The sequence below is a fragment of the Chlamydotis macqueenii genome, chromosome 5 (assembly GCF_036417535.1).
Source record: "Chlamydotis macqueenii isolate bChlMac1 chromosome 5, bChlMac1.mat, whole genome shotgun sequence".
In the NCBI taxonomy this organism is placed as follows: Eukaryota; Metazoa; Chordata; class Aves; order Otidiformes; family Otididae; genus Chlamydotis; species Chlamydotis macqueenii.
Genome location: NC_141560.1, coordinates 26,744,860 through 26,888,191, shown reverse-complemented (window position 1 = coordinate 26,888,191; position 143,332 = coordinate 26,744,860). Strand labels below are relative to the sequence as shown.

General features: G+C 39.4%; 5 protein-coding genes across 14 annotated transcripts; 3 read left to right on the top strand and 2 right to left on the bottom strand.

Moving 5' to 3' along the window:
• Nucleotides 1–35,128: 35,128 nt before the first annotated feature.
• On the bottom strand, nt 35,129–64,930 carry SEC23A (SEC23 homolog A, COPII component). Of its 2 annotated transcripts, none has more exons than XM_086748928.1 (20): nt 64,595–64,930; nt 60,773–61,014; nt 58,643–58,700; nt 57,157–57,243; nt 56,016–56,252; nt 55,828–55,907; nt 54,748–54,892; nt 54,248–54,406; nt 53,353–53,468; nt 51,096–51,219; nt 49,866–49,946; nt 48,015–48,104; nt 47,518–47,624; nt 46,353–46,506; nt 45,552–45,629; nt 44,375–44,536; nt 42,750–42,836; nt 41,204–41,359; nt 40,516–40,581; nt 35,129–36,889 (listed from the first exon to the last, which is right to left on the bottom strand). In XM_086748928.1, the coding sequence occupies exons 2-20, from the start codon at nt 60,991–60,993 to the stop codon at nt 36,800–36,802; spliced, it is 2,298 nt and encodes a 765-aa protein (XP_086605054.1). In that variant the 5' UTR covers nt 60,994–61,014; nt 64,595–64,930; the 3' UTR covers nt 35,129–36,799. The 2 variants fall into 2 exon arrangements, with proteins under 2 accessions (XP_086605054.1, XP_086605053.1); XM_086748927.1 differs by lacking the exon at nt 64,595–64,930 and adding an exon at nt 64,296–64,470.
• A 2,745-nt stretch (nt 64,931–67,675) lies between these two features.
• Nucleotides 67,676–76,389, top strand: GEMIN2 (gem nuclear organelle associated protein 2). Of its 3 annotated transcripts, none has more exons than XM_086748197.1 (10): nt 67,679–67,908; nt 68,557–68,641; nt 69,808–69,918; nt 71,586–71,645; nt 71,813–71,923; nt 73,085–73,129; nt 73,864–73,932; nt 75,255–75,365; nt 75,561–75,619; nt 75,926–76,389. In XM_086748197.1, exons 1-10 carry the CDS (start codon nt 67,787–67,789, stop codon nt 75,963–75,965), a joined length of 813 nt encoding a protein of 270 aa, XP_086604323.1. In that variant the 5' UTR covers nt 67,679–67,786; the 3' UTR covers nt 75,966–76,389. The 3 variants fall into 3 exon arrangements, with proteins under 3 accessions (XP_086604325.1, XP_086604323.1, XP_086604324.1); XM_086748198.1 differs by having other exon boundaries at nt 67,685–67,908; nt 69,819–69,908; XM_086748199.1 differs by lacking the exon at nt 73,864–73,932 and having other exon boundaries at nt 67,676–67,908.
• Nucleotides 76,390–78,636: 2,247 nt separating this feature from the next.
• TRAPPC6B (trafficking protein particle complex subunit 6B) lies at nt 78,637–83,555 on the bottom strand. The gene is made up of 6 exons (XM_086748201.1): nt 83,321–83,555; nt 83,174–83,241; nt 82,164–82,281; nt 80,583–80,666; nt 79,464–79,557; nt 78,637–78,818 (listed from the first exon to the last, which is right to left on the bottom strand). Exons 1-6 carry the CDS (start codon nt 83,399–83,401, stop codon nt 78,787–78,789), a joined length of 477 nt encoding a protein of 158 aa, XP_086604327.1. The 5' UTR covers nt 83,402–83,555; the 3' UTR covers nt 78,637–78,786.
• Nucleotides 83,556–84,522: 967 nt separating this feature from the next.
• Nucleotides 84,523–95,031, top strand: PNN (pinin, desmosome associated protein). The gene is made up of 9 exons (XM_086749205.1): nt 84,523–84,724; nt 85,127–85,198; nt 86,053–86,121; nt 87,281–87,353; nt 87,438–87,532; nt 89,441–89,516; nt 91,228–91,383; nt 91,466–91,604; nt 92,636–95,031. Exons 1-9 carry the CDS (start codon nt 84,612–84,614, stop codon nt 93,922–93,924), a joined length of 2,082 nt encoding a protein of 693 aa, XP_086605331.1. The 5' UTR covers nt 84,523–84,611; the 3' UTR covers nt 93,925–95,031.
• Nucleotides 95,032–99,456: 4,425 nt separating this feature from the next.
• On the top strand, nt 99,457–139,702 carry MIA2 (MIA SH3 domain ER export factor 2). 7 transcript variants are annotated; one of them, XM_086750186.1, is made up of 32 exons: nt 99,457–99,602; nt 100,052–100,110; nt 101,594–101,727; nt 103,352–103,438; nt 103,779–104,943; nt 108,913–109,131; nt 109,252–109,352; nt 112,410–112,541; nt 114,464–114,485; nt 114,624–114,712; nt 115,118–115,189; nt 115,915–116,025; nt 116,346–116,417; nt 116,735–116,839; nt 120,449–120,571; nt 121,013–121,136; nt 121,961–122,007; nt 122,201–122,291; nt 123,514–123,652; nt 125,623–125,724; nt 127,021–127,081; nt 127,430–127,465; nt 128,432–128,499; nt 129,227–129,309; nt 129,672–129,803; nt 132,457–132,588; nt 134,973–135,049; nt 135,447–135,672; nt 136,340–136,471; nt 137,814–137,890; nt 138,288–138,513; nt 139,138–139,702. In XM_086750186.1, the coding sequence occupies exons 1-32, from the start codon at nt 99,583–99,585 to the stop codon at nt 139,287–139,289; spliced, it is 4,416 nt and encodes a 1,471-aa protein (XP_086606312.1). In that variant the 5' UTR covers nt 99,457–99,582; the 3' UTR covers nt 139,290–139,702. The 7 variants fall into 7 exon arrangements, with proteins under 7 accessions (XP_086606312.1, XP_086606316.1, XP_086606314.1 ...); XM_086750191.1 differs by lacking the exon at nt 99,457–99,602 and adding an exon at nt 131,691–131,817 and having other exon boundaries at nt 99,950–100,110; nt 132,431–132,588; XM_086750185.1 differs by lacking the exon at nt 99,457–99,602 and having other exon boundaries at nt 99,951–100,110.
• Nucleotides 139,703–143,332: the final 3,630 nt, after the last annotated feature.

The window sequence follows — 143,332 nt, the reverse complement described above, 5'->3', positions numbered from 1 at the left end:
AGAATAACCTCCCTCGACCTGCTGGCCACGTTTCTTTTGATGCAGCCCAGGATGTGGCTGGCTTTCTGGGCTTCGAACGCACATTGCCAGCTCATGTTGAGCTTTTTGTCCACCAGAACACCAAAGTCCTTCTCCTCAGGGCTGCTAGCAATCCATTCTCCACCTAGTCTGTATTTGTGCTTGGGATTGCCCCGACCCATGTGCAGAACCTTGCACTTGGCCTTGTTGAACTTCATGAGGTTTGCATGGGTCCACCTCTCAAGCATTTCAAGGTCCCTCTGGATGACACCCTTCCGTCCAGCGTGTCAATCATATCACACAGCTTGGTGTCATCAGCAAATCTGCTGAGTATGCACTCAATCCCACTGTCTATGTCGCCAACAAAGATGTTAAACAGGGCTGGGCCCAATACCAACCCCTGAGGAATGCCACTCGTCACTAGTCGCCACTTGGACATCGAGTCCTTGACCACAACCCCTTGATTGTGACCATCCAGCCAATTCCTTATCCACCAAGTGGTCCACCCATCAAATCCATGTCTCTCCAGCTTAGAGACAAGAATGTCCTGTGGGACAGTGTCAAATGGCTTGCACAAGTCTAGGTAGATGACGTCAGTACCTCTTCCCTTATCCACCAATGCTGAAACCCCATTGTAGAATGCCACCAAATTGGTCAGGCATGATTTGCCCTTAGTGAAGCCATGCTGGCTGTCACTAATCACCTCCTTATTTTCCATGTGCCTTAGCAGAGTTTCCAGGAGAATCTGCTCCATGATCTTTCTAGGCACAGAGGTGAGACTGACTGGCCTGTAGTTCACCAGGTCTTCCTTGTTTCCCTTTCTAAAAATGAGGGTTCTGTTTCCCCTTTTCCAGTCAGTGGGAATCTCACCAGACTGCCACAACTTCTCAAATATGATGACAGTGGCTTGGCAACTTCGTCTGCCAGTTCCCTCAGGACCGACGGATGCAACTCATCAGGTCCCATGGACTTGTTCACCTTCAGGTTCCTTACATGGTCCCAAACCTGATGATCTCCTAAGGCGGGGGGTTCTTCATTCTTCCACTCCCGGCTTTTGCCTTCTGCGACTTGGGCAATGTGGCTAGAGCCCTTGTTGGTGAAGACTGAGGCAGAAAAATCGTTGAGTACCTTAGCTTTCTCCATATCCTGGATAACCAGGTGTTCCATTCCCTTCCAGAGAGGGCCCACATTCTCCCTGGTCTTCCTTGTATCCTCAACATACATGTAGAAGCTTTTCTTGTTGCCCTTGATGTCCCTGCCCAGGTTCAATTCTGTCAGGGCTTTAGCCTTCCTAACCTGATCCTTGGCTGCGCAGACAATCTCTCTGTATTCCTTCCAGGCTACCTGTCCTTGCTTCCACTGTCTGTTGGCTTTCTTTTTGTTTTTAAGTTGGCCCAGGAGCTCCTTGTTCAGCCATGCCGGCCACTTGGCATTTTTGCCTGATTTCCTCTTTGTTGGGATGCATCGCTCCTGAGCTTGGAGGAGGTGGTGATCCCTGAATATCAACCAACTTTCCTGGGCCCCTCTTCCCTCCAGGGCTTTATCCCATGGTACTCTGCCCAGCAGATCCCTGAAGAGGCCAAAGTCTGCTCTCCTGAAGTCCAGGGCAGAGATCTTGCTGTGCGCCATCCTCGCTGCCCTAGGGATCTTGAACTGCACCATCTCATGGTCACTGCAGCCAAGGCTCCACATTCCCCACCAGCCCCTCCTTGTTAGTGAGAACAAGGTCCAGCATAGCACTTCTCCTTATTGGGTTCTCTGTCACTTAGAGAAGAAGGTATCATCCATATATTCCAGGAACCTCCTGGATTGCTTGTGCTCTGCTGTGTTGTCCTTCCAACAGATATCAGGGTGGCTGAAGTTCCCCATGAGGAACTTAAAGGTCTTGAAAAAGACCTTTAAGATCATCGAGTCGAACCATAAACCTAACAGTGCAAAGTGCCAAGTCCACCACTAAATCATGTCCCTAAGTGCCACATCTAGACATTTTTTACATACCTCCAGGGATGGTGACTCAATCACTTCCCTGAGCAGCCCGTTCTAAAGCGTGACAACCCTTTCAGTGAAAAAAATTTCCTAATATCCAATGTAAACCTCCTGTGATTGAGATCTGGAAGGGAAAATGGCAATATGACATAGCTACTAATAGTAGTTTTACAAAGTGGTAAGAAGAAAAACAGGTGTAATAAATATGGGGTAAGTAAGAAAACTAAAAATATTAAGTACAAAGCTAAAGAAGCACTGAGCTGAGATTTTGATTATCTGATGATGTGCAGACATAGGAAAAAAAATAATCTTTAAAAACTGAGTTTATTTTGTATTTACAATTTCCTTTAAAAGGCCTCACACAGGGCATGTAATTTATAAACTAGCACTAATATAAAGAAGATATTATTTAGGAGGCCCTATCATCTTCCTGTAGTATTCTCCCTAAACACATCTATCAAAAACCATTCTTCAAAACGGAAGTCTTCCTCAGAGTAAAAGTAGTGACCCAGAATCACTGCATTCTTTCAAAGACCATTGGAAGATCTGAACATGAAGAAAATCTTTTGACAATCCTTGCAAAATGACCACTTAATTCCCAATTTTTTTTGTGTTTCTTAGCAGAGACATAATGTTGTATCTGCACAATACAATGGATACCTGTGGACAAAATCATGCAGCCTGTTACCTGCATTGCAAGCCAGCTTTTCAACCCCTTTTATGGCCGCCTTCTTTCAACACAGTCAATACATTTAGACATTCAATCTGTTGTTGCAGTGTAATTTGTATGTGTTGACTTTCTTCTTTTTGGTAACATTTGCTTTTCCCTTCCTTTATATATTCTTCCTCTGTCACCCTAAGGCTTCCTTCACATAGCTGCCTCTTTCACTATGTTATAAAACCACTTCTTTTCTGTGATTCATTGATTTTAATTTTTTCCAGGTAGTAACTGTGTCGTAGTTCAGCCCTGATCAGGACCAGACTACGCAGTCTCTCTCTCACTCCCCCCCACCTTCCAAGAGAACAGGGAGAGAAAATATAAGGAAAAACGGCTCGAGGTTTGAGATAAGGACAGGGAGAAATCCTTAAAGTTACCGTCACGGGCAAAACAGACTCGACTTGGGGAAAACTATTCATTTATTACTACAAACAGCAGGATAATGAGACAGAGAACAAGATAACCTCCCTCCACCCCTCCCTCTTCCCAAGCCTAACATTATCTCTACTACCTTCCCCTCCCGAGCAGCACAGCGGGGAAGAGGGAATGGGGATTGCGGTCAGTTCATCACATGTTGTTTCACGCCACTGCTTCATGGTTGGGGGAAGAACTCCTCACATTCCTCCCCTGCTCCAGCATGGGGTCCCATCCATATGCCACAGTCCTTCATGAAACTGCTCCGGCGTGGGTCATCTCTTCCACGGACTTCAGTCCCTTCAGAACAGCTGTCCCAGCGGGCCCTCCACAGGCCACAGCCGCCTTCAGGCATCCACCTCGCCCAGTACGGGGTCCTTCACGGGCTCCAAGTGGATCTCTGCTCTTCCACGGACCTCCATGGGCTGCAGGGGGACAACCTGCTCCACCATGGTCGTCACCACAGGCTGCAGGGGAATCTTGGCCATGAGCCGCATTACTCCTCCCCCTCACTTCTGAACTGACTTTGGCGTCTGCAGCCGTTCCTCACATCAGGCTGGTAGATGTCTCTCAGGATCTTTTTTACATCTTATTCACTTCTCATCTCCTTTCCACTTCTTGCAGCTGGGCCAGACCAAGTCGGGCCCCGTCGGCTGCCTGGCAAGAGGCCAGAGGGTGAGGCCTGCAAGGCCCATGAGGCCTGTGCCTCCCCCTCTGCGCCTCTGCCCCCGCTCAGCTTCTTCACATCTTGTCTCCTCTCTTCTTTTTTTCTTCTGTTTTCCCCTTCTTAAATACGTTATCGCAGAGGCGTTATCACGGGATGGTCTGCTACTAATCGGTTCGGCCTTGGCCAGCAGTGGGTCCGCCCTAGGCCTGGCCAAGTCCACTGAACAAAGGGGAGCGACTTCTAGCAGTTTCCTACAGAAGCTACCACCTTAGGCCCCCCCATACTAAACAAAACCACGACAAACTGCATATTCCCATTTTATATCAGAAACTCACCACAAAACAGATTCCTGATTACATTTTCTGCTGATGACAGCATTCCTTTGTCCTAATCCATTCTTTCTTTTAATATAGCTGAAAATCTATCCCTTTATTAATATTTTTCTCTGAGATAACACATTTACATCAATATTTCATTATGTAGTTGACTTGAATTTTAGGGATTGTTTGTTGAGTTTTGTCACAGTGGGTATCACTGTTCATTTCATGTTTAGAGAATGAAGTGACAGACCTGCTAGAAGTCATTAATGATTTCTGTTTATGCCTTCCACAATAACAAGGGGAGACATTGAAACAGTAGTACAGCTGCAAGCAAAGGAGTTTTTCTGAGCAAATATCCACAACTATTGTAACCCATCCGATCCAAGCAGCTGACTAAAGTAACAAAAATATATGGGCTGATTTTACTTAAGATAAGACATTCATAATAGAGTCTGGTATCTTTATTTAGAAGGAGCATACAAAATCCTGTTTCTTCAGGAAACAGAGTGCAGGAGGAATAAAAAGGAAAAACAAGTCTTTTCTCACATCTCCAGCTTTTTTCCATTAGTCAATACCTAATCCTCAACATTGTAACTCGAAATTTCTCTCAGAGGTTCTAAATCCTGTAGGTGTGTTTTAAATTTTCTCCTTTTTTTTTTGTTATTCCATCTGACTCTTACCCACACTTTCTTACACCCCTACAGTAAGGTGCCTTCTCCTATACAGTCCCACTTTCTGAATGGTCTGGCCATACCACAGCTGAACAGTGGCACGTGTAATTTAAGTTGGAACTTGCTTCTGTTTAGTGAAAAATAGGTTTTCCCCATGATATGAGGCAAAGGACACCATTTGCACATGCTGACTTTAACATCTTTTGCGTAAAAAAAAACCCCAAACAAACAAAACCCAACAATAATTTGGAACTTCTACATTAGGTTTGTAAGTGAGGATAACAAAGCTTTTTAGACTTTGCATGAAACAGTGCAAGTATGGAAAGATAAAGAAATTTGGCTGCATCCTCTGCCAGTTACTTTAGTAACAAACTCATGATTTAGCCATCACTAGTCCACCAACATAGGAAAGCTAAATCTTACTGCTTGCATTGCAGTAATGGCCTGGACCTTTTGTTGCCACCATCAAATAATGGGAACTGCCACACTAACTCATGGAAAGAATCTTAAAAATATTTTGCGAGGTTGGCTAAAAGGATCATTTCTGTTCTTTATTCAAGGACTACAAGATTGATGTTTAGAAGTATGTGTCAGCCAAATACAATATTCTAGAGCCATAATCCAACTTTAAAAAAAAAAAACCATGTAGTCTGTGTTTGGTACCTCCAAGTTTCTTGCTGTTGTAAGCTATTAAAGATTTGTGTAAAAGCTTCTTTTAGCAAAATATGTTGAAGTGACTTGAAAAATGTTTATAGTTCCCTGTATTATTGCAATCATTAGAAAGATATAAATTTCCATTGATCAGCTCTAGAGCAATAGTGGACATTTTACTCTTTAAACTGCAAGTCAGATATTTGCTAGTTGTTAAACTACAGCTCCCTGACATTTACCAATGCCATCCAGGACTCCCTAGTCCTCTTCTATTCAACAACTAGGTCCTGAGAACACATAAGATCAAGTATTTTCAATGCATGGCCTTGGGTTTTGGGAAAACATATGACCACAGACTAACCCTTAGGTTATTTGAGATGAGATTATTGGCAAGCCCTCTTTCCATCAAAAAAAAAAAAAAACAGATACAATTATTTTTTTAAGCAGCACTCCATTTAAGAACTAATAGTACACATGTAATCTGAGTCAGTTCTGAAGATGGCAGTTCAAATCAATATCAAGTCAAAATATCCTGTTCCAATGATAAAATGTTACATTCAGTTCTCCTCCCAGACCTTCAGTTACTAAGCTTTTGGAAGAAAATCTAAATCAATTTCAGGGAGACATGGGAAGAGAATGACACTAATTAGTATATCCTGTAGTTGCTCAACCTTGCAAACAAGTTCTTCCCTGAAAGGAAAACAGAATGACATGACTTGCAATAATGCAGCTAACTATTTGACAGATGAGTCATCATTTCATAAGAATGAAGTAGTCCGAGTCACACGTTTACTAATCTTTCTAGAGTAGGGAAGAAACAAGACCAAAGAAAACTCTGCAGGTAATCTAAGAAATAAAAACCCTCCTAGAATATTAGTTCCTTAAATACTAAACACTATCACAAACATGGTACAGTTTCAGAAGTTCTGTTGCTTTCAGTTCCCATTCCAATTTTGTGCAATTTCTTTTATTGTCAACTTCTCTGGCTTAGCACATATTTTTCATCACGAGCCTCATTGTACAATTTTGGAAATATGCAGTCTCATAGTTAGAGATCATTGAGCTTTGTCCTTTCACATCTGTAAGAGTTTGGTTTTATTTATAAAAATAAAAACACACAACTATTTCTTCCCCAAGTGAAATAACATTGATTTAAGATAGACACTCAAAAAAAAAAAAAGTTGTAGGGGATCTAGACTAGAGAAATAATGATTCCCTAGTTTCAGTTTCTGACTCATTCAGTAGAATTTTCAAATTTTTCACAGGCCCCTGGGCAATGGAAGCTTATGCTATGAATTTAAGGCATGATGTTATAGACTGCTTACTCTCCTATTTGTCATACTGGAAAAAAAAAAAATCTGGCTGCATGCAGCTACAGTAATTTTTCACCACCACACTCACAAAAACACAACCACAGCTAACAATACTAATGGAAAGAAAAAGATAGGAAAGCCAAGTGGGATAGAGACCAACTGTAAGCTGACATAACCAGTCAGCTTTTCAGGACTCAGGCTAGAGAACAGACTCCTTCCCACCATATTTTTAGAATGATTCTGCCTTAGGTAACAAATACATCACATTCTTTACCTATTTGAATTTCTGCCTAGGAAACATTGACGGTAAAATCAGAACTCATTTGTTCCCAAGAAGGTCATATGAGAACTACTAGGAATTTATCAGCTTATTAAACATTCATGTACCATTAAGTTCTTTTTATTTCTGCTACAAAGTGTGCTATAGATCCTGTAGCATTTGTGACTGAATTTCTACAGAGCAAAAGCCAAATCACACCTGTGAGAGGATGATCCTCCCATTGACAGAACAGACCAATTCTCCCTGATTCTGCCACTTGATATTTATTGATATTTTACCAAATTCCTTCTCAGGTATGGCAAATGTTTATTTCTATAAAGAAAAACATACAAGCAACACTTCCCAAAAAACTAATCTAAGCCTGTGTTACTCAACACAGGGTTATTTTTTCAACAACCACACAGTATTTCTTCTGTGCCTAGCAGAGCTGCTTACTACTTCGTAGATGAGATAAAACCTCAGGAGTTGTGGACCATTTCAGATGGCCTGACCTTGCAGAGGTCTGATTCAGCAGCAACTATAGATTCCTAAAGAAGCCCATAGAACTGCTGCTTGCCCCTAGTGTTTTGCTGTCACGCTGGCACAGTTCTGGCATACTGGAAGTAGTGATCCCCAGTACAATGCACTGACATAACTCAGAGCTGGCATATCTATGCCAAGATACATTCCCAGCTGTCAGTGTGGGCAGGCTGCACTAGGTTTGGTCTTCCTCCCATGCTCTGAGGCTGTCCCAGACAGCTTTGCACCCTAAAGCACACCTGCATGTCCTCATGCCAAGTCCCAGGTTTTCATAGTACAAAGATGTGTCATTTCAGAGGCTTTGAACTCAGCACTTCTGCCCTGGAATACATTTTAGTAGCACAGAGGGTCTGCATGGGGCTTGCCAGAGATTTACGGCAAATACTACGTCATCCAAATACCTCTAAACTGTGGTACTTGTCCTCAGTTCCCTAGGACAGTTCATGGTTCCATTTCATCTGGAACAGGTACAGGCTTAGATTTCTTTGGCATTGCAACAGAAAGGCAAGCAAGTCAGCAAGATTTGCCTCTCTTTCAGAGATGCTGCCCACATTCCCCATACCAGTTTTCACTTACACCCTCAACATACATTAAGGATGACAGACTGCATGTTCTGTTGTCGCTCAGATTTTCTCCTGCTTCACCTGTATCGTGAACTTCTTTGTCAGGTCTCCGGTGAACTGCAATTGCATTTCCTACTGTTGTCAGATCAGCTATCCATCCCCTAAAGGAGCAAACACGTGGGGTTTTTGTGCTTTTCTCCATTGATTGGATCTTTGCTGTTGAAGCACTCCTAAAACCACATATAACAAACTGTATTAATTTATTCAAAGCCTTAAAGCACATTCTCAGTATACGTAAGAAATCTGCCTATAAGAAAGCAGTTTCACCACCTGCAAAATAGGCAACAATACTGCCAAAACAAAAGGTTCTATTGTACCAAAGAAAAAACACAGTAAGCTCCAGTTACGTGCTTTTACTGAGATTAAGTAAAGCCACTGGCCAGTCAATACTTAAAATGCCATTATGGAAAGCACATAAAAGGTTAGAGTACTTCCTCCATTTAATAGGAGTTCTAAAGATAAATGGTTTCCTTTCTCCTCCCACAACTTCCTGAAAACTTTCTGTCCTAAAACAAAAGGGGGGAAAAAAACCCCAAAAGACTCATAGAAAAGAAAACTCGGCATCCATCTTAAAAAAAAAAAAAAAAACATAAATAAAGCTTGAAACTTAAAGCAAAGTATGTTTGGGAACATATATTTAGCTGAAAATATCTTCAATGTTAGCTTAGAAAAGAAATCTCTGACAAGCTCTGCTCCACCTAGCACCAGCTAATGAGGTAAGGTTTCCTGGCTCCAGAGAGCTCTTTCTGACTGGTCACAGGGGAAGCAGGGAAGATGTACTCGCTCCACCTCTTCTAGCCCATCTCACTGAACCTGCCACAGCCTGGCATTGACTGAATTTAAACAAATGAATATTGATTTTATTCCATTTTTCACAGCTCCACTCAAGGGCTTGTTTCCTTAGGTTCTGCCAAGTACACAGCTCTGCTTTCTAAATTAAGCAGTTTTATAACACTACACCATAATAATAATGCGGGTTCTTAACACTGATTGCTGTAAAAGGCAGAAGGAATAATATGCTACTAAATGCCAGAAGGAGAGGAATAGAGATTTACAGAAAACATAAAGCAACCCATTTTACAGGAAAGTGCTGGGGGCAGCTGTAAGAGAGGCAAATGCCAATCCCAGCTAGCACCCTAGAAACTCCACCCCAAGAGCTCCCCAGCAGCAGCACAGACTCATCACTCTGCGACAGGCAGAGCAGGGAGGTCTGCGTGTCCCCTCTTACACGGTGCCACAGAAACGTGCAGTTACATTTCTGCTGGCGCTTTGACAGAAGAGACCTACCCACTTCTGACACAGTCTGCACAGTGCAGTTATTGCCAAATGCTTACACAACATTATCGGCCTAGTTACCAACAGAAAGGTCGTCTCTGTTTAACAAAGATAAAACTAAAGCTTTTTTTTAAGCATAAGTGAAGGGAAATGATGAAACAAATATACCTTTTCTCTTTCTAAAACCAACCAGGAAAATAAAAGACTTTTGTAACAGTATGATTTATTGATCACTTTTCCTTGCATTTCTTGGGGGAAGATCAGAAATAGCCACAAATAGATTTATAGACACCCAACCCTTTTAAATGTTAAATTGCAATCCAATCTGGCATGAGCTAGAACATTAGTGTCTGGCTTTCCTATCTGTTGACACTCTACACAGCAAAATCTTTGAATTATAATAATTGCTTTTCTGGTGGGGAACCAGAAGGGAGTTTGGGTGGGTTTTTTTTCCTCTAGCTTGATGCTAAGGTTTTCTATTGGCCTGGGCAGCCCTAAGGAATTAACTTTTCAGTGAATTGTCTCTTTCCTCTCCATTAAGAGTTCTGCCATAATTGCTCTAATCAAGAAAGCTTGGATGAGCAAGTTTCATCTACTGCCTTGCTTTGCTCCACAGTCAGACTCCAGTTTGGAAAGTCTCAAGGAATTAAGGCAGGTGTGTCATATCAAGCAACCATTACAATGAATGGGAGACCACTCAAACGGTCTGTCTCTTATGCATGGTTCATAACACCTCATAATATTTGTCTTTCAGGTACTCCCTACCCTCAGTTGCTTCCATGGGTCAAACCTTTCAAGCAAGCCCAGTCTCCCGTAACGCACCACAGCACATCGTTTGCACCAGTGAGAAAGCACAAAGCTCATCACTCCAAGGGAGTACACGGGGCAGTAGTACAGAGCATAGGGATGTAAGTTACAACTCCTTGGATAAACTGTGGAACTTTATATCATTAAAGCACTACATTGCATTTATCTAAAGTCTGTGGTTAAATTAAATATACAATTTCAGGTTTTCCAGAGAGAAACCTAAATATTTCAGTGAAAGTGTCAATGAAGCAAAATTCCTTTACAGCTGTTCCCTGTACTTCATTTACAAATTCCCAGCCAGCCAGCGGAGGTCTTGGAAGATAGATTGGATGTGTTATCTGGGAGTCTGTAGCTTCCAGCATTAGCTTTCTTATTAACCTATGGTGAAACCTAAAATGCAGATCAACACAGGACTAATATTCAGATCAGAAGTCATGAATCCTGGTGATGACACATGCAGATAAAAACTGTAAATTATAATAAAAAACGAGTAGAGCATGTGAGCAAAAAAACACATCACTATGAAGCCAAGAACCTCAGCACTTTCTTGAATAGTTTGCTTAAGCAGTTTTATCAGATGATCTTTTCTGCTGTCAAGAGACGTATTAACTCAGCAATAAGTGGGTGCCCATTTAGACTTGCTAGCCAGCAGGCAGAATATGCACCCATTCAACAAGTCTTAAAATACTCTCCTACTGTTTTTCCATTCCAACACCATCTGTGTCAAGATGGAGTAAGCAGCTTATTAAACATAGCACAATGCACATTTCTCATCAATTATCCATTAAACTTTCCTCCTGTGGCTCTCAAAGTTTAAACACTCCTCCCCACTGTCTTTCTGCTTGTCATTTTGCCTGGTGTCACCTGTCTATTAGAAGAAATCTCTCATCCATGGAGATTCTTCTGCTATCAAGTTCCATACTGGCATTTCCCTCTCCCCTCAAAAAACAATAAAATACAGATATCTCACATTGATACTTTTTAGCTACCTTGAAAAACAACACTTAAAGAGAGGTTATACTAAAAAGTAAATAAAAACTCATTAAAATTAAAATATAGGTAATGTAGTTTCAAAAGCTTTATATGAATGGACAGAAAAATGAAACACTTCCATCTTCCTTTTCTTCAATTCAGTTCAACAGTTTTCTCTCTTCTTGTGCCAGCTACCCTGATAGATATTTTGAAGCTAAACCTGCACAGAGAGATTATTTCAACTCTCTTTCCACTTCCCCCTCACTGCTGACTGCTCCCAAAAATATTAATACCACTTTGCATAGCTAAGTGCAAACATCTCCCATCCTGTCAGGAAACAGAATCTGTAACTGTCCTGAAGGTTACAAAGCTAGAAATAAACCACTTACACTTTGCATGTTTATGTGACTGAAATAAACATAGAATTCCATTTTCCATTTCAAAACAGCAAAACAGGCACCTACAGAATTAGTACTGCCTGGTTTTTATTGCTCTTAAGTGAAGATGCAGACTGGTAAACAAATACTCAGAGGTAGATATGTTTTTCAAGTGACTGTTCCCAAGTCACCATGAAAACCATGATTATCTTTATTACTTTGTAAACATATTTACTGTAACCACATGTCAAAGATATTGAGAGGGCTAATTCTAGTAGAAGAAGAGAGGGTAAGAATAAAAAGGTGATTTTCCTTCTCAACAGGAAGTACTGGAACTGCGCGGGAGGAGAAACTGGTCATGCAGAGAGGCGGGGCCAACTGGCCTCCTTCAGTGAGGTGGATGAGAAAATACTAATTTAAAAACCCAAGGTGAACAACACAATATCTACAAATACGTTGGAGGTGCTGGAGGTGCCAAGTTAGACCTCACCATCTGGAACTCTTCCAGCTTCTGAATCAGTCCACAGAGATCTGTCCAGAAACCTCCTAAAGAGCAGTCAACCATCAAAACACACACATACCAGTTATATCAAGGACACCATAGCTGCAAGGCCTGTTCTTTAGAAAGCTGTATAATACTCTGTGAATATATTCACTAAAAACTGATGGAAAAACACTCCATTATATCTGAAATCAATTTCTTAAAATAAAAGTCAAAGGAATATTTGTAAGCATCACAGAACACTTCCAAGAATAAAAATAGTGTTTCTATTTAATTCTTTGGGAATATGTCCTTAACCAGTGCCAGACAAAACATACCATTGTGTTAGCCAAAAGGAAATTAGTTGAAGAATTAAAATCCTTCCTGTTACCAAACTACAATTCATTTTAATATACATAATTTGTAAATTAATTACAGAGATATGCCATCACTTACAACAGTGATCTACTTGACAAAATAACTTCTCCTGTGCTGGGCCATCTCCCAACCATTGTATTTAGCTCCCAGTCAAACGTAGTAGCTTCCATTCAACAGCATACTTTAGAAATGTCTGACTCTGTACTGTGTGACTAGAAGTATGCTCCCATTACTACGGATACAAAGAAGAGCTAATAGGAAGAGGGAAAAGAGTGAAAAGAATATTACTAAAGCAGTAGAGTCAGTATAGTAAACTTAAGACCTAATCTATTAGATCTCAGTCTGATCAGCAGACAGGGAAGATTGCTGCCCTTTTTTCCTGTGGGAACTTGCACATGGGCAGCTACTGTAGAAGAGACATCTTGTCTGGTAATATTCTTTTACTGCCATCATCTAAGAAAAAAGAGATTTTTCCATACTCCTCATGTGATGGGATCAGTTCAGGCTACCAAGATACTCAGAAATCTGTCCTGCATAAGCCAACTGGAAGGAAAACACAACAGTAACTTTTACAGGGACTTGGCTGAAGGCTGAAAGAGTTACAAGGGCAGAAATAATTTACTGTTATTTATTGTAACAAGATTGCCCTAGATCTAGATGCATTTTTATAGTGGAAGTTTCATAATACTGCATTTGCATGAAAATTTTACTCTGTCATGAATGTTTTCTATCTTTGTTGCCATTTGTCATAGGATTAGCTAATAAACAGTTCTGCTTCACTCACTAAAGCTTTAGGCTGAAAATTTCACAGAACAGCTTAAATGACAGAGCTGTGGTGATGAATCAGTTAGCGTTACTATTATAAGCACTTTCAGAACTTATTTGAATATTTTAAGTCATAGCCTGAAATTTTGTGTAAGATTTGGGAATCATACACAGGTATCTATTGTGTCCAGCTCTGTAGCCCTCAACGTAAGAAGGACATGGACCTGTTGGAGTGAGTCCAGAGGAGGCCACGAAGATGATCAGAGGGCTGAAGCACCTCTGCCTTGAGGACAGGCTGAGAGATTTGGGGCTGTTCAGCTTGGAGAAGAGAAGGCTCCAGGGAGACCTTATAGCAGCCTTCCAGTACCTAAAGGGGGCCTACAGGAAAGACAGGGAGAAACTCTTCAGCAGGGTCTGTTGTGACAGGACTAGGGGTAATGGTTTCAAAATAGAGGGAGACAGATGCAGACTGGACATAAGGAAAACATTTTTTACCATGAGGGTGGTGGAACACTGGAACAGGTTCCCCAGAGGGTGGTGGATGGCCCTCCAGGGCATTCCAGGCCAGGTTGCACGGGGCTCTGAGCAACCTGATCTAGTTGGAGATGTCCCTGCTCCTTGCAGGGAGGCTGGACTAGATGACCTTTGAAGGTCCCTTCTAACCCAAACCATTCTATGATTCTATGTTCTATTCATATGTCATGTCACTGAAAATCCTTTGTGGTTACTGAGCAGTAGCAAAGATGTTAAATAGGAAATGAACTAAGCGTAGGTAGGAAAAGAGTTGAGTCTGGTGAGCTTAAGAAGAGTGGGTTATATTTGAACACAGTAATTGCAGCTCTTTGTTTTATCAGCATTATTGAAACTCTTGCATAACAGACCAAGAACAGGTCTTCACGAACACAGCAACAACATAGAGTGATCCTGGAGTATTTATTGGGATGAATGATAACACACATTTTTCCTCATCTTATGTCTGAGAGCTAGTGAAAGGGAGACCCTAGGCTGAATACCAGCACAAGTTAAACTAATCTTAGGATTATTTTAACTAGCACTAGAGGATGGCATTCCAGTTCAGGATCCTTGCCCATAGTGTACAATAACAAACCTGGACTCTCACCCACACTATGGAAAATTCATCTGGAAAGACAAAATTAGTGTGCTGAAGATAAAAGATCTTTGGATAGAAAATCTGTTACTCTTAGAGGTAACTTAAAACCCCATATCTTTGAAAAAAATGTTTCACATCCACCAAGTGTACTGTTGTACAGCTGTATTTCTCATAAATGTATTTAAAGAAACAAAATATTTTTATGTTAGTGTATTGTGAAAACCAACTTTCTTTATTTTGTCTGTTTTCTGTTCAAGGCCTCATGCTTCTCCAAGTATACAAAAAGTCCAGAACTACAGTGTTATTTGAATCACAGAATCATAGAACGGTTTGGGTTGGAATGGACCTTTAAAGGTCATCTAGTCCAACCCCCCTGCAGTGAGCAGTGACACCTTCAACCAGATCAGGTTGCTCAGAGCCCTGTCCAGCCTGACCTTGAGCATCTCCAGGGATGGGGGATTTGGAACTATAACATTTTTTTTCCTTTAACAGAAATGCCTACACAGGTATAATATGGTATTTTCAGGGTCTAAGAGGAATTTGAAGATTTTATAGATGTCCAGTACCACACTATGAGGCAGTTTAAAGCATCATTTTATACATGGAGAAGAACTACTAGATCTAAACAATCATTGCATAATTAAACTTGTTAGACAGTTCACTGAAGCAAGCCCAAAAACATTGGGTAGGCAACACACACACTGGGGAGCTTTGCTACTGCAGTCAGGACAGTGGTCATCTGATCATAAACCAAATTGCAAGCAGATCAAAAGTTTCTTAAAACAATTCTGCCAATACAACTAAAAATTAAAAAAAAAAAAAAGGAACCTCAAATAAGTTTAAGGTTTGAGGCCTGATATGGCTAAATTATTATAAACAAACTATACTACTAGCACCTGGCAAAACCACATGGGCTGGACCATAGTGCTATTTATGGCCGAGGTGCAGCCTACTCTGTGCCCATTTCCAGACACTCCCTGGTATTTTACTAGCAGATGCCAAATGGGAGATACTTTGGAATCAGGAGCACGCAGAGTGACACCTGAATCCACCTAAGTTCACATAAAGGTTGTAATGAAGATGCAGCAATATTGGCTTCTAACACAGACTGTGTAAGTATGCCTGTGCTTTCCTTACCACCCACTTCAACAACAAAAGCCCAAGATGTACCTCTCCAGTGACTCAAATTTATCTATCTGGAAGTTCCATTGTAAAAAACTTATGATAAAATACGAAACAGAAGATTTTAATGAATGATTTAAAAAAAAAAGCCACAGCTCAGGAGAAGTCTATCATTTTGACCAGAACATACTATATATCCCTGAAAGTATAAAGTGAACTAAATAGCATCACAAAAAAAAAAAAAAAATCAGACTATGCTTAACTGGATATCAGGATACAGCGGTTAATTGAGTCAAAACCTTTTGGAACTAAAAACATGCTCTTTTGTGTTCAGTAGTTACATGGCATCTGGTCCATACTCAGATCCCTTTAAAGGCATGCAGAATGAGAGGGACTGTAAGACAGGAATGCATCCCAAACAATCTCAAGCTACAGATGGTTAGTTTCAATAATCTTTTGTAGCTCAGTTTATTACTGAACCTAGATTTGATTCACTGTGGGAGTTGAAGGCCTTTTTCAGAGCACAGTCCACACGGAATCAAGAAGTATCACCTGAAGAAAAAGAAGCAGGATGTGTTCATCACTTTGCAGGACAAGGAAGCAGACTGCCTTTGCAGAGGATATCAACATCATCAAACAACAGCTTTTTTAATAAAGCAAACACCAGTTATTTACTTCCTCTTAAACAAGGGAGATAATCCCTTCCCTAATCAATTAGAGCTCTAAGCTTTCTCAGCTCATTTTCTCAGCCTTGAATGGGTCTTATAATACGGTTGCATGTGCAGATTGTAAGGCACTATGGAGTTCATTAATGAGTAAGTTGTGCCACAAAGATACTGTGAGAGAAAACATCCACACTGCATGTTAAAAAGTCATAGAATCATAGAATCATAGATTGGTTAGGGTTGGAAGGGACCTTCAAAGGTCATCTAGTCCAACCCTCCTGCAAGGAGCAGGGACATCCCTGACTAGGTCAGGTTGCTCAGAGCCTTATCCAGCCTGGCCTTGAACGTTTCCAGAGATGGGGCCTCCACCACCTTCCTGGGCAACCTGTTCCAGTGTTCTATAACCCACATCATAAAAAATTTTTTCCTAGTATCTAATCTAAATCTACCCCCCTCTATTTTAAAACCATTACCTCTCGTCCTATCGCAACAGGCCCTACTAAACAGCCTTTCCCCATCTTTCTTGTAGGCCCCCTTGAGGTACTGGAAGACCGCTATCAGGTCTCCCCGGAGCCTCCTCTTCTGCAGGCTGAACAGCCCCAACTCTCTCAGCCTGTCCTCATAAGAGAGGTGCTCCAGCCCTTTTATCATCTTCTGGCCCTCCTCTGGACCTTCTCCAACTGGTCCATGTCCTTCTTGTGCTGGGGGCTCCAGAACTGGACACAGTACTCCAGGTGGGGTCTCACCAGGGCAGAGTAGAGGGGGAGAATCACCTCCCTCGACCTGCTGGCCACGCTTCTCTTGATGCAGCCCAGGATGCGGTTGGCCTTCTGGGCCGCAAGGGCGCATTGCCTGCTCATGTTGAGCTTCTCATCCACCATCACTCCCAAGTCCTTCTCCTCAGGGCTGCTCTCAATCCATTCCCCGCCCAGCCTGTATTTGTGCCTGGGATTGCCATGACCCAGGTGCAGGACCTTGCACTTGGTTGTCAACCAAGTTGTCAACACAGTTGACAACTTGAGGGGCAAGGGCTGTTTAAATCTCGCTTGAAGAAGATTTCAGCTAGGATAGAACTCCCCAAAAACAGAAAAGGGCAAGGAGGTGGGCGAGGGGAAGAGACAACAATTTCCCTAACCACCAAAGTCTGGATTTGTAGTTGGAACATCAGAGACTTAACGTGACATTTCAGCCTGTTCTCTGGGAGGTTTGCTCTAAGTGCAACAAGACTGAAAAAGTTCGCCAATGCTACCTGTGGGCTGTGCACTGGCATGAGCAAAGCAGAACAAGTCTGAGAAGTTTCTGTGTACAAAAAATCTTCTGTCCCTCTGTCTGTGCCACATTTGGGGACAATCACCCCACACACCCCCCATGGTGAGTTTATCCCCTAGTTTGGGCTGTTTCCTGGATTCGCACTTACATCAGCAAACTCAAGAGCTGCAGAGCGATTGTAACTCAGGGTATATAAAACACATGAAAACAACGGCCCTTTTTGGCATTAAGGAGCTCTAAACTGTGAAGAGCAGCAGCAGTTTGGAAGTCTTAAAAAGTCAGACAAATTCTAACGTTCAAGACATTTTAAGCCAACCCTTGTTCTCTGCCCACTTACTCTGTTTTCAAACTCTGTAGCTAATAAAGGGCCTTTCATCTCAGCCCATTTTGAGGTATCCAGCAATCATAAAGTTAGCAAACAAAAAGACATCTAAGTCAATTAGTTGCTAACATTAAAACAGACAGTTTTCTGATTCTGAACACTGAGGCTGTTTAAACTGGTAAGCCTCCCAGCCTGCCTGGATGGATGAAGTGATTTGACTCTCACCTTCCATATATTCATGTATATTTCTCCAATACTCAAATTCGGCAGAGCTTTATTAATTTTTGTCCACCTTCCGGCATGTTTACAACATGGACAAAGTATGTCCAATAGAGACAAAAGACCAAAGCTTCAAAAAGGGCATTCCTCAACCACAGCAGTGTCTGTACTTGTCATTAGCTCTTAAGATAGACTTTGTTGAGATGGGCCATTAACTGTGTAAACAGAAAAAAAACATAATGGGACACCTCTTCAGCAACAGCACTGGCTTTACTTGGTTTGATAGACTACTGGAATTCTTAGTGGCAAAAGAAATAACATGAAGGGGCTTGAAATATAGCAGCAGGTAAGAGATCCAGACTCGTGGCAATCTGAGCTGCAGCTCAGTATATCTGAGCTGCAGCTTTACAAAAGGCTTTCTGTGCATCTGTATGGTGTGACACCAACATGCCCAGTGGGGTAGGGTTTAGGATACACTTGGTCAGATGTAATAACAGATTAACCAGTGCAGAAGCAATTATACTTCAAGCACAACTATGATGTGAATTGTAGCAACCACAAAGCTACACGCTCAGTATGCATTTTAATTTTGCCAGCTGTGTTGTCTAGTGACAAATGAAATGTGTAAATTGAACATAAGATCATGTTAGCATAAAGAGGCAGTATGCACTTAACGATTTTTTTTTTAATGTATGAGAAGCTGACAATATATCAATTGAAAAACAGCAGTAACAGCATCCACAGAAGAAACAATGGAAAAACTATTTGAAAATACATCGACAGTACATAGACTGATTTTGTATCTTCAAGCTTCCTTACTTCAGATACCTGACCTGATGTACTACCTGACCTGATGTAGCTTTCCACTTTGAGTAAGCTGTGCTTGGCTGTTGACAAATGCTCAGCCTCCCAAATCCAGTAGGATTAATAGCACTTCACTGCTTCTCTAAATAGATCTCTTAGCATGTTTCCAAAAAAAAAAGCCCAAAGAAACCGGCTATCTATTACCATCACTATTATTATTATTGTTGTTCAAAGCTCTTTTTATTTGATAGGCTACCTCTCCTTCCCAGTTCCTCCATACAAACTGATTGCTTGAAGCTTCTTATCACATTTTGCTATTTGCTAAGGGCACCTCCATGCATTTTAAATGGATAGGAGATGAAAGAGGTGCTATCTCTTACCCTTAGTGGTTAATAGGATGCCCTCAGGGAGTCTAAAACATAGGTTTTGAAAGAGGATAAGTGCTCCTGAGATGCCAGAGATGGTCTGAGCAGACATACAGCAAGACTGCTGACTACAGCAGCTGAAAGCACACTCTTAGCACCACAAGTAGATATTGTACTCTTTAGACTCATTGTCCAAAGGTGTAAGAAGCCACTACAGTTAGTTCTCTTACATTCCTGAAGTGGTCAGACACTCAAGAAAGCCAAAGTCAACTTCACTTTTCAATGTCTGAATAATATAAGAGGATTTGGGGTCAGTACATCTCCTGGTAGTGTCAGCAGGTGCAAGATTTTGCCCTTTATGTCACTGTCTTTTTGTTGTACGTTTTTGGCATCACACCTATTACCACGGGTATCTTTTTCCAGAAAGCTTTTAATAAACGTTCTTTATGCAAATGGATTACAAGCCCTTTTAGCTAGTTCATCACAGGCCATTTATTTGAGCTTATTCCTTTTTTCCAGTATGAAGATCATTGGATTTGCTAATGCTAATACTAATTCAATAAGTAAGTTATCATGTCGTCAAAAAGAAAAGTATCACTGTCTGGTTTACCACCTTTTTTAATATCTCAGGAAAAACAATTCTGATAAAAACATACCTATTGAAAATTATAATGGTGAGAAAATTATTTTTGTATTAGTGTAAGTCATTAACTATCATTTACAAAATACTATGAAAGACAACCTAGGTGTACAGCTACCGTCTTGCTTTTCTACATTTCATTTTCAGTAACTTTTACATTTTTTATTTCATGACTTAACAGAAAACTGTCTATAACAGATTGTTTCAGCTTAGTATACACAGTCAATAGTCTCTGAATAAATTAAGCACAGATCATTGCTAACAGAGGAGATCAAAGGAATACACATTCAAGGTAGTTCATAAGAGTTGCTTATTAAATACTTAATAAAGATTCATTCTGAGAGGTTGCCATGAAAAATACTTGTGTAGTGTGAATAAGACAATCAAATCACAGGTCTATACACCTACCTTATGTTTATAAATGAGGTAATCTTTCTTAAAAACTTTATGTGAGGAGATCTATCTATATCGTTTCAGACTAAGAACCTCAGTTACCCACCTATATTTCATCCGATTGCGCCACGAGACTGCTCACCCCAGGATATTACAGTGTATGGATTGCAGTCATTAATAGAGGCTCCTGCCTATTGCATGCTGAAACTACCGAAGCCCAAAGGCCTCAATGAAGATGGCATCCACTCTCACCTGCCACTGACTGCCAAAGAACGAGCATACCTTTGAGATGTTAGTATCCTGACGGCTTTTAGTGGCAGACATTTAGCGGTCCGAAAAAAGATTTTGAAATATTTTCCTTCTCTTACCATTATTTAGAAATGAGATTATAACTTATAATACTTATATACAGAAGGCGCAATTCTCTTAAGGTGCCAGACTGGCATCCAGGAGATAAGAAGGCCATGTCCAGTGATGCCATGAGTTGACACAGTTAACCCCTCAGTATCACTGTCGATAAAAGGAGAATAACACTTCCTAGAGTCAGAAAGAAGTTGCAACACATTAATCAATGTTTGTAATATCTTCAAACGTTGACATTTTCTTTATTTTCTGTTCATAACAGATCATAACTAGATCATAACTGAAAGCTGTAGTCTCACTACTTCTTTCAGCTGAGTGTTGAACCAGTGAAACAGCTCAGGAGTCTCCTCTTTGTCTTTCTAGTGTCATTTGTTGACTAAGACAGGAATTTTCAAAGCACTATAAGTAAGTGGCATTTGCAAGTGAAAACAGAATAGCAGACGCAAAAGTACTGAACCATAACAGCACCTAATTTGCTGGTTTAGGTGTCTATTCTCCCAGTCCTTTTGCTAATCTTACTATCCTGTAACTTTATTTAACTCAAAAACATTCCTTAGGTGAAAATTATAACAGTGCAAGCAATCTAGCACTTGGTCTCTTGCAAAAAGTTGTTTCTGTGAGCGCTCAGCTAGGCAGAAAGCAGTACAAATTACTCAGAAAATAACTATAGTTTTTCCTAATATATCTACTTTTTCATTATTTTATTTAGCTTCAGCTAAACTTATGGCTTTTGCTGTCCAAGTGCAGGATTACTGCATTACAAAAATGACTGGGCTACTGCCATTTTGCATTACCTATTGTGAAAAATGAAATGTAAATTAAGCCTTTATATAATCAGCTTTTGTCCTAATATTTTTTTCCTTCTGCAACAGCTCTTATGACATAAAATAACAGTGCAATAACAGTGACTTATTTAACGAATGTTTGTGATAGATTTTAGCACATATATTCACTGGGAACAAAAAAAAAAAAAGGTAAGACTGACAGGGCAATGCTGTAAGCCCTCGTGTCTTCTTGTTTAAACATGTAAAATACTTCTACCTCTAAGTAGGTAAAAGAATTGATTTAATAAGTATGTTATACATATTTTAAAGATGTAGACTGTTTCAACTCATAGTGGTAAAACTAAAGAAAACAAAACAAAACAAAAAAATCAATCCCTTGAGCAGTTATTCCAGCGTGAAAGTGCTTTACAACATTCTACAACTTGAATCTGGACAGAAAAACCCATTTCACTAAAAAAAGAAAGAAAATCAGTACAAGGACATCACTTTTGAAGTTAGCTTTTACTCCTTACTGAAGCAAAAACCGGGTCATTAGAGCTTTAACAGTAGTAGTGACAATGTAGTACCCTTGGCTATTCAGCTAGTCTTAATTAAAAGATTGATGTCACTCCCTAAATCAGAAACTCTATTCAAAGTTTCTCCTCCAAGAAAAAACATTCGCCAGCACTTTCTCCTGAAGTATTTCTGACCAACTTGTGACTATGCAACCAACAAAACAATTGCAGAGCTATAGTCCTTTAACCATTTCAGTAAAGCATTATACTGCCACAATAAATAAATATCCAGATTAGGCCCAGAGACTACAATGCAAATCTACTAAGATATTCATCATCTACAAGCCAGAGTTCTCAAAGTAACAGGCTTTATCCTGTTAGGAAATAAGAACTCAAACTGACATAAACATTTTCCAGCTCTTCCTGGAGTAAAAAAACAGTTTCACATCTTGTCACATCACAAAAACAAGTCTGCTGCCTGTTTTATCCAACACAAATTTACAGAATTCTGCTGAAAATATACCTGCACAGTGCTGCCCAACAAAGCTGACAGTGTCTCCAAGGGCTTTCCAGCTACAGCTGCCTCTTGTGCTCACACATCTGGAAAAGCAAAGGGAATAATGCATCACTGCATGGACCATGTGGCCCCAATTACTTGAACTGCCTGAAGGAAGAAAGGTAATCAAGGAGCAACCTACCAGTTGCCCTGACCCATCTGTATCTGAGACCTTGTGGGTTTTCGGTTACTTCTGTCTTCTACCATGAAAGACTGTGGAGACAACATAATATAATTTCCTTCTATTACTTTTTTTACCATCTCTATTTCCAGCTCAGCCTGCTTAGAGCAGTAGCTTTAAACAAGCAAGAGGTCTATAATCCTAGATGCTTTTATTTGGTTTTTATATGTTTTGTCCCATTTATTTCAAAAGCATCTTAATTTCTGTCGTTTATGACTTGTGAAAAGCCTAGACAATGGCAATTCAGACCTCCACTGGATGACTCTGCTTTTTATTTAATTTAAAGAAAAGTCAGGTCAGGCTCTGTTCCCAAAGCCATATATTCAATATACAAGGAAATAGATGGTTTTGATTTTAATCAGCATTGCACTTCAAACATGCTGACACCTAATCCCATTTGAGGATGCAGTCACACTGAATGGGGGAGCCACACTGAAGAAAGAGCAATGCTGCAAGGAAATCTGCTGTCCTGCCTCAGGCCACTGACTGTAAGACAGGAATGCATCCCAAACAATCTCAAGCTACAGATGGTTAGTTTCAATAATCTTTTGTAGCTCAGTTTATTACTGAACCTAGATTTGATTCACTGTGGGAGTTGAAGGCCTTTTTCAGAGCACAGTCCACACGGAATCAAGAAGTATCACCTGAAGAAAAAGAAGCAGGATGTGTTCATCACTTTGCAGGACAAGGAAGCAGACTGCCTTTGCAGAGGATATCAACATCATCAAACAACAGCTTTTTTAATAAAGCAAACACCAGTTATTTACTTCCTCTTAAACAAGGGAGATAATCCCTTCCCTAATCAATTAGAGCTCTAAGCTTTCTCAGCTCATTTTCTCAGCCTTGAATGGGTCTTATAATACGGTTGCATGTGCAGATTGTAAGGCACTATGGAGTTCATTAATGAGTAAGTTGTGCCACAAAGATACTGTGAGAGAAAACATCCACACTGCATGTTAAAAAGTCATAGAATCATAGAATCATAGATTGGTTAGGGTTGGAAGGGACCTTCAAAGGTCATCTAGTCCAACCCCCCTGCAAGGAGCAGGGACATCCCTGACTAGGTCAGGTTGCTCAGAGCCTCATCCAGCCTGGCCTTGAACACAGCTGTGAGGCATTTTACAGTAGCAGAAAAACTAGAAAGAAGTTAAACTATCGGTACTTTAGAAAGCATGAAATTCTCTCCAGATTACTTCCTTACTTGTCGGGTTATAGGTTAATGTCCAACGCTGCCCTTATTTCCAGCAAATAACAAGTTGAGTGCTCTTTTCTGAGCTCTGTGATGAGCAGAGACGGGTTTTGCCCACTGCTCGGGTGAGTAATGGCGACGCCAGCGTAAGAGCGGTACCATACGCAGACCTTGCAGATGTGCTTTCAACCTCCCTCTTGCTGTAAAGCACCAGTGCAGCTTTAAATAAAACCTTCTCTCAGGTCCTGCTGGTTTAAGGGAGCCTGGATTCACGAGAAATGTACAGCCATCTCGCATTTCCCCACGCATTTAATGTTCATTGTGCCACCACACGTGTGGCACCTGGAGCCCAGGCAGACTGTTCAGTGACCACACTTAGAGAGAAAACGGCCGCACGAGCACCTCACCAGTGAGGAGCCCTCTGTCTGGAGATGTCCTCCCAGAGCAAAGAGGAGACCTGCCATTTAGCCCCTGGCATGGCACCACAACAGCTTTCCAACAGGGAGGGCATTTCTGTGTTTGCAGTATCCACAGTTGGGCCCAGGACCCGGCCTCACAGCAGGAGGAGGAGCCAGCACGTGTGGACATACCCACCGCAGGGTGTGCTGTGGGATTGGGATTTCCTGCTTTTCCTGAGAGACTAAGGAAGCCAAATACCACCATTTCTGCCAGGATGCTTCAACAAATGCTTCTTCCACCTGAAACTGAAGCTAAAGCAACCAGGCCTGTGCCTCCCTCACACAAGGGAGGAGAGTGGGCGGCAGAGGCACAGCCAGACCACTCGCCGAGCAGGCAGCACCGGCCGGCCTGAGGAGGAGCACGGGGGACTTTTTTTGCCTCAGTCTTTAAAAAGTTCCCAGATGTCCATACACACCTGCACAGTTCAAGAAAGAAGGAAACACAAAAGTAGTTAAGGACTATTTAGAGACACTGTGTGCATTCATGTCTACAGGGACAGATGGGACCCACAGAAATATGGTGAAAAAGCTGGGCAATGTGACTGTGAAGCCACATCATTCTCAGAACATGTGATTATCCACGAAGGTCCATGGAAAGGGGCTAAATATTACAGTTGTCTTTAAGAAGATTGCAGAGGAAGATCTGAGGAACTAAATGCTGGCCAGCTTCAACTCAGTCCCTAAAAAGACCATGCAGCACATTGCCTTAGGATCCATTTCCACACAAATGAAAGATAAGAAGGCAGGGAGGAAAAGTGTGGATTTACAAAGGGCAGATCAGCCCTGACGAATCTGATTGCTTTCTCTAATGAAATGGCTTGCTATGTGGACAAGGAGGAAGCAGTGAACATGATGTATAGCCCTCAGCAGCTCCACACATCAAAGCCACCGGTTTTATCATTGTAAAAACTTCTCCCTCAATGCTGACAAGTCACAAGTACCTTTCTGCAAGGTGCAAAGACACCTGTGGCTGCTCCAGCCTTCCAAGATCATTTGCTTCTCTTTCCTGACACTCTGGACCTCCTCGCTCAGGTGTGCCTGTTTTAGCTGTTTCGTGTCATAGGAGAGCTCCCAGCTGAGTATTCTGCAGAGCTGCTTAACTCATTTGTACAACACCCAGAAGAGTGATTAGGTGTGATGATCCTCTTGTTCTCTGAACTAGTAATTCCTTGTATATTCCATGGGGTTTTTTTCCCAATTAGTAAATTAACCTGGAGTTATAAGAAGTGTTCATTTAACACCAAAAATCCTAACTTAACAAGTTTTTTTTTCTGGACATTTTACACCTCCACGATAATTATCTTCTTACATTAGTTCCAGTCGGGTGAACATTTTGGGCAAGTCTTTGTCCAGCCACATAGATACAATACATCTCATTTCCTTTAGTCAATCACATCCTGCTTTTCTCTTTTTACAGACTAAAAAAAAAAAAAAAAGCATGCAAATCAGTACCTATGTATTTAGTTTCTGCTTATTTTGTATTCTTTTTAGAAGGTTAGGATGAAAAGATGATCATTCTGCTAAATTCTCTCTTGTGTTTACTTGTACGCATTTTATCTTACAAGTTGACCTTTTTAAAAGAAGATGCTTTGTTACATTTAGGGGTGTTTCAGCTTTTTCCATTAAAGTATTTTAAATCAGTTCTTTATAGCTGTTCTTTATAGATCATTTCTTAAAACATCAGAAATGCTTAAGACAGGTTGTTTACTTTAGAGGGTTGTCATTATTTTTATCATAAAAGTTTAAACTAAAAAAAAAAAAGAAAGAAGGAAAACATTGCTGTGCTTTTCTAGGTGAAGGTGAATTTAACTCAAAGTCTGCACTGATTGGGCTTACGCTTATACGGATGCAAAGAGGAATCATCAAACACTTGATTACACCAGTAACCGGCATAACTGGAACCAGAATCAGGCCAGAAGCCGCGTGCATCTACTGCCCTCTCCAGGTTCGCTGAAGGAAATGCCAGCGATTAAAATATTCCCACTCTCTGGGAAGCTGGGAGTCGATACTGCTATTTTCTCTGCTGCTCCTCCAATTCTACACAAACAGGGAATTGCAGCCAAAGTGTGGCAGGGCTTATCTGTTAGCACTGACTACTGATACTCGTCTCAGAAGATAACATCTTCCTTTAACCTCTGGTCTTGCAGGGGAGTAGCACGCACATTTGATCCACACTCGAGTCACCACTTATTCCATTGGGATCAAATTTGCAAAAGTAAAGTATTCCTTGTCTTTGTGTGTGTCATAGTTCAGCCCCGATTGGGACCAGACTACCCAGTCTCTCTCTTACTCCCCCCACCCTCCAAGAGAATAGGGGGAGATAATATAAGAAAAAACGGCTCGAGGTTTGAGATAAGGACAGGGAGAAAATCCTTAAAGTTACCGTTACAGGCAAAACAGACTCAACTTGGGGAAAAGTATTCATTTATTACTAAAACTAGCGGGATAATGAGACAGAGAACAAGATAATCTCCCTCTTCCCAAGCTTAACATTATCTCTACTACCTTCCCCCCCAACCCGGAGCGGCACAGGGGGGGAAGAGGGAATGGGGGTTACGGTCAGTTCATCACGTGTCATTTTACGCTGCTGCTTCATAGTCAGGGGAAGAACTCCTCACATTCCTCCCCTGCTCCATTGTGGGGTCCCACCCATATGCCACAGTCCTTCATGAAACTGCTCCGGCGTGGGTCATCTCTTCCACGGAGTTCAGTCCCTCTAGAACAGCTGTCCCAGCGGGCTCTCCATGGGCCACAGCCTCCTTCAGGCATCCACCTCCCCCGATGTGGGGTCCTTCACAGGCTCCAAGTGGATCTTTGCTCCTCCGTGGACCTCCACGGGCTGCAGGGGGACAACCTGCTCCACCATGGTCATCACCACAGGCTGCAGGGGAATCTTGGCCAGGAGCCACATTACTCCTCCTTCTTCACTGACCTTGGCGTCTGCAGCTGTTTCTCTCACAAGAAAAGTTCTTCAAAACAGGCTGGCAGACGCCTCTCAGGATCTCTTCACATCATCCAGCTCATCTCCTCTCCATTTCTTGCAGCTGGGCCGGGCCGGACCGAGTCGCGCCCAGTCGGCCACCTGGCAAGAGGCCAGAGGCTGAGGCCCGCAAGGCCCATGAGGCCTGCTCCTCCCCCTCTGTGCCTCTGCCCCTGCTCAGCTTCTTCACATCTTCTCTTCCCCTTTTTTTTTTTTTTTTTTCTGTTTTCCTCTTCTTAAATACGTTATTGCAGAGGTGTTATCATGGAACATTCTGCTACCAATTGGCTCGGCCTTGGCCAGCAGCGGGTCCACCCTAGGCCCAGCCGAGTTCACTGAACAAGGGGGAGCAACTTCTAGCGGTTTCCCATAGAAACTACCACCTTAGCGTGTCCCCCCCACTAAACAAAACCACAACAGTGAGATTGGAGGCAGAAGCTGTAAAAGTATTTTTTACTTCTTGTAAGGACATGGAAATTGTCAATTGCAATGTACAATGCAGTAGTTCAAATACTCCATATTTTTAATATGTATTTCTATCAGCAAATAGACAGTTGTGTCTAAGATTAACACGTTGCAGAAATCTGACTAAAACAGATGTCCCATTTATTCTGTTCAGCTTAATTCCAAGTTATTTCAAGCTCTGCTTAGAATGGCATTATGTCATACATTACCAAGTATATAATCTCAAAAAAATGAACCCACACTTATTTTTACACATTACTTAAATAGGACAAAGGATATTTTTCATTCAGATGCAACTGGCCTACTGTGAGGACCTGTCACTTCATGGATTTCAGATACTTATGCACAGGGAATAATATAATTTTTTGCTTAATCTGCATTCAGTCTACTGATTAAGATGGATTTAGCCTTTAAAAGTGTTCTGCCACACATGTTATCTTTTCAGTTAAAATTGTGTCTCAGAAAATATCTCTGCATGTTTATACATGTAGTTTTGTACAGTGTCACAAAAACAGAGACTGACACGGGGAGCAGCGAGCTCTTGGTCTACCTCCTACAGCTTATGGGACTATTTCCATTTGGGCTACAATTATTCTGGATAACAAGTAGCCTGTCCAAGGATCTGTCTTTAAAATTGTAAATTTTCATCTCCTTTTTAAGTCAAAATAAAAGCCATCTAGACAAGGTCTTGGGCAACCAGCTGTATGTGACCCTGCTTGAACAGGGCAGTTGGACAAGATGACTTCCAGAGGTCCCTTCTAACCTCAACCTTTCTGTGATTCTGTGAAAAGTAACATCTAGAGTAATGGGACTCTCTATCCTGCAGTCTAGGTAGGTCACATGCAATTACCAAATCCGTCTCATTTTCTACAGTTATCAATCAGGGTTGCATTCTTGCTTTCTCAAGGAAAAATCATTCATATCCCTTAGCCAGAAAGAGGTTATAAGGTTAAGTCACTTGAACAAGCACTTCAGACCGGAAGGCACAGCCATCAGGTTGTGCATCAGTGCTCAAAAGTATCCTGTCAACGTGTAACTGACACATCTGATAAGTCCAAAGTAAAGCCATTTCAGTTATTCCCAAAGGAAAGGAAGTAACAGCAGAACACTTATGTGCTAAGATTTCAGCAGAACCATCTTTTCCATTTTAGTTACCCAAACTATAAAAATAGCAATCATAGTGTACTTGGCTCGATTTACCTTTGATGGGCCAAAAATCAGAAAATACAGTTCAGTGAATATCTCTTTGCCATAAGCACCCTGGATAACCTGTTCTGCAAGGGCTGCGGTCTGCCTCTCTACCCAGCCACTGCACAGCTTTGCTTCTGGGGCATTTTTGCCTTCCTTGGAAACAGCCACTAACCACCGCATGCTCTAAGATGCCAAACTGGTGCTCATAATCAAACGAAAGCTCCAAGGTGTCTTGCTAGTATTTGGGGTTAAGTTAGCTTCCTGTTTGAAAGCTGGCAAGGATTTTTCTGCTCCAGTTAGATTGGCAGGGACTATCAAGGCATTGCATTTCACGTGGCCAACTTCCTCCTGTCACCTGGGCATTTCACTTCAAATTTATTGCTATTGCAGAAAACCCCAGACACTGTCATACACTTTTGATCTCTGCTGCTTTTTCTCCCATGACACAGCACAGATTGCATCTCACACTTTTGTGAGAAAAGTGTTAGTTCTGCAATAGACATTAAAATCTCTTTTGTGGCTGACAGCTCATTCACAGAGGAAATGGCACAGAGTAGACCTGCTTGAGCAAAGTGTCTGTTACACAGGTACAGTTGTGGGGATTAGCTCTGAGGGCAATCTCTCTTTCCAGACCTGTCTTCAGCAAAAAAAATATGGTAACGTCTGCAAACAGTTTTAGCTTCAAAGAGCCTGTGATAAAATCCTTGTTTTCTAAAGGGCAAAATACACATTCTGTTAAGTTCTGTAACAAGTTGGCGCTCTCATTTTCTGCTTTTACAGGGACAAAAATGGAGTACAGTTCCATTGTTCAGTTCAGTGTCATTGTGTCATCATTTAAAGGGTGTCATCTCCATTTACCACCTCCTCCTCCTCCTGCAGGGGAGTAGGAGCAAGTCTGAAAAGAGAAGTTATATCCTCTCATGCTGTAGCACTGCTCACACCACACTTAGATCCATCCAGGCTATTTTTCCCCTCAGTGCAGTGTGTAAATGCCTAGAGTGGGAGGATATATTACAGCACCTTGTATGGGAGGGTCACATTTTGATCCTAATCAGACTGGCAGCATTGCTTGAAACCACAAGCTCCTAAGCAATAGTCCCTGCGTGGCTGGCTGTCAGGTCCTCTCCTTACAGCCTGTCTTTCACATCTGCTCTTGGACAAACAGGAGGGGGGCTCAGCAGCTGGCTTCCATGCAGACAGCGACTGTGGTAACAAGAAGAGATCTGAGATCACTGCTCTTTTGGAGCACACCAGAAATATGCAGCAAAATCTGCCCACCTATAAGTTTCCTGTGAGTTTTCTGGAAAAAATCAATACAAGTCCTTCCAAAAAGCAGTGCTAATAAAAATACACTTGCTCCAGGATGAATAAGGATCAGCAGTGCTACAAACCTCTTGTAACTCTACTTCATTAGCCAGGTGTGACATGTCTGCAGATCAAGAAAGCTCAGTTTAAACTATTCATGTGTTTCAGTTAGTAATTCAAGCCATCCTGTAATGACATATCTAGCAGGGGAAGAAAAGAGGAAAAAAAATCCCTCTTCCACAGTAGCATTCTCTTCAGGTCATACAGGATAAGGTCTTAAAACACTCACATCAATTCAGAGCCAAGGCTCTGAATGTCTGTGCTGCTACCGAAAACAGTGAAATAAGTACCAGCCCCCAATATGCTGTAAGGAGCTCACAGCTGAATCCTAGAAATTTAATCTCTTCTTTGGTACTTTATTAGTTACATGGGCTACTTCATACCAATCTGGTGCCACCTAAATTTTCCTGGGTATCCACCTAGCTTCAATTTTCCGCACATGGTTGTGCTCCCTTGCTAAATTTTTATTAATAACCCTATAAAAGCAATACAGTTCCACATGCTATCTGTAGACTACAAACTGTGGCCCATGAGTCACTGGCATCTCTCCCGAGGCCGAAAGGTTGGCAACCACGCAGAGGTGAGTTCTAACGAGAAGGAAGTGCATGTTCAGGAACCTCAGATGCTATCCCCACATTATTTTCACCCCATTTCAACTATCATGTTCCAGGTTACCCTGATAGCATAATTTAATTTAGGGAAGTGATTGTGCCTGTGTGCTCAGCACTGGTGAGGCCGCACCTTGAATACTGTGTTCAGTTTTGGGCCCCTCAGTACAAGAAGGATATTGAGTTGCTGGAGAGCATCCAGAGAAGAGCAATGAAGCTGGTGAGGGGTCTGGAGCACAAGTCTTACGAGGAGCAGCTGAGACAACTGGGATTGTTCAGTCTGGAGAAGAGGAAGCTGAGGGGAGACCTCATTGCTCTCTACCACTACCTGAAAGGAGGTTGTAGGGAGGCGGGTGTTGGTCTCTTCTCCCAGATAATTTGTGATAGGACAAGAGGAAATGGCCTCAAGTTGTGGCAGGGGAGGTTTAGATTGGATATTAGGAAACCCTTCTTTACTGAAAGAGTGGTCAAGCACTGGAACAGGCTGCCCAAGGAAGTGGTGGAGTCACCATCCCTGGAGGTGTTCGAAGAACGTGTAGATGTGGCAGTTCAGGACATGGTTTAATAGGCATGGTGGTGTTAGGTTGATGGTTGGGCTTGATGACCTCTTGGAGGTCTTTTCCAACCTTAAAGATTCTATGATTCTATGATAATTTATATGCATGCTTTGAAAGTGGCTAATCCGTTGAGTGGCTGTCTGTTCCTAGTATTAAGGAAAAGAGGAGAAAATTACAGAGCTGCCATGCCTGGGCTTTGTGAGACACAGGCTCTTTTTCTGATAAAGTGTATTGGTCTTTGGCCATTCTCTAGCCAGAGAAACAACCCCTGAATATGCACAGTTCCAAGGCATCAAGCTGACTGAAGACCATGACACAACACATGTATTTCTCCCTGAGAATGGCAAAGGACAGTCTATTGCTTGTCCCACACACAATAGCTTCCAAGCAAACTCTTACCCCACTTCATGGGAAGTGTACCACACAGCTGGATACCTCCTGGCAATCATGGAAGAGGATGGAAAGGCACATGCAATGGACAATTTGCAGGTGTTGGGGACAGCTTCCATTGTTACAGTATGCAGTGATTATTTTGCTTCATTTTTGCCAAAAATCAATTTATGGACATTGATTTCATTGTTTATCTTTTAGCATCACAGTCCTCTCTTTGGACAAAAGCTTACACTACTAGGCACAATCTGCTATTTTAAACAAGATTTTACATTAAATTCACAGCAGAGCAACAGCTCCATTAATTTTTCCATCTGTTGTGTTCAGGCTCGTTGGCTTTCATGTAACATTTCATTTCTATATGAACCCGAAATGCCAAAAACTAAACTGAGCTCAATTCTATTGTGCTTCACAATCTGACAGGGGGATAATATAGTTGTTTGCCTCAGATTTGGTAGAAGAACAGGATAGGCTCCAGGTCACTGTTCATCAACTATTATTTTTAACCAAGGAAAAGTGGGATTAGAAAATGCAATTTTCCAAATACACTATTGTGTGTTGGAAGCAACCATGGAACCACTCATCAGTGTCATTATCTCACAGACCAAGCTATGAGGTTCTAGGAATTTGAAAGTATTTGGGTTTCTAGGCAAATGCACATACCTTTAAGCAACTTAACTTCAACTTTTGGTGGAGCTTGTCAGATCTGTATCTAAAACTGGTACCTTGTGAGTTATCCCATTCAAGCATGAGATGACAGTCTAAAGTTAACAATCCACTACCTTTTCCCAAGACGAAAGCAAATTGACAGTTGGTATTGAAATAACAGAAAAGATGAAATAATGAGTAGCTAAAAAAAATCCTCAACTCTCCAAAAAAGGATATCATGAAGCTGTAATGTAACATGGATTCAATTACTGTAAAGTATTTCCAAAGGTTCTTAACATACTGGCTGTACCAGTCCAGGTCTGTGAAGTAGGGGGAGAGGAAAGGCCAAGCCAGAGCATTTACCAGAGCAGCTGAGAGTCAGCAAGAATCATAAAATAGTTGGGGTTGGAAGGGACCTTCAAAGGTCATCTAATCCAACCCCTCTGCAAGGAGCAGGGACATCTCCAACCAGATCAGGTTGCTCAGAGCCTCGTCCAACCTGACCTTGAATGTTTCCAGGGATGGGGCATCCACCACCTCTCTGGGCAACCTGTTCCAGTGTTCCACCATGCTCGTTGTTAAAAAATTTTTCCTTCTGTCTAGTCAGAATCTATCTCCATCTATTTTAAAACCATTATCCCTCATCCTATCACAACAGGCCCTGCTAAAGAGTTTCTCCATGTCTTTCTAATAAGCCCACTTTAGGTACTGGAAGGCTGCTACAAGGTCTCCCTGGAGCCTTCTCTTCTCCAGGCTGAACAGCCCCAACTCTCTCAGCCTGTCCTCATAGAAGAGGTGCTCCAGCCCTCTGATCATCTTCGTGTCCTCCATCTGGACCTGCTCCAACAGGTCCATATCCTTCTTATGTTGGGGTCTCCAGAACTGGACAAATGGCAGAGGCTTGCCTGGCGGTGAAAGAGCAGGGCACTCTCAGGGGATATTCCAACCTTCTTTCCAGCATAATTACATCTCTCTGTGGATGGCAAGGAGTCTGGATTTGAGGTTCAGTTAAGAGCTTTGAGGTTTTTATACCTATAAATATTAAATCATTATCCACGGTTTGAACGATGGCTTCTATTGCTCTAAATGGCTCCAAAATAGAGCTTAAACACCATTTCTTTTCCTGAATGAAGGGCAACTCTCACACTTAAAAGGTCCAGCAAACTTTTACCTAATTTTTAATATACTAGCAGTAAGAGCTTTGTGTTGTGGGCTGATCTAAACACATGGATGGCACGTGGACATAATAAATGGACTGTAAGTAGAGAACTTAAGGCAATGAAAAGAGAAGAAAATACAGATGCTTTTGTAGTACATACAGCCTGAAAAGCTGTCCAGAGAAAAAGGCAGCAGGCTAGAAATAAGCACCTTATAGACCAGGCACTACGCAAGGATTGCCAATCACAATATGCTTTTCTATACGATGCCCAAACACCAGCAAGAAGAATATCTAACAACATGAACAGCTGTCACACTGCTATGAGCCTCCATCTGATTTCATCATCCTGGCAAAACATTAACTTCCAATTAAATCTATATTGCTCTCTGAAACAAATGTACTTCCCAGATGGCAATGCTTCAGGCATCTATGTGTCCAGTGAGGACACTTGTATCAAGAACTGATACAAGCTGTTCTAAAACTCATGGCCTGCCTAACAAAACAGAGAGAGCAGCACCCAGCTGCTTGCTCCCCTTCCTCTGACTGCCCATGGATAATTTTCAGTCTTCACCTTCCCAGCCCTTAACAGAACAGTCAGCAACTGTTTTATCCCTTGTCTTGCAGAAGGCTCCTTCTTCCAAATCTAAGTCCTTATGTCTTACACAAGGAGATGTGACCAACTCTTCCTCTGATTTACAGTCTGTGTCCAGCCAAAATCAAACATTTAAAGAAATCAAAGCCTGCTATCATAGTTAAATAGGTCAGTCCTTGTGATAAGACAGCTGTGTGTCACGGATATTGCACAGACTGGCAGCAGCTCTTCAACAAAAAAAAAAAAACCCTAGTAATAAAGATGCTAGCAAGGACAGCAAATAGGAGCAATTTATCTTTTTTAAACCACTTTCTCCTGTAGCCCAACCCTGCAACATATTATTTCAATTTTAAATGTTGATCAATTCTCAGTCATAAGAAACAGCTTACATCCGCTGGTATAGCTCATCTGACCTATGTAACTGCAACAGGTATTAGATCAAGCAGATGAATGAGGTGTTAACAAGTTACCAGCACTGGATGACCTTCACCCAGGAATTCTGCAGGAAGTAAAATATCGAAGGGCAGAGGTGCCAGTGAACATGAGTAACTATCATTACAGACATTCACTGTGCCAAATGACTGGCAGGCTGCTGCCCATGTCACTCTCATCCACAACAAGGGCTGCTGAGGGAATCCTACAGGTTACAGAGTGATGAGTCTGATCTCTGTCCCTGGTAAGATGATAGAGGCTGTAATAAAGAGCGAGACTTACGAGCCTATGGATAGACATGGGCTTTTGGGAAAGAGTCAGCATGCTTCCCATAAAGGAAAATCCTGTCTCACTCATCAAAAGGAGTCTTTAGAAGAGGTGAATAAGCAGGAGGATAAAGGCAATACAACAGACATTTGGATTTTCAAAAAGTCTTTGACAATGTTAAATACTTGAAGTTACAGAAGAAGCTAATATTGCCAAGAGATTGGATGAAAGAACCTGTCACAAGGTGAAAGCTGGTTAAAGGGTAGGAAGGAAAGCACAAAAACTCCCATCCATTATCATGACTTGGTGATGAATTGATTTATTAGTCAAACTGTATTTAACTGCCAAATAAATTGGACATACTTAGTGTTACAAGAAAAAAAAAAATTAAGTTGTTTATTAGCTAAAACAAAACAAACTCAAGAGGGCTACTGGATTTTTATCTCCTAAGCTGCCACTAGTGTGAACAGTCCAGTATCTCTGAAAGTTAAACACATTTGATACCAATTATTACATGAATAAAAGTGGTAAAGTTATTCTAAATTTTATCATTACTACCTTTATTTCCAAATTTCATTTCAAGCACCAACAGAAACCAGAACAATAAATACAAAAAGTGAGAGAAAAACATGTATTTTATTTGTACTGAGCCAAAAGGAACTCATCTCATTTAGATCAAAGAAACAGAAAGCAACTGATTTAATAAACTTTTTGAGAATTTACAGAAAACAACCCTCACGCTTATTACACAGGTATATGATGGAATTTCCTATGTCAAAACTCTCTCTCTTCCTTCAGACTTGGCACAATTTTTTATCGCCTACTATCAGATTTCACATCTTTACTTGTCAAAATGTTGTATTACCTCTGTAAACATCTGTTTTATGTGTAAACTTCAACAAGTATATTGGAAAGCCTACTAATCCACCCACCCCCAAAAAATGAAGTATGAACTAAATATCAAATTAATTACATCACATTCTATTTAATACTGTTTCAACAAGAACTATAGCCTGTTGAATTCCTAACAAAAATGATGCAAAAACAAAAAGCAGATGTGCAGTGTCATGCATGAGTGTAATAACATTGTAAGGCAATAATAAAAAAGGTAAATATACCTAACATATTTTTAAAAGTACACTCGCCAAGACAAAAATCAAGGCTGTACTCTTAGTTCATTTTGGTAGTGTAGGATTTCTTCTTTGCTCAAGCTAAAAGTGTTAACTTTTGAGCATATTCATTTGTTACTGTGTTTGATAATAGATACTTTTGTCGAAAATACAACATGTGGATTTCAATTTTGTGCAATAAGAGATTTTTTCAGTTCAAATTCTTTCTGTGGAAATAAAGAAAAACTCTGTTCCCAAAGAATCAAGTAGGGTAAGTGGGAAGAAATACGTGAAATTAAGTACTCCTAAAACGAACAATACATGAACAATAATATCTCTGCAGGAAAGAAAAGTTAGGCAGCCTAAGTCAAAAGACTGAATTAATACTATTTTTATATGCTTTTTGTTGCTTCTTTGCTCACTTCGTGCTCAAATTGAGTAAGCAAAAGTAGTCATATGGCAGTCTGGAAAGCCTGACATCACCAAAGACTTCCTTTACTGTTCAATGTGCCTTTGTAGTGCAGAGCAGAACCAAATTCAACCATTCAAAAAGGAAACTGAAATCACATCGCAAAGTTGTTATAAATGATCTCAAAGTAATTATAGTATCACAGTAATCAAAATGACTGTTCTTCTTCCTCTAATTATAACTTAAGCCACTCCCTGTCATTTTTACAAACTGCAGTTCACATTAAAACATTTGCTGATAACAAAAGCTTTTCTTTGAAAACAACACCACTTTACATCTTGTCAGGCAGCTTGTGCATATCAGAGCATTCTGTCAAGAGAGACATGGAAAAGGGTAAAAGAGAAAAAGCAGAAATATGGCTACAGCTTATCTGTGCCTTTAATACACTGCAAATTCTCAGGCAGCACTAGAGACAGCAAGTTTCTTCAGATGATCCATAAATACTTGCAAGCTGACATCATCAGTAAGAATGGGTGCTCCAGACTCCTATAAAATAAAAGGAAACAGGAGGAATTGATTATACTCATTGTGAAGAAGAAGCATTTTAAGACATAATACATTCCATTAAATAAACACTTTATAAATTTAGAAAGGCCTTAGAAGCATATGATTGCTTCTGACAGAAGCAATCTGACAAAAAACAGCAGACTGTACATTTACATAGATTTTCATATGTTTACATAAATTCAGCCATAAACCACAACTACACTCTCTTCCATATTAATGCATACAGTAATGAGCTGCAGTATAGCAAGATATTTACATCAACCATGCAGAACTCAAAGAGTTTCTGACAGCCGCCAAATGCTGACTTACAAATTTTTAAAAGCAAGCAAAACTTCCGTGCCACAGTTCCTGTGTCATTCCTACCTCAGTGGAGCAGGTGAAGGTGAAAGACACAGAAACATGCATAACTAACAAAAGAGTATCTGTCAGTGAAGCTCAAACATATCAAAATGGCAAGAGGAAACAAATCCACTAAGGGTCTGATTTGACACCAAGTGAAGGTCAACTGGCTTTCTCGAGGAAAGCTGGGCCAATTCAGTCCTACAGCTCTGTGCCACCTCAGAGAAACAGCAAAAGCAACATCTGAAGGTCACGCCACTGCAAAATCAGATCACAAAAGATTGAAAAAAAAAAAAAAAACAAAAAACCTTTCAGATGGATTTTTGCAATTTACTTTTTGACCTCAGAAGTAATTTTCAGAAATCCAAGTAGTTCAAAATGGTCATCTTTTAGTTACTATTTTTAAACAAATTTACAGTCGAAATAAAACAGCAGCTGGCAACTCTGCAAATGTTACACTCTTAAGTCTCTCTTAAGACTCTCTTAAGCCCTTTGAAACCAATCTGTCATTACTTCCATTTACTTCCATTCCGTAATGGAAATATGTAATAAATCTCAACGATACAACCTTTTCAAAGGTAGGAAGCACCCGTATTTCCAAATGAAATGTGAGCTGTCTGAACTCTTACAAAATCTTCCAACACACAGACATGAAAGTCTTGATGAGGATGCTTAGAACTGGTGCCCCTTTTTGAGAACTGACCAAATCCAGTTCTCAGTTAACAATCACGGGACAAATCCAGGAGCAGTAAGAGTTCTTGGATCACTACAATACACTTGACACAATACACAGCCGCTCTCAGGGAAGGCCTACTGAATTATCTATCAGCTGATGGTGGCAAAATGAGATGAAGGATGTTCTACTTCCAAGCTTGCTAAATGCTAAGCCTGAGTTGTTTTATTTAAGAAGCCACAAGGGAATTACAAGTAGTTTAATTCCAGGGCAGAATATGATTTGCCACCTTGTGTCTTACGCATGGAAGGACAGTACATCATTCTCTAGTAACTGAACCACTAAAGGAGCCAACAGACCCCGAAGAAAAGAGATCCCTCACGAGAACTGCTAGTGGCAATCCAGGGTAATTAAAACCAATGCACAGACTCTATTCCTGAAGTTGAACATCTCAGCCAACACACGCGTGCAGGCAGCTGCTGTCACCACTGCCACCACCAACAGCAGTAGCTTTACTGTGAAGCCTGAGAACCCTTCACTCTAGTAGGTAAGGTAGTAGAGTATTTTATTTCCTGGGGAATAAAGTGAAAACCAGCAAGGTCACAATGAATGAGTCTGAAAACCCCATGAAAATTAGATTTCATTTTTCACAGAACACTTTAAGTTTTGTTTTCCATTCATTCAAAATTTTGATCTAAGGCATACAATCAGAACTTAAATTTAATTAACAGTGATTTGGTGACAGCAAGCTGGGCATTTCAAAAGATTTGTGCTATTGACCTCTTCTTCTGTTTCAAACTGCAAGTTCTCCATAGTTACCAAGACAAAAAAAAAGATTAGAAGAAAAAAAAAAAGACATGAAAATACTGAAAATAAAGGCATTCTCAAATAAATGTCATATCCAATAGAATCTGAAAATTTCAACTGCATCTTCAAAGACTAACCAACATAATAGAGCTGTATGAGAAGTTTACCATTCTTTTCTGAAAATGTTTTCTACATTATATAAGGCATCTATCTGCTAAAATTTAAAAAAAATCTTTATTTACAATATTAAAAACCAAACTAGTCAACTCATCACCTCCTCAAGAATGGTTTCAGTGGTATGTAGGTGCCCTCTTCAGGTCAATGTGGACTAAGAAATTTTTCTATAGACTTTCAGTTATGCACAAAATAAAATAACATGAAACAATCCAGGAAGCTCATGAGAAAAACAAGAGCAAAAGCAAATCTGTTTAAAATTTTCTCCCAACAGTTACATTTCTGATTTCATAATTTGTACTTGGTTCAACTTTGTTCACAAAAAAAAAATCTACAAACACAGGAGGCTGTTATGTCGAGCACACACAATGCAATGTCACTGGGGAGATTAACACGCCATTTCTTACGTTACCCTAGAACTGAATTATTTTCAACATTAAAAGGAAAAGCTGCCTTTTCTAAGATGTATCAAAGTCTCAATTGTCCAGCATGAATCATTTTATCAAAGATCAGCTATATTTGCATTTACATTTGGAATACTGTTTTATTTGCTTACTAATTAAATGAACAGGAAAGCAGGAAACTTCAAAAATTTCCAAGCAATGTTTAGATAAAAACAAGACCTTTCAAACTACAGGATTTGCGTGTGTGTTGTGGAGGAAACATGATGAAGAGAGACACTAACAGATTGTTGGTTAGGTTATCAACTTTGGAAGCAAGAGAGCTGGGTTCAAATTATGCTGTCCCTGACTTAGTACAAAGTTTTCAAGTATTTTCACTCTGGATCTCAGTGTTCTTCCTGCCAGAAGTTTCATTAGAACCAATACATCCCTATGAAAATGTACGCTGATAAAACTTACCTAGCAAAAATCAGTACTGTGAAATTGCTACAGAGCTCTCTCACTCATGACTTGAGCACTGTATGCCCTCTAGCAAAGTACTCTAACAGTACAGTTATACGTAGCTCCAACTGTTTGATGCGATTACATTTTCATGAGAAAATGACACTACACTACCATACACCCACTTCACCCACAGCAGTGTTTCTCTTCCCACTATAAAAGCTGAATTTGGAAGGAGGACACAGAACTGGGATGCAACATTCAAGAATATAAGCTGCTCCACAAACTTTAACTTTTGAACTCTCACACAACTTCCTTCCTAAAGAAAATATTTGAAAAACTGATTCCTGGTCACCCAGGCCACAAAAATTCTGGAAAACATCAACACACTGGTACTGGTGTACTTTTCAGTTCTTGCTTATAATTAACTTCAAAACTTATTTCCCCTATTGCAAAACAATCCCTTAGTCTTGATGTGTGACTTGATGCGTCCTGAAGAATCTGAAGGTATCTAAGAAAGATGGCTAGACATGAAACTAGCCTAATAGAAACTTAAAATAACAAACCAAATCATTTTTGTCTGAAGAACTGAAATGCATTTTTCTTAACTTTTGCCATTTTGGTGGCATCAAGCCAAAACTGCATTTCTTTTTCAGTTTCAAAACTTGGCATTATTACTTATATGTACACAATGTGTCACTTGATTTCTGAAACATGGCAAAAGAACATAAAATCATGCATACAGGCTTCATCAGTAGATTTATACTTACCTGTCCCCATGCATACATATTGTTATGAGTCTGAGAGGGATTCACTTTTGAAAGCAGGAAACGAGCCTTTTTTAAAAACAAGACACAGGCAATAAATTAACTTTCTCAAATCAAAGTTTCTTATACTCAGAAAAAATTGCATGTATAGGAAATACACCATTTCTATTATTTGGAGATAAAACGTACACAGATACCTAATTCAGAAAAGCAAGTAACACCTCTATCAATAAAGCCGCTCCCTGGATTCGACAGCTATAATGCAGAACTGCTAACAACTTTTCAATGCAGCAGAAAGTAAGCTTTTGTCTTTTTCTAAGCACTAGCAAAGCAAATGTGAGTATCAATAAAATAATAATTAATAAGGTTTTAAAATATAACACAAAGAGTACTTCTGGCATTGGTCCAGAGATCTTGAAAAGTACTCTCTTCTTTGTCTTACACATCTCATATAAGGAATCTGAGAGGCTAAGTCAATATGGTAAAAACAGTAACAAATACTAGGATTCACAAATTAGGCAAAAATATACTATTAAATTTCTGGCTCCATAAAAGCTTTAAAATTCAAAATTTTCACTTGCAGTTTATATATATTTTAGTATAGAAATGTATGTTTACTACCAAAAAAAAAAAAATCTCAACATTACTAACACATTACTTCCTAAATTATTTTATATATATTTTACCATACCTGGCTTCCTCCATGCTCTGTATCAATGTATCTGGGCATTGGAAATCTGGAATGGAGAATTTCTTGGGCATCATCTATTGGAGCTTGTAGCAAGTGATGAAAGTTTTCGTATTCTGGCATATCTTGGTAACCCGATTTACGCCACTGAGCTATGGTCTAGGGAAAGGGGAAGAAAGAAGTTTAGAACTGATTCATCAATCTTTCTTAGAGGATGCACAGGGCTTTTCAGAGGAGAATGTGCCACTGCTGACCTCTTCTCTATCATTCACTCCTTTCTGCCCTGTAGTATGCCAGTTAATTTTTAAAAGCCAAGGTGTGCAAGTAACACGCCACTAGACTTTTTTATTTTCCCCGAACTCTAACCAGTTGTGCTCCTTCTGTATATCCTTTTTTTGTCATCCTGCGTATGCTAAACATTTAGTTCATGAGGTCATGGATACTATTTATAGTTCTCTAATATGCATATCTATGACACATAAGAAATAAACATTTATGCTGATACTTATCTTTCAGGGCCCGTAGTGCAGCCCTCTCACCCTCCAGGAGTGAAGCTGGCCGCTCAAGGTCAGCTCACTGATACGGGCTGTTGTTACGAAAGACCTGGACGGAACCTCAGTAGGGGTTCCCCTCTTCTTTGCTTGGCAGCTGCTTTAAACTGAGGGTCCCATTCTTGGCTCCTGAGCTACACAAGCAGCTCACTCATCTGGACCCCCACCTGGGGACTACCCAGCTAGAACTCGGACCTGCCTCAGCCCCATCGACTTGTTCAGCGACCTGGACTGGAGGCTGAGCCTGGCTGCTGTCAGTAAACTGCTTTGCCGACCTTGCTCAGGTAGTGTGGGGCCAAGTCCTCACTGGTGAGGCCTCTGCCTGCCTTGCAATGATGCTCAGCTCCCCATCCCCCTTCCCTCAGAATGCAGCCTGCCCCTGCTGCTTCCTGACAGCACCTTACAAAAACACAGAGAACATTTTTCTACTTAAGAAGCATTGAAGTTCAGTAACTATTTTAAACAGTGCACCCATGAGAACATGATCCAGAACAGTATTTCTCAAACTGTCAGCTGGGAACTATTTCCAGTTGCAAAGCACTAAAAAGCAGCAGCTCAGTTCCTTCAGGGCATCAGAGCACTAGCAAGTCACAAACGTTTATATTTATATTATTAATACTAGCAAATGTCTCTCTACTCAGCTACCAGGAGCAGTTTCACTCCTCCAGGACAGCACAGATGAAGGGTGACTATAAAACTTGGCATTCTGACTCCCCATTCCCAAAGAACTTTAGAACAAATTTAGAACAAATAATCTGCATATTGAAGCCAATTCATCTTAAAACCATCACAACAAACACCACTGAAACATCACACAGTGTCAAGTATCTGTGTACAGGCATGTTAGGCTACCAAACTACAAACATGGGTTAGGAGTCTAGTATCAGACACGCAGATGAGAGGTCAAGCACTGGAGTGCTTTAGAACGGGGGCTTGACTTTCATAATGTAGTACTCCTATAGATAAACAATATTTATGTATAAAATGACAAATCTTACCTCTCCATGATAAATTAGGATCTGGAAAAAGGTGTCCATAAGAAGAATGCGATCTGGTAAAATGCTGCTGCTATCCAGTAGAACAGGCTAAGATTTAAAAATAAATTAAAAATTACCAATTGATGCAGAACTGAGAAATCAGATGGCATTACCAGCTTTTTCAATCAGTCACTGAATCACAGGAACTTTTTCAATCACTTACCAAAGCTCCGTATTTGTTGCTTTCATGTTATACATCTGCAACCCACACAATCTCATTCTAAATTTATCCAGCCTGATTCTGAATATATAACTTCATGAAACTAATAAAAACTGTATTCAAGAGCTGAAACCTCTTTCATTATTATGCACTTTTCTAGTCTTTCAAGTAGCTCTGTATTTACCTATAAAATGCCATTAACTTGAAAGATATTTCAACGTAAAAAGAGTAAGTAGTTGTTCAAGCATAAGATTTGGGGGTTGTGGGTTGTTTGGATTTTTTTAGTCTTCTCCTAGCAGCTATTATTACTGGGCATATATATCCACCAATACTGTATATAGCAAATATTCATGATTTATTAAAACTAATGTAATATTTAAGGTTTTAATTAACTTTTTAAGAGCAGTGACACTATATTGGCACTATATGATTTAATTGAATCAGTACCACATTATTTAATTGGATCAATCTTATTAGGAATACCAAAAGTATCAACTAAGAATTTTTAAAAAAAAAATGTATTATTCATTCTACATTGAGGTGTCACCTCCCTCTTGATCATGCTTCTCCTTTGCATCACCCATGTGACTAATTGATAGTCTGTGACTAATTGTGACATACTGTTACGTATGGGAGAATGATCTTACATCTGTGAGCAGCTCTTCACAAACCACTTCATTACTTTAATTTAAACTCCACTTTTAAAAATCTTTTTTTTAATCCTCATGACAGTCTAAAAAAAAAAAAAAAATCCTAACAAAAGTTAGAACTCCAGTCTACCAAAATCTTTGCCTACTATGCTTATTTTCACTGTCTTACCATTTCCTCACTCTCTCTTACCTATCAGACTACTTTTGTTGTCTCCTATCTTATACTTCTTTCACAAGCTTCTTGGAAAATCATCTTTTTATTTTAGGTTTATACAGAATGTGCCATGATAAGGTGAGCTGCAAGGTTCTGTACCAAATCTATCCATAATGGTAACCACATTAAAATTAGGAGCTTTGGATGAGAGTTAAGATATAAAGCATTTTGTACATTCAGAAAAACCCTCAACTTTTCTTTCAAATGCTACAGAAAAAGTACATTTTGAAATAAAAACATTTTTGTTGATGTTTACATTCTAGCACCACAAAAACAAAAGCAAAACTCCTATAGTTCTCAAAAACTAACAAAAAAAAAATACCTTTCCCTAGTTTAAAACATCATCTCTTCACAAACTGACTTTTGTTCTCAAGATGACGTTACATCAGAATTCAGAGCTATGCCTTGTTCATAGTATGTTCTATATTAAATGAATATTCTTTCTCATGTAATAAATTTTAAAACAACACATTTATAACGTGTAACAGTGAGGACAACAATTATCTCTCTCTCTCTCAAAACAGTGCCCTTTAATCTACTGTTATCTTATATATAATAATACCTCTGGAGGTCCATTGAAAGAGTAGGCATAAAGAATCGGCTGAACCATGATAAGTGACTGGGTTAGATCTTGCCGCATGAAATGATGACGGTAGTATGAGCTCTCATCTGGACTGTTATTAAAAACTTGTAAGAAAGGTGATCTTCTCAAGTGAAACATGAACTGCAAAACAAAAAAAAACATTTGTTTGAACTTTCACAGATAAAAAGGAGAGTTGTACAAGGAGAGAAATGTTTTCCACAAACTAGATGAGATCAAAGCCACAATAAAATCGAATTCCAAGTCCTTTAACATTCCTAACTTGTACATGCACCTTTGTCAGTTTTTATATACTCTCATGAGAGTAAGACAGAGAGATCAGAATGGACAAAGCAGCTTTGAATTAAGATAGAAGTTTAATATTTCTTCTTCTCCAGTACTTAGTATGACTGAATATTGACAAACTCTTCCTATACTGCAAGCTCTAGTGTGTTCCTATGAGGGAAGTTGCTGTGCTTCAACACACAAGGTAAGTTATAGAATGTGAACAGAAAAAAGAACGTTAACCAGAGCAAAGTTGACCTTTGTTAGTAAAATGGAAAAAGCAAATCCTTTCATTGCTGAATCAGTCTCTCCACCACTTAACATTTTGAGACAGACTGGTAGATAACTCGAGTAGAAACATCACGGAAGTCTACAGGAGTCCAAAACCAGGAGCTATCAGAATGGAGGAATTTATCAGAGGGATTATTAGCAAAGACACTATTCAAGTTTAATATAGTCAAGCTCAAGTTCACATCACCAGCGAAGAGTTTCTTTTCAGCTCAGTATTATAAATCACATAGAAAAGAACCAACAAAGCAAAACTGTATTTTTTCTCATGTTTTCTGAATTTCTTTGTTAAAACTGCCCTCTGAATTACAAACTCGGGTAAGATGAGGATTTCTTTACAGGAGAAAAAAAAATACAGGCAGGTAGAGGAAGTTTAGCTGTAAGGACAGAGGGCAAAGGGGGACACAGCACCACAAATAACAGAAGTGATTGGCCTTATGTCACATAGCAGACAGTAGCTGGGGGCAGGGAGTCTCTTCATTCTGGTATCCAGTGTAATGCCTTATTTTATTCTGTGCTACAGTACCTCTTCCTTCACTAAGCATTCTCTCTTTATCCCCTATAGACACACTTTCCTTCTACTCACCTGCGGGTAAAGTGAAAAGGTTTCTGAAAATCTGAAAGAGCTTGGATCATCCTTGTGATATTCTCCAAATTTTTGACACTAGAGTAAAAGAAAAAATTATTTAAATTAAGAAACGTACTTGCTTGGTCATGTCATTACTGTAAGCTTGTTTGGTTTAAATAGATACATGATTTGAGTGCTTATGGCTTTGTAAGCAAACAGAAACCTACCAAAACCACTGCAAGTTCTTAACAAGCAGTGATTTCCTTGCATATGAGGCTTTAATGACTGTTTGGGGTTTTTTTTTTTCTCTTAAAATGCTAAGCAGAGTTAAGATGATTAAACAGCCCTGGAGACCATGTTTAAAAGTAAATTATTAATAACTACTTACTTACAAGTAAGAAATAAAAAGAAGAAAACTAAACTTTTGAAAATAAAGAAATTCTACGTGGTTTTCTAGATACTTTGACTTTTTTTTTTGCTAAAAATATTTCATCTACAATATCATTACAGGAAGCAGAAATTAGGGAAAGCTTTAATTTCTGCTAATCTCATGCTACAATTTTGCTCAATTGCTGGCAACTACCAACTGCTGAGGACTGCGATAACATTAATAAACAAACTAAAAACATATCAGCTCTTTTTTCCATTTAAAGTAGGAAATCTTAGTTAATTCTGCATACCCACTTGTGGAAATGAAGCACTGAGTTCATTTTTTGCTTTGTTTTATTTTTAAAGAAACAATCACTGAACTCTAGTCAGTTAAGAATGCCATGCCTGGAGATAAGAAACCAATCTAACTCTTAACGTAGTCTTTTTTACCAGTCGTATAAGTTGTCTGTCCAGCCACCTAAGCACATCAGGCCCCTCTTCCGTCTCTGCCCTATACACTGCCAATCTAGCCATAAGAATCGCAGCAGCTTCCTGGTCAAAAGATGCAGCAATGTTTTGAATCTGTGTCTGTGCATCTGCCCAACTGCAAAAGAAAAATACAGGTATTTGCATGACAGTGAAACTAAAGATGTCCAACCTCAAACCACCCCTTCAAAATTAAGGCAAAGAAAGCAGTGTTAGCAGTTTAACAAACTCATGCTAGAGCTTCAAAAATCTACTGAGTGTAAATGAGCAGTATCTCAGTTAACCATTCTTTAATTAGAAATGTTCCTTATTTGTATAGATGGCATTCAACCAGTGAAATAAAATATAATGTCACTTACAATAGTTAATATATTTTTAAAATTATTAATTACAAAAGGCAAGTTACAGAAAACACTGTCCATGAAGCTAATCACACATTCACAGACTAGCGGTTTTCTTGTGCACCATGCTTATTCTTTCCAATTTACAAGGTGAACTATTAATCTCTCCTTTCATTAGTCGCCAAGATTTTACTAATATAACTACTGTAAGTTGACAAGATATTCATATCAACAGTAAGGATATTTTTTTTTAATAAACCGAATCTTCTGTCAAATTAACCAAGCAATAATCTCCTTCAGCTTAAAGGAAATGTTGTTGGACACTGAAAAATGCCTGCATAATATTAAACATCACTTTCTAAAATTGTAAAGTAAATTGAATCAAGGAAGCTGCAAGTAAAGGTTATACATGGAAGAACAAGTACTTACACCCCCTGAACTGCAGCTAGCACTCTCAAGTAAAGTTATGAAGTGATCCTTGCCTTTCCCTAAGTCCAACCATCTCCTCAGTTTAAGCTATAGAATTTCACTCAAAGCTTCCACTTGATCTACAATCACTTGGGTTAGTTCAGAGCACTCCCGTAACATCATTATAGAACCACTGCAACCTCGCAGAGAAGTAAGAGCCCACAGAACAAGAGAGGAAACTGTCTCAAAGGTATGATCATGCCTTCACCACCTGTGGCACTGCCTATCCCAGAACAATAGACTGGTTACAAAATCTAAAGATTAGAAGGCAAATACATATCCTGCTTTTTCAAAAATGATTCATCACAAGTAAAACATACTTTCTGGCAACTGTGGTCACTCTGATACGTCTCTGTCCACTGGAATGCTGGTACTGAGTCACAAATTGAATTGCACCACGTCCTCCTTGAGGAATGGGAGCATTGTGCTAAGGACAGGAGGAAAAAAAAATAAATGGAGGTGAATCTCAACATTTTACAGTATAAATCAAAATTGCATAAACAAATTACTAGAAAACAATAACATTCTTAGCAACAGGTAGCTCAAGTTATACAAATACTTTTACTATGTTGAGTACCTTCACTAATCGTGGCTAATAAACTGTTAAGGGATATTAGGAGCAGTCATGGCTTCCACCAGTTACCTTTAAAGCAACCAATGCTCTCTTCTTCCACACATGTTCACAGAGATACAAAATGGCAACATCATTTGTATCCCTGCTACTGTGCTTGAGGGAACCACACTAAAATATAGGCTTCAGCAGTCACATAAAATAAAATTACTGTATTTAGGAGACAAGCAGACAAATATTTATTACCTGGTTGACCACCTCAAAGTACAGTGCAAGTGTTGTAGTAGGATTAAGCCCACATATCTTCCACTGACAAGTACCTCCTGTTCCAATCTCCTGTGGAAAGATTTTATAATACTTTTACAAACCAGAAATACTACCTTCTTTTGTGAAGCACAACATCTGGCCATTATAGGTAATTGTTTATGGCTACTTTGTCACACGTCTTCTCCCTGCTCACACTGTCATCTTCTCAGACAAACACCCTTGCAAAACAACTGCAGCGTTGGATGTGGGAAAAAATTAAAAAGGAGGTGGTTGCAGAAGATCAAAACATTAGAAAGAAAAGGAGATGGCATTAGAAAAATTGAAAAAGCAAGTCAGAAACAGGAAAAAGTACTAGACTTTGCTTAAACAATCGCAAGAGAAGAGGCAAGAAGGACGCATAAGTGGAACGACTCTTCTAAGGCACACCAGTAAAACTTCAACTAGATAGGTTACACAGGATACAGTTACACAGTCTCTAGTAATTAACATGGTAACTGGATACAGATAGTGATGTACTTCAAGTGACAATTCCTCTTTGTCATCCAAACAACATAAATACCCAGAGAAACCAATTAAAACAACCAGTCATCCATAACGGACCCAGTGAAACCAAATAAAGTATTCAAGGAAAATCATACTGGGGATATTGTCATTGTGCTTGTGTTCACACTGTTAAAAGCACTACGGCTAGATTAATTGTCCAGTCATCACTTGCAACGAGCTACATGTAGCTACATTTTATTCACACATTTTACCTCAAAAATTTTAATTTAGATAATTTCCCAAAAAAAGGGGTTTGGAACAGAAATTAATCATGATATAATTGCAAGGCAACAGACATTAATTCACAATAACATTTTCTAGTATCTCCTATGATTTAAATACATAGCTTAAATAAGGAGATGTATGTTTAATTGGGTTTTGGGTTTTTAAACTGTTATTGTAATATATTCAACCATTCAGGTGACAAAAAGAGAAAATCTGTACCAGATCATTAAGAAAAAAAGAAAAAAATACTGATCATATTGAGATTTTTAGTTCATGAAGATGCAGTCATACATACAAGGAAAATCTAGGCATGAAAAATGCCTGATTAAAGCAGGCCACTTGTAAGCACTTTCATACTGGAAAGGCTCTATTATGCAGATTGTTAGGAACAAAAGTGAGACTTTTCAAATATAAGACATTTTTGTTACTTGCAGGAATTTGTTTTTATCAGTAATTAAATGCAAAATTGAACTGTTAACATTATTATTTGGTAAGAAAATAAGTGATTATTTAAATCTGATGTTAAAGTTAAAGGAGTTACTTCAGGAGTCTGTACTACTTGGCTATTCTAATAAATTAATTAAATGTGCACTTCATGAAACAGGTATACAAACGGGAAAACAGGGTCAAGATAAAGGAGATGTTCCCGTGGTCTTGTGTCCTCCTGTTCTCTCAGACTTTTTAAACAAAGTACTTTTTCACAGTTGTCTGTTTGGATAAAAGGATACAGGTGCGATTTTAACAATAAAGCATGCTAACTCACTTTCTACTTGGTTTCTACTTTGCCAGTAAATAACACCTCTCTAACAATTCCAAAGCAATCACTCAGTGAACAAACCTAATCAAGCAACAAGGGATCTGCAAGGTCTAATACAACTTGAATCTTATCCAAAGATTATCCAAAAAACAGCCCTTATGCATATTTAATTTAAAATTGGTAAAAAAGTGAATACTCTTTGTTCCATTTATGGAAAAGTTTCAGCCTCTCTTCAAATCCAGAAATCCTAAATCCTATTTTTCCACAGTAGGTTATTACCTTCATTTTCAGCAAAGTTAACTTACATTTTCTGAGACACAAGGTCCTTTAGAGTTGAGAGACACACAGGGCCCAATCGCTCCAGAAATCTTTACTTCTCTTGAAGTCTTCATATTTAGAAGAAAAATACACATTAATACGCCACACTAAGAACTCAGTCTTCTTTTTATCATTAGTTAATGAAAACCTTAATGAAAATCAGACTCTTGATACCTTTAGGAAAGATTATACCTATAACAGTGCTTGATATATTCAGAGAAACTTTTCATGTGCTCACTTTCCACACTTAATTATGTGTTTGCTGTACCAATTAGTATATCTGAAACAACAGCATGAACATAAATTAAAACATGGAGAAAAGCTGCTGTTATTTATAAACCTGGGAGCCTAGAAAGTGTACTGGATAATGTCTATTTTCTAGCAAATTAATTAAAATATTCACAAGACGAGATTAAAACTGAAGATTGATAAGAAGCCTGCACATACTCCACACTGATTTTATACTCTCTATTTCCTAAACACATTTAACTAAAAGCAAAATTCTGTTATTTACATTCTTCCAATGTAATTTTGAAGTGATTTGTACAATCCTCTACCACTGTGGCTCTCTTTTTGTATTTTCGAGAATCTTCCACCAAAATTCACAAGAACACATACATGAAAAAAAAGAGAGTTCAATTATTTGCCCTGGTAGTGAAAACTTAAACAGAATTTTACTGAACAGGAAAATAGCTCCATGTTTTTGTACAAGGTGGGACTGAAATACTTTGCAAGAAACTTGATGGAAGACTATACCTCAACCTACAGCACATTCAGCTCTAAGCTTCTCACAAGAGTGGAGGTGAAAAATCAAAGTTTTTAAAGTGCCAGAGTGGATTCTGGTAGGCACTGAAAACAAAAGGAAAGCTTTCCTGGACTATGTAGAGAACCTGGACCTAAAACCAAGAAACACTCAATACTGATACCAAAATCTACACACACAGCATTGTGAGTTTCCAAGACACGTTAATTTTAGTTCAGTCTCCCTTTTAACTCTCACTGAACAGAGGATGAGAAGGAATTAACATTATACCTAACTCACATTTACAGAATTGCAGAACTGTAAAAAGACAGCTAGGCAGAAACAGCTATGTCAAAGCCAACCCTGACACATCTGTTTAGCATGTTCCTAAGAATTCCTTAAAAGGCAGAGATTTCACAATTCTCAGTCAATCTATTATAGTGTTTCACTAATACATTGTGGTTTTTGTTCTTACCTTTATTTCTAAAGTGCCACCAAATCCCATTTTAAATTGTCCTTGCATATCTTTTGTGAACACTCTCTGAAAAGTTTGTTTGAATAAAGATGTATTGAATGAGTCTCCCATCACCATGTAGCCTCTAGACAACAACGAAAAGAACAAACAAACAAAACCTTCAAGTTAAAACAGGTCATTTATTATTATGAAATAATTTAGGACATTGGATTTATATAGCTTACTTCTACTAAAGGCTAAAAATAATGACAGTTCACAGTGAGGTGCATTTTTGCTATCTTAAAATGGTCTATTATTAAATTAATATTTTGCTACAATGTTAGGGATTAATTTTTTAAGTAAGTTTCTTGCCCAACTGAGCACGAATTTGCCAAGCAAAGTCAGTTAACTACTTCTAATATTCAATATTCCAAACCTATTACCACATCATTTTATTTTCAGTAGTTCACTCATCATTTCAGGCTTAAAACTATCCTCAAGAAGCATGATTTGTTTTTATGCTCAGCAATATTCTGTGGACGTAACTGCAAGAGTTGCCTCTCATAATTAAATATCATATACTGCATTTAGTAATGGGAGATATTATTGTTGTTAATTTGAAATCATGTTAGTAAAATACAGTAATAGGTCAAATATTAAAATCAAAATAAGTTATAGAAGTTTTCAGGTGGATGCTCAAAGACAGAACACAATAGACATGGGTAGAACCACAAATCCCTCCCTGCACATAGGATGTAACGAAACAGAAAATAGGAACAGCTGTAAGAGAAATGGACAAACTATACATTAAGGCTAGTGTTGCTGGAAGAGCAGAAACGGGGTAAGGTGAGTCCCAAAAGCAGAGAGAAAAGAGCACAATTACACTGTAGTATATAGAAAAATACAGCTTGAGTTTGATGCAGAAAAGGAATAGGAATCAAATGTGCAGGTAAAGTCATAAACTTAAAGATCCTAAGCAGTGGAAACTCCCACGGTAAGGCTACACAAACACACCCCTGAAAAGCACCAACCCAGCAGTGACAAGCATGGCCAAGCTGGCCTGAAACTCAGCACCCTATGTTCATCACAGCCTGTGGCTGCATCTCTCATTCTTCTTGGTATGCCTAATATGTAGCATGTGCTTAGGATCCTCTGTCATATGAAGGCATTGACAGGCAACTAAGAAGGTCCGTTACTCACAGACATACCAGTTATTAAGCCGATACGCAAAGATGCAAGATGCTTCATTTAATTTTACCTGCAGATGGTATTAACGTAGCTAACAATAAAAAGCAAGCAAAATGAGCTTGGCAAAAGAACTGAAACTGATTACAAGAGTCTAACCTAAAAATCAAATTATTGTAAAACAGCTGACCATACTAGCAAAGATGAAATATTATAACTGTAGAAAAGACTTTCAGACAGAGAAAGAAAAAGAAAATACAGTCTTTGAAAAAGTATAAAGGAAGAATTGGCAGGATTTACAAAATCAATTATGTACCTAACACGCAAGGAAAAGTCAAAAGTTATCCCAAACTACAGATCTGCATAAGCAGAAGGATGAGGGTGTCATCCACAGTGACAGAAAATAGGAGACTAGTTTCACGAGAAAGACTAGAACTTGCTTTGATCTTGTTAAAATGAACTGATGGCAAGACAAGCTGAAGGGAATACAAGACACTACCTGAAATGTAGAACTGGATAGAAGAAGCAAAAATCAAGAGCAACAGATGTACCTGACAATCACCTAAGACAGCAGTTGAACCTGTGAACAACAGTATATAGAAGGGCATAAACAAGACTGAAGGAATAACATAGGGTTTTGTACTCCTCTGAAGAGCAAGAAAAAGAAGGACGACAGGTCCTTATCTTTACGGAAGCCTGCAGTTTACATATACACACACTGAAAAATAGCAATGGTACATAGGATAAATGGTCTGTTTAAATTATATCCATGTCATTTAAGGCTCAAACAGATCATATTAAAAATAATAATAATAATAAAAACCCCAGCAAATCCTAATCTGATTAAACCCACAATTATGGTGACAAATTTGCCAGAGCTGAAAAAATTCCAAAATTTTGGGACAAATGCACCATCAGTGTATCAGAGTAGGTTTGTGGGGTTTGGGAGCTTTTTTTTTTTGAAAGCAGTAGAATGGTTTTCTGTAAGTGCTTCCTGTTAAACGATTAAAAAAAAAAAAAAAAAAAAAAAAACCAAGCGAAGAAAAACACACCTGCATCTTCATATACTACTTAAAAATGAATAGGCACATACCCAGTGTAGTTGGGACAACACTTCATCTCCAGAAGACCAGTCTGATCCAATGCACAGGCATATATGTCAATAACATGACCATTTGTTGCAGCCCGATTAGCCAGGGCTTCAAAATGCTAAATCCAAGATAAAAATACAGTTCATAGCAATTTATGACATGAACTCTCCTCATCTTCATATTAAATCCTAAATTTCCAAAATTTTTCTATAACAACATTATCAGACTTTATTCACATCATATTCTAATATAAGCTAAAAGAGTATTTTTTTCCTGGAGTTAAAATTAAGACTGGAATTTTCAACACCTGTGGGTTTTTTTGGACCAGCTGAGAACCTGACTCACACTACACAGACCAGTGGTTGCTATTTAAACTAGAAAATTACCTTGATTTTTTTTTTAAACTTTGCATTAAAGTACTAGATCCAACACACAGAATTGAATTTACTTTTCTGATCTCAAGTGTCTATAACAACAGGCATCTGCAACTGAACTAATCTTTCAAGCTCACATTATAATCAGTTAAGATCAATTAAATAGGATTTGGATGCAGTTCACCTGCCCAAATGTACATTTAGGACAAAACAAACTATATCCAAACTGTATTGCCTAACCCTCCCCCAACTACAGAGACAGTTTTGAGCAGCTGTCTTGGCTCTAGATATATCATTCAGTCATATACATCTTCTCTAATTTAAACCAGGGAAACACTCCAAAAGAACTTTAATGTAAAGCTACACGAAGTCATAACTCAGTCTGTGAAGAAATTCCTGCAGACATAGCACACAATTCCCATCTCTCCATACATTTGCTACTACTAACAATATTTCGCAGTGCCAGGCAATGTAAATGTTTACTGGTAAGATGCCTAAAATATCATCCATGATCATCTCTTACCTTAGTACCTTTTTTAACATATTTCGCATTGTCTTTTTCAATGTCATGCCATGACCTTATAGGTAACTTCAATTCATCCCCTACAACCATGCCAGGTCCCTGTGTAGCTGGTCCTCCAATGAACATCATTATACGTGCACCAGTATTAGGAAAAGTGCACTGCACAAAATAAAAAGACAAATAAAACTGTCAGATTTTGCTACAAATTGGACAAAAGAAATAGTTATGCACACATTTATCACATTGATACGATTCTAATGACTGTACTTTCTCCTTCCAAAAACTTAAATCCACTGTTAATCCAAAGTCTCAATTTTGTCTCATTAAAATGTGTAAATACCTACAATTACTCTATGTATGGAAGGAATTATATCCATCAGAATCATCATACAAATCTAGTATGCATCCATTACTAAGGTTTTTATATACTGATTGTGGCAGCTTTTCTGCAACAAAATGATCTATTTAGATATTAGCACAACTGTAGTTAAAGCTGTTACCTCAAGGAGCCCTACGGCTATAGAAAGAGCCACTCCAGAAGAACGTAAGGGCCGTTTTCCTTGTGGAACAGGCCAAGGATCCCGTTGCAGTTCACCCAGAAGATCAGTGAGATTCATATCAATTTTCTGCACTGGTTGCAAAAATCTGTAAACAAATACATGGAATTAGTTTAGATTCAAATTGTTAAATGAAAATTTTATCAGTTGCTCACTAGCAATATATTAGACATATCTTAGCAATGTCTAATTCTAGATTCTAGTCTGGAATCGGAGCAATGTCTTTGCTTACCCAAGATAACCCAGTTTGGTATCACCACACACACAGCACACTCAGCTTAAGAAGTTCAGCAAAGTGCTTGTAAAATAAAAACTTACTAACTTAAAGGTACCACCACTATCCAGAAAGAATCCTATCTAGTCAAAAGAACACAGCAGATGATGACCTATCAATCTCAAAAACAAACTCAAGTTTCACTACTCCAGTGAAAATCAAAGATCAAAAGAAACATTAGCATATAAAGAATTTTTCATGCTCTCTGCTACAGGCTGCCTACAAATGCAGCTATTTATTTCAAAGCAAAGACTGCAAAACTGTCTCTCTTTTTTATTATTTCATCAATTTCTTCTATGTCACAGTGGGATACACAGGAGAATCAAATACCAACCCACAATTTCCAAATGAGACACAGAAGGGGAGGCAAGAGGAGTGGAAGAGGGAGAAAAAGGGAAGGTAAAAGTGGATATCCACATAAGAAAGGGGACTAAAGCAGCTATTAACACTTTCTAGCATACCAACCAACAGAAGCATCATTATTTACATATGTATAATTTATCTATGTAACATTCTCTCAGAACATTTCCAAAGCATCGTCCAGATTATTTTACTATCGCACATTAAGGCTTTTCTTCCCAGTACAAACTGTAGGAAACAAACTGGCTATAACCATTAGTCTCCTAGTAAATTTGCACCTGATCAAAAGTTTCGACTGCCAGTTGATTGTTTTCGTAGTCATAAAACACTAGTATTCCAGTAAATCAGTGTATCCAAGGTATGTTCTTCAGATATTTTAAGCACATTACCTGTTAGAAGGTGGTGGCTGCTGCACTTGAGGACCTCGACCAACTTGTGAAACAGCTACTTTTGTAAGCCCTAGCATTTCCTGTAGACAAACACATAAGATCTTATTATAAAATCTGTTTACAGACTATTTGAATTTCTCCATCATCATCATCTCTATGATTTCTTTTTGTTCGCTTTTGTGCATTACCTGCAGCTGTTTTGCAGATAGATCCTTTGTTCCTCTGAAGACATAACTTTTGGAAATTCCTTCACAGCCAAGCTCATGAACTTGCACCATTCGGCCAAAGGTAATGAGACCTACTAACGCAGTTGGTGGCAGAAGACTAAGCGACATTTGCATGGATTCCTTCAGAGCTTGCAAGTCTTCATCTTCCATGCATGTGTCCACAACATAAAGAAATATCAAAGGCATCTGAGGACCACGCTTTAAGAAACACAAATATAATCAAATTAAAAACAAATCTTGCAATATTTACAGTATCAAAAATGAATGAATGAAGTCCATTTTGTAAAAGTTTTAATTTTAATCATACCAATAATGTAAACGTTCCACCTAACTTACCTCCCTCTCAAGTAGCAATCAGTATCTGGGGCTAAAGGGAATGAAATTCCTACTGTAATGAACTCTGCACAAAAATGAAATGCTTACTACAGAAGAAAAAAAAAAAAATCCTTTAGGATGCCATGATAGTTTTGAAGCATGTGCCAATTACAAAAATATTTTAATATATAATGAGCTTTTATTGCTCCAAGTGAACATAACAGTAATAAAGTTATTCAAAATTATAACTTGACAGCAGTCTGTGGCATGTCACGTCATAATTTTACTCTAGAGACAATCAGCTCTTTTATTCTTTCTAAAGTAATTTTGCTGCATATGAGCAACTTTCTCCTTTATTTTTGTGGTACAAGAGTTGGCAAAAAGCAGGGATTCTGTTCAGTCCTTGCTCATCTTTTCATAATCTGAATGCCTCACTGAAGTCTTGCAAAATTGAACCCTCAGAAATGGAATTTAGAGATTACAAATTTGCAACTGCAAATGTTTGCAATTCTGGGTTGTAGGTCCATTTTTTATTTCTATTCAAGTAACATCGATCCTAAAAAAGGATGAATATTCAAATTCAAACACCTGAATTGAATATGTATTAGCTGTTTTCTCTAAACCAACTACATTTTCCATTTGCAACTGATGACATACACATTCAATCGACTAACAAGCACATACAGAAACACAGTCATTAAAATACAGTGAAGAAATAAAACAGAAATTAATTCTTTTTGTATATTGCAAGGTTACAGATGTTAAAGATTTTATTTAATTATTTTACCTGTACCACATATTCAATGCTGGAGAACTGAGGTAAAAGTTCTGCTGGCTGATTCATTTCAGATATGCCAGCATAGGTAGGAGGAAACTGCAAATAAAAACACAAAAATTAAGTATAAGCAAAAGATTATGACTTCTACAAAAACGTATGTATGGACTACATTCCTCTGCAACAGACGTTCACTATTGCTGTGTTCTGGTTTTGTTTAGTAGTGGGGTGCCTAAGGTGGCAGCTTCTGTAGGAAACTGCTAGAACTCGCTCCCCGTTGTTCAGTGGACTCGGCCGGGCCTAGGGTGGACCCACTGCTGGCCAAGGCCGAGCCGATTGGTAGCAGAATGTTCCATGATAATGCCTCTGCAATAATGTATTTAAGAAGGGGAAAACAGGGAAGACAAAAAGGGAGAAGACGTGAAGCAGCTGAGTGAGGGCAGAGAGGGGGAGGCGCGAGCCTTGTGGGCCTTGCAGGCCTCACCCTCTGGCTTCCCACCGGGCAGCCGATTGGGCCCAACTCGGCCCGGCCTGGCTGCAAGAAGTGGAGAGGAGATGAGAAGCGAATAAGACGTAAAAAGGATCCCGAGAGGCGTCTGCCAGCCTGTTGTGAGGAATGGCTGCAGATGCCAAGGTCAGTTCAGAAGAAGGGGGAGGAGTATGTAGCTCCTGGCCAAGATTCCCCTGCAGCCTGCGGTGATGACCATGGTGGAGCAGGTTGTCCTCCTACAGCCCATGGAGGTCCACAGAGGAGCAGAGATTCACCTGCAGCCCATGAAGGACCCCACGCCGGAGCAGGTGGAGGCCCTAAAGGCGGCTGTGGCCCGTGGAGGGCCCGCTGGGACAGCTGTTCTGGAGGGACTGCACCCTGTGGAAGAGATGACCCACGCCGGAGCAGTTTCACGAAGGACTGTGGCCCGTGGGAGGGACCCCACGATGGAGCAGGGGAGGAACGTGAGGAGTTCTTTCCGCAACGATGAAGCAGCGGCATAAAACAACGCGTGATGAACTGACCACAACCCCCATTCCCTCTCCCCCCTGTGTCGCTCGGGAGGGGAAGGTGGTAGAGATAATGTTAGGCCCGGGAAGAGGGAGGGGTGGGGGGAGGTTATCTTGTTCCCTGTCTCATTCTCCTGCTAGTTTTAGAAATAAATGAGTATTTTTCCCCAAGTCGAGTCTGTTTTGCCCGTGACGGTAACTTTAAGGATTTCTCCCCGTCCTTATCTCAAACCTTGAGCCGTTTTTCTTATATCATCTCCCCCTATTCTCTTGGAGGGTGGGGGGAGCGAGAGAGAGACTGCGCAGTCTGGTCCGAATCAGGGCTGAACTATGACATGCTGTCAAGAAAAAAATGTCAACGCAATCTCTGAAGATATAGCTGCACACTCATGCTGTTGCTGTCAATTTCAGTTCATAACTACAACTTGGAAAAATGAGGATTTTCACTTTTACCTTATAAAAAAAGATTAGCTATATCCTGAATGTTTTGTTTTCTTACCTGATTTCTCTGATAACAAAAGTTGCAAGCCCAGAGTTTTGCTCGATAATCCACTTGGCTATAAAAACACAATAAAAAAAGTTTATACAGCATGAACAATTCTTTTTCCTTCACTGTCCCTAGAATAAATTTCTTTTAATTTTTCAAAACCACATTGACTTTGAAAAAGCTTCCTCCTAACATACTGTCTCCTAAATACCCATATTACAAGCTCAAAATACACAGACATATCAGGCAAATTACTGTCTTTAAAGAGGAACAGTTGTTATATGATATAAAATTCTTAGTCAATATAATTTTAGAATAATACGATTTTTGAAAATTAAATATCTGTATGAGGTGATTCTTGCTAACTATAAAAATGTAGTTACATAGATTAAATTTTATATGATATCTATTTATCCTTAGAGGGAACAGGGAGTTTTAGAATTGTTAAGAAAACACAATTTTTCGTTTGTTAGAAGTTAGCCTAGCATATCTGGGGTAATTAAGAAAGGTGATAGAACAAAAGTAGGCCTCGAACACCAGCTGTGAAAATAAGCCCTGAGCCACCACTTTGGAGCCAGAACACCAAGGAGCAATGCGACCTGTTCTCAGACCATGTATGGAGATTTTAAGGAGGGGTTCAACCAGCAAATTCGAGAAAGGGGCACTCCGACGACCCCTGGGACCACCAGAAGACCCTCGACTCAAAAGACTGAGCATGCGCAAGTGGGTGGGGAATATTATAATAATTTCTAGGAAAAATTATGATTATGTATGGAATCACTAAATATATTCTGTCCAGATTTTCAGACCGGCATGCACGCTAGGTGGAAGGATCCCCTGTGCATCCAGTACCGCAATAAAGAACGCCTGCTTCTTAATGCTGCATTGGTGTTAAGGAGTTTGATTCCAAATTTCAGTGACATAGTCTTCAAGAAAAAGAAGCAAATAAGAAATTTAAGAACACAGACTTGGCACCTGTATTAGAGACTTTCTGTGTGGTTTTAGGCAAATTGTTTTAACTCTCCCTGCCTTTGCATTTTTCTCCTCTCAGCCTATGCCTATTAGCTGTCAGGGCCTGGGACTATCCTGAATATATATTACGTGCTAAAAAACCAGGTTCCAACTTAACAGCTATCTCTCTAGTAACAATAACTTTTTTTTCAATTGATGACCCTATCTCCTTTTATCTACATTTTTATCAGTATTCAGAGAGTTAAAATAAAACAAAAAAAATGTATACAGTTCCCTGTAATGTCAGGGATCTGACAGACCCTTTATGGCTTTGTCTTTCCATTATTTTTCTTTCAGCCCTCATTAAAAGATAGTGCTTCTAGAAAAGTTAGCTTCCACTAAGTCTGACTTCCAGTATAATCAGTTACTGTGTCTGTTTAATACTGAAACACAATTTTACATCTGCTTTGAAATCATCTTTTCTCCCAAGCAGGGAAAAGTTATTCACAAAACTGAACAAGTTCTACAGGATCTTTTACAGCATGTCTCACCTCCCACTATCACCTTTCCCAATACCTATCAAACTGCACCTTAGAAATTGTTCTGTTTCTTTTCCATGCTTCTGTGATTGGAATGATGTTTGAAACACTTCCTCTGCTTCCAACTAAAACTTATACATGACTAGTCCACAACCATTTGTGCTTGTGCCAATACCACCCTTTAGCTTAAACAGCTTTCATTCTCTCTCATGTCTACTTCCGATGTATTTATCTATCACATCTCTCAGTTTCTGTTTTGGTAAACTAAACCAGCTAGCCTGCTTTGGTCTACATATTAACTAAGGTCAGTAATAAATATCGTTTATTTTACTTGGAAATGAGACTGTATCAGGGCCCGAGAGTTAAAATTATATAGCATAGTAACTTTTTACCCTAGTTATTTTCTAGAGGAAAAACACAGGAGTACATCATTAATTAAATGAAATATGTTGAAAAGACAAGTTAAATGAAAGCTATGTTTTAAGTATATACATTACATATGCAAATCTATGTGCAGAAACCTCTAAGATCTAGAAGTCTGAGCTGTATACTCATGTGAGGGGTACCTGAACTTCCACATACCAAACTTCTGCATAGTTTAACCGGCACTATAAGATTGTAAGGAAAAATATTGTCATAATATTAGGTTTACCATAACGGATTCAGAACAGCTCGACATGTGGTCCTACTGCACAAAACTGGCTCATACTGAATAGGAGGCAAGTCTGGCCGCTCTTTGAGTGGCGTGAAGAGGGCAGCCACTGGGACTACCATTCTTGTGGCTTCAAGACGACTTGAAGGCCAAACATTCCAGCTGAATCTAACTCCATCTCTGTCCTCATTTTGCTGGATAAATTCCAGGAAGGTTGTCATGGTCAACTTCTCTGTTTATCACTATAATAAAGAGAGAACAATTAGCAGAATGTCGAAGTGTAAACATTTTTAACCACAAAATACTGAACGTACTTAATCACAGTCACATTCAAATACTGTAAACAAATTACAACCAACAGACACTGAGTAGTGCTACTAAAATTCTTAAAGCAACGCATAGAATTACAAAGTGAAACAGAAATTTAAGACTCCTAGGATGCAGCAATCTGTTCAAAATAACAAATATTTGGCAACTTAAATACACAGTGTTAGAATAGTCCATCTTCTGATCACTTCTTGACTCAAGCAGCAAACATGGGCAAGAAATGTTATAACTAAAGCAGTAATTCTAGGGTAGGTCAGAGTAGACAAAATGCAGCGCACAAAAAAATACACCCTGCTTTAAGGCCTTTCACTAACACATTTAATTACTCATTCTGCTCATTATTCAAGAATCATTCATTCTTGCAAACTGCTTAATCCTCTTATTTCTTTAAGAATCAAATAGCAAAAAGTAATTGTAATTATAATTTTTTTTGTCTTCCGCTGTGTCAAATTGTGTAAGAATTTTGTAACCATAATTAACCATTTTCAGTAATTCATCATGTGGCTATAAGCAAATATAAAGGAATAATAACACCATATTCCACAAGCATACATTTCTACAGCAATGCTGGGAAATAACTTAAGAACTACTTGTGTCATATTCCACTATATTATATACCAAGATGCACCATTCAACAATTGTTTGCACTCAAATCTACCATTTGGGCACCAACCTAAGGCTTTCAAAGTTTCCAGCTACAGTTATTCAGAAGCTGGAGCAGTGGGGAACACAAACATATCCAAAAAGCTCAACAGGGACCTGTAAACATGTGAGAAAGCCAGCAAGAAGTGCCCTCCCAAAAAAACCCCACCGCTCAGCTATATCTACACTGTCTCTGAATACCTGCTGTATGCTGCCCAGTAAATTTTGTAATACCTAAGTCACCCAGGTTTTGCCAGCAACTAGGATATCTAAATTCCCACTGGCTAATAATTAAGAACTTACTGTAAAAGTAAATGAACCACCTAAGAGGTAGCCTGGGAAAGTACTCCTAGTGTCTCCTTAGTACAGTCTCATTTTAGACTGTACTAAGTTACTGAACAGCTTTAGACATGCTACACTTGAAATGGTTTTGTTATATTATTTTTACAACTCAATTACTGCTCCACAGAGGTCAACGTACAAACACTACTGTGCAGCAACTAATAAAGTGCATACATATACATAAAATATTTGCTGGATATTTTGAGTTAAATACTTTCTAGTAAGGTATGCATTTCCTATTCAGAAGGCAGAACTTGCTAATAATCAATCTTCCTCCAACTTTTCTTCTACTCTTTTCTTTGTTTCCAAGAGCCAACAATGCTTCCATATTTCATTACGCATCAAATGTGAAACTCGTGGTCTGACAAGTTCCTTTCAGTTTCAATAGCATTGTTACAGCTATCCAGGCACATTTTCTGGGATAAGTATGGAGATGTATTACATCACACTAGAACAGCAAACCCTCCTGACCTACAGACTACACAGTCTCATACACCTCAATGCCACAAAATACCCATTGCCCACCTCAGAAAACCACAGAGAAGTGATTTTCAAAATAGCTGAACAGCAACCGCTCCCATGTCAGAATGTCACTGCTTTAGCTTTGGTGCAGGATAGGACACCCAGACAAGCCCAGCAGTCCTTTCTGGCTTGCTTCCTCCCTCCCACTGCTGAGGTTGAATGTACCTCGCATCCCTGCACCACAGCAATCCTGCTCTGTGTCACACAGAGAAGCCACAACTGAATTGTACAGACTCACAGGCTGACTACACCTGAGTATGACAGCTTGATTCTCAGGTAAATAATAGTATTTATGTAATTACTCTGACTAGATGCAAGAGTACAGTTAGGACTTTCTAACCATTACACATACTAAACATGTTTGATATACCATTCAGAAAGCTATTGTATAGCTGAATAAACAGGTTTGAAATACGTTACTTTGCTTCTAGAAGTAACTGCAAACAATTACAATAGTTTCTTTAAAACAGATTATTCTAAAAGCTCCTTCTTCATCTCAGCACCTTTAAACATTTACACACCACATGTAAATGTGTCTCAATACAGAAGATCACCAAAATAATATCCACTATCCTTGGAAGCCCATACAAACAAAATCAAAACATTTCTCTCCACAGCATTTTAAGAGTTCCAGTACAGAGAGATCAGAGTCCCTCACATGACTGTGTATTTAAATACCTCTAAATTAGTACACTTTTCTTATAACAAACATATTCTTTCAGTTTATTATGCACTAATAATCTGTTAAAGTAGAAGAGATTAATTAAAGGCTTGGGATTTTTTTAATGCCAAAATCAGCATTTCAGATACAAATCTATTTCAGTTCCAAGGAGGAACTCAAATATACAAGGAGAATTACTTGGTACTTACCCAAAGCAACTGCAAGGTGTCAAACTGACAACATAAGAATCTCATTTTCACTACTCTAACAGCCATCCTCCAAACCTGCTGTCCTAATTTTGTTCACTAAGGGCTTTTTTTTTTTTTAAACAACAACCGTATTTAACAACTCACCTAAATTAAAAAAAAACCACATATTCAAATGCAGCAAAGCCCGCCTAAACACAGTTTTTGTGTAGCTTTGCCTATATCACAAGGCACCCCTGCCAGAGCCCCTAGCAGTGACACAACGACCCCGGTAGCGAGGCACTCCAGGCCGGGGGGGCGGCAGCCGCTGCCGGACCGAGCCGCACTTTACACGGGGCGCAGCCGCAAGGGCCGTGCCCCGCTGGCCCTACCGGAGTGCCGGCAGCCCCAGCTGAGGACGGGGCTCTCGGCGGCCCCTCGCACCGCCCCGGCCGGGCGCTCCTCGCCTGACGAGAAGGGGCGCACGCACCCCCGGTCTGGTGCCCGGGAGGCCGTGGCAGCGCTGACCAACCGCCGGCGGTACCCCCAGCCCCTCAGGGCCGCCCGGGGATCCCCCCGCTCCTCCTCACTGCCACGGAGGGCGGCGTGAGCGCCCAAAGCCTCGTAAGGGAGGCGGGGGAGCTTCCCACCACGTTCCCTCCTGGCCCAGCAGCCGGGCGGGGACCCCACGGCCCGAGGGCTGGGGGGGCCCCCTGTACCTACGCAGCGCGGGGAGTGGGGCTGCCGCCACGGCGCCTCTTCTCCCCGTAGCACCCCCCAGCTCACACCACCGGCCGGCTCCAGCTCCCCGCGCCCACCCTCAGCCCCTGCCCTGCTCGCTCACCCGGCGTCCCGGCCGCCGCCGCCTCTCTCGCACTCCCCCACCCGCACGCAGCCGCCCCAGCGCTGCCGACGCAGTCAACATGGCTGATGGGAGAGTCCGCGCCACGTCAAGGGGCAGAGAGCGGCGGGCCGGGCCGGGGGGCGGGCTGAGCTCCGCCGCTCCCCAGCCGCCCCCTCGGCGCAGGGGGAGCCCGGCTGCGGACTCGCTCCCGCCGGGCCAGGCGGGCCGGCCTGTGGGCCGCGGCCCTGCCCGGCCAGCGGAGCGGAGGGGCCCAGCGTCAGGCATCCCACACCGCTGACCTTGGCTCCCGCCCTGACGGCTCTTCTTCCCTGTTTGGCTTTCAGATTTCTTCTAAAGATCGTTTGTCTCAGTCTCGCGCCTAAAACCGCGTAGGAAAGGAGGCATGCCGGCTTTCGGGGGGCGTTTGGCCTTCTCTGCCCTTCGGCTGCGCTCGGCTCCCCGGGGCTGCGCCTGTGCCCGCGGTTACCGGAGCCGCTCTCGCTGCCGGCTGTGGATGCACCGCTCCGCTCCTGCTTTGTGCTCCGCCGGCGAGGGGCTGAGTCAGGGAGATCCTCGGGACCGAGCCAGCCCGGCTTCTGGGAGTCCTTGAGTTCGCCCATCTTCCACCTCGTGTATTTCTGGCAACTTTTTAATCTGGAAGATTGTTTACATGTTTCTCCGCACTACCTGGGGAAAAAAATACATTGAAATTATATTCCTGGTGGTTTTTAGCCTGAGACAATACTTAATCTCATATTTATTAATATTTAGAAATAGAAAACGCTTATTTACTACCCACAAAATAACTTTCACGTAGTCATAACTGTACAGTTTTGTACAGTTTTTTTTGTTAAGTGTGGTTATCTTCTTGTCCCCCAAACCCAAGTTATAGCGATGCTTAGGTTTCAGGGCACTTCAGAATTGCTTTAAACAAGCCTGCGACAAAAGGCTACAACAGTAACTTCACCCTTTCCTGAGATATCTCAGTGCAATCGGTCCAGACATGGCAGAGCACTGGAAAACATTCTGCCAACTCCCACGTCCATTGCAGTGAACTGCAATTCTGAAAACATGCTATAACCATCAAACAAATACAAGTTACTAAAGAATTCTTATCCTCTTTTCTTATATGTCAAATGTAATGATGATAGAATTTCTATGCCATTACTGTCTCCAGTATTGTTTGCCAATCCTCTTCAGCCTAAAAACATGCACAGGTAAACAACGGCAGAACTTAAAGGGAGGGGTTTTACATTTCCACGTCCACAAATCTCACTGCCAGTTGTGGGAGTATAAACCAGGAGCTTGCCAAGGACACGAAAACTCCTCATTTAAAAAAAAAAAAAAAACCAAAAAAAAAACCAAAAAAAAACCACCCACAACAGGGTGAACTTCAAACATGCACGGAAAGCAATTCAGTGTTACAATTTCAAAAGTACTCAAATAGTCTGTGAAACATTTTCAGAAAGTTACACTGAAAAGAGGCAAGTACCAAAGTAATTACTGTGGGATGAACTCCATAGACAGTAAGAGAAAAAGAGGCAACTGACGCTTAAAGACACTTAAAAGGGAAGAAGGAAGAACAGGAAAGTATACTATTCTGAAAGTTCACTACAAATAAAAGGTATAAAGTATTTTTAATCGGTTATTAGCACAATTAATTTTTATTACATACTCAATCAAATGCTCTAAAGTTCAAGAAATGTCTTGCAGCTGTTACGATAACGCAACCACAGAGAAAAGCAAGAAGAAAAAAAACAGAACAGAAAATAGGATCCTAACATGGTGTATACTCATTATTAAAAATATTTTATTATCTCCCAATAGTAGAATGTACAGTGAAAGCATTTTTCTTAATGCAGAATTTTTAGTTGATATATTTTTTTTTTAAGTCAGCAACACATATCCATTGATAGCAACTCACCCGTTCTTTGGAAAAGTACCCTTCCATAACGCCTAGGCAGTAGTGGAGAAAGAAGATTAATTTCCAGTTTCTTTTTCCTCTTCCTCCACTGAATCATATTTGCTAGCCACTGCATCAACATTGTTGGTAAAACTTGTTAGGAACAATTTTATTATCCATGGAAGATTACCTGTAATAATTAAAAATATTACTTCATTTAAAAAGTATCAACAGAAAGTTCCAGAAAAAGTAATCTATATCTGTGGATTCTCTTTCTGTTCTTAGTTCTTGACTTCACAACAAATAGAAAAAATAATTTCCAAATATTACTAAAGTATTAGAAGCGAACTTTTTATAGCTGGACTCACCAAATTTTTTTATTTGACCACTGGTCAGCCTTTCCAGAAATATCTAGAAGCAGGTTTTATTTCTAGCAGCGACTGCAATTGTTGCATACTCAACTAGGACATTAGATCCGGGTTTCAGAATTAAACCTCCCTGTTACACGTAGGTGGTTTTGGAAACACCTTAAAACAAACACAAGCCACTGGAGAGGAGGAGTTAGGGTAGATGTTTGTTCAGAATTGCTACAATACAGCCTTGTAGAAAAAAAAAAAAAAAGCATTGACTTTTTTGAACTCATGTCAGAAGTATTTAGAGCTACTCTGATCTACTAGATGGACTAGATGGTAGTGCTAAACTGACTTTGCATGCAGCAGAACTAATAGGAAAAATAATATACAGATTGACATTTTGCATAAGAGGAATTTCATAATACACAATGTAAATTATTACAGCATTATCCTTCTGCTTTTCATCTTAATTGAGAAGCAACCCCGCTTTCTGCTAATGCTACCTTGCTTTTCATTTGGCATGTGGATATTCCCACGTAATAGTATTTAGATAAACCCATACAGCAACAAAATAAAAACTCAGGCATTGACCCTTCCAGAATGAGAACTCGCATTTCACTTTATAGCAATGAACTTTTACGTAACTGACTTCAACCTTAGATCTCAAAGCATTTCAAGGAAGCGGCAAGAATTATTATTATGGGATCTCCACAGGTGCAACAGAAAATACTAATGGATGGGTTTTAAAGAACCACTTTGAGAAACTACAGTAATTGGAGTAATGGCACAGGGCCTTATAAAGATGGTTACTAAAGGTTTACAGAGAAACGGGCCGAGCTTGATGGGCAGTAAATTGGCAGAACCACTTTCTGCACCGCTCTTTGGCCAAATTCCCTTTTATTCCCCTCGCTGGGTTTTCAGAGCAGCTAAAACCTGCAGAGCAGGCCGCTGGTCAGGGCTCTGGGTTTCCCGGTGATGCAGCCCCAAGTGCACGGCGCGTTCACGGTATCAGTTCGGAGCGCACGACCAACGCAAGGCCCGAGACGAGACGAGGACGCGCCGGAGTGCTTAATAACGGCCGCGCTCGCCCCAGCCCGGCCGTGACGCCGCTCTCGCGCGAGCAGCGCGCCTGCGCGGCGGCGGGCCGAGCCCAGCAGCGCCCGGTCAGGCGGCCTCCGCCGCCGGGGGGGCGGGGCGGGACGGGACGGCGCGCGGGTACCCGTAGCGGTTTGGCCATGGAGCCGAGCGTGGAGGAGCTGATGCCGCGGCTGCTGCCGGTGGATGATTGTGACTTGGCCGAGGACTTCGACCCCACGGTGCCTCCCAGGACGCCCCAGGAGTACTTGAAGCGCGTCCAGTGAGTGGCGGGGCGGAAGGGCCGAGCTCCCGCGGGCCGGGGAGGCCGGCCGGGCCCGCCGCCGTCACCTCCCGGCGAGGGCGGGGCTGCCGCCGGCGCTGCCCGGGCCGAGCTTGGCGTTGGGGTGCGCGGGCGCGGCTGCGCCGTGCTGCCGTTAGCCTGCCCGCCGCAGGCAGCAGAGCCGTTCCCCCAGCGCCGCCGGTGCGGCGGGATCCCCTCCGGCATCCAAAGCCGTCCGTGTTCTGCGAGGCTGCTGCTCCTTCCCTGGCGCTGTGTAGCGGCGGCTGCTCGCCTCGGCCGGCTCGCAGCTCCGCGGGCCCGCGCTGCGCAGTTTTCCGCGGAAAGATGCAGGGGCCGGTCCTTGGCTCCCCCTGCCAGCAGCGGTGGCCTCCCCAGGCCTCGCTGCGGGAAGCTGCCGCACTTCAGGCAAGTTAGGAAGCAAGCAAGCTTCGAGGAGGCCTGAGCAGTGCTGTAGAAACTGAGAATACTGATCTGTAACTCAGGTCAAACCTTCTGTAAGAATTGGCGGTATAGTCTGTGGTTTTACACTCCTGAAGATTTCCGCAGGTGCGGTATTTCAGAGACATCTGGCATATAACCACCTGGTACAAAAAGGAACAAATGTAGCCACTTGATTTTGTTTTGTAGGATTGAAGCAGCTCGATGCCCAGATGTGGTCGTAGCGCAAATAGACCCCAAAAAATTGAGAAAGAAGCAGACAGTAAACATTTCAGTAAGTTTGAAGCTTTTACGCCTTTTGTTTTCAGTGAAAAAAAAAAAAAGGCGGGGTGGGAAAGATGTTAGTATACTAATGTTTGTACTAATTTTGGGGAGTGGTTGGCATAACTTAATACCACTGTTTGATTTTAAAAGCATCTACATAATTAAATGTTTGGTTTTGAAGAAATGCTTGCTCAACTGCTAGCTAACGGCAGTCTTTAGAGCTGAACGTATTTATAATATCCATACTATTTGATACAAAGCAGAGTATTTTACTGTCTGAGGAAATAAAATGTTGCATTAAATTTTACAAATACTTAACCATAGACCCTGCATAAACTTCAAGAGAAAGATATCTCCATACCTATATTTAGGTTTAAATATATATTTAGGGTAAGGGTAGTAAATGCAGCTAAACTTTACTATTAGGTGAAATTGTAGCACCACTTCTTTCCCTTCTGGTGGAGTATTTTATCAGAATTTTTCCTTGCTGCCCAAGCACACTTTTCTGTTGTCACATTGCCCTGCCAGCTTGGTTTTTAAACTACTTTCAAATAGTTTGAGAGACCAAGTTTGCCCTTCTCTAGTGAAAACTGTGTAATCTGACATTTCACTGCTAGATTGCTCAAGAAGAGTTTCTAGTACTGACATGACCATGTAAGTTCTGTGACCATTCTCTTAATTTGTCTTATCTCTTTGTAGTGGCATTCTTAAGCACTTGTAGAAAGAATTTTTTTTTTTTTTAAGTAACTCTTCCATGATAATCTTTAAAGAGCTTGTATCTACTTAACTGTCAGAGTTAACATCCTAAAAGATATTTTTGTGGTCTTCTGTCTTCCTCAACTTATTATCTTGGCACGTAGAACACCTAAGATTCATAGCATCTGTCCAAGATAAGGAAATGGCACCCTGCTTTTTATAAACATGGAAATTAAGGCAGAACAATTGCTAAAAAGAAGACCTTTAATTATTTGACAGTATCTTTTGAATACTTTGACTGTAACAGCAGGAATTTTGTCTAAACCAACTGTTAAGTCAGTCTTAGATGCGGTCATGAAATTACTTTTCTTAAATGAAGATTTAAAGGATATTGTTTACCTGATAGTAAACATTTACTGATGTTCCTATTTCTTAAAGATTCTTCTTATAAAGCTTTCTTTACATTATAATTATTGCCAGTGTTTTCTTAGATTTCTGGCTGTCAGCCTGCTCCTGAAGGATACTCTCCAACACTCAAGTGGCAGCAGCAGCAAGTGGCCAATTTCTCAGCCGTTCGTCAGGTACAAAATGGTGTGTGTGAGGGGGACTTGCACTGTCTAGATGGAACACATCTGTGCTGTATGGGGGACAGCCTTAGATCTAGTATAGAAATGTTATGACTTTATGGTAGAACAGATGTTTGTAGGCAAGTGTTTTAAGTTCTTGTAAAATAACTGAGTATACACTGTGTGGCTTTTAAACTTCTGATAAAACTCTCGAGAGAATAATGTTTTTAAAAAAATTCTTCAACTTCAGCAGAAATATGTCAGTATTTAAATTAAATGATATAGAGTAGCTAAGGGAGGCCAAAAATCCCTCTGATGTTATGCAGTTATATTAAAACCTAGTGCTAGCAGCAATGTTCTGCAGAACTCAACGTTAACTGAAAAACAAGTGGATTCTAACTCACCAGGAGATTCATGTACATAGAACACAGTGTCCATTTAGGAGACTGTTGACAGTGGTGGCCCCCATTATGAGGAGAAACATTGATTTGGTAAAATGTATTTGTAAGGTGGTAGTGTTAGCAAGACTTAAATCTTTCCTACTGCATCTGCAACCTGTTTTTAAATAACAGAACAAAAATGGAGAATTGAGCGGTCTCTCTATCCACAGTTCAAACAGGGTGAAATGTAAAACGTAAAGATGTAGGTAGAGATCGTTTATGATGCCAGTAGTGCAGAAGGCATGTCTACAATGCATTGATACTGCATTGTAGGAATACCTGAAGTAACTGAAGTATAACCAACTGTATTTAAGCTGCTGTAGCACTGAACTTTGCATGAGCTCATTTATTCTGTTTTTTCAAAGAGGTAAATCAGGAAAGGTGGAATCTGTACAACTGCATCTACACTGTAGACAGTAACTGAGCTAACCCCTATTTCTACAAGGTATCACAATATTAGGCATAATCTAAGGTTTTAGTAGAACTAAGGAGACTGACATCTAAAGGCATGTTCACTGTACAGATATATTTTATACAAAAATCAATTGTCCTCTCATCTGTGCCAGTATTAACACTGTGAAGTATGAGAATATCCTAAAAAATACTCAAGATTTAAAAAAAGCATTAGAAGTCGCTTGTTCAAACACTATGCATCAACTGCTGTTACTTAGAGCATTTTTAGTGGTCATTTTTACTGCTACAATAACAATTGAATTAGGGCAAAAAAAATTTGTTACAAAAAGTTTACACTTCTGTACAGGAAACTGTGAAGCAGGCCAGTTTGTCGCATATAGCATCCCTCTCAGGTAGAAGTAGTACACTAGGAAAGCACACTTGCCTTCCTTCTAACAGTTCTATAGACATCTGATACAGATACAGACCACTCTTGGAAACAGCATATTGACTTTCTGTGTGCTTTTGCACTAAATCTTTTTTTTTTTTTTCCCTTAAGCTTGTTATACCAAGAAAAGTCTGGAAGACTATTAAAGCTTACTACCTCAACTTAACTTTATGTAGTAGATTTTTAAATTCCTTCAGCTTTAAGATTACTTCCAAAACCCCAGCATGAGCAGTTTAGTTAGATTTATACTAAAAGGCATGGGAAATATTTAGCCAGTTATGCCTCTACTGATTTATAGAATATCATAAAATATACTTTTTAATACATTTAAGAATAATGTTCGAGCAGTTATGGCCAGGATAAAATAACTGCAAAGTTAAATTCAGATTTGGCTTTGTTTTAATTCCTCAGAGCCTGAACAAGCACAGAAGTCACTGGCGGTCACAACATTTGGACAGCAATGTTACTATAGTGAGTAGAATTCATAACAGTGCTCTGTTTCTTTTCCAGTCATTAAATCCGTGGTTAATCTTGTTTTACAGTTTAATGCAACAACTTGTGAATATTATCAAGTCTTTTCTTTGGTGTCTTCGAGATAGCAATATTTCAAAGTTTTCATTTATTGTTATTTACTGTAGCCAAAATCAGAGGATGAAGAAGGCTGGAAGAAGTTCTGCCTGGGTGAAAGAGTATACTCAGAAATAGATGCACTATCTGATAATGAAAATCTAGGAATTGATTACATAAAGGTGAGTATAGGACTTAATATCTAATTTTCAGCTGCTATTTTTAAGAATAACTGTTAAAAACAATCTTACTGTTTAATACTACTTTGTGCTAAATAAAAAGTAGGCTCTCTGCTGAGCCCAGAAAGTCCCATTTTTCTTCTAAGTGGAAACTGAGTGAAGCAGAGAACAAGTCTATCCTTTCAGTCAAAAGTTGAAGAGTTCCTTCATCTGTTATCAGCTAAAGCACACTGCTTTGTTGCTCACTGAACTGAATGGAAAGCTTTCTGCATAGTCTGCTTTAGTGTTTTGTTGAATGGTGATATGTGGTTCCTCTCCTCATACCTGCTGTCCTACAAATGTGCCCTTCTTTGCATCATTTTGAAAAAACAAAACTTTAACAAGTAACAGTAAAAGCAAGGTTCTTTGAGACCAATTTGAATGGGCTTTATCTTAAAGATTTTTTTAATAGACTTCAAAGCTTAGTACAGACTTTCAAATCACTACAGATGTCTGAGCGTCATATTAAAATGTGTCACAGTTTAGCCAGTTGGCAACTAAGCACAACACAGCCACTTGCTTATTCCTCGTTCCCTGTTCCCCCCAGTGAGATGGAGGAAAGAATCACAAGAGTAAAAATGAGAAAGACAGTTTAATAGGTAAAGCAAAAGCCATGCAAGCAAAGCAAAACAAATAATTCATTCACGACTTTCCCGTGGCAGGCAGGTGTTCAGCCATCTCCAGGAAAGCAGGGCTCCATCGCATGTAATGGTTGCTTGGGAAGACAAACTCTGTAACTCCGAACATCCCCCTTCTTCCTCCCTCAGCTTTTATTGCTGAGCAGGACGTCATATGGTGTGGGATATCCCTTTGGTCAGTCAGGGTCACCTGTCCTACCTGTGCCCTCTCACAACTTCTTGCGTACCCCCAGCCTACTCACTGGCGGGGCGGTGAGAGAAGCAGTAAAGGCCTTGACTCTGTGTAAGCACTGCTCAGCAGTAACTAAAACATCCCAGTGTTATCAACACTGTTTCCAGCAGAAATCAAAAACATAACTCCATGATAGCTACTATGAAGAAAATTAACTTTTATCCCAGCCAAAACCAACACAAATGTTAGTATGTCCTAAATTAGAACAAAAATGTTTGTGATAACATCTACATTTTCTAACTTGATATTTTTCAGGTGGGCTTTCCTCCTTTGCTAAGTATTGTAAGCAGAATGAATCAGGTAAGTCCACCTCTTAGAATCGCATAGCAACACTCCATAAATCACTTTCTCATATTCAGTCTGTTGCAGAAGTCTTACCTGTTTTTCTGTGCTAGAGTAGGCAATTGTTTATTACAGGTGCTATTCATTGTACACTTCGAAAGAAAACATGTAATCATTATGTCACCTTCTGCTACAAACAACTTTGCTAGCGAACATTTACCATGACTAGGTTTTAAAAGTATTTTGTCCTTGTAATTTCTCTATAGAACATCTAATGTTTGAATTTTTCCTGAATGCCCCATGAGATGCTTGACAGTGTTCTAAGATTTCTCATTTAGTGTTCTAAGTGCAGTCTTCAACCTGATTGTGAACTTTTAGGCACATTGCAAGACTAGAAGAATCACACTTACCTTTCCTTTACGACTATGTTTCCCACTAGTCGCCTTTGTACAGAAACAACCAGTTAGTGTGATGCCTCTTTCCTAATCTGTAGGTACCTATCCATAACTTTTTGTTAACACAGAAAATTACTTCATTTTAACTGGTGTTTAACACTTACTTTACCCTTGTATGTAACTTCAACCTGAAATAAATACCATGTAGTATCACAGTGCAGTAGAAATACATAATGTGTGTATTAAAAAAAAAAAAAAAAAATCACATTTCTTCTTACATACTCTAATCCTTTGGGTAGGACAGCAAAACAAAGCATTGCAGGTATTGTATTGTCTCTTTCTGTTCCTCTTTTGAAGGCAACAGTAACCAGCGTCTTAGAATACCTGATAAGTTGGTTTGGAGAGAAAAAATTTACTCCAGAACTGGTAATTTTTAATTTATTTTAACTACTTGCATGTGAACGCATTGAACAAGGGATAAATTGTTCATAGCTTTCTATGAAATTATTTTAGTTTCTGAAGAGTTCTCTAAATGCCTGTATCAAATTCAGTTACTTTCAAAACTTTATTTATTAGATACTAAAATGAGTATTCAGAAGTTTTTGGAAGGCTAATTACAAAACATAACAGATACAGATCTATGAAGTACTGCCAAAACCCTCTCCCCCTTTTTATTGCTCCTCACACTAACTTAAACCACAAGGTTAGGTGAGTGTCGGCACTGGGGAGAGAAGAGGGTCAGACGGCAGCAGCTTTATTTCAGCCAGTTTAAGCTGTCAGGGTGCTGCACGCTGTATTTACCAACACCTCCATTTTAGCTTGGAGATGCATGACAGTGTGCTGGCAAAGACACATTTAATCTTTCCAGTACTGCAGTACAGACCAGAAAGCTTAGCTGCATTAGTGTGGTGACAAATCAAACCTAATAAATTGTGATTGACAGGCTACATTAGCATGGAGTTTGGCCACAACTAGATTGACTAGCTACATAATGGCATCTAGCTACAGAAGATGTTAGTGGATGCATCTCACCTCATTCAGTACCACAGAGCAAAAAAGTAATGAAAAATTACTACCATAATACTAAAGACAGTTTCACTATTTTTGAGTCTCATAAGTACAGAATATGAAAGGCCTTTTTCTGTAGTACTGTTTTCTTTTTAACTAATATGCTGCAGGGAATGTGCATGTTGACTTTTAGTTTATTCCCATAATGAAAGCCACTAGAATTAAGAGGTTAGACAGGTAGCAGAAGTTATGTTTGTAAGCATGCAGTAGAATTCAGTGAAGTAAAATGCAAAGGACATGTTTTCACAGTGGTGCAAATCTTAAAGTTGGTCTAACAGCATTCATTCCACAAAGAGCTGACTTGATAAATTCACTCTTTAGTAATATTTTTCCACAGTTTGTGAAGTTAAAAATTAATAGCTAAGTAATAAGCTTCAGATATCACTAAAATAATCCTTCCCTCAGACTTAAATAGTGTAAGCTGTATTAATTTATATCTTGGCCAGTATTCCAAAACATACAAGGAAATCCAGGAGTACTGCTTACAAGAATCTTATCTAGATGCGCAGAATTCTACTGTGTAGCATCTAATTTGGCTTTCAAACTTTTCAGTTCTAGCAGTAGCAGTTAAATGCATTTTTGTTTTGAGCCCTGTGCTCCAGGCTTGCTCTATATAACAAGAACTGCATGAAACTTCAAGGAAGTGCTCGTAATTAAAAACTTTATTTGAATCCACACAGGGTAGATGGCTTTATGCACTGTTGGCATGCCTTGAAAAACCTTTGCTACCTGAAGCTCACTCTCTTATTCGACAGCTGGCAAGACGATGCTCAGAAGTCAGAGTATTGGAGGTAAGATTTAATACAACATTGCACAAAGAACGTGCTAAACTTGGCAAATTATTAGAGGATGATTTTTCAGTTCTTGAAGTCTTGGTAAGTAATTTTTCATGTCCTAAGTTTGCTTGAGAATGAAGGGAAGGCTACAGGGATTTCTATTTGACACGGGTAGCAAAAGAAGTGTTCTAGTATTTATTTATCTTTCAGGAGAACAAGAATGAAGAACAAATATCAGCTCTGAACTTGATAATCTGCTTAGTTAGCAGGTAATGCAACTCACATACCTAAAATGCGTGATTTCTTTTGTTCTAACCTAGAGACTTTTAAAGTGGAAGTCAGTTAAAGTACCCTGGGCCTATGTAGCAAATATACTTAGCTGAAAGGACTTAAGATAAACCTAAAAGTAAAGTAAGCTTATTGGTTTCCTCAGATGAACCCCGTGAATTGCAAAGCTACAGTTATGATAGAAACAGCAAAGAAGAGCTAGAAAGCACATGGTCTAACAACTCAGAGCAAAGTAACGAGTATGTTGCATTAGAAGTTTCTCACAATATTCCACTTCTCTCCACCAGGTACTTCGATCAACGTGACTTGGCTGATGAGCCTTCCTAGCCTGTTTTGAGAACATCAAGTATTTTCCGTTGGCATCGTATGGACAGCATTATCAGAGTTAACAGCGAGGTACTTCAGGTCTGAACAGTGCAGTACTATACAACCCCTTTGGAACACCCTCATGATAATTCATTAGGGACAGCTATGACTAACTTAATCTCAGCTTAGCATGAGATTGTCAATGCCTCCGATATTGTCATCACCATCATCGTAAAATAGTCAATGAAGTGTCTGGCATCATCTCTCAAGCTACTGTCTCTGTAAACTACATTCCTGATTAGAAACTTCTGCTATTTGAGTAATCCTGTGGACACTGCTACTAGGTAAAGTCTGAGGTTACATCACAAATGATTGCTCTTTATCTAATATACCCTATTAAGGGCTTTTTAAATAAAACTCAAGCATTTTAAAGGCCGTTCTTAAACATTGTGGCTTTTCTCATTCTTTATACTATTTAACAGTAGCCTTGCTATAGAAATCTACACAACTAGGACTGAATGTTTTTTCAAGCTTTGATTCCTGAGCTTAAGCACTCCTAAACAGTTCAACTATAGCCAGTAAGTTACTGAAACAATTCTTTTAGTAAAACATAAAGATTACTGCTTCCTGAGTAGTAATACTATTTATTTAGTAAACTGTTGCAGAAACCAGTGAAAATTCCACAGCTGTATTTAGTGCTTTTAATACAAGCATGAAAAACTTTATTTTCTATATGGTATCTTGACAAATACATTAGCTTGCTTCTTTATATGTTTAACACGGAGTGCTTCACCAAGAGAATTAGCATCTGCCTGGTACATACATGACTCCCTCTGGTTCTAGTTATGTTCAACAATTAAAAATCCCTATTAAAGAACTATGAATTCTGCTAATAGCAGCAAACTGATACACAGTATTAACTGACATCTGCTTTCTGTATATTGTAGAATTTAAGACCCTCCCATCACTATTAGAAATAATCATTAACTACAACCAATTATTGATAAACCTTTAATATGTCTTTGAATGATTGGCACTTCTGCGTCTGGAATGGTAGTCTTAACTGTCAAGTGAAAAATCAAAGTGAATTACAGTAATACTAGAGTTTTAATTCCAGAGATGCAAGTAATCATTCTGTGTATGTTGATACTGAATCCCTGCCACACTGCAGATGCCTAAAATGTGATTATATTGAGATGTCCCTCTATTAGATGTACAGTGCAAGTTATTTCTAATCTCTTTAGTAACACTTTCAGGATATTGAAAGCAGGAGGAGTTGGCAACTGAAGAACTTGTGAAATGCAAGAATACTAGTTAGCTAATTCTCTAGCCCTACAATTTAAAAGAAATCTGAGTTACAAAGGTGGACAACCACAGCCTTCCTATAAACTACCAGTACAAGAAACCAGCATTTTCAATCAGTTGAACAGCTGATCCCCACCAAGTACCATACTACTGTACTTAGTTTCGTCCTTGATAGTTCTATAAAGAGTGGGATGGCATTCTGCTAGTTCAAGTTCTGCTATAGATGATTCCTAGAACTGTCAAGTTATTCAGCTACCACTAATCTGAACTAGCACTCACAGTACCTGAAAAGATTAGAATTTGGTCACGTTGTAAGCTCAAGTATAATAAACCCCTGGTGATCATATTTATAATCTACAGCTTGCCAGCTTGTAGCAGCTATCTAGAAAAGGCTTGATCCATTACAAACTTCAGATCTTCCTTAGAGCTTAGGGAAGAACCGCTTCCACTGTTCTTGCTCACCATGCAACTGGACCATAGACACTTCTCCAAACACAGAAGGTAGCTATAACAATCAAAGGTGCTATTTTAACATGTTCCCTTTTCAAGTTAGCCTGTTATTTACTGGTCTCAAAGTAGAAACTGAATCACTAAGCTCACAGTTATGAATAAACACCATAAGTTTCTATCATTCATTTGAAAGTCTAAGGCCTGAATCTGCCAACAAAAAAGTCTTACAGTAAAATTCATTAAAAGTTTTAACAAGATGTTTTCATGCTTACCTACAGCAAGGTACATATTGTTATGCAAATCTTGTAACAAGTAGTATCTAGCAAACCCCAATGTCCTCAAGAGTCTTGGTGATGTCTTTATAGCTTCTTGCAGGCCTAATCATCTTCCTGCACACACTCATTACAGAAGTGAGTTGTAGCTAGCAATTAAAAACAACTACATTAATATTGAGTTCATGCACAACAAGCTAGAACAAATTTCCTTTTTTGGCCAGTATAGATGACCTTGGCTGTAAAGTTATTTTGACACAAAAAACAGCTGCTAATTTTAGGAAAGTAGGAGAAACTGTTTAATGTAGAAATAAGTTCTCTTTTCTACTGTCCCATATCCTTCCTACAAAGGAACTAAGCCTCCACTGAACACTGTTAATGAAGGCTGTTGGTTCATGTGCTAATGGCTTCCTCAGAATAATGCAAAAGCAATTGCTGCATCGCAGTTCAGACTGAATAGAGAAAGGCAGCAGCTGGGCATTTATGTTATGAGACACAAAACTCATTAGTGTCTTATTCCAATTTAGTCTTGGTCAGGCTTTTACTCTGTTTCTGAAATGTGCCTCTGGTCTTCCGTATGTGCTGAAAAATTCTGAGTAGACAGTTTTTACCATGTGCACATTAATATCTTGGTATAGAATAAATTTCATACCAAGATACAAGGATAGTGCTCCATTATTTTGGTGAGCATTTATTATGTATTTTGGAATTGTGCAGTGTACTGCTATAATTTACAAGCTACATACAAAGCTGAACCAAGATACTGAATCCTCACACAAAGAATTTTTAAGGTAGATACCCAATTTGAATGTGCTTTACATCTTCTGTATCATCACCTGAAATTTACCTGCAAAGAAAAAGTGAAGTCAGATCAAAGTATCACCATTAGAGTTATTTTTACAATACATTATTTTCTTGTAATCATTTTGTAAGAAACAGTAAGGAACATTTCAATCTTGTGAACAATCTAGCCATAATTTAAATTTAGCATTCAAATTTAACTCCAGCAGAACAGCTTTTTTTTTTTAAGTTGATCCATGCCCCACATCACAACAGTTTTGTCATCTTGATTTAAAATTTGTGCAAAGTCAGTGAAAATTTTTAAATCCACCTCAAGCAGCTTGGGTAGTTACAATGGACTTCACTTACTGACTTTCTTAATGACTTCTACAGAGAAAGAGCATGTATCTTGTTTTTATCTTCACTCGTTCAAATCGCCTTCTGGACCTACATCCTTATGCACCTGATGCTTCCAAATGTAAATAAAACTTTTTAGTTTTACTTTCTACTCAATATCATGGAGGTTCACCCTCTGCAGGATTTTCTAAACGCTAAAGCATTTAGTGACAGGCCATATCGTGAGTTTCATGCTGACTTTTATGGCCCAGCAGCTTCAAACTGATTCCACCTTGACAAATGCTTATACAGTGATTAAGTCAGTAAGGAAAGTTACCAAGTGAGTTGGTAATTGAATACGTTGAGAAGTACTTACATGCAGGCATTGATGAAACTTCAGCCGTTACAATACTCTTTATTCCCAAATTCGATAGTCCTCCTCTGATTAGTCCACAGGTAAATGCTAAATACTAAATATAAAGTTGCACTTTAAGTAAGTGTCAAGGGTGAAGCTTGTTGCTAAAGATTGAAACTAAGTACTCAAGAACAAGACTTAACACTTGGACAATATAAAACTATGGAGGTTTTGTTACTGTGCTGGAGAGACTTCATTGTGTCTCTAATAGATGAAAGCTCTGATATTTGGTGCAGCGGAGCTCACAATACAGATTTCTCTTGTTAGAGACACTATTTTGAGTCACTTGTTTCTATTTCCGTTAATCCTGTAGGAACTTAATATCCTTGAAACAATTATTTCCAAGACTTAGCTGAAATTAGCAACTGGTATTGTCATCAACAAGAGAAACAGTCCAAGATAGAATACTTGCACAGGTCACATCTTAGAATACAAGGGCCTGCAGATATTTAGAATGTATGTTGCAAACCAGAAGAAACATCTCACCAAGCACCACAAAAAAAAAAAACCAAACCCAAAGAAAGTAGCCAGCAAGTGTGATGAAGATCAAGCATTAAGAAACCATAAAATGGAACTGAAAGCCCCACTTCTCACATCCACTTGAACTGAAGTGCTTTATAAGAGGTTCTGCAGAGCTGATTTTACTTACCTAAACTATTACCCTAAGTCAGCATCTACACTCAAAACTGTTTTTAGTTTGTGGAAGACCTTTCTGAATGTTCATATAATCCCAGAAGCTTTTTCTAGGTAACAAACAGCATCTTCCAAATACGTTTTGGAAATTTTAAAAAAGCTTCTGAAAGCAAATGCTTTCCCGAGAAAGAGTTTGTGTGATAGTGGCAGGCCAGCTCCTACCATCAAGTAACTCAAACATGACTACAGCAAATTTCACAACTATGACCATTTCTTGAACCATAAATCAAATCCACCTTCCGAAACAAGGTGCATTTCTAAAAAGCACAGGTTTTGGAGACTAAATTTAGCTGCCTTTTTGAAGAGTTTGTATCCATTCAATTACAAAATTTAAAGTTATTATTCAAAGCAAACTGGTAGATCCCAAGGATAAAAACTGAAGAGTACCTTTGGTGCGTGTTCTAAATACTGCTTTCCTGCAGACATTTGTGTCAAGAGACGAAATTTATTGTCCTGAAGGACATAAATACCCTGGGTAAAAAAAAAAAAAAAAAAAAAAAAAAAAAAAAAGTTGAATATGCAGTAACATGTAGTCAACATTTTATATGAAGGAATTTGATTTTTAGATATAATATAAATGTTCTCAGGTTGAAAAGTTTTAGATTAAGGCATAGGGGATTTAAGTTTAAACTGTACTATTTACTTACAAGAATTATCAAACCAAAAGAAAAGATACTTAATTGTGAGTATACAACAAAACCCCTAGATAACAATATGATAACAATCAGTTAACCTTAAACAAATGTTTGTTTACATTCTTCTTGAAAGAGTCCTTCCAGTGCTCAGAAACAATAGTTCCATATTAGAAAGTCTTTGTTAATCTATCAAATGCACGCTGATTTTTACATTCAAATCTTGATCTTTATTTGGTATGCAATTCACTACCCTTATTCTCAGTGAGAATTATCTTATTTAATAGTGATATTGGCAACAACACCCAACAGTTAAATCAAGTTAAAAAAAGTCTAGTGTTTTCTACATTACAATTTTGTGCCACAATATCAATTTTCATAAATTAAGTACGAACACAGTACAGTTTAATCTACACCTGTCATTTTAATTTATTTGCTGATGATTGTGCTACTTTGGAACTTCATAACTCTTGAAATTAAATTAAGGCTGCATATACAAGCTCAATACTGCAGCTTTCTTTGAATTCAAAACCAGTTTTCTACGGTAATTATCTGTGAAAGTTACTACTTGATAAACAGCTCACTGAAAAAAATAAACCCTATTTTATTTAGCACAATCCTTGTACAAATTCTCTTGTTCCTACTTTGACACATCAGGAAAATGGCCATAAGAAAACCAAGTCATTCAAAAGGAAAGATACTTTTTCACTCTAGTAAAATGCTTCCTTAAATTATTTTGATCTTGCTTTAAGAACTGTGGCTGTTGATACAGGAAAGGATGTAGATACAATGCAATGTCACCAATGTGCAAATTTGGGAAGTTTTTCAGCTGTTTCTTATACAAGTATGTTCAGCAGAGTGCAACTAAGTGTCTCAATTGCTGAAAACTGTAAATATTCCTCAAAATAGAAAAATTACTTCAAGGCAGCCATTTTATTTAAATAGATATCAAGACAGCAATAGCACTTTCTCACACTAGTTTTCTACTAAAATTTATTGGGAGATATATTAAAAAGTTCCTGTTTAAGTGTTACTCAACTGTTACCGTTACTGTCCTGTCAGTTTCTAACTCTGCAACAGTGCGTGTGAGATTCAAAACATTTGGTCTTTTCAAACAGGGCGGCAATAAAGACATCACAAGCAATTATTAGATGGTATTCTGAAGCTACATGCTAATGCGAACCTTAAGAAACTGCTTTTTAAATGAAACAAAGACAGAACATTCTGTGTTTCTTACCAGGTAATTAATTCTAGACCAAGAAAAACAAAAAATGCACTGGTGACTCGAAATTGTTACTGATTTTGTAAGTTAAATCTTATTCTACAGCATTAGTACCTGATGATTAGTCCTCAGGTTATCTATTTGTTTTTTGAATACAGTTGTCCAAAAATCTTTGCAAATGAACTTCATAATATCTAATTCATCCTTGAACCTGGCAGTATCTTTTGTAAACCTAAGAGGTAAGTGAGAAATATATCAATAATGGAGGTACACACAACTTGACCAATTAAACAGAAAAAGAAAACACAAAAAAACCACCCCAAACAGTACTATGCAATGTTATTTTTGAAGCTGTTATAGAAATTATTTTTCCAACCATTGTACAGTATCATTCTAGGATCATGCTGTGTTTGTCAAGTATTTTAAGAGCAACACAGTGTTATCTTAGTACCTACAACATGACAGCAGAATAAATTGGTTTAGTTCTATGATTATGAAAGACAATGGATGTACAGAAAGATGCAGAGCACTCCATCAGTTTCACCTTCAAATAAATGTCTAAATAGAAGATAAAAAAAAAGCTCACACCTATACTACTGCTTGAAAGGAGTCCTTCAAATATGCAAAAAAAGCACTAACACGTAGGAACAAACATGTAAAACTTGTTCCTGTTTCCCAAAAAGAGACCTCTCTCACTTGCTTATTTCAGAATTCTCTCCCTTTATCCTCCTGGAGGGTCTTTATCTGGTACTAAAGCACCACTTTGTTCAACGAAAGCATGACTTCAGAAGCTCAAGAGTCTCCACATGACCTCAGAACGAGGGCGCTGGAGTTGGATGTGCAGCAAGTCATCGCGCATCCCCAAAGGGCCTGGGGAAACAAGAAGACAACCTGCTCGGTCGCAAAGTTGCAAGGACTGGGAGTGCTTTAGAAAAAAAAAAAAAACGAAATAGAGTAGCCGATCGTAAAACTATGTTTAGGAAAGAAATTCGAAGCAGGCCGGGAAGGAGGGGGCCTTCGCCAGGCAGGCGCACGGGAAAATCCCCGAGGACCAGCAACACCCGCCGGCCCCGGGAGCGGGAAGAGGGACGCTGCAAGGGGCCGGGGCTGCGGCCGCGACTCACCTCTCGATCAGCCCCTGCCCGACGCGGAAGCCCATGCTCTCCAGCTTGGTGGTGCAGCGCCCGTTCTCCTGCAAGACACAAGGCACCGCCGCCGCTTTACCCTGGCCGCTGCCGGGCGGCCCCCGGGGCGTCCCCAGCCCCACTCACCCCTTCGCCCTGCTCGGCGGCGCGGTACAGCCCCGCCACCATCTCGTTGTGCAGCAGCAGGAAAAGCGCCTCGTCCGCCATCTCCGCTCCGCAGCGGAGCTCCACCCCCGCCCGGCACCGCAGCAACCTGCAGCGGCCGCCGGCGCCCGCCGCCGCCGCACCGCCTCTTCCGGCCGGGGGGAGGGCGGCGGCACCGCCAGGCGCTGATGCTCCCCAGCAGCAGGAGCGGCCGGACGGGGACGCGGGCGGCCTTCCCGCCCGCTCCTGCCCGGGGAAGGGCTGGCGCCAGCCCGAGCCCCTCCTGAGGCGGGAAAGGGCCTTTCACGTTATCGCTCCCCTGAGCCCGCTGCCTCGGGCGGTGGCGGCAACCGGCAGAACCGAGGGGGGGACCGGAGCTGGGGAGCAGACACGTCCCTTCCCTGCGGAGTTGCCTCCCGCCCGCCCCACTGCAGAAATCAGTGGCGGTCGTGGGTTTTTTAGTGCCTTCCGAGCGTCACTCGGTCATCCGCCTGCCGCTTCCTGCCGCGGCGACATGGCAGCGCGCTCCGCGCCCGGGGGCTCACCCCCGCCTCTCCGCCACAACGGCTCCGGCTGCTTGGCCGGGAAGAGCGCGGTTAAAAACCTCGCCACCCCAGGCGTCAGGAGTTACATCCGGTAACGGAGTTTCGCAGCCGGCGAAACGCAAGCCACGCAGCTTCGGGTGACGGGCGGGAAAGCAGCCGCGGCCACCCGCCACTGCCAGCCCCGGCCTGCGCGCCACCGGGCAGCGCGCCAGCCCTCAGTAACGCCCTCGCCTATTGGCTCCCCTGGCGCGGCGGCGTCTGTAGCGGAGCGGTGATTGGCCCCCGCCCGAGCCGCCTGGCTTGTCGGCCCCACAGAGAGTGGGAAAGTAGGATGTGTCCCAGGGTGGGGATAAACGCCCTCATGACGGCTTTCTGATTGGGCTGCGGGAAAATGACGTCGTGAGTTCTCGTTAGCTCTGAACGGTGTCGCTCCGGCGGCCCCTTTGGTGATTCGTAGACCTGGCAGGCATAGCCTTCTCTAATTGGCAGGTCGTGATGCCAATCTACGCCTGGGTCCTGTGATTGGCGGGCACCTTAGCTGAGCCTTCCCCGCGGGGTGTGCCCTTTCCACTCGTGCCCGACTATTGGCGGTCGGAGGGGCCGCTGAGGGGCTATTGGCTGCGCGTCCCGGCCCGCGGCTGCCGGAGTGGTGGTGCTCGCCTCTCCCCCCCTGCCGTTACCCAGCGGTGCCTTGCGCTGGGCCCCGGCTAGGCCGCGCTGCGGGCGGGATGGCGGTGGCGGTGCGTGCGCTGCAGGAGCAGCTGGAGAAAGCCAAGGAGAGCCTCAAGCACGTGGACGAGAACATCCGCAAGCTCACGGGGCGGGACCCCAACGATGTGAGGTGAGGCGGGGAAGGGGGGAAGGGGGGGGCGCCCGCGGGAGGAACGGGAGGTGGAGGCGGGGGGGGGAGCTGAGAAGCGGCCAGGCCCGGGCGGGAGTGGGTGAGGGAGCTGGCGTGCTCTGCGGTGTTGTCCCGGGGCGGGGGATGCGTGAAGGGCCTGGCGGGGGGGGGGGCGGGTAGCGAGGAGCTGCCCGCAGGCCGCTGCCCCCCCCCCCATGCCCTTCTCCGGGCCATCCCCGCAGCGCGGGTAGGGCCGGTGGGGCCCCGGTGCCGCTAGCGGTGTCCGCCCGTCGTGGCGGGCGTGGGGCGGGCACCTCTGTCTGGGCGGCCCGGGGAGGCTCCTTGCAGCGGCTCGGGGGGGCTGGGGCAGGCACCCCTAACGGCGCCCGCCGTCTCTTGCAGGCCCCCTCAAAACAGACTGTTAGCCATCACAGGCCCGGGTGGAGGTAGAGGGCGTGGAAGCTTATTGCTAAGGTAAGGAGCTGCAGAAACGGGCGGGGGGGTTCTTCCATGCCTTGCTCTGGCATTGCTTTGCTGCCCTTGCACTGGGTTGTTCTGTATTTCTTCTCTGATCCTGTTGCTGATTGTACTGCTGTTTCAGTAAGCAGGCACCAAAGCCACGGGGTATTTGGGTGCCTGGAAATTTAAAGTATCTTATCATTCTGAGTTAAAACAAATTGTTGGTTTTCCCAGACCCTTTTAGCTGTTAGCTGGAAAAATAAGGGAGGTGTTATGTGGTATCCAGGACCTTGTCTCTTTGAAACCATTCAAAATCAATCTCTTAGTAGTTATAAGAAACTGGTAGCTGTTCCAGGAAGAACAGAAAAAATTGAAGTCAATAGGAATTTTAAAACACATCTAGGTAAAACCACATGTGTTTTGTTGTCCACTTTCTTTTTTTTTTTTTTTTTTTAACTTTCTCCCCTCCTTTGCCTCCCCCCACCCCCAAGCAGAATGAAAAGGCCAATTTGTGTTCTTAATGGAGGATATAGTGGATCTCTTGTTAAATTTCAATATTAAACTGCTGGTTAAGGCTTAACTCATCTTGAAAAATATTGCAAATATGAACACATGAACATAATGGGGCTCCTTATTTTAGTGTAGCTACTTAATTAAATAAGTGCAGAAATTGAAATTTAAATTAGTTGGTCTACAAGCAGTATGTTTGAACAAGTTACTACAGTACTAACAGTAAAATATGATAGAGCTGAGTAAACTTTATAGTTGCATGATGACCACAAAGCCAAAATACAGTTTGATTTGACAGGCTTAAGGTGGACCTGGGGTTAGCCTAACTTGTTCTGAGATCACAAGTGCTTTCTTTTTAGGCGTGGATTCTCGGATAGCGGAGGAGGACCCCCAGCCAAACAGAGGGATCTTGAAGGGGCAGCCAGTAGGTGGGTGCAAAAACTGATGCAGACAACTTGGCCTTATCAGAATGATAATTTAAAACAGTAAATTTAAAATACTTACATTCAGTAACTGTTAATAACTGATGACTTTCACTGTCTTCTTCAGAGGTTACGTATCCAAGACTTCTTGGAAATATATTTGATGATAGCAGTTGACTGTGGAGAAATCTTTTTTTTTTTTTTTTTTTTCCATAGATTATAGCAATAATCTAAAAATAGACCAATACAAAGATTATTGGGATTTTTATTGGAATTTTCTGTTTTACTTTGTGTACTGTCTGCTATGTTATATTCTGCTTAGTTGCCCAGATTTTACAGTAGACACAAACTAAATTATGACAGAAATTTCCTGTTCAGTGAATTGAGTGTGTACAGTGTGACAACAGACTCCAGTCTTGAGTTTTCACATCTGGATGCAGATCAGTCAGGTGTGACTGGATTATAGTGAGCTTCGTTCTGTGGGCACTTACTTGCAGTGGTAGTTCTTGACTAAAACAAGGCTTGAACTTTGGAGTTAACACAAAATTAATACTGTGAAACAGCTTTACCATTAGTAAAGTGCTGTGCCACAAAGCTGAGAGTGAAAGCTGAAAATAACTTTTATTTAACGCACTGCCTAGTTGTTCTTTGTTAAAGTCTCCGTTCATTCAGGCTCTCAGGTCCTAAGTGCTCTGCCCCTCCTCACCTGTTCTCTAGGTATTTGGCTAGGCAACTTAAATAGCATTTCCTACTTGAAAAATCACACCAAGCTTTATATCTTGATGCATTTAAATGTGTCTAGCCATCTTCTTATACCAGTAGGCATTGTAGAGGTTCTGGTAAAAGAAAAGTGCAAATGTTGAAAACAAGAAATAAATTCCAAAGGTACTCAAAAGTCAAATATGGTTGTAATGTGGATTTTTCCATTCTACTTCACTGTGCAAGTTGTATTAAAACTTAAACTGTTTTCTGTCACTGATATTTTACCAACAGTAGATTCTATCTGTAAAATGCTACTTACTGGTCATTGCAGCAGTAGGGAAACTTATACTGGAAGTGTTGTTTCTTCTGACTAGAAATGTTGACTTGTATTTTTCTCGTCTTAGAACAAATACCATCTTAAATAAATGTTCTCTAGTGACCACTAATGCTTTTTCTTCCTCAGGCTGGGTGGAGAACGTCGGACAAGAAGAGAATCACGCCAAGAAAGCGACGCAGAGGATGATGATATTAAAAAGGTAACACATGATAAATGGAGCTGTGCAAGAAGAAACTTTCTTATCTGGAACATGAACAGAGTAGTTTGTTTTTCTTTGTTGTAGCCAGCGTTGCCATCTTCTGTTGTGGCTACCTCCAAAGAGCGAACACGTCGAGACCTTATACAAGATCAAAATATGGATGAGAAAGGAAAACAAAGGTATGCAGAAATCTCTTTTAAGCACTTACTTGGTACTTCTGAGTGCTAGCATAGTAATTAGGTGTAGATTTTAAAAGTATTATACACATGCTGTTATGTATCAAAGATTATGTTGAAGAGGTACCATAATGATATAAAATTGATATTAAAAAATATTCTCTCAAAATATTTCACAACAGCAACAACACATTGTTCACTTCATATAACTGACAGGGGTTCTACTTCTCAGGCCACCTACAGGAATAGGTTTGCCAGTGCTGTTGTAACTGATCATTTTTGAGTAAGACAAATATACGTAGCTTCATTGGTTACTTAACATTTTGGACTGTTAAAACTGTCTTGGTAAATAATTTATTTTGTTGATTGAAGGAGACTTTTAGGTATGGGGTTTTTCTTTTCTTGTATTTCTTTTTTCGTGTTACTTCTAAACTCATTACTGTGTTTACAGTCTGACCTTCCGTTTGGCTACTTCTTTTTAGATTCCTCCTATGTATATCTCCTTTATCCTGTATTTTATTTGTGTTATGGTAGCTCATAAAAATTCTTGCTGAAATGCAGTTCTATTGGGAAGAGGTGTTGGACATAGTTGCAAATTTGCTTTTCCAACTTCTTGGACTCTGTCCACTTCAGTCTGCAGCTCACCTGGTGCAGTAATAACCCAAAGCTCAAATAAATAGAAGAATGAGAGCTGGGATAAGGAACTACAGAGAGCTTCTCTCATAAGGACCACAGATAAATTAGCATAGAAAAGGCTTGCTTCTTTTACAGTTACGCTACCGCTAACAGACTGCTATTGCTTCCATCATCAGTTTCCAACTGCTCACAGAAAGAATTTCAGAATTCTCTGTGGACTTCATGGAGCTTCAGGCACTAAGTTTCTTTCCTCAGAATTGTAGTTTTACTGTTTTGCCCTTCAGTATTCTTCTGGGAAGATGAGAAAACCAGTATTGATCTCCATGTGACTTGTGGTGGAAAGAGGCTCTTTAAGAGGACAGCATCCACTGAACTCTTGGTTTTGCTCAGTATCTTCTGGGATGTCATTTGAATATAAATACACTTTGAGCAATCTCTAGATCTCAATTCTGTATTTGTTCCTATTTCTACTGTTTAATATACAGGTACATTTACGTTTCTATGTCAGGTTTGTGCCACTGTAGTAGTACTGAGTGAAGAAAGTAGCATTTCCTTTCTTAACTGGGTAAAAGTTCAAGGCAAACAAGAGAGTCTGCCTCGTGCTGAAAAAGCTTAATTTGAGATTAAATGGGAAGAAAGAAAAGGTGAAATAGAATAATTAGTTCTTGTTCAGGAGAAGGGAATTCTTTGAAGAATTTTACTTATTTAAGTTTTCTCAAAACAACTGAGAGCAGTTCTGGTTTCGTCCCACAGTGCAGTGTCTCATTGTAGAAGATATTGTTGGGCAAACTGTGACAAATAAGCTTTCACTCGCCTGTGGCTCCATTTCTCCTTAATCCTCTGAGGGGGGCAGAGAGGGGAGTGGGTACCTTTTTCGGAAAGTGCAATGACTTCCCAGTTCACTGCTTTATTGGTAGCTCACCCTGTATTTACTCAACCTTTTCTTCAGTATTCTCTGCTTTTGGATTTTTGTTTTGTTTTGTTTTAATTTCCTTAGTGTAATTATTTCCACGTGTAGAATGTGCTGGCTTCCAGTTTTCCCAGTGCTGTGTTATGGATAAGAGCTGTGTCTTACTCTTAAGCAAAACATGATATGTCACTGTAAATTATATCCTTGACTGCTGGCACAGTCAATATGTGTTCTGTTGCTAATGGCCTTGAGTAATACTGAGCCTTTAAAAATAAATGTCTGTGAGGAGGAAAGTTTGATTGTTTATGCAAATAAAAATCTTAGTACTTTAACTGAATCTCAAACTTCTTTCTGTTTTTATTCAGGAATCGACGTATATTTGGCTTGTTGATGGGCACTCTTCAAAAATTTAAGCAGGAGTCCACAGTTTCTACTGAGAGGGTACTTATTTTCTAGTTCTATCAGATTGTAAATAATAAAGCAAAATTGTGTGGTTAAGCTGCTTCAAATAGGAATAAAAATTCCCCACAGTGTAGGTTGCACGTGCAACAAATTGCTAATAGTGCATGTAGGTTTTTGTTCGGCTCAGTTTAGTGGAATTGGGGTGGGAGGCAGGAAAGGGACTCTAACAGTTTCATGACTTTCCAACACTATTTTTGATCATTGCAGAAGTGAAAAGGCAATGTTTTGTTTATTTTTTTTAAAAAATATTATTGCTGTACATTTTTAAAACATAAAACACAAAATAGATTATCTTTTTTCTTGTTTACATTTACAAAGTAAATGGAATTTAATCAGGTAACTATTTAATAAGTCATAGGTTACTTCTGTAAATAATGATGATTCAATATTGCTGAAGCAGTACCTACCCTTATGTGTTCCAGATGTTTAAATTATAACCAAGTATACAGAAATGTATGGTTGGATTATGCTGTGTGACTGCAAATGGCTTCCCCCTCCCAGTATAGATAACAAAAAAACATTTTTAATAAATAGATATGTGATTGTTCTGAAATCAAGGCTTTGCATAGCTTAGTGGTAACTTCAGAAAAACTTGTATATAGGACAGTGGTAACTATTTGTAGTGTGCCCTTTTAAATTCCAGAGGGTATGGTATTTGTTTACTGTTGCCCTAAATGGGTTATTCAGTTAATACTAATAACCTTTAGATTAAAAACAGTGTTTAAAAGTTCTACTTTCAGCAATCCCAGTGGAAGCAGATACAAGGTCTTTAAACTTAAAACCTTTTCTGTGTAGTGTTAGCGTAGCTGACTTGCAGCGTTGGTATTCATTACTTTCAGATTCAGTATTTGGATATCTTGCTGTTTTATCTAACTTGTCACGTAGCACATGAGAAAGGACCAAAGTTCTCTTTCCTGCTTGCCTTTAGAATGAGAAACTATTGATTAGGATGGTCTAGGAACATAGAGTCCACTAATGTATAGTGGTCCACTAATGTATAGTTGCATAAAGAGACTTTGAGAAGTTACTGCTCTCTGCAGCATTTTTCTAATAATTTCTATTGGTCTCTTCATACATAGAAAGTTACTATAAATCAAAGTAGAAGCCTGAGGAGTTTTGACACAACTGTTTTGTTGTCAAGGCACTAAACTGTATTTTTTTTATTAGACAACTGTTGTACAATGTGAGCATATGACTAAGTCATACAAACAGGGCATTCCTGGATTATAGTAATATATCTAATTAGTGATTAATATACTGGAAATATTAATAATGTAATTTGTTTTGTTGGTCATAAACACCAGTCTGCAGTCCTTCATTTGTTTCTGGGGGACTTTACTTTTTTCCCCCCTCCAAGTGGAATACCTGAAATTTTTTTTTTTTTTTTTTTTTTTTTTTCCTACCATTGCGAAAAAAAAAGACATGTTGAAGCCTGTATTGAAAATTCAAATCCAAACTGAATGATAGAAAAACAGACAGAAATACACAGGGGTCCATAATTTTCTAGTTAGCCTGCAAAAAATTAGATGTCAGCAAGCTTCCATTTCCTGTAATTTAGGAGATATTTCTTAATGCGTTTTTAGGAATGCCTATAATGGAGGCATTAAGTTTGGGTCCAATTTTTAATTGGACCAAACTAAACACTTTGATTTAGAAAAAATATTTTAAGATACTTCTTTATTTATCTTAGCAAAAGAGACGACAAGAAATTGAACAAAAACTTGAAGTGCAGGCAGAGGAAGAAAGAAAGCAAGTTGAAAATGAAAGGCGAGAACTGTTTGAAGAAAGACGTGCTAAACAAACAGAGCTGCGGTTACTGGAGCAAAAGGTTGAGCTTGCCCAGTTGGTGAGTTTTAATTTTGTTTGCGATCTTTCTGTTGTTCAAACTATTCTTGTGTATCTTAGGGTTATTTTCTTTAATTTCTCAGCAAGAAGAATGGAATGAACATAACGCTAAAATAATCAAATACATAAGAACGAAGACAAAACCCCACTTATTCTACATACCTGGCAGAATGTGTCCTGCTACGCAGAAGTTGATGGAAGAGTCACAGAAAAAGATGAATGGTAAGTGGCCTTTGTTCTTGCCTCCCTTTGTTTGCTGTACAAATTTCTTTTAAGTCTCTCTGCTTAAATACTTGAATTTCATGGTTAGGACAAACTGTATGTTCTTGCATGGGTGTTCATCATAAGTGAACATTACTCTTTCAGTGACTTATTTTTATGTTGGATGTGCTTTGATTATCTTACAAGAAGTCAAAAGAGGTGTATGCATAATCTCAAAGGTACGTGTTTAAAACATAGTCCTTCATATTAGCTTTACTACCCAGATGTATGCCAGTGTGGCAACTTAGTTTTTAAAAAGGCAGATTCTATGATTTGAAGACCTAAGGAAATGCAGGTTTTTACAAAGGATTTGAGACGCGTTTTCTTAAGCACAGCACTAGACCTTTATGATTTTTTTTTATTTTATTTTTTTTAACCTTAATGCGTGTTCATTTCTGTTTCACAGGATGACTATATTTTTCTTTTGGAAAACAATTTAAAATACTGCGGTTGATGGTAGTCCTACTGTTCTTTTTTTTTATTAAAATACATGAGAATGTATTGGTTTTATTTCTTAATGAGCTTTTCTTCATTGTATGGTGTTGGGGTGGATAAGAGAAGCTAGCTCACCTGTCTGAATAGCTTACATTAATTAACTTTCTTAATACCTAACCAGCTTTTTGATGATTCTTATTGTCTTTTGTTTACCTTAGGAATTATAACCTTGTTAATGTATAAATACCAGGAAATTAAGGTATTATTTTGATGTACTGTTGGTTGGATTGATTCTAATTAAGTCAAAAACTCTTTTCTTTAGCTTAGATTTAGGGCTTTACTGTTCTGATACTCAGCTGAGCTGACTATCCCTTTGCTTTGTTTTCTTAAGGTAACTAGCAGTCTTTTTCATTATGCATGAATGGCTTGCTACTTCAGAATGAATAAGAATGTAGTATTTATAAGTTAAAACAATTTGATAAGTCATAGTTAAGGGGAAAATAGACTTCAGTGTCTGTAGACTATCTGAAACTATTATTTATTCATTTATTCCCTAGCACTCTTTGAAAGCAGGCGAAACGAATTTGCAGAGCAGATTAACAAAATGGAGGCCAGGCCCAGAAGACAATCTATGAAGGAAAAAGAACAGCAGGAGGTGCAGAATGAAGAAAAGAAGGAAGAACAGAACAAGGAGCAGGAAGAGGGTAAGGTGGCTCAGCAGGTGGAAGAGTTGGAGACAGGTAATCAGCACAATGATGTAGAAATGGAGGAAGTAGGGGAGGAAAAGGGCAAATTAGGTTCAGGGCATAGTGATGCAGAGAAGGAACAGGAAGAGGATGAACAGAAACATGAAATGGAGATTAAAGTAGAAGAGACTACTGAGGTGAGGGAGAATGACAAGCAACAGGATGGTCAGCATGAAGAGGTCACAGTTGTAAAAGAGGAAAGTGAAAACATTCAGCCAGTGGATAATGAGCAGGATATGGGTGAAATGAATGAGGCAGATAGTGTAGAACCTGTAGAAAATGAAAATGGCAAAGAAGTGGAACCAGAAACAGAGTGTGATGCTCAGCCAGAAAAAGTGTGTAATGTTCCTTCTCCTGAGAAGGAGAAAGGTATCAAACCAGAAATTGAAGCTGAACCTGAAGAAAAACAGGAGAAAGCACCTGAAGCTCAGCCAGAACCTGTTGCTGAGGCTCTATCTCAGCCACAGTCTGTGCCACTGTCACAGTCACCTCAGTTGTCCCAGTCCATTCAGGATGCAGAGCCCCAGGCAGACAAGGATGAAAATGCTGTGGTGTCTGTAAAGGTGGTGGAGGCACAGACAGAGCAGAGTCAGACAGCAAGTGCAGAAATTAAGAGTAAGACTAGGAGTAGAAGCAGGGGTAGGGCTGGGAACAAAACTGGTAAGAGTCATAGCCGTAGTACCAGTAGCAGTAGTAGCAGTAGTACTTCAAGCAGTACTAGTAGTGGAAGTAGTTCCACCACTGCCAGCAGTAGCAGTCGGAGTAGTTCCACCAGCAGCAGCACTACAAGTGGAAGTACTAGCAGGGACAGTAGCAGCAGTAGCTCCAGCACTAGTGAAAGCAGAAGTCGAAGCCGAGGAAGAGGGCATAACAGAGATAGAAAACGCAGAAGGAGCACAGACAGAAAGCGAAGGGATGCTTCAGGAGTAGATAGAAGTCACAAGTCCTCAAAAGGTGGGAGTAGAGATACCAAAAGCTCAAAGGATAAAAGTTCAAGATCTGACAGAAAGAGGTCTATATCAGAAAGTAGTCGGTCAGGCAAGAGAACTTCACGGAGTGAAAGAGACCGTAAATCAGACAGGAAAGACAAAAGGCGTTAAGAGAAGAGACCAGGCTTTCTTAGCCTAATCTTTGCAGCAGAAGATTATTTGAGTGAAAGGAGTCCTTGTAAGGAGGAGAAGGCTGCCTTAAGAATTGCATGCTGTAAAAAATCTTTTGGAAAAATGCAGACTGTTTACCAGGCATTCTTGTACTTTTTACATAATTTTGTAAAAGGTTACTTACCAAAATTATGTGAAGTTCCTGAAAATGTAAAAATAAAAGATTAACACTCCTTTGCATCTTTTTTTAAATATCCTGTACTCATTAAGATCCTCTGTATATTTTAATAGGTAAACCTTTAAGTAGGTGTGATCACTTCTTCTGTATCATACACTTTTTTTTTGTAGAAATAAATGTGCGTTTTAAATAAATTGTTTGAGATGTCCTGTTGACAATTAAATTCCCCTTTTAGATCATATGTAGGGAGGCAATGTTGCAGGAAACTGAAAATTTTGCTTTTCCCCCTCTATTCCTTGTAAGAATGGGAAGGTTAAGACCCAGTAAAGGGAGTAATCTCTCCAATGCTGGGTAGGAAGGGAAAGTAATTGATTTGGATCTATACCTTTTTGTTTTCTTCTGTAATCACAAGCTCTTACTCAATTCTGTCTTCCAGTTTTATAAATTTTTTTCCTATCCATAGGCAAGCAGTGATTAAATGGAAATGTTAACACTGGCCATGATAGCTCAAGTCAGTCTGGAATACCACTCTTACCTGCATTTTGCAGGTGCTTTGGTAGTATTTACATCTATGTTCTAGAGACAGTTAATCTGTTTAGTGATGTTCCTTACTTTGATGGGCAGTGGAGGAAAGACTTCAGCTTGCTTCTCAACCAGGATTCTTTTTATTTTAGTTGCAGACTAATCTTTGATCCCTTCATACCACTAGGAATAATTACATTGCAGTGTTGGAGTTACCTGGGACTACCCAATACTAATGTTGTGTGCGTGCAAGAATGCTTTCTGAATGTATTTAATACAACTTAAAGTGGTATGGTGTTATCTATGAAGGTGAATACTGTTTTTATATAATTTTGTATGGAAAACAATAACATCTGTCGCTCTGTTCTGTACATGTGCAAATAAATGTGGCTTTGTAGACTACTCTCTTAATGCCTATGATGTTTTCTATAACACAGGTGTATTACTTTAGTCTTTCTACATTTAAAGCATGAATTATAATTGCAAGTAACTCTACCTTAGAAGCTCTGTATCCAAAATTGTTCTTAGAAGACTTTACTTAATGCCTATTAACTGAATATGGAACACTGCTATAATCTGTGTTGTCTTGGCAGGAAGAGAATTCTCATACCTCATGTGCCAAATCTCAGACAGGAAATCCTAGAAAGATTTTGGAATGGAAATTACATATAAGTTTATTTTAGTGTATGAAAGGCCATATATACCCCATTTTTCTGGAACACAGAGCAGACTTTTGCAAAGTTCTAGTTTGGGGGGGTGTCAATTTTTGGATTTTTCATCAATTCAGATGAAATCTAGTGACAGACTTTTGAAGCGTTGAACTTCCTGGCTTAAAGAAATGTCTAGCACAGGATGAAATAGTGTTCTTTTGGCACAAATAGATGCAGTGGAAAAGCTCCTAAGGCTTTGCCCATCTCAACAAGTTCCATACTTTATTCTGATTCTTCAGTCTATTTGCTACTTCAGTATCCTATCTGCCTCTGCTTCTCTACAACTGAGAATCATTTTTAGTCTTGTCAGTAGTCTCTAACCGTATTTCCTTTCCTTCAGAGGAATGTGGTGGGTTTAATGTGCCTGCTTTGAAGGACAAGGAAAAGTTGAAATGCCTTATTGAAGATGTTAAACACAGCAGTTTACCACAAGGAACAAACTTTTATACTGAGTAGTTCAGTAAGTGTTAACTGGTTTGCGTGTTTCAACTTCACATTTCAAATTGCCTTTGGAAGCCATTTTTATTTTGTCAATTAATTCCACACCCCCCCCCAACACTGAGTATTTTTAAGGTTTCTTATTTTGAGCTGAATTGAGTGATTCACTGCTGTAGTGTATTTACTGTACAGGTATTATTGGCTGATACTGCAGTCGTGCAGAGCGAGACAAGTAGGTTGCTAGTCAGAAGCCCCTGCTTCAGAGGAGCACATTAACAGAGTCTAGAAAAACAATGTGGTGGGTCCTGATAACTGAACCAGGGATGAGATGGATTACATTGTTTCAGGTTATATGACAGGCAGCAATGTATTTTTAACAAGCTGAAAATACAGGAGTCTTGTTGCCCAGCACAAAGCTGGTGATGTATTTGATAGTTTAATGTTTTGTTAGGAGAAACTTACTGCTGTGGTTAGACTGTGCCGTTTCTCAAGTAATATGGAAAAGGAATGGTAGAGAAGGGGAAGAACTGAGAATGAAGTAGAGATACTTTATGTGAGCCGGCAACGTACCATGTATGCTCTATACCTACTTTGTAGAGTGCTTCCATCAGATGGTCCTGTCTAGCTTTAAGTATAACTTTAGAAGGCAGTTGGTGGTTTGTTTTGGGTTTTGGTTTGGTATTTTTTAGAACTTCTATGCTGTGCACTGACTATACACCATTTACTTGTCTTTTTCTTCAGTCCTGATGCACAGATAAACTGGAAGACTCCAAGAGTGTGTTTTTTCCATTATGCTCCACACTGAGTCCTTGTCAGGGTAGATTTTATGCAGATTGTTCATTAATTATAAGCTGAAACATGACCTTACATAAAAGGTGCACCTCTGCAAATTCCTGCTCCTTTACTTAAGGTGATGTCTTTGTGCTTAGAACAGCTTCATTGTATGTATTCAAAGGAAACCTGAACATAATTATTCTGTGGGGAAGTAGATATTAGTGAACTAAACATTCCCCTCCAGCAAAATTAATTTCCAAATCCAGTAAGTTTGCAAGTAGATTTCTAGAGTCTCTTTTGTTTATTGGGAAAATAACGGTCTTGTGGTTAGGTCCCAGTTTATAATTTTGAGATTCAGATTCAGCTGCTGATTTTGTAGCAATTATTGTGGTACAACAGGACAAACCTATCAATTTTATGTATGTGCCAGATCTTTAAAATAAGTTTCCCTGCTCAAAGAAGTATTTCTCTGAGACTACATGTATTTATCATGGGATCAAATACTGTGGCAGTGGTGTATGAGTAATATAGAGATCTGTGTTTTGGAGGATATAACTTTGCTCTTTCAGACTTTTTTTTTTTTTTCTCTTTCCCCTCCATCTCAGTTTTATAGCAAACCTGTGTTTTACCACAAACGTTATTCATGCAGTTGTTACGAGGTGACTGTTTATTATATGGCGAAATGCGAGGCATTCAAAGCTTGGAAATGTATTATCAAGATTCAAAGTAATACAAGTCACAAATTCCATTGCTTCTAACTGGTTTTGTAATATGAAAGCAATAATGGCTTTCTCTTGCTATTTGTTTTCCTGACTGAAAAAGCTGTTTTAAATCTGGATGATAAGTGAGTGTTACTTGTTCAGATTTGTGTAACTGGAAAAGTGAGTTACCTTTCCTTTTCTTCCTTTGACTTACTAATTTTTAAAAGACACTTACTTTAAAAAAATATTTTAGGCATTACATTTGATTCAATATAAAAGTTCATCTATATCTTCATCCAAACATCCTAAGTCAATAGAACTATATTTTTAAAGTGCTTTTGTCATGGACTATATTCTTCCATGTATTAGTGCAATATTCTACACAGTGAAACCCTACGTTCTGTATGGAGCCTTTTGGTCCTATCATAAGAATATAACCAGAGCTGTATGTGCTGTTGTTGTTATAAAATAGATGTTGACTTTTAATGTACTTAGGAGAATTTTTACCAACTACTGAATAGTCTAGGAAATGCAACATCTTTTCTACTCTTCTCTGTCTTAAAAGAGCCATCCAGTGTGCCATGCTACTCTGTTTATTTAAATTACATCATTAATTCTGAGTTGATCCTTCTGTGAATTTTAATGTACCATAAGGGATCTCTGCATTTCTAGCTCAGTAAAAGCTACTAAGATGTTATTGCAAATAGTTTAGTAGTTTAATAGTTAAATCCTAACAAAAGCTGTTGGAAATAGATCTTATTTTTCCATTAGCATTGTTTGTCCTTGCATGTGTAGTACTCACATTTGTTGCCCTAGTTCTGCGGAACAGAAATTAACTGAAGTCTCACTCTCTCTGCTATAAAGCTTTCAACTTTGTCCTTTGGAAGCCAGCTATGATAAACTCCACGAATCTTTATCTTTGACTTTAGTTCAAAGGTGATTAGAAGTTTTGCTTGTGTAACATCTGCAAGTATAGGATCTACACCCAGAGGAAAAGAATATTTTATATAAATATCATTTGTTATTAAAGTTACTAGAGGAACAAATAACACAGAACAGATCAGAGCAGTGCTCCTCAGCCTTTTAACACCTTCAAACCTAGAAGAATGATTGTTGAGACTAAGCTACACACTGGCAGTGCCCAGAATAACTTGCAAATTGCAGATGTAGATTAAACTGAGTAGCGAAGGTAAGCTGCAACATTTTTATCTCCATATAAAGACTTGAAAATTAGTTTGGGTATTCATATGAAACTGAAGTCAGAGCTATTTTTACAAATAACGTGCAGATCTCAAGGTGTGGATCTGATAATTTGTTCTCCCACACTAATTTGCTGAAGTACAGAATTACAGGTGTCAGAATACCTGGCTTTTCCATTTGTAGGTGAATCAGCTCCATGTTACCAGGCTCAAAAAGTGACTGCTAACTCTTCTAGGCCCATTATTGTGTTTTGTTCTATATTCCATGGTTGGTGTGCAACATTATGAAAGACTCTTCTGAGTAATTATTAATTTCGGTTGGATAAAAATGTTGTCCTTTTTTTTTAATTATTAATTTGTACAACACTTAGTATACTTTGAGAGTCCCTCCAATATAAATTTATTGTATATTCCTTCTCACCAATCTGTCCTAATCTGTAGAGACTTGGGAATGGAGAGAAAAAAAAAAGGCCTGTCCTCCTACTTTTCTGCTCACCAGTCTTCTTTGCATTTGTGATGTTTTAGCTGCTTGGTATTCCATTTGTCCCCTTTCACCTCTACAGACAAACCTAGAGGACCCCAGGGAAGGTCTCAAACCACTGAACTTCTAAGTAACCCAAGATCCAGGGGAGCGCGGGGGAGAGGATGTTGATGCTGCGGATAGGGCTGCATCAAAGCTAGCCAGGAGCGAGGAGAAGGGGCTGATCTATAGTGCGCACGAGACAGGGCTCCGGTGGATTATCTAACTGCAGAGGCAGATGGCACGCTAGGTCATAGGATCGGCCTGCCTGACTACCGGGTCATGTGGCAAAGGAAGGGGCCAAAGTGTTAGATTGCAACTGGAGGACATGTCATCTACTGTGATCTTGCTGTTTGTTTCTTTGCAGGACATTGCTGGTTAGCATGACCCTGCCTCACTTTGCGCCCTCTCTCCCAGCCTCCAGTAGATGATCTGTTTGCTGGCTCAGTGGATCAGGCTGAGCACCAGTGCTGGCAGGTCCGAGCTGTGGAGCAGGAGAGAGGGGGAACTATGCTGCAAGTAGGATACAGCTTAGGTTCATGGGAAGAGAAAGCCGAGCAAATTCTGCCTGAGTCATGCTCATGACTGAAGGAGGAGCAGGCCTACTAGGTAGCATATGACGGCAAATACTATCAGGTGGGGAAGGAAAGCAGATTCTTGGGGTGCTATCAAGGAGGGAGGGATGGGAGGCTACCTCATGCAGGAGAGTAGGAAAGGAAAGGTGAAGCCTCTGATAGACGCTAAATCTTGGTGTGACCAGAAGTAGTTTATTTGTATTCAAAACTTCAGTCGAGCTATCAGAACATAGTTAATTATTAAACGTACGCATATAATCAGGACACTTGACTTTGCAGAGTGTTACCAGGTTAGCATAGTATTCTTCTGTTTAAGCAGACGAGAGAAGGAAAATAGGATTGTAAATTTATTTGCCATGTTTTATTAGGCTAAGAAAAATAATGTAGAATGTTCTTGCTAACCACACATCGACACAGTTTCCTCAGTTTCAGTGCATTCTAGATTTAACTTACAATGTCAAGGATCTTGAATCAGAGAATTTTGCTGTTAGTAATTTCATTTTTAACAAGTCTGCAGAGTACAAAGGTACTTTCAGAATGGAAGAAGTGTGGTGATCGGGAATGTGAGAGTAAGTAAATTTTTTTTTTTTTTTTTCCAAAAGGAGTCTCTGGTGTATGTGCAACTATTACAAACCATAATGTCGAAATTAGCAATGAAACAGACTAAAAATAAGTAGCCATAGAAAATGTTTGTTGTCAATATAAGTTTTTGAGCTATAGGCTTAAACTTTTCAAACAAAATGAGGAAAAAAAAATACTGTATTGTGTTGTGTAGGTATATAAAGATCAAAGTTCAGTAAAATACTCTTGAACAGCTAGTTTTTCTCAGGTTTCCTCAAAACAGGCAGTATAAAGCAGCTTTAAAGTATTTTTAACTCATTCTTTACAGGTGCAAAATAAATTTTTAAAAAATGGTAGGCTATAAACTGCAAAATACAACTATATAACTTGTGTTTATACTACATTCACAGCCCATTCTGCACAACTCTGTTTTTTTTCTACTGTAAGCAAACTGTTTGGTTTGGGTTTTTTGTAGTCCTTCTTACAAAAGACACTGCTAATATATCCTCTTTACTTATTTTTTTCTTCTTTAACATGAAGTAAGAGCAGTAACTAGTTACTAGTTACGAGGGGAGTAAATAGCTCTGCAGGAGGCAGAGCCACTGAATCACAAGTGGGCAGCAACAAATAATGTCCCATTCATTATCCATTGATTACCATTGTGAAACCTGTCATAATCATATGTAGTTGAAGCTGTTTCTAAGCTGTCTCCACTAGTCTGACAGCCTTAATTGTGGAACTTTCAATGTGGATAGCTTGTCCTTAAGTGGAAGAGACCTTAGATTTCCTCTGCTGATGGATCTTTATTTTCCTGTGGAGCTATAGTGACTTCAGTGGGTTCTGGATGCTCAGAGATGTCCCTTTTTGTGGAATAGCATGTGGAATGGGCTCCAAACTAACCAGAGCACATCAGTACTGGTTTCTGTGGGGAGACAGCAGTGGAGATAACAGACTTTAAAGTAATTCAAATTTAATTGGAAACTTTTGTTTTGACAATGTGTTTAAAGTTTATATTGCTTAAACTTACCTATTTTTTTTCATAAGAGAAATGTATTCAAACTAGAGGACAAAATCCCTGAAATAATGACTACATTTAACATAGAAGTTCTAAAATATACAATTATAAATACACCTGGGAAATATTTTTTAGCTATTTATATCTGGCTTTAGTAGTTGAATTTGCTAATTCTCCACACTAATTTCAGCGTTGAAAGCTTGGCTGAATCAGGACTGGAAAATGCCCGTATAGGACAAGAGCTTTTCACCTTGCTCTCTGTAGTAAATGGGAAAGAAAACAGGGCAGGGCTGGTTTTTCCATTAGTTGCTTTCCACTTGATTATATAAATGGATTAGAATCATAACAAAGCACATATTAATGTATTAATAAACATTTTAATGTATTTATATATGTATCAGACTTCTTCAGTAATCTGACCTCAGACAAAATGGCTGCTACACTTATTGTTTCTTTCTTTGTACGTACTCTTCCAGCGGCAATGAGCAGAGTTCAAGCCACTACAGACTACTTAGGACCTGACTGCCGGTATCTTAACTTCAAAACAGGGGAAGAGATAATGGTATACTCCAAACTTTCAAGAAAAAATGAAAACTTGTGGACAGGAAGTGTAAGTACATCAATCTGAAAGACTTTCCCCATAAATAATTGAGATAGTATAATAATAGCGTAACAACTACAGTCTGCTTGCTTCTAGGGATCGTCCATCTCTTTTGTAATACTAACCAGTCATGGATTGATACAGTATTTGGGAGATAGGTCCTTGTTATTATCTTTACATAGAAAGGGAAAATCAAGTCTTGGCAAAGATCACTCATGGAGAAACAGAGTCAAGATCAGAATCCAGGTTTTCTGTCTCCTTCATCTAATCATCTGGCTACTGTGATTTCATCTGGTTTCCTTAAAAATATCCAGGTCTATCAGGTCAGGTATCTAGCTACAGGTCTGTAAGAAGGTTTTACAGTTCCTCAATCAGTTACCCAGTACAGGGACCTGACTTCACAGTTCAGTGCTCAAGGGAAGTTCCCAGAGAAGTTGTCATGCATACTTAATAATTTGGAACAATTGACAACGTAGTTAGAACAGCCATGTAGCTATGTTATAGCTAAGAAGGAATAGATGCATTGATCCAACTGCTAGTAAAACTGTGCTTCAAAACCAGAAGGTATTGGTAAACTTTTTTTTTTGTAAATGATCTGTCACATTTATTGTTTAACAGTGAAATTGTCTTCCTTTTTTTTCACCTGAGACTACATTTGCAGGTACCTCACCTTTCCTTGCTTTCCAAGATTTGTCCTCCATTAAAGCCTATGTGCAATTGTTTGATGTAAAGCTAGTGGTTGGTTTCTTGGTCAGACTGACCCTTACTTGACTCTTTCAGTAGGGCTTCTGCTTCCTCAGTAGGGCCTGCAAACTGTTCAGTAGGGCCTGTTGTGACAGGACAAGGGGTAATGGTTTCAAAACAGAAGGAGGTAGATTCAGATTAGATACTAGGAAAAAATGTTTTACAATGAGGGTGGTGGAACACTGGAACAGGTTGCCCAGAGAGGTGGTGGATGCCTCATCCCTGGAAACATTAAAGGCCAGGTTGGACGAGGCTCTGAGCAACCTGATCTGGTTTGAGATGTCCCTGCTTCTTGCAGGGGGATTGGACTAGATCACCTTTAAAGGTCCCTTCCAACCCAAACCATCCTATGATCCTATGATTCTTTTGGGCATTATCAACTTTCTTTTCTGTAGTGTTACCATCTTCATTGCCACTTTCTCTTCAGCTGCAGATGGCCTCATACCTGAATTTCATACCCTACTTTTCTTGTAACTTGTTATGGGTTGTTAGTTATTAAGGCACGATTTTTCTCCCACTTGAGTCAATGGGAAATTTGCAGCTGCTTTTGGTAGGAGCTGTCTGAGACCATTTCTGCACACAACACTGTCTTCAGTTGAAGCAGTGTTAAGGCTACGGGCTTGGTTCTGCACAAACACACATTCATCAAAATAATACAGAACATAATAGTACGGAGTAATGTACTTCCCCTTGCTTTCTGAAATGACAAATGGAACACTTTTGTGAAGGAAAAATAAAACAGTCTTTTGCCCAAACAAAATGAAAGGGGTAGGGGGCAGTCCTATAAACTTATTATCTGTTTATTCATACTTCTCTAGCACATATGCAAGCACCTAACGTACTCATCACTTAAGTTTAAATGCTCTCATTCCTCTTATATTTTTTACAGAAAGGAAAGGATTTTGGATATTTCCCAAAAGATGCTGTAAAGGTTGAGGAAGTTTTTATTGCAGAAGAAGTGGAAGTGCTCACTAAGGTAAACCAAAATAATCAGACTTTCCAATGTAGTTCACGCTAATTAAAAAAATCTCATATGCAGTTAGAAATTCAAGTGTCAATCCATATTTTATTTCAGATAATTCAATACATGTTTTTTTAATTACTGTTCTATTTGCATGTTTATTGCCTCTAAAATAATTTTTATCTAATAAATTATATAGAGCCATTAGGAATAATACAATTACAGTCCTTTGTGTAAAGTTATACACACATATAAGTACACAGCAAGAAAGAGAATAAGGATATATTGCTGTGCTACAGAATGCTGTAGAAAACTCCATATGAAAACATTTTAAAAGTTAATATTGTTCTTTTAGGAAACTGACTTCCTTTGCCTTCATGGAGATAAGTACACTTTTGAAAATGAAGATGGTGCATTACATGATCACAACAAAGAAACTGCATATTCATTATCTGATGCAGAATCAAAGCTGCATGAAAATGAACTCTTAAAACATACAAGAGACTCCATGCAAAAGGAAGAAACAGTTGAATCAGTTTCTGAAAATTATTCCAAGGAATCTCACACTCAGGAGGAGTCTGCAAGCAAAAAGCTGGTTAGAAAAAATGAGAACAGAAAAGATGACACTGAAGAGCCACAAATGCAAAACAGCCTCCCACCAGAACCCATTCCAACTCAGTCTAGCTGGATTGCAGGATGGTTCACCACAGGAAGTAAAAACGACGAAGAGCCATTAAAAGCCATTACTGAATCTTTAGAAGAAAATACATATCGAGGCAGAAAAATAGTGGTAACTGCTGAAAATTACTTACAGGAGCCAAATGATAAGGAGCAACAAGAACCCTCAGCATCTGTTTGGTTTCAAGGTGGGCTGACGGACTTTCTGTATTTTAGTGAAGAGAATGTGGATGTTGATTTGGCACCAGAAAAAGATGATCCACAAATCCATGATGTTTCTGGTGCACATGGACATTCCAATAATGAACAGGAAACAGCAGTCACAGAGTTATTGACAGAAGAAGAAAAGAGTGAAAGCCAAGAATCCAAATCAAATAATTGGTTTAATTTGGGTTTAAGTGATGTTCTTAATTTTGGCCATGCTGAGAAAGATACAATTGCTACGGAAGACCAGCCAAGCAGAGAAATGGAGGATGACGCAAGTAAGAATGAAGAAGGGCAGACTCTAGACCAGAAAGAATCACACATGGACAAAGGATCAAAGGAGACAGTTAAAGCAGTGACAGATGAAGAAGATGAAGAAATCTATGCACAAGAAATAATAGATCCAAACAGTAACATTCCAGATTCTGGGGAGATATCAGCAAGTGTGCATACTCTTAATGGCACACAAAGCACCTCAAATAGCACAGAATCATCTTTTGATATACTAACAGGTGACGAAGAAAAGCCAATTGAACCTCACAGTTCAGAACAAGACTTGGTATCAGAAAGCCAACTGCTGAAAAATACTGAAGCTCAAAAGAGAAATCAGGAGTCAGAAAGCAAACATGGCCAGTCAGGTTGGTATAAAAATATCTATAATACCTTTATTAATTATAATATGGTCACATATGATCATCAACAGGGACATGAATCAATTGCATCAGATCAGATTTCTTTTTCTCCTAGCCCACCTCGGAATTGTGACCCCTTCAGACAGAAAAAAAAAACCAGAAGAAAAGCCCAATGTAGCTGAAGAACAGGGCCATTTCCTCTCTTATAGTCATTTTGCAGACATACTGAAATTTCAGAGTTCAACAGCCAAAGAGAAGTGCAGAGCTTGCAAGATGATGTGGTTTTTTAGTGAAGAAATGCCTCAAACTGAAAATGATGATGAAATATTACAATGAAATAAGAGCAACAAAAGTACAAGTGAATCAGAGAGTTAGTGAGGAGGAGCTGTCTGAAGAAGAAGAGAGTGCAATCCAAGACAGCAATCTGTTTTCCTCACTAGCTGTGCAAAACAATGAACGCAGTAATGAAAAAGCAAAATATTTTGTCAAATTAGTTAGCAACAGTGATCCCTCAGAAACTTTATCTGTTGAAACACTAGTATAACCTAGTACAACAATCTCAAAGACAGTATGTACCCTTATTTAGTTATTCCAGTGCTGAAGAACATGTTTCTAAGAGTAGTGAACGTCAGGAAAACACCAATATAAATGGTTATTAGAATCACAGAATCTTTAAGGTTGGAAAAGACTTCTAAGATCATCAAGTCCAACCATCAGCCTAACACCACCATGTCCACTAAACACTATCTCCAAAGATTCTCTACAGTTCCCTTAAAAATTAAATTTTGAAAATACAGTGGAAACTAGAACTCATCTGCAGGGAAAATAAAAAACAGGAACAGTTGAAACAGTGCAAAAAGAGCAAAAATCCTGAACAATTGTATTCAAGAATCTGTAAATTCAGAAAATGAAGGGGAATGACCAGGAACTGCAGATAATCATCCAGGCACCAAGAAGACCCCACGTGACAGGGAAATGAGTCTTACTCTGGAAACATCTGAGAAAGGCAAACCAGTTGATTGCTGTGATACAAAACAAAATTCAGTATCAAAAAGCCAGTTCAAAATGGATGCTGATGTAAAAGAGAAAATTCACAAACCAGAAAATCAAAACAGCCCACTGGGTTTTTATGAAAGCATCAAAGATACCAGTCAGGACATTTTTAATTATTGAACAGGATCAGAAATCTGAGGAGTCCCAAGAACTGACTCCAGACCAACCTTTCTCTCCTCACCCCTCATCTAGTGGCTTCAGTTTAACAGGTACCAAAACTTGTGAAGAAACTGGCCACTTGGAAGACATATGGAGTTTCAGAATGGAAGGTAAAAACTGCTTGCTAAGAATAGAAGAACAAAGCTTCCATAATGAAAAAAGGCCTCAGTATAAGCCTTGATAAAATACTATGGGGAAAAGAAACAGACAGCACCTCAAATCAGAAGGTTAAACATAATGAATCAGATAACGGTAATGCAGATATCTCCAAAGAGAATGATCTTTCTCTTTAGCTGGCAGTGCAAAATAACAAACAGGGCAGTGGAAGAAAAAAAAAAACAAACCAAAAACAACAACAAAACCAACCAACCAAACAAAAGATAGGACAATGCTTGGTCTTGCTGATAGCTTTTCAGAAGAGAAGCTACAAACTGAACAAATTCCTATTAATGTGCAACATCATCAGAAAGGTGAAGCAGAAATAACTCTGGAAGATTCATATTCCCAGCATGAGCTTCTGGTACTAGAGAATGGGTCAGAGGACAGTCTTAATCCAGCTCTTGGAAAGAAATATAAAAATAACATGTGATATAGTAAAATAAAACATTATTATGTATTATCAGATTTAGGCCCATGAACTCAAGCCGTTATGACACTGCAAGATACAAAAACATAGAAAATGAATCTGAGTTTTGGAAGGCATCATCAAAAGGCACAGTAATACCAAAGTCTCCAGCTGAATCAAAGTAAAAAAAAAAAAAATTAAAGAAAATTTATTGACAATGAAAGCAACAGAGTAGTCACGTGATATTAGTCTGACTGAACGTGAACTTTTACCCTACAGGCCACATAAAATAGAAGACAATTTTAAAGAAAAAAAAAAATAGCATTACAGTTAGTGTCTTCTAAAACCTTCAAACTAGAAAGCCAGACTGCTATTAAAGATTAATTAAATCTCAGCAACCTGAGATTGCTCAGAAACCTGTCTGATAAAGAATATGTTGAAAAAGAAGATAGTGTTGTAACAGAAAGGATGGATAATACTGAAAAAAACAATTGCTGCTACTAAAACAAGATAGGAGAGGGAAAGAAAAAAAAAAAGAATCTGAAAATTAGAAAGAGTCAAAGTCCAGAAATACAAATAATAAAAATTATATTCTAACAGAAAAGGTTCCAGGTAGTATTTTTACCAGATCATCGGGGTTCTTTACAAATATATGTAGTAAAACTTAACAATCCAGCCTGTAGGAAAAAAAAAGTCTGAGGATGCATGTTTTGTCAGAAAAAAAACCAAACTAAAATAGGGCTAGCAGAAGTAAATACTGCACAGAAGAATGAGATGGAGTTAAGGAAAAAGGAATCTGAACAAGAAAAAGATACTACTAAATCTGTAGAAGGTGCAGAACATGATTAAATCAATTAAGAAATCATGGAAGATACATTTAAGGAAGGACAGCTTGGTATTTCGGGAAAAATACTGCTGCAGAACCCAGCAAAACCAAGGAAATTGACAAAATCATAGTATGGCAGACAGAGTTCATGCCCTAAAAAAAACCAAAACCAGGCAAATATTGTAGGATAAACGCTCAGATTTACCAAACCCATTGATTATATTCCAACAATTTTATTTACAAGAAACAAAACCAATACAAAGTTAAAACAAGATGTTAAGCAACCTTTAGAGCATCTCTGTGAGGGAAGCAAACTGATGCAGCTGCACCAGCAATTTGAAAAGATTCATCGTGAAATCACAGCTTATTCATGCAAAGACAATGTTATGAGGAAACAAATGATTGTATTTGCACAAAAAGGGCACAATTTGGACATTGGGCAGGAAAAACGTATGGAAAAAGGGAATGTTCTTCTAGAGCTACCAGAGCTTTTGTCTAAAGGTACTGGACTAACAGTGATTTAACAAAACAAAATGTGCTTTGTTTGAGGGAAAAAAAATAGAACAGACACAACACTGTCTCCTTCTGGTGATTTAAAATCAAGAGGTAGTAAACCTAACTCATAGTAGTTAATGACTGATTTATGGCATTTGGAAGAGCTGATAATACAGATTGAATTAATATAATGGTAACAGTTTAAGAATCAGTTACTCTTCCTGACTTTTGACTGTAGGAATATTTGTGATGGGTATCTTTGGCCAGTAGTGGCTTGAAGCACAGAATTAAAAATTAATCAACTTGTAAATGGTATATTTTTTTTTACATGGGTAAGCAAGGTGTGGGGTTTTTGGAAAGTGATATTTTGTTTGCTTCAGGAAACTTACTCCAAGTCCCTGAAACTGAGGCAGCTACGTGCCTTCAGTCATACGTCTGCATGAACATGCCTGTGTTTTCTTGTATTTCACAGTGGAGTTTGTTATCTTGTGGGAAGCCGTTAATCTTTAATCCTACATGACATTTTTAATTGTTCTTTTTGTAAAGCTTTTCCCACTTGTATTTGGATGTAAGAAAGAGACCTACTAGTCCTGAACAGAGAAGCTATAGGCTAACTATCAAAACCAAGCACGTTTCTTCCTGAGCATTAACTACTTGACTACTAGTTTTCCTTAAAGCTCCATCCTCCAAACTCTGTTCCAAGACCATTATTTGAAACAGTATTTCTTAAATTATAAACCTGTAGCATGTTTGTACTCTGATGTAGCACTCTAGTGTTTGGCTTTAAGTTGAGGAAAATAAAATTAAAAAAAAAAAAATCTCTACAGAAATTATTCTTCTGAAAATACGCATTATTTCCCTTCACAATTATTTGCAGGAGTAGGCAGTAGAAGAAAGCTGCTAGAAGAAACACCAGAGAAGGAACATGAAATGAATGCAGCTGTAGACAATGAATCCGGTAATGACCAACATTCAAAAGTAACAGTGATTCCTTCAGTAAATTCTGAAGAAAAAATGGACAGTTCAGTAGCTGACTCTCCATTTGATGTCAAAAAGCCTTTCTCAGATGCCATCCAGAACTATGTTCCAAGTAATGGTAAGTGTTAAGTTTCTTAATTTTAGGGAGAATGAATTTGCAATCTTAAAAATTAGTTGGAATTATATTAAATTGACAATTATAATGTAAAACTTTTTTTTTTCCTTATGAACAAACCAGGAGGAGGCTGGATCTATCAGATACTTCTGTGCTTGAATGCTCTTGAGATAGGGGAATCGATAAAATCTGTATTTTCAGCAGTGCCAAGTCTTGTCAAAAAGGTAAGAATTTTTTTGTGTGCTATACTGTTGACATTAGGGTAAAATTAAGCCAGTTATTGGTTATGTTCTGTGACGAAGCTCCTAAAACAAACAGAGAGAGGAAAAAAAAGCCTTTTAAATAAACTCTCAGCAGTCCCCTTGCTGAGATACCACACCTCAGTGGTCAAAGTATCAGCATTTGGGTTGGTTGGTTTGTTTTTAAATGAAACTCATAGCTCCTCTAGTTTCCATGACAGTACTGATAAAAATTGCTTGGACTTAGAAAGTTTGATGAGCAACAATCAGAATACTTCCATTGTTTCTAAAAAGTAATTTCAAAGTCTTGATTCCCAAAGGTTTCCATAGTTCATAATTGGATAAAAATACTTTTCTAAGCAAATATATAAAATGGGATTACGATTGCTGTGGGGATGTCTTAAATATCGAAATATAGGGACAGAGTGAAGGTTGACCTTACTGGACATAACTGCCCAAGAAACAATGCTGCCAGAGCAACGTGAGAAAAGGTAGACAGTGTTGCACTGTCTCCTCTAAGCAGAAGAGTAATAGCAGGTAAAGTGGTACATGGTAAACTTCATTAATTTTCATACTTAGGTTTAACTTTGTTTAGATGGGGTAACTGAAGGTTAAGAACCACAGAAATTTGTTCCTGATTTTCAATGTACTGCCATAGATACTGGCTAAATTGCAGCCTAGAAGAAAACTGAGAGGCTTTGTTTTTTGTTTTTGTTTTTCTTCTTTCTCATGAAGCAGATTGTATTTCAGTACTTATTGACAGTTCACTGCTGTGGCCAAACTCATTATTTTATTGTTTGATACAGGTAAAAAAAGCCACCTATCACTGTCTCTTAGGTGGTGCCAGCTTCATAGGCAAGTCACTCACCTTGCATTGTGAAAACTGAGTTAGTATACGTTAAAAAAAAAAAAAGTGTAGTTAAATACATGTTAAAAAAAAAAAGTAATACAAAAATAGTCCCAGTGAATGAGATAAAAAAGAATCCACTACTATCTAGCACTGCACGTACCGCATCTGGTATCTTCCCTTATATTTACGTATCAGCAGCCGCGGTACAAGCAATTTTTAACAATAACAAGGCCAAAAAAAAACCAACTTAGGTGAAGAGACCGCGTTACTCTGGCTGCCGCGCTGAGCGCAAGGCGGCCCCGCCGGCCCACGCAGGCAGCCGCCCTGCGCAGGGGCGGGAGCGCCGCTCCACCTGTTGCCCTCCCCCGCCGGGCAAATGTCAGCTGCGGCTCCCCGTTTGGGAAGGCGAGCGGGGACGTGACATGCCTCTGGGGCTGGGGCCAGGCCCTTCCCGGGGAATCCCGCCCGGACAGCTTTATTTTATTTTTATTTTAAATTTCTGCTGCTGTACGGGTACGAATGGAGACGGCAGACGCCCGAAGGGAGGTGAGTTTCCTTGCGCTCAACTTTTGCGGAGGATCAGGAGTAGGTTCGTGGCCCCGTACCGCGGGAGGGCAGCGGCGGGGGTACGCTGAGGAGAGCCGTCGGTCCTTCCCCCCCTGCGGGCGTAACGCGAACGGCAGGGGCTGTCGGAAGAGGTCCTGCGGCTCCCTGGGCCCGTAGCACCGGGAGAGCGAGGAGAGGGCACCCCTGAGAGGCACCTACCGCTCGGCTCCGGAACTCGTAGCCGCGTCTGGAGGCTCTGAGCCGAAGCGGCGCGGTGAGGCCCGGCGCCCGCTGGCGCGCTCTCACCTCCCTCGGCCGCGGTCTCTTCCCACTCCCTCCCGCCTCCCCCGCCCCGGCGTTGGTGCGCACTCATTCACGTTGCAGTGGTACAGCCCCCCGCCCCTTTAGTGTACCCCGGCTGCTCCCACCTGTGGCCGCGCAGTTCCGCCTGCTCCCTTGCCGCGGCAGCAGTGGTTTTTCCTTCCCCGGCGAGCCGGAAGGGGCCGCGGGGTGGTGCGCCGGGGCCGCCGCCGCTCAGCGGTAAGATGGCTGCCGGCGGCCGCGGGGATGCTTTGGACGTCGCCACCGCCAGCTTGTGGCTGGGCCTGAGGGAGAGCGTGAAGCGCTACTGCGGGTTGGCCTTGGAAGGGGCGCGCAGGGTGAGTGCGGGACGCGCCTCCGCCCAGGGTGGGCTCTTGTGGCGGACCCCCGCCGGGCCCGGGGTCTTGTGCAGCGGTGCCTCGGCGCTGGGGGAAGCCGAGCGCTGCCGGGGGTTAGGGAGGGGCTCCGCGTCTGAGAGAAGCGGCCCCGCACCGGAGGGCACGGCTGCGGCACAGAAACCCGGTGCGCGGCGTAGAGCCGGGCCGCGCCTCGCCGACGTGCGCCGGGGCCCGGCAGGCTGCCGAGAGCTGAGGGGCCTGGGGGGACACCGTGCCGCGCGGGGCCCGGGGACGCTGGCCGTTCCTCTGAGACGAGCTGAGGAGTCTGCCTCTCCAGCAGCCAGGGCAGTGAAACGAGCGCTCCCTGTTTTGACACACACGCATGCACGCCCCTCTTGGCTTGAGATGGGGTAGTCTGGCCGTTTTATTACAGAAATGGAGATCAAGGCTTTACTGCGCGGTAACACGTTCTTAAACACAGGTCAGACGCGGTAAGCATGAGCTACGTTAAGCAGGTTATATCTTTGAGAAAAGAGCCGTATCCGTTTACAAATGTGAACGTATTTAAATGCTTAAAACGTGTTAAATCATTGACTGGGTTCGGTGTGTTATGTTAGCATGAAGTTGGTTGGTTTTTCTACCAGTACATCACAAAATACTTACTAGTATTGATTCTTCTAACAGTGAAATGTGTAAGCAACTGGAAGGAGAATTTACCGTGGTTGGTAGGTTCAGAAGGAAAAGTTTTCAGAGTTTTATCTAATCATCATTGTATCTTGTTGGAACTTATCTTTTTTTTTTTTTCTCTTTACTTGTTAAAAGTATAATTTAAAAATCAAAGGCTTTTGTTAAGCATTTTCTCAGGGTTTTGGGAAAAAAAAATGTACAAGCCTTAGAAGCAAACTAAGTAAAAAAGTAATGTCTAATTCTGTTGAAAATATTAACCTTTTTTTCCTTTAGTTGAAGCTTTTTACTTTTATTTTTCAGGCTGTGGCTTCACTGCCTGAAGAGACGAGACCTGGTCCTGATCTGTATGGTTTCCCATGGGAAGTAGTGATTTGTGCTGGCATTGTTGGAGTATTTACATTTCTCTTGTTCCTGTACAGAAGTTATCAATCAGTAAGTGTTCAAATTACATGCAGTTATGTAGAGTGCATTAAAGATTTGAATGGAGTGATTTGAATGGAAATTGTTGTTCTGTTCAAGATACGTAGTGCTTTGGAGTTTTAAAGCTGTTGTAATAGAATTTAGAATCCCTCTAAAAGAGAAACTGATAACTAGTGTGTTTTGTCACGACAGTAGGTGTTTGGACATGTACTGAGTGACTGTTGTCGTTAGAGGAAATACAGTGAAACTCTCTGTAGTAAGACTTCCTTTTTCCTTCCCTTATTAACTTTACACCAGACTTTCAAAGTCAGCCCTTAAAATTATTTTCACAGTATATAGGGCCTGTGTATTACTGTGTGTATTGATGTCTCTGACTACCCTGGTTATAGCCAGACGAGCTCATGACTTTCCAGGTAATGGTAAGCAAAAGCAATCCAGATGGATTCCTGTCAAGGGGGGCATTTTAAAACTCTTTGGATAATGATCTTGATTCTGTTTATTGGAACACTGAACCAATGTTACTGTCGGCTGTTTGTGAGCACTAAGCTGATAACTTTGAGAAATGCATTACTGAAACCTTTTAACGCACAAATCAGATTATATTTTTGAGGTAGGTGTTGTCTTCTATTGTGAGTAAGTAACGATCTGAATAATAACAGCTGCCTAACATACTCTCCCTACTAAAGAAATGGATGTCAGTGTTCATAATTCAGTATTCTGAATTTCTCCCCAGTTTTTGCATACTCTTAAATAGACAGAATTGCTAGGGAGGTGTAATAATGCTTATGTTTGAAGATAGGTTGCATAGCAGTTTAGTTTATTCAGGTATGAGCAACTTTGTTTTTAGGGTTCTAACATCAACTTAGATCTGGTAAAATGCCACCTTATTCTGCAGCAGCGATTCAGATTGTCTGGAAGGGGATCTGTATTTGTATAAGTTTATGTATCTATAATTTGGGTGATTCCTTCTGGTTTCTAGCAGTATCTCTCTAGGTGGTATGAAAGGGGCATTTTGGCTGAAATCAGTCAAGCAGCAACTCTAGTGTTATTTTCCTGCTGCCCATGTCACTATGGCATTAGGTATTATAGAAGTTATTGATAGCTTTTTCTTCACTGGCTGCACTTTGAAGAATTAGTGGTTACTTACTCAAAAGTAATGGGGTTTGGTTTTGTTTTCTGGGAGGGGTGATAGGATAAGGTGTGCTTATGACTTTCTTCCACTTTTTCTAGTAGTTGGACTCCTTGGCCATCCTGTGGCTTTAAATGAGGAGGAAACAGGGAAAATCTGAGGGACATGTGTATATTAGGCCCATGATCTAGGCCCAGCCTTGGAACGAATGCTGTGTTGTAAAGTTTTTGTGGGTTCAGCCAAGTTCTACATCTCTTGTCCAGGACGTTTGTGACAGGTTTTGTCCCACAATTGATTTTTCTTCTAGGGCACTAGACTCCAGGTGGCAGCTGCTGATTTGACGCTTTCCACTGAGTAGTACCCTTACTGCAGCTCTACCTGTTATGTAGTATGTGGGTTTTTTTCCTCAGAGGAAGTTAAGTCTGAGCTGGCACAGGGAGCTTCGCCTTCTCTCTCCTTTCCTACTCTTTTGGCTATGCATGTCCACTGCCGCTTTGTGTTGGCAGTCATGGCTGGGATGACTATACAGAGGTGTGTTATAAAAGTGATCCAGGTGAAAACTAATCTTATTTCCCCTCTGCTCTGCTAATTAGAGTGGGAGAAGAACAGGGCAAACACACAACCATGGAGGGAGGAAGAGCAGAGCATGCAATTGCCCGTTTTTAACAGCAGCCTCTGTTTATATTCCTTTTTTAAGGTTCCATGGTTAAACTGAGCGTGGAACCACAGCTTAAAACGTTCGTTTTCAGATACTATGCAAGAGTAATTGATCACACATTTTCAGCATTTATTCTTTTTCTTTCAGGTTAGAAGTCGGCTTTGTGTAGGTAAGTTTATTTTTCGTACTGTTTCTTTGGAGTATGGCTTTCTTTTTCTTTTCTTTTCTTTTTTTTTCTTTCTTTCCTTTTTTTGCCTCCTTTTAATTATTTGGATGTTGCAACACTTAACTGTCTGGTTTTTTTTAGGACGGGAAAAACAGCTTGCTGATAAAATTACTGAACTACTTGAAGACAAATGCAAAATTCTTGAAAAACTCAGCCTTTGCAAAAAAGAGGTAATGGTCCTCATTTATTGCTTCCAGATGTGTCACAGAAATGAGCTTCTCAAGTATTTAAAGTATTAAACTTATCTAAAAGTAAGACGTTTCTTTCTTTTAAAAAACCTTTCAGAGTTATTCTTCAAATGCTTTTTCCTGTCAGTGTCTTTAAATGCAATTTAGGTGTTAACTAGTTCTGCCTGTAACTCTTAATATGATACATTTCACTGAAAGCAACTTTCAAATGTCTTTGTTTTATGCCACTGAGATAATCTGCTAGTGCTAAGGCTTTCCTGATTTCCAGCAAGGTGCATTTGTGAATATTTAGGTGGTGGCTATGTTTCAGATTACAGCATCATAAATTAATGCTATTACTTAAGTAATTCTTTACATGCATTCTGACATAAAGTATGTTCTTTTCAGTTTGAAAATTTAGAATTGTCTCTGAAGGATGATAACATTATGAAAGAATCAACAGACACGTCTTCTATTGAGGTAAAAAGATAAATGGAAACTGTGATTTCTATAATTTAAGGCAGTATTTCAGGAAAAATGTTGCCTATATTAAAAAAAAAAAAACAGACACACCAAAAACAAACAAAAAAAAGAACAAAAAGCGCAAAAGCTTCAGTTGTTTTAGTTGAGAGCGTTGTTATTTTAGTCCTGGATTACTGAAAATGGCATAGAAGTGAGGCATTTAAATTAAGAGAAGTTTTTGTAACAGTTGCATTAAAAATGGTTTACACTAGAGCAAATGGCATATTACACAATATTTAATTTTTTAAAAAGTAAATTCTTCCTGTTTCTAAGAGAGAAAGTAGTGCATGAAGATTCCCGCCCCCCCATCTGATTTAATTCAAATATATTTTATAGGCTACTGGAGCACAGTTGTAAACAAAATTTCCACTACATTGTTTGTATCCCCTAAACTGAGAATATATGTAAAAGAGGTCTGAAAAAGTTAATCAAATACCTAATGGGTTCTATAAAATTTATGTAGCAAAAAAGCAAATAGATTTGCCTGCACCTCAAGTCCTATAGAACTATTTGTTACAGGTTTTGTTAACATGCAAGAGTGTTTAGAATACTTTTGAGATTTGCCTGTGATATGGTAAAATTTGTTAAACGTACTTTGCTGTTATATTTAAAACATAGTTATCGTCTTCAAATGCAATTGATGTCAAATGTTTTATGTTACCTGTGAAAACAACTTGATTTAGGAAATGCATGGAAAACTGAACAAGTCAAACTTGGAACTCAAACAAGAGGTAGAGAATCTGGAAAAAGAACTGGAAGAAGAAAAATCAAAGCAATCAGAAAATGATAACTTGGTAAGAATAAATAGAATCCTATCTTTGTTACTATTCATTAAGAAAAAAAAGTTCCCACAAAAAAATTCTCTGTGAAGGCAAACTACTCTCTGGATTTTTGAAACAAAAACTACATTTCGTGTTTTGTCTCCCTTCATACTCCATGTAGCATATTAGAAAAGTTACACCCATAAAGGAAAATACTCAGAATAAGAAAAGATGGTTTTACTGATTTGGCAGTAGAATCTTCTCAGTTTTAAAATTAAAATAACTTTATTAATTGCTTAGACCTTTTCAGTCAAATCTGTGGAAGAAGCTATATGACAACTAATAATTTTCAGGTAGCTGAAATTCAGAAGAGGGTGGAGTCTTTAGAGGATGAAGCAAAATCTATCCAGTCACAAATTGATGAGGTATGTCCAGTCTTTATAGTTTCTGTTTTCAAATCTTTGCTGTTTCTATTCTCCATGTAGTTACTGTTTGGTTTATAGTGATTGACATTCTCTGGGGAGTGCAATAACCTTGTCTTTTCTTTGCCTTCTTACTCCACAATGATATATAGTGTTGTAAAACTACAACCAGCAAAAACTGTTGAAATTGTAGGGACAATGTGAGAATATGTATATAGCACAGCTAGAAAACCTAAGAATAAGTCCAATAATACCATCGTGACCCCACTTATATCTTCCCCTATATTATTTAAACAACACACTTTTTTAATTTCACTTAGGCCAAGTCCACCCTAAAAGTATATCAGATTAATACAGAGAGACTCAAGACATCCCTTCAAGATGCAGTAGATGAGAGCTGCCATCTCCGGGAAAGTGAGAAACAGGTAGGTTCTTCTTATTTATCCTTAGAAATACTATATTTTCTTATGATAAATATGATTTCTCCAAGGAGCTCATCCTCAGTGTGTTTGTTAATACCCCTTGCATGTTCTAGTAAATGGAATGAGGAAGAGGATGTGGCTTTAAAATGATTTTGTATTGGAAAAACTTAGTCTAAAATAGTCCTGTTTTAAAAGAAAATAATTAGAGTTTGTTGAGAAATGTGCATAGAATTCAGTGAGTAAGAGAGCATATAGTAATGTAAGACTAAAAAGAATTTTGCTGAGACCTGGAGGAAAGCACAAAGATTTGAGCAAGTCCACAGCTAGGATCCTCTACAGGGGCAGAGAGAAAATGCTTATACTCGATCCAGAAAAGAAAAGAAATTAAGAAATTGCAGAGTATGCAAAAGGTGGGTAAAAAACTTACTGTAGTGCCACTATGGATGAAATAACGTAAAATCAGGTGAGTAAAATGAAGGGACAGAAATGACTGTTACTTCCCAAATTTTAGATGTTTCTTTCCCTCAGCATCATAGCCAGATCCCAAAGAAAGGTAATGATTTTTAAATGTTTGGCATATGCAACAGTTATCCTGTGCAATAACTAGTTTCACAATGAAATCACAATGAATTCTGGTGTTTTTTTTTTTTTTTAAATCAAAATTATATTATCTCTGAATATTAAATGTTACATGGAATATTTTAGAGTTTTGCAGAGGTTTTTTGATTCTTGGGGGGGGTGTTTTTTTGTTTTTTTGGTTTTTTTTTAATGGAGATGTGCTTATTTTCCTAACCGACTGATGATCTCCTTGTTGTCTGAACAGTAGCCTGATAGATACCTCAGGAAGGTGGGGATGATGTAGAAGTACAAGCCTGTTGATTCTTAGCGGTCTTATAAAAAAGCTGAGGAGTGCTTTATTCCTTTATATCAAAACATGGTGTATATCGGACTTTCAAATGCAGAAAAGAAAAAAAGGTTACTGGAAACCGAACACTTTCTGCAGGAGGAATATTTCCTTTCTGCACAACTCTGTTATCATTAAAACTTCATATTTTTTTCTCTAGTTTTAGAAGGAGTAATGTTTGTGACTGCAAAAAAAAAAAGGAAGACAATTTTATTAGATACTGTGAGTAGAAGAGAAACAGTAGATTTGGGTGTTAATTGCTGTGAGATGTAGTTGCTTGAGAATTATTTTCTTTCAAGAGTCTCGTCTAACCTATACGTACTTTTTTTTTGTTTTGATGAAGAGAAAGGATCTGGTCTTAGTGCTTTATTTCAGATTTGACAGTGTACTTGTGTATTGCTTCTCAAAATTTATTATGTAAAGCTTTAATAGCGATTTTTTTTGTTTGTTTTTTTCTCTGGTATTTTCTTGGGTTCAAACAGAAGTAATGCAATCATTTGTGTGTGTGTGTAAATAATCTTATTTTTCTTTCCTTTTATTAAAAAGTAGCACTTAGAGTAAGGTAATACTAAGTGCTGACAATTACGCCTCATTTTATAGGCAATCATTTTATATCAAGCAAAAACTGGAAAAAAAAATCAGTAAAAACAACTCCCAGGATGTAATTAACTTGCCAGGTTCCTAAATAAAGTGAGGTTTTTTGCATTTTTTCTAGATGAAATAACCTGAGTATAGTAGTTCCTTAACTACATTGTTTAGGATTAATTACTCAATTTTGTTGTTAACTGAGCTTTGTTGTCAGTTTTTAGTAATTTGAGAACATTTGTGTATATTGTATTTTGCTATGCTTTTTGTTAGATCATTAACCTGGTAAGAGTTGAACCTGACAAGGAAAGAAGAGAAAGTATCTGCTTTGCTTATTTGTGTTCTCTTTTATGAGGTTGTTGTAAGCACGTGAGTTAGTTTGCTATATTAGAGTATCCATATCCCTTTTTTATTTTTCTTTCTTGCTTTTTTTTTTTAAAGATGGAATTTCACTTTTACTCAAAAGGTAACGAAGGTGTTATTTGTTCACAGAAACTAGAGTACTTTCTTCCTCTGTCCATTTGCACTAATGGGTCATAATCTTCTGGCACATCATAGCTTAAACCTTATAACAGATGTGCTACCTCAGATTTATGATGTGTCAGAGAGAGGATTGGGCCTTTTAGTTTGAACAAGGGAACTGTTAATGAACTCCAAACTTCCTGTGCTTTGTTTTTTTGCAGGAACATTAGAAATAGATACTACTTTAGCTTATTGCAAATCCTTGCTATTTCTCTTTATTGTAATTCTTAGAGGTATATAAAGTCACATGAATTTACTTTCTCTTTGGCTTAATGAAGGAGGAATCTCTTAAAGTTTAGCTTCCCTTTGAGGATAACATTTAATGATAAATAGTGGCCTGTGTATGTATTCTGAGCAGTATTAGCATAGAGTATTTTTGGTTTATCTGTAATATGTAGTTTGCATGATGCTGCAAATTCATACATGGCTTTTACTGCTTGAAAGGTGCAGTTGTGTGCCAAGTGGGATTCATGCAATTGTAGTCATAACTTTTGTTCTATGCCTTCGAGTTTATCTTTGATAAGTGGTGTTCAGGCTTGCTTGTGTATTTGCATGGCAGTTCCCCTGTTTAACTACCATTTTCTGGTTTTATTTTTAGTATAACTGGCTGTTACATTCCTGTTGCTAAACCTAGTTATTCCTTTTTGTACATTCACTGCTTTTAAATTGGTTGCCTGTTGTGCAACTTTAAGCAATATTCGTTTGACAGACTCTTAAGACAAATTTTTTTTTGTACTGTACTCCATGTTTTTGTACTGCATGTTTTGTCTTAATAGAAATTTCCTTCAGTTTAGTTTTGTTCTCACAATATGAAGGCATAGTTAATATGTTGCAGTGGTTATTTTTAATGAACTGGTGCTTAAGTGTACTAATCCCTTTACTGCTGTAAAGTATTTTTGTGAAATGAGATTTTACTAGGAGAAGTCTGTAAAATTCAACCTTGGAATCTTTTTTTTTTAGTTAACCACAGTTAATTACAAAGATACATACTAGTAGGTGTTGATTACATACAATTGCTGTGACTTTAATTAACTGGAAAGCTTTTTTAAAATAAAATCTAAAAATTACTTTAAGAAGTATGGAGGAGAGTAGGAAAAATAATACAGTTTTTTAAGTCATGTTAATTTAAATAGCTGTCTAAAGAGCTTCCTGGCTTCCCTTATCTCACCGACCTTTTCTAGGTTGAAAAGACAGAGGTACAATTTCAGAAATGTGTGTGCGTATTGGGGAATGAGTGTTCTCTCCATCCATTCCCCTGTCTTTGTAGCTCTTGCACAAATTGTTTCTGGTTTATATCTGTTGCTGTTGTCACATCAGGGTTTTTAAACCGAGTGGAATATTAACTGACTTGTTCTTACAAATGTTTAAAAATATCCTAATTACAATGGAGAGCTATTGCAGCTAAAGCAACTGGACAATAACATAGAAGTTTTTATTTTTAAACTCTTGAGGTTTAATTGTAGTCTCTCTGTTAATTCTTGCTGATGCGTGAGAGGTTAAAATTCTGCTTATGTATAGGTAATAGAACAGGCTTAAGTAGTATTCATCTTTGATTTTGGTTGTAATAGACAATCACACTAATCTGGTGTTTCCCTTTTTAGCTTTTACAAGAAGCTGAAGGATGGGGTGAACGATTCAGTGAACTAAATGAACAAATTAAGATGTTTGAATCATCTAAAGCAGATACAGAAGAAGTATTGAAAAATAAAGAGAGTCAAGTCAAGGTAAGTTATGACAGCTGGCGTTGAATCAAATTATTCAGACTGATATTAATCATTGAGTTCCATGAAAGTCTAACAACCTCTCCTTGCCTTAATATCAATTAAGCTGTTCCGGATTTTTTTTTTTTTTTTTTTTTAATTTGAAACTTGGGAGTAAGGACTGTATTCCTGCATGTGTACCTTATAGACACAAGCCCTGATAAAAGCATGCATACTTGGCTATCTGAAAAGTCTTCACAAGGGCACACCTGTTGACCTGCAGGTATATGTTTTAATAGAAAAAGTAATATCAGACATCTAGAATCCTGTATATGGGGTTCACTTAATGTACTAAGGGAACTAAATAAAGGACAGAAATCCCAAAAAAGTAATTGTAATGGTAACTACATTTTAATTGCTTGTATTTATTTTACGGTTTTTGTCATGTGTGGGCTTTTTTCTTAGTCCCTGACACAGTACTTACTGAAGATGAAAGACTGGAGTTCAGCAATAAGAGAAGATGATGATGCTGGAGATAATCACTGGGACACAGATGTAAAGGGTGAAACAGAGAATGGAGAACACTTAGGTATGCTTTGTGTAGCTTCCCATCTTAAATAGTAATTTAATAGATGTTTCAGAAATACAGACCCAAAAAACTTCCAGGAAAGTTGAAAGATTAGCTTTGTAGAAGTTGGACTTTCAAAACTCAACCAATGTTATTCATGTTGGACAGTGAACTGATGCTTGGACACCTCCAGAAGAACAACCTATGCTGCTATTTAGCAGTGTGTGGATATAGCTAAAGCATACATGTTATCGTAGAGCAATATAAAGACTCAGTGCTCGATCTCTTTCGAATTACTTTAGCCTACATTAGTATTAAGCAGTGGTTCTCAAACATTTTAGGTGGAAACCTTGCTTTTGTTTCTTCTTGAAGCTCCTCCCAACAGTAGCAGTGTGGGTCCTTAGACTCTAATTTCTGCTTCCTTCTCCTTAGGCAGATGTTACTTGTTGCAGACAGTATGGTGGCACTGGAAGCAGATGGGTGTAGATGTGGGTCCCCTCAAAACAGCAGCACAGAAGAGCCTTTCTTCCTCCTTTTTCTTGCTGCTGCTTCTTTTTATGCTGGTGCTGATTATATCATAGGACGCAGCCCCGTAAATTGTAGTGTATATTCAGCATCTCACTTTTAACATGAGTATTCTGAGTCTGATCGGCAAAGTACTAGAATATAAGCATGTGGTCCCCTCCTCCCCGCTTTTTTTTCCTTTTTCTTCCAAATATGCCATGCCTATTGTGGTATGCTGAGGGTTGTTTTTTTTTATAAAAACAAAATAAAATAATAGTAGCAATCTCTGTCACAAGCCTTTCTGTGTTTTTTATGTGACATTATTCTATTCTGTCAATCAGATGATCAGCAAAAACGAACTGTAAAGAAGTTGATATATGCTGCAAAGGTATGTGATTTTAAGAAACTTGGAAGGGGGAAACGAGGGAATATATACAATTTTTATGGTAAGTTTAGTCGCATATAGATTTCAGTATCACAGAGTTCAGCACCTTTTATTGTTTAATTAGATATTTTGCATACAAACAGCTTTGGGTAATCTTAAAATGCTCGAGGTTTTTTTTTTATTATTTTGGTTATAGTTAAATGCTTGTTTGAAGACCTTGGAAACAGAAAGAGATCAAATATATTCAAAACTGTCTGATGAAAATAAAGCTAAAGGAGAACTTGCAGGTAATTAAATCTGGTTTTGCCTTTAAGAGTAATAAGATGCTTCTTTTGTAAAATGATGTTACAGGCTGTAAGTATTACTTCTAGTAAAGACTGAATTAAATTTACATTAATAGCTCTACTTGATTTTTAAAATACCCATTTGAGTTTAAGTTGCTTAACTATATTAAATCTTTGATGTTAGAGGTAAAACAATCGAAGCTGCTAAAGCACTATTTGCAAATTTTGTTGTATTCTGTTGGAATATTCTATAACTAGTGAGTTATAAAATCTTAAAATAAACAGATAAAGTGATGTTTAGTAAATATGTAACTTTGCATAATTTCTGGACATGAAACAATGGAGTTTTAATCTAAATTTTAAAACCATCTATTAAAAATGATAGCTTAATTGTAATTAATTTGTAATGCGTGCAAGCTCAATACTACTTAAAATCCTAGAAGCATCTTGCTCTGTTTTTTTCCTTTGTTGGTTAGGACATCTCAATTGAACCTTATGAACGGAAAACACTGCCACTTTAGTTCAAATCATAGCCTGTAATTAGCTATTACTTTCATAGATAACAGCCAGCAGAGTAGCCATCACAACTGAATGTGCTATGCTTTGCTATTTGGGTGATGAAGTGCTCTCTAAAACTGTATTTTGCACTAACGTGTTTTCCAAGTTGACTGTAAATCTGTCCCACAAAGATATTCAAACTTGAAGCTTTCTATGTTTCTTGAAGAGAGGCATAGGAATAGTAAATAGGAAAAGAACTATGACTGATTTTAATTTGGAAAAATAAGGTAGTTTGACAAATCAGAGTTGTCCCTTCAGACAACTCAGCAAGACCTCACGTAGGTAAATCTGCAAGAGGGTATGATGGCACTGATTTTACTCCTTTAGTAGAGTAATTAAAATAAGAGGAACCCTAAATGAAAATTTATATTGAGTTACAAAACTGCATTGTTTTCAAAGAAGCTATGCAATCTGGAGCATGTGCATGTGCTCAGAGCTGCACTTTGTGGCATGTAGAGAGTGTTAAGTTGTTGGTTTCTATCAAAAGGAACAATATCACTTCTCAACTTGTATAATTTATTGAAATGTGTTAATGTATTATCACTTATATTATAAATAAATATCGGATCAAAGGTTTTTGCAGACTCTTAATACACTAAAATATTGCAAATATTTGACTTTTGTAAATTGTGCATTGTCCCAGTATAATTATCTCTAAATTTGACAGAACGTATAGAAAACCTTCAAAGCCAAAAAACTTCTTCACAATCTGAAAATGAACGTCTTGAAAGTGAAGTTCAAAAGCTTCAACAGAAACTTAAAGTAATGAGTGAGCTTTATCAAGAAAATGAAATGAAGCTACACAGGTGTTGGTTCCTCTTTTTATATTTTATGCTTATTGTTTGATTTGAATGTAACTCTTTGATTTAGGGGGCTGAAAATGGTTGAAAATTTGAATACTGCTTTACAGAGTTTTCTGCATTGTGAAGACCCTGTTATGTTGCACCTTTGTGTGCATTTGTGATCACAGTAATTTTACAGAAATTATTTCCATTAAAGTAGTGGTGTGTTATTTTAGGAGTTTTCCACAAGCAAGTACAGAAACCAAGCTAAAACAAGAAGTGACAAAGTTTTAGTCTATGCAATAAGGTGGATGAAGTTGGAAAACTTTTTTTGTTTTTTTTTTTTTTTTCATGAAATTAAAATACGATGTTATACAGCTATCACAGTTGCTGAAATAAAGATAATCAGTAGCTGCTTTAACTGTGAGGTACATCTTACATAATAAAGAGAACTAGTAATGTCAGCAGAGGAGTGATGCTATATATAAAATTAAGCTTAGAGTTAAAACATAGGCAAGCTAACTGTTACCAGTAAGCAACATAAAATCCCTGTGAATCAAACTTTCCTCACCGAGATAGATAGTACAGCCCTCATAATCTATCTGCCTCACAGTCAGGATGATAGTAGGGGTTATGACTTACTGATTGAAGTCAGAAATACGTTAAGGACTAGAAATAAAGTTGACTGGGATGGAATGGGGCACGTAGTAACCTTCAGAAGTGTGTGTGTGTGTGGATGGGGCAGAGAGGGAGCACAGGGTGTCATTTTAGGGCATGATGATAAATTACAATTTTACTAGCCAGAAATTATTTCTTCAAGGAATAGACATAATCTTGAAGGCAGCAAGAGAAGCAGCACAAGTTTTGATCCTATACTAAGCACTATGCAGGAACTTTTTAAAGTATTACTTTCCATAATCTGCTCTGTAGTACATTTGTTTGTATAGATACTTTGCATCTTTATAGATGCAACAAAACCTAGAAATTCACTACATTAACGTTTGGTTTTTACAAAAGAGCAGGGGCAGGAGTGGGAAGTAACCTGTTAAGAAGCTATGATGGGTAGTCAGAAAGGAAAAATGTTTGCAGACTGTGTGGATGGTATTTAAAAATACCACACTAAAGCTGAGCAAATGTATGCTGGTTAACAAAGATTTTAGAAATACCGAAAAGGAGCAGGGAGAAGCTGGTGTAATGACGTAGCAGAATAAAAGAGGCTATTAGTATTAACAGGGCATCTTTTAAAAAGCTAGGTGTGTTCAAACCAGGGAAATAGAAAAATGGGAAATAAAGATTGAGTAGAAAAGAAGTTTAATTCATGTTCAAAAGATCCATGACTTAGCTTGACTGCTGTTTACAGGAGAATGCCTTGTTTATCCATTCAGGGCTGTATGAAGCAGTAGTATCCATGTGTGTTCTGCAGAATTACCTTGTGCATAAACTGTGGTCTGAAATGTGGGTTTTTTCTTCTGTAGTGCCTGATAAGGCATTAAAAAAAAGGGATCTGGAAGTAATTTTTTTTTTTTTTTCTTTAATACCTAGTAACAACTTTTTTTCTTCTCTGGAAAATTATTTTAAAATGTAAAAAAGTACCAGAACAAATAACTTAAAGTTACTGTAGTTTGATTTTTAGTTTGTTTGATTTGATTTGTGGCTGCTGTTTTTGGTTTGGTGGGTTTTTTGTTTTTTTTTACCTTTCCCCGCAGTTCTCGCAAATAGAAATATTCTTTGGGAATATGGATTGTCTTCCAGACTCCTGTTACAAACAGTGATAATCTAATTGTTTCATATAGAACAGTTAATGCACTGAACAAACAAATATGAATGCAAACTGGTGCAATTTATGCCACTTCATATATTGCCTGTAAAACTCTTTATCTGGATAAATATCATGTATTCATCGTGCCTAAGTAATTGAAGTTTTTCTTGACAGACCAAATACAAAATTGTTCACTTGGAACAGAATTAACCGTAGTTTTTGAATTTTCTTGAAGGAAGCTGACAGTAGAAGAGAGAGAACGCCTACAGAAGGAAGAAAAGCTTTCTAAAGTAGATGAGAAAATTAATCATGCTGCTGAAGAACTAAACAGCTACAGGTAATTACAGATTTTAGTTGCTGTAATCACTTGTTCTGAAGTAAACAAAAGCAATAGAGAATTAATAAGAACATCAATGTAAGTGAGTGTATTTTCTTCCAGTTTATTTGTGTGTGTTACATGCTAGTTTGTGTGTAATACATACTACGGGAGTTTTCGCTTTGTTAGAGAAAATTAGGTATGGAAGATCACTAGTAACTTTTCTTCCATTAGAATGCTAATATGTATGGATATGTTAGCCTTAATGGAGTGGCAGAAGTATCTAATCTAGTTAACTTTGTATTTTTATCTCTGTTCAGTAAAGGGAAGAGAATGCTGTGAAATAAATGCAATGGTCAATTTTCCTATGGATCCTAACGTACTTATGTTGTATAGTTATAGTATTCTATTTCTGTATCTCTTAAACTTGTCAGATAGTACTGTTATTTAGAAACTCTTTACTAAAATACTGTGATGTGGGAATATTTTCTGGAGTTGTTTAACTACTTTGCCCTGTTTTGTGTTATGCTAACTGTGTACCTCTACTGTGACACAATTCTTCAATCTGTAACGTGTATTCCCCATCCTCCTTTAGTGTTTATGAAAGTATTGGCTCTAACTAACGATACTGATCAACAATGCTTCCTGAAAAGTTAATTAAATTAATTATTTTTCTGTAATATAAAGTTATTGTAGACTTTCTTCAGTATTGATACAGGAAGACAGAATTCCCCCTTCTTGATTTACTCAGAATGTGAACTTTGTAGACATTTGAGTTGAAAGAGAATGTTAATGTTGCAAATGGAGTATAACTAAACAATTAATGTGTCTTTGGCCCACCTACTGAAAGAGTGTAGAAGCAAGAGAGGCTGTGCGCAGGGCAGCTGGCAGCAAAGGTGTTGTCGTACTTTCTGTGGTCTTGAAATAACTTTAGTGCAAGTGGCTGTCCCTCAGGACTGCCTGTGGTAGCCTGTGACAGCGTGGTACTCCAGCCATGTTGCTGAACTCGGTGAGGCTGCCTGTTAGGGCATATGTGGAGGGATATCCTTTATATCAGAAACATATTGTTAATTGGGGAGATACTAGGGTTTTGGTTCCATTCTTTTGTTTACGTTCCTGTTTGCACTAATCTAGGGCCTAGAATTTCCACTGCTGCTATAATTTTTATGTATCCCTTGGGCCTAAGTGATAATACTGTCTTTTGGATTAAAAAAAAAAATCTTAATTATACCTTGTGTTTACCATTGTGTTTACTGTGTTTAAAATTACTTTCCTCCATGTGTTATTACAATGTCATAAATCCTGGTTTTTTTACAGACAACGAGCAAAAGATCTTGAGGAAGAGCTAGAAAGAACCATTCGTTCTTACCAGAATCAGGTACGTGCTTTGTGTTACAATCTGTGCCAAGTAGGAGGGATGTTATTGCAACTGGAAAACCACTTTCAGCTAGGTTGTGATACTCTATTTGGCTTGGTTTTATTGGGTGGATTTTTAACTGCCTGCTGTCCTCCACCTTCCCCTCACAATTCTTAATGCCTTCTGGATTCAACTGACACAATTTCCAGAGCAGAGATCACCAGATAACTTTATTAAAAAAGTTAAATTTTGAGTTTAAATGTCTCATTATAAATTATCCACACACATGACATTTACAAATAAGAGCATATACTCAATTTCAGCTTTTCTTTTTTAGATGAATAATGATCTAATTTGTCTCTCTCACAGATTACTTCACATGAGAAAAAAGCTCATGATAATTGGGTAAGTTCCAAATACAGAATTTCCTGAATTTTGTGTCTCTTCCTTTTCCATGATTTGAATAGCTTGCTTTATCACTTTTTTGTTTCTTACTAAAAACAAATAATCAAAATTAACCTGTCACCTTTAAGCATACGGATTTCTTGCAGAAATGCACAAAAGCATGTTAAAAATACTTATATCATATAAAATACTCGGATTAATTAAACCAGATGCCTGTGAGCACAGTAGAATGATATTATAATGTTATTTGCTATGGCAATAAGCTTGCTGGAATAACATGTTACTGTTTAGCAAATGTGTGACATTTTGCTAATAATAAAAGCTTTTGGCCTTGTTTCAATGCCGTTTTAATATTTTCCCTGGATGTACTTCACTCCTTTTATCTACTAACAGAATACGTTATGTCCTGTGAGAACAGTATGTTCCATTGATAGCTTCCTAAAAATGTTGCTACAAAATCCGTTTTTACTTTTTTTTTTTTCCCAATCAGGAGACTTTAAAATATCTCCTTACTAATACCTTCTTTAGTTTCACAGAATGGTCTGTGTAAGATAGAATGCTGTTAAAAGCTACGGGACTTCGTGGTCATAATTTTACAGTTTTTAACTGTATGATTTTAAAATAAAACTTTCTTATATAAAATATGAGACTTTAAATCTTGTGCGTATTCTGTAAATACTTCAAAGCAGCTATAACCAAAGTATTTAATTTCTGCAGTTTTAAGAACCTGCAGGAAAGCCACGTCATTCCTCAAAAATTTGCGTAGTAGAGTTGTTAATGTAATTTGGTGACATGTATGAGGCTCTGTTTCATATGCCTTATACACGAGTCATATCTTGTCAAAATACAGTTCACACACATCAGAAAAAAATGTCCTGGATCTAGGACCTGTCACATTTATGAAGCATTTAATTAATAAATAGCAATATCTAAGCATCTATTTTTTTTTTCTGTCCCTCCCTAAAGCTGGCAGCCCGAGCAGCTGAAAGACACCTCAGTGATATAAAAAAAGAAAATGTACATAACAGACAAAAGTAAGTGCAGTCCTGATCTAATGCTAAAAAATGCAATTTGGCATGTGAGTATGTTTTGGATTTGTGCAGTTTGGTGTTTTCTAGACCTATGTTAATCAATTATGGCCCAAACAGGGCAGGGAGAGTATGGTGATGCACTAGAGTTCTGAAAGTAAGGGAGTCATTTGAGCATTCCTGTAATGATAACATGCAAGAAAGTAAGAACTTGAGAACTATGTAAAGTATTGAAATACTTCAAAAAAGAAGCAGAATATAGTACTAGAACTCAGTTATTTTGGAGGGTTGGTTTTTGTTTATTTATTTTAAATAAGTGTGTATCACCTAGATGTCACGGTTACCTAATGATTTCACAGCTTATCTCAGAAGTTAATACTGAGCTAACTGAGATCAAGTGGTAGTGGTGGAGAGGAACCTTTAGGTGTGAGGTTGACTCTTGGAATGCGATTTAGAGTACTCATGAGAGTAATGTCATGCTAGGAATTGTGACACGTAACATGCCACTTCAACTTCTGAATTAAGTTTAAATACAGAAACATAGAGAAATACTTTCAGGAATTCTGAAGCTCAGAGTTCTGTGACGCCCTTTGTCTTTTTTTCTTTTTATTTAGGGAATAAAATACCTTGCTTCGTTAACCCTTTAAGTAGAAAGCCTAGCAGTAAACCATGCAGTCCAGTAAAACTTTTCCACTTCTTGGTTGTTTACTATGTTTTTGTTGTTTATTTGCAGATTAACTGAAGCAGAATTTAAGCTTCACTTTTTAGAAAAAGATCCTTATGCTCCTGATGTTCCAGTTAGACCCTTTGGCAGAGGTACAGTATTGAATTGTAAAACAGAACCTAATTGTTTTGGTTTATGGCTTTGTTTCCCAAGACCACACATATGTAATTGTTCAAAAACTGTCTCGGCCATGTGTATGTACAAATAACAGTCATTTAAAAAAAAAAATTGGGTCATAAGTGACTCTAGGTCATGTTGAGTATTGTGTTGAAACTGAGAGCGTTTGTACTATTGATGAGAGTAGACTGGGAATATGATACACATGGTAATTAGAGCACAATTTTCATTTGACCTACACAATTTAGTTTTAAACTTCACCTGAGAAGCTAATTGCTTTATACGGTTTGCTAAACTAAATATTGTGAACTTGAGTGTTTTGTTTTAACTGTTCCAGAGCATTCCCCATATGGACCCTCACCAATGGGCCGCCCTTCATCTGAAACAAGAGCTTTTCTTTCCCCTCCAACTTTATTGGAGGGTCCTTTAAGGCTTTCACCTATACTTCCAGGTGGAGGAGGAGGAAGAGGTACAATTCTTAAACTTGAAAATATATCTATTCTAGATTTCTCTCTCCTCTACTATAAACCTGTCACACCTTTTCCTCTTGCTGGTGTCAAAAAGTATTAAAACAACTAATTCAATGTAAACAGTTAATTGGACAAACTCTTCCTCTTTTTCAGCTTGCTTCTAAAGCTGTCTAATGTGTAACAGTACAGTGGAAAATGCAGTTGTTACTAGTAGATTGGTTCACTTAGAAGCACAGATTGAGAAAAGTGAAAAGACAGTCAGTCTTGTTTTATTTCAAATCGAGTTCTGCTGAAATAAACTTATGATATTAAAATAAACTATAGCCAGTTAGTTTTCTGAAGAAAGAATACTGCCGCTTCCATCTCATTGATATGCAGTTGGTGAGAGAAGGGGGGAGTACCTGCATTGTCAAAAACTTGACTGTTTTATTGGGGGTTAGGATACGGGAAAGTTAGTGATCCATTAAATTGTTTCCTCCATTTGTTCTAAATTTGAGGCAATCGTCGTATGTGGAGACAGTTTCTTCTGTAGTGACAAAGGGACCAGGAAGGTTGTGTGTCAGGAGTAGATTGAGGAGTAGGTGAAAGCAAGCTGTTGTGTCGTGGGTTGTAGGGGAAGAAAAACACTGTTCCTTCATATTTTTGATGTTGATAGAAGTAGCGTAGATAAATGCTGGCAGACAGCATCTGTTACAGGTAATAATGAAGCTACTATTTAACTTACTACTACTATTATACCCATTGAAAACTGTACTTATTTCATGGGAAATATGTCTAAATGTCTCTTCTGGAAGGATTTCACTAATCGGCATTAACTTTTAAAAGACCAGCATGGACTACTTACTTTAATTCTTTGTAAAAAGCATATCCAGGTGCATATGAAAGTTGATTCATTTTCTAAGTCAAAAAAGCTTGGGATTGAATGTTCAACTGTAGTTACACCACACACAAGCAAAATCACACTTGACAGTTTATTTGTATAGAGACCGTAAGTAATGAAACTGAGCTGTCCAGCTGTGTCTTTAAATTGCAGTTCAGCTGTTGCTGCTGAGGAAGAGTAAAAAATGCGTTTCAGGATGCAGTATTAGCAGGGAAAGAGACTACACAAAGGCGTAACTACTGCCCATTTCACAGTGGAGCACTAATGTAACTTGGGCAGATGAAACAAATGATGTGCTTAAATTATGCCAGCTGCAGACATATTATAGTGCTCATGTCACTTGGCACAAGACATGAAATGGCTTCAAATTTTAGATTGAATTTTAGGATAGAGAATTAGACAATTCTCTAGAATTAGACAGAATTCAGTATTTCTGTCATTTTTCAAACAAAATCTATTTTAAAGGAAGCTTGCAACCTAAAATTGTTCATTGCTACAGTTTCTTTTGCACTTCGTTATTTGTTGACTTCGTCTTCTCTCCTTTTTTTTCCCTTTTCTTTTCTTCTTGAATTAAGAATTAGAATCATAAGAGTCTTGAATGTAATGTAAATATTTTCTTATGATGAGGGTATTAACTTTCAGTGTGCTAATTTTTAGTTTGATTAGCAGCAGGTTTTTTAGCACTAAGAAGATTTATCATGAGGGCATTAGTATCTCTGATGAACCTTTTTTTTAAATTTTTTTTTTTTTTTAAATTGTAGGTACTGTAGATTGCACTCTTGTTGAACTAAGACTTTTTCATTCTAAACAAACCTTTTAAACACTTCTAGTAAACATAACTGGGCATCAGCAAACAGTTGGAAAGTCCTGTGGAGCCATGCGCCTCTTGTATTTTGAGAGTGTTGTCGTTCCATTATTTATTTTACCATTTTCAGACTTAATGAAGAAAGCCATAATAGAGGATTTAAAATACCTGGGTAAATAGCTATCTGATTTCTTTGATTAGGATGCAGAGGACCAACTGCCATGTATGAAGCTGGTAATGAAAGAGGAGAGCTGAGTTCTGATAGATTAACTGATCCCCACAGACCCCCATCAGATACTGGATCGCTGTCTCCTCCCTGGGACATAGAATGCGGGATAATGGAACTGCATATGCAACTGCACTGCAAAGCTGGGGTTTTTTTAGTAGTAGATTTCTTTAACTTTTCTTGAATGGTGCAGTTCACTTTCACTTATATGCTGTCTTTTAAATATATATTGGTACTAGCAGTATACAGTTAACTGTTCACTTTCATCATTGCATTGGCAGTTTGTTTAGTGCATGAAAAGATCTATCTGGGCTGGATCATAAGAGATATCAGAAAGTAAAAAGTAAAAAGTTTTAATGGTCCATTAGCCTTAAATAAATAAAAGCTAGCTAATGTGGAAAAATCCTATTTAAAAAAAAAAAAATTATATGCTGAACCTTTGCTCAAAGGCCCCACTGTTCATAACTTAGGCAATCATAATTTTCAAAATTCTATTGTATGTTAAACCAAAAATGAATGAACTTTCTCTTCTGCAGCTACCTAGAAACACAAGCTACAGTCCATACTTGGTGGGATTCCTATGTTTAGGGTTCTTTAAGATTTGTTTGCACACTCTGATTAATAGACACTTTTGGTATTTACAAGAGCATAGGATATCCAGAGAATTTTGCTGGTCTGAAATTGTATGGAATGGGGGGAATAAATCTTCCCTCACCTGTTTTGTGATCTCTTCAATGTTAGGTGAGCCTTACACTGATCCAGTTCTTCCTCCTCGAAGACAAGAAAGATTTTTCCATAATCCTCCAAATACCGGAAGACTTTCTGGACCAGCGGAACTACGAACTTACGATGTGCAGTCTTTTGATAAAGCAGGTGGGAATCACTTCCATGATACTATCAAATGGAGCGAGGCTGCCTATATGTAGTAGGCCGTGGTAAGAGGACAGTTTTGTAGCTACCACAGACCTGATGGTTCATTGCGTAAAAACATTTTAAGTCCTGCTAGGCTTGACGCAGTCTTTCCATGTTATCAACAGTAGCAGTCTCTTCTGTTGGGTGGATGAGATTCAGTGATAGTAGGTAATTTTTTTTGTCCATCTTCACTGTTCTGTATGTTAACCATTCAGAATTGGCCTTGAGTCTATTTTGGCCCCTCTTGTGAGGCTCACCACAGCGTTAAAATATCCTTACAAACCCTTACCTGCATTTCCATGGCACGTTTGGTAAAGTTAGAAAGCGTTAGAGTCCACTGCCTTTGTGTACTGAAGCAGAAGGTCCTGAGGTCTCCTCCTTCAAACTGTTTGCCATGCTTTCAGCTTTTTGTAGCTCACAGTGCCGTTGCCCCCAGTGCGATCATGCGTTTCACTGTCCCAAGTGCCGTTTGTTTTAAATTGACCAATTATGTGAATTCTGGTTTGTGATACTTAGCAACAGCCAGAAGCTCAGGGGCAAAGTTTTGGTGGCTTAAACCTTGTCACTGAAAGAGTTCAAGAGCTTTTCATCCTTATTTAATGCCTTGTAAGTCTCGTGTCTGATTCATCAGCTAGACGGAAGCCGTTATACTCATAACGGAAACTTTGCCACCCAGTGTGCAGTTACTCACATGGTGAGTAGTAAGTTACCATCTTTGCCCGCTTTCTGGCAATGGGAGAGACAACCTTTGTTACTTGGTGTCATAATGTGGGAACTGGGAGCGCTGAATTCTGTTTGAGGTTAAAGGTTCAGCTTTTACAGCAGACTGTTCTCTACTGGAATACTGTGCTGTTCCTGTACAGACCCTCACCTTCCTAGCTCTTTCCCAAGCCTCTGTGTTTCACTTCTGCTTTCTAATACTTTTGTGTTCTACACTAGGTTTCTTCTAGCACCTGGATGCTGACTGAAGGACAGGAGAGATGCACTGTCTTTGCACTCACCTGTTACATCTATTCTTACCCTTTTGTTCAGCTGCTGGCAAGCAGCAATTTAAAAAAAAATTAAAAGCTGTGTTCAGTTCTTGTGCAGTTAAAAACCTACTTAATGGAAACAGGGTTTTGCATAACCTTGCTGCCAGCATTGAGCAGGTCATTAAGCGCATGTGAATGTTCCTTTTTAGAGGCATATAATTTCAGTAGATCTTGGGTGAGTTTTTGTGAAAATAGAAAAAAAAACCTCCAACAAATTTAAAAAAAGAAAAAACCACACCCCATCTAGCACATGCTGTCTCACTTTGGAACAGCAATATGTCTGACATGACTGAAATCCAACCTCCCACTATAAAGAGTGAGTGAGCTACACTTCCTCAGCAGGATGATCAAAACGTTACTTAAGCTGAACAATACAACATGTATTTTCCTAAGCTGGGGTAGCTGACTCCACAAACAGTCATAACTTGAGGCATAAGCCGTTTAAATGCTTCAGGCTGTTAAGCGACAACATCTTTAACAAAGCCAAGGCCTGCTTGAAGTGGCTAGTAATTTAGATTTACAGAAGACCGATCTGTTCATTGAGAAAAGAGCTTTGTTTGCTTCAAAGGACTTTGAAGGAGAAGAAATACATCATGTAGATGAAAAATCTGTCACCTGTTAGCTGTATCGTTTTGATCTTGTGCTTTTTAGTATTATTGTCTTTGTTCTGCCAGAGGTGTAAAAAGGCAGTATTTTTCCAATCTCAGGTTTGTTTTTTTGTGGGTTTTTTGGTTGCTTTTTGGATTCTTTTGAAGAAAGGAGTACATTTAGTGTATATATTTAGTATATTTATATCCAGTCAGATTCTCCTCTGACAATTACCTTTAATAATTTTCTCCAGTTGTTACTGAAAATACTTGCTCTCGGGGAAGTTATAAAGGTGAAAACACTGAAGTTCCTATTTATCTCTTAATTTATAAAGTGAGTACAGCAAATATGAGGATGTTTAGTCTTATTTCTGAATGCCCATCCAGAAGTGATGTAGTTCTGAAAGCCTCCTTGATGTTTAGCAACTAAGGAAGGAATTAATTTTTATCAGACCTAAATAGGATTGCCGTTGAGCTCTGTGCCAAGACCACAGTGCAGTTGTTCCGAAAGTGTGACTTGCCGAATAAATTATTATCAGGAGGGAGGGGAAACATGGAACTGCTGCAGTAATGTTAAGATGTATTGATAAGAAAATGCACTTGTAAATTCTAAAAGACAAAAAAAAAATCCCCTAAATGGAGGAAAGCGCTTTATTTGGATAGAAGAAGCTTTGGTTTTGGGAGAAGGAGGTCAGCACTGAATAACTGGTGTAACTTTTGCATACAGATGGACAGACATCTTCAGAAAATAGCCCACAAACAGAACCAAGAGGAAATGAGATGAAAGATCACTCTACCCTTAGTGTAAGTAGCTAAACAAAAAGTTTGAAGCTGTAATTTTCTGCAAAATGTTTAGGAAAATTTGTCTCTGGTACATTGGTCACATTGCACTGTGCAGTTTGAATTAGGCAACTGTATGTACACTTTTATCACAGCACTTACTGTCTTGTGAATTAGTTTTGATGTGTGACTAATATAATCTCTGCTGAAAATTAATTACAATGCACAAGATGAAACTATGGTCAAGCTGATAAGCGGTGCACGTAGCCTTGCTCTGGATTACGTTGTAGCTAAGGCAGAGTCGGAACTAGCTGTTAGCTAGTGTGACCGTCTACATCAAAGTGGGCCTGACAGGACGGGAGACGTTCCCTTTCCTTATCCCTTTCCCTAGGCTAACTTCCCTGTCTTCACTGTCTTGCAGAACTCGCTACCTGATCAGTCACTGGCACCTGAAAGTGAAGCTATCGGTTCAGGTTTTGGTCCTCCACCTGTCCCTCCAGTCAGACCTCCGTTGATGCCGATGGATCCTAGACCACCTTTCATGAGACGAGGACCTCCTTTTCCTCCCCCTCCTCCTCCTGGCATGTATGGACCACGTGAATGTTATCCAGTACGAGACTTTGGGCTTCCGCCCCCTCCACTGCCGAGTACGTAGCTTTTACCAGCACTTAGTTTGAGTTGGTGCATATGAGCGCTTTGTGCAGGTAGTGAGTTACCACGCAGTAAACACTTACATCTTTATTTGCACTTACTGCTTCTCAGTTCAGCTTACCGGGAGCATCTTTTCTGGTGAAGGTTAATTGTGTTGTACACGTTCTTCTTCAGAGTTGCTCATATCGATAATGTTTTCACAAATACTGGCTTTGTCTGGAAAGCACACGTACACACGCTGTTCAGCATTTAAAGGGTTCTTTTTGGGGGTAAGAAAGCAAGTAGATGCTTACCTTAACCCTTTTCCTCCTGTGAGGTTGCATCATATATAAATCTTAAAGTTCATTGTTATTTTGAACCTTTGCTCAAAGGCCCCACTGTTCATAACTTAGGCAATCATAATTTTCAAAATTCTATTGTATGTTAAACCAAAAATGAATGAACTTTCTCTTCTGCAGCTACCTAGAAACACAAGCTACAGTCCATACTTGGTGGGATTCCTATGTTTAGGGTTCTTTAAGATTTGTTTGCACACTCTGATTAATAGACACTTTTGGTATTTACAAGAGCATAGGATATCCAGAGAATTTTGCTGGTCTGAAATTGTATGGAATGGGGGGAATAAATCTTCCCTCGCCTGTTTTGTGATCTCTTCAATGTTAGGTGAGCCTTACACTGATCCAGTTCTTCCTCCTCGAAGACAAGAAAGATTTTTCCGTAATCCTCCAAATACCGGAAGACTTTCTGGACCAGCGGAACTACGAACTTACGATGTGCAGTCTTTTGATAAAGCAGGTGGGAATCACTTCCATGATACTATCAAATGGAGTGAGGCTGCCTATATGTAGTAGGCTGTGGTAAGAAGACAGTTTTGTAGCTACCACAGACCTGATGGTTCATTGCGTGAAAACATTTTAAGTCCTGCTAGGCTTGACACAGTCTTTCCATGTTATCAACAGTAGCAGTCTCTTCTGTTGGGTGGATGAGATTCAGTGATAGTAGGTAATTTTTTTTTGTCCATCTTCACTGTTCTGTATGTTAACCATTCAGAATTGGCCTTGAGTCTATTTTGGCCCCTCTTGTGAGGCTCACCACAGCGTTAAAATATCCTTACAAACCCTTACCTGCATTTCCATGGCACGTTTGGTAAAGTTAGAAAGCGTTAGAGTCAATAAGTCTGAAAGAGTAACAGCAAAATTTTGAAATATCCACTGCCTTTGTGTACTGAAGTAGAAGGTCCTGAGGTCTCCTCCTTCAAACTGTTTGCCATGCTTTCAGATTTTTGTAGCTCACAGTGCCGTTGCCCCCAGTGTGATCACGCGTTTCACTGTCCCAAGTGCCGTTTGTTTTAAATTGACCAATTATGTGAATTCTGGTTTGTGATACTTAGCAACAGCCAGAAGCTCAGGGGCAAAGTTTTGGTGGCTTAAACCTTGTCACTGAAAGAGTTCAAGAGCTTGAAGCCTTAATGCTTACTAAGCAGTTTTCATCCTTATTTAATGCCTTGTAAGTCTCGTGTCTGATTCATCAGCTAGATGGAAGCCGTTACACTCATAACGGAAACTTTGCCACCCGGTGTGCAGTTACTCACATGGTGAGTAGTAAGTTACCATCTTTGCCTGCTTTCTGGCAAAGGGAGAGAGAACCTTTGTTACTTGGTGTCATAATGTGGGAACTGGGAGCGCTGAATTCTGTTTGAGGTTAAAGGTTCAGCGTTTACAGCAGACTGTTCCCTACTGGAAGACTGCGCTCTTCCTGTACAGACCCTCACCTTCCTAGCTCTTTCCAAAGCCTCTGTGCTTCACTGTATTGCTAAGAAATTGCACTTGTAACTTCTAAAAGAAAAAAAAAAATCCCATAAATGGAAGAAAGTGCCTTATTTAGATAGAAGGAACTTTGGTTAAAGCTGAAACCTGATAATCCATGTGCAGCCTGTACAGAAGTTGGAGAAAATACTCAGGCGTAGCTTTGTGTTCCTCAGTTGTCTTTCAGTGTGCTTGCAGAACATGAGCTTGGTACAGTGATACTTTTTTCTTTGTTTTTTGTCCTACATACTCTGATTTCAGAAAAAATACTGAAATCGGTGTTGGGGAGAAGGAGGTCAGCACTGAATAACTGGTGTAACTTTTGCATACAGATGGACAGACATCTTCAGAAAATAGCCCACAAACAGAACCAAGAGGAAATGAGATGAAAGATCACTCTACCCTTAGTGTAAGTAGCTGAACAAAAAGTTTGAAGCTGTAATTTTCTGCAAAATGTTTAGGAAAATTTGTCTCTGGTACATTGGTCACATTGCACTGTGCAGTTTGAATTAGGCAACTGTATGTACACTTTTATCACAGCACTTACTGTCTTGTGAATTAGTTTTGATGTGTGACTAATATAATCTCTGCTGAAAATTAATTACAATGCACAAGATGAAACTATGGTCAAGCTGATAAGTGGTGCACGTAGCCTTGCTCAGGATTACGTTGTAGCTAAGGCAGAGTCGGAACTAGCTGTTAGCTAGTGTGACCGTCTACATCAAAGTGGGCCTGACAGGACGGGAGACGTTCCCTTTCCTTATCCCTTTCCCTAGGCTAACTTCCCTGTCTTCACTGTCTTGCAGAACTCGCTACCTGATCAGTCACTGGCACCTGAAAGTGAAGCTGTCGGTTCAGGTTTTGGTCCTCCACCTGTCCCTCCAGTCAGACCTCCGTTGATGCCGATGGATCCTAGACCACCTTTCATGAGACGAGGACCTCCTTTTCCTCCCCCTCCTCCTCCTGGCATGTATGGACCACGTGAATGTTATCCAGTACGAGACTTTGGGCTTCCGCCCCCTCCACTGCCGAGTACGTAGCTTTTACCAGCACTTAGTTTGAGTTGATGCATATGAGCGCTTTGTGCAGGTAGTGAGTTACCACGCAGTAAACACTTACATCTTTATTTGCACTTACTACTTCTCAGTTCAGCTTAGAGTTCCATCTTTTAGCTTTGATGTATGCTAGTGTCTATACAATGGCATGCATTTGGGACATAATTGTTTTTCTTGGAGTTTGCATTAGTTGAGCAAGATGTGAGTTATCAGGCTGAAGGGCTTCTTTCTGTCTCTTGCTCTTCTCTGATTAACCTGTGAAGAGCTAAACAGTGATCTTCCGAAGTATCTGTAAGGTATGAGAGCCAAGGGCTGCTACATCAGACCAAAGGTGATGGTGGCAGCAGCTGCCCGTTAACAGACATTGGCTGCTGCTGTGAGCCTGTTGCAGGTCACTCGTGAGGAAAAGTTATCATTTTGTCCTCCCCTTTCCTAGCGTCTTTGTCTCTTTGGAGCGTAACACCTAACTGGTCAACTTTGTGACTTCTGTTTAAGTAGACCATTGCTGAGCGGCAAGATATGTGGGGTGGGAGGAACAGGAGCAGGTATGTGTTTGCTGTTGTGATTTGATATTCACTGGACTACTTCGATTCTCTCACAGTGAGAAATCCATTTCCCATGAGATCTTATCCCCGCTATCCGCCTCAGCGACCTGGATTTTTGCCTCCACCACCAACTCCTGAAAACAGAGTTGAGCCACCTCAGTCAAATCCATCGGCTGTAGAAAAACCAGAACCACAGCAGGAGACCTGACAGTCACTCGAGCAACGTGCTGAACCATTCCTGTGCTCTTCTAATGGCATTTTTCCTTATGTTAAGTAACCATTGTTACTTAGGTATATATGAACTACTCTGCTGAAATCCAAGCTTAATAGAAAATTCTCAGGATAGTATTTTGTAAATAAATAATGAAATATCTATGAATATTGTGAATAAGTGATTTCCATTGTACAATAGTAATTTTAAATTAAGTATTTCTAACTTGAGTAATCTCTTCAGAGGTGTATAAAATTAAATCATGTGAACTATATTTTAAAAGTCCAGCTGCTTTGTCCTTGTTTAGCTGTACAGGGAATCTCTCTGCATGCCAAAAGTGCTATTTGCTGCTTTATGAATAGAATGTGAAAACAAATTGAAACAGTTAATAAAAGTCTACTGAAAATGAAGGCAGTGTCACTGTTGACATGGTGCTGTAGAAGTAGTTGATGTGAAGAGGAATTAATATAATTCCCTGCTACATACATACTCTGTTCATGACCTCTGGGTAATCTTTTGGCTGTCAAAGCATTACCAAGTGGCAGTTGTCCTACCAATACAGTGGGAGGTAAGGGGAAGAGGAAATGTAGAGCATCCATCACTCTTCAAAACTGATAGTGTGGGGTGGTGTTTTATTGAAGATGTGTATATGTTTGTTTTAATGATGGGGGAGGAGGGAGTCATAACGATGTGATTCTTCAGCACCACCAGACCCTTGCCTTTTGAGATACATGGCTGCAGCAAACTGTATTAATTTATTTTACTGTGTCAACATGAATTCTGTTCATTAGTCTTCAGATTTTAACCCTGGCATTTGGAAAGCTGAGTGGGACAAAAAGATAGGACCCCTTGTCCTACCACAACATGGCCTGCTAAAGAGTTTTTCCTTGTCTGTCTTATAAAGCCCCTTTAGGTACTGGAAGGCTGCTATAAGGTCTGTCCAGAACTTCCTCTTCCCCAGGCTGAACAGCCCCAACTCTCTCAGTCCGTCCTCATAGGAGAGGTGCTCCAGTCCTCTTATCATCTTCGTGGCCCTCCTCTGGCCCTGGTCCAACTGGTTCATGTCCTTCTTATGTTGGGGGCTCCGGAGCTGGACCCAGTACTCCAGGTGGGGTCTCAAGAGAGCAGAATAGAGGGGCAGAATCACCTCCCTTGACCTGCTGGCCACACTCCTCTTGATGCAGCCCAGGATGCGTTTGGCTTTCTGGGCTGCAAGTGCACATTGCCAGCTCATGCTGAGCTTCTTATCCACCAGCGCTGCCAAGTCCCTCTCCACAGGGCTCGTCTAAATCCATTTTCCACCCAGCCTGTATTTGTGTTTGGGATTGCCCCAACCCCTGTGCAGGACCTTGCACTTGGCCTGAGTGAATTTCATGAGGTTTGCATGGGCCCACCTCAAACCTGGCAAGGTCCCTCTGGATGGCACCCCTCCCCTCCAGCATGTCAACTGCACCACACAGCTTGGTGGTGTTGGTGAACTTGCTGAGGTGAGGGTGCACTCTCTCGCACTGTCCATGTCACCAACAAAGATGCTAAACAGTGCTGGTCTCAATATTAACCCCTGGGGAATGTCACTGGTCTCCACTTGAACATCGAGCTGTTGATGGCAAATCTTCATTGAATCCATGTCTCTCCAGCTGAGAGACAAGGATGTCACGTGGGACAGTATCAAATGCTTTGCACAAGTCCAGGTAGATGGTGTCTGTTGCTCTTCTCTTATCCACCAACACTGTAGCCCCATTGTAGAAGACCACCAAATTGGTCAGGCACGATTTGCCTTTAGTGAAACCGAGTTGGCTGTCATCAATCACCTCCTTATTTTCCATGTGCCTTAGCATAGTTTCCAGGAGGATCTGCTCCATGATCTTGCTGGGCACAGAGGTGAGACTGACCGGCCTGTTGTTCCTCAGGTCTTCCTTTTTTCCCTTTTTAAAAATGGGCGTTCTGTTTCCCCTTTTCCAGTCAGTGGGAACCTCACCAGACTGCTATGACTTCTCAAATATGGACAGTTGCCTGGCAACTTCATCTGTCAGTTCCCTCAGGATTTGCAGATGCATCTTATCAGGTCCTATGGACCTGCACACCTTCAGGTTCCTTAGATGGTCCCAGATTTGCTCTACAGGGGGCAGTTCTTCATTCTCTCAGTCCCTGCCTTTGCCTTCTGGGACCTGGGTGATGTGGTTAGAGCACTTGCTGGTGGAGACTGAGGCAAAAAAAGTCATTGAGTACCTCAGTCTTCTCCAGCTCATGTTTTCCCTAGTCCTCCTTTTATCCTCTATGTAGCTGTAGAAGCTTTTCTCGTCATCCTTGACATCTCTGGCCAAGTTTAATTGTATCAGGGCCTTATCTTTCCTAGCCTGATCTCAGGCTGCTCAGAAAATCTCTATTCCTCCCAGGCTACCTGCCCTTAATTCCACTCTCTGTAGGCCACCTTTTCGGTTTTTCAGTTGGTTCAGGAGCTCCTTGTTCATCCATGCAGGTCTCCTGGTGTTTTTGCCTGATTCCCTTTTTGTTGGGATGCATCGCTCCTGAGCTTGGAGGAGGTGGTGATCCCTGAATATCAACCAACTTTCCTGGGCCCCTCTTCCCTCCAGGGCTTTATCCCATGGTACTCTGCCCAGCAGATCCCTGAAGAGGTCAAAGTCTGCTCTCCTGACGTCCAGGATAAAGATCTTGCTGTGCGCCATCCTCGCTGCCCTAGGGATCTCAAACTGCACCATCTCATGGTCACTGCAGCCAAGGCTGCCCTTGAGCTCCACATTCCCCACCAGCCCCTCCTTTTTGGTGAGAACAAGGGCCAGCATAGCGCCTCGCCTCATTGGGTCCTCTGTCACTTGGAGAAGGAAGGTATCTCCACATATTCCAGGAACCTCCTGGATTACTTGTGCACTGCTGTGTTGTCCTTCCAACAGTTGTTGGAGTGGTTGAAGTCCCCCATGAGGACCAGGGCTTGTAACCACAAGGCTGCTCCTATCTGTCTGTAGAGGGCCTCATCCACTCAGTCTTCTTAGCCAGGAGGGCTGTAGCAGACCTCCACTGTAATGTCCCCTGTCCCAGCCCTCCCTTTAATCCTAACCCCTAAGTTCTCTGTTGGCTCCTCATCCATACCCATACAGGAGTCCATGCACTCCAGGTGGTCCTTGACATAGAGGGTGACACCCCCTTCTCATCTCCCCTACCTGTCCTTCCTGAAGAGCCTGTGTCCCTCCCTTTCAACTTCCCAGTCTCAGGAGCCATCCCACCACATCTCTGTGCTGCCAATAAGGTCATGGGCCTGCAGGTGTGCACACATCTCTAACTTCTCTTGTTTATTCGCCATATGTACATTCGCACACATAATACAGATAATTAAAACTGCAAGGCAAGGTAGAATTTTTTGTGTAGAACAAGCACAGAAGCAACTATACCCAAAACACATTGCTTTTTTTTTTTTTTTTTTTTTTTTTTTTCCCCTCAGCAGAAGTGGTAAAGAACATGCTGCTGTGGCAAACATTTAAAAAAACCCAAGGAACGATATAATTTTAGACACGAATTGTGCCCATGCGCATTTTGTAGTGATTGCTAGGCTTCACAAAAAAGCAGACTTAAAAAATACAAGACAGAAGTGGCAAACTGCAGCATTAAAATAAATTTGTGCCTGTAAAAGCAGCTGGTGTGTGGTCTCATCCACCTCTTCACGTGAGGTTGGTTTGCTTCTTCCTTCACAGTAACGGCCATCACAACAGGCACAGGGCGCTCCCCCGCAGCCAGGGCACCGGCCTTTTGGTGCCGTGCTGGACCCGGACAGAGCCTAGCTCCCTTTTTGCTGACTACTGTACAACCTGACGACTTCTGCTGGAAGCTGTTGGCTCTTCTGTCAGTTTAGCTGCAACCTGAAAACCATGGAATTGCTCACCCTGCAGACATTTGGTGAGGGACCCTTATAAGACAAAGGAGGAAGCTGTTTTTAGACAGGCCCCCACCTGCAGCAGCAGAGGGCAGTTCAACCGCCATTCCCCCATTCTCTGTGCACACACACACAAAACAGTTCCAGCCTTTAA

What these genes read in the sequence shown, in the direction of transcription:
- GEMIN2 (XM_086748197.1), top strand. Translation starts at nt 67,787, where the DNA reads ATGGAGCCGAGCGTGGAGGAGCTGATGCCGCGGCTGCTGCCGGTGGAT. An exon ending in GAGTACTTGAAGCGCGTCCA is followed by an intron (nt 67,909 to 68,556) that starts GTGAGTGGCGGG and finishes TTTGTTTTGTAG; the next exon opens with GATTGAAGCAGCTCGATGCC. An exon ending in TAGGAATTGATTACATAAAG is followed by an intron (nt 71,924 to 73,084) that starts GTGAGTATAGGA and finishes GATATTTTTCAG; the next exon opens with GTGGGCTTTCCTCCTTTGCT.
- TRAPPC6B (XM_086748201.1), bottom strand. Translation starts at nt 83,401, where the DNA reads ATGGCGGACGAGGCGCTTTTCCTGCTGCTGCACAACGAGATGGTGGCG. An exon ending in CCGCCGAGCAGGGCGAAGGG is followed by an intron (nt 83,242 to 83,320) that starts GTGAGTGGGGCT and finishes TGTGTCTTGCAG; the next exon opens with GAGAACGGGCGCTGCACCAC. An exon ending in AGTTTCATCAATGCCTGCAT is followed by an intron (nt 78,819 to 79,463) that starts GTAAGTACTTCT and finishes TTTTCTTTGCAG; the next exon opens with GTAAATTTCAGGTGATGATA.
- MIA2 (XM_086750191.1), top strand. Translation starts at nt 99,996, where the DNA reads ATGTCAAGGATCTTGAATCAGAGAATTTTGCTGTTAGTAATTTCATTT. An exon ending in AAAAAGCTCATGATAATTGG is followed by an intron (nt 127,466 to 128,431) that starts GTAAGTTCCAAA and finishes CCCTCCCTAAAG; the next exon opens with CTGGCAGCCCGAGCAGCTGA. An exon ending in TCCGCCCCCTCCACTGCCGA is followed by an intron (nt 138,514 to 139,137) that starts GTACGTAGCTTT and finishes ATTCTCTCACAG; the next exon opens with TGAGAAATCCATTTCCCATG.
- SEC23A (XM_086748928.1), bottom strand. Translation starts at nt 60,993, where the DNA reads ATGACAACCTTCCTGGAATTTATCCAGCAAAATGAGGACAGAGATGGA. An exon ending in TGTTGTCCCAACTACACTGG is followed by an intron (nt 51,220 to 53,352) that starts GTATGTGCCTAT and finishes GTTGTTGTCTAG; the next exon opens with AGGCTACATGGTGATGGGAG. An exon ending in CTTTCAATGGACCTCCAGAG is followed by an intron (nt 42,837 to 44,374) that starts GTATTATTATAT and finishes TTTAAATCTTAG; the next exon opens with CCTGTTCTACTGGATAGCAG.
- PNN (XM_086749205.1), top strand. Translation starts at nt 84,612, where the DNA reads ATGGCGGTGGCGGTGCGTGCGCTGCAGGAGCAGCTGGAGAAAGCCAAG. An exon ending in CGGGACCCCAACGATGTGAG is followed by an intron (nt 84,725 to 85,126) that starts GTGAGGCGGGGA and finishes CGTCTCTTGCAG; the next exon opens with GCCCCCTCAAAACAGACTGT. An exon ending in GATGAGAAAGGAAAACAAAG is followed by an intron (nt 87,533 to 89,440) that starts GTATGCAGAAAT and finishes GTTTTTATTCAG; the next exon opens with GAATCGACGTATATTTGGCT.